Source organism: Coregonus lavaretus, assembly GCF_964263955.1.
Source record: "Coregonus lavaretus genome assembly, chromosome: 5".
Classification (NCBI taxonomy): domain Eukaryota; kingdom Metazoa; phylum Chordata; class Actinopteri; order Salmoniformes; family Salmonidae; genus Coregonus; species Coregonus lavaretus.
The window spans coordinates 25890106-26034284 of record NC_139992.1 but is presented as its reverse complement, the minus strand read 5'-3'; the positions used below and the strand labels follow the sequence as shown (position 1 = coordinate 26034284).

The 144179-nt window shown below is 42.2% G+C and overlaps 1 protein-coding gene across 11 annotated transcripts; it reads left to right on the top strand.

The window, feature by feature from the left end:
• Nucleotides 1-79060: 79060 nt before the first annotated feature.
• Nucleotides 79061-133318, top strand: LOC311130025 (nectin-4-like). Of its 11 annotated transcripts, none has more exons than XM_084162634.1 (12): nt 79061-79166; nt 79988-80162; nt 94101-94179; nt 94615-94689; nt 95245-95592; nt 106349-106654; nt 110098-110200; nt 128171-128325; nt 130301-130403; nt 130527-130569; nt 130670-130730; nt 132647-133318. In XM_084162634.1, the coding sequence occupies exons 4-11, from the start codon at nt 94617-94619 to the stop codon at nt 130694-130696; spliced, it is 1158 nt and encodes a 385-aa protein (XP_084018760.1). In that variant the 5' UTR covers nt 79061-79166; nt 79988-80162; nt 94101-94179; nt 94615-94616; the 3' UTR covers nt 130697-130730; nt 132647-133318. The 11 variants fall into 11 exon arrangements, 9 of the variants coding, with proteins under 9 accessions (XP_084018760.1, XP_084018759.1, XP_084018758.1 ...); XM_084162633.1 differs by lacking the exon at nt 94101-94179 and adding an exon at nt 81063-81120; XR_014613330.1 differs by lacking the exons at nt 94101-94179; nt 128171-128325 and adding an exon at nt 81063-81120.
• Nucleotides 133319-144179: the final 10861 nt, after the last annotated feature.

The following is a 144179-nucleotide window of genomic DNA, read 5'->3' as shown; positions in this document are numbered from 1 at the left end:
TATGGGAAGGGTTAGCTAAAATGGTTAAGGTTAGGGTTAAGGTTAGGGTTAGGGGAAGGATTAGCTAACATGCTAAGTAGTTGCAAAGTAGCAAAATAGTAGTAAGTAGTTTCAAAGTAGCTAATTAGCTGAAATGCTAAAGTTGCCCGTGATGAGATTTGAACTCGCAACCTTTAGGTTGCTAGACGTTCGCGTTATACGCCTGACCAACCACCCAGGGGCAAACTATATATATACAGTGGAGAGAACAAGTTTTTGATACACTGCCGATTTTGCAGGTTTTCCTACTTACAAAGCATGTAGAGGTCTGTAATTGTTATCATAGGTACACTTCAACTGTGAGAGACGGAATCTAAAACAAAAATCCAGAAAATCACATTGTATGATTTTTAAGTAATTAATTTGCATTTTATTGCATGACATAAGTATTTGCTACATCAGAAAAGCAGAACTTAATATTTGGTACAGAAACCTTTGTTTGCAATTACAGAGATCATACGTTTCCTGTAGGTCTTGACCAGGTTTGCACACACTGCAGCAGGGATTTTGGCCCACTCCTCCATACAGATCTTCTCCAGATCCTTCAGGTTTCGGGGCTGTCGCTGGGCAATATGGACTATCAGCTCCCTCCAAAGATTTTCTATTGGGTTCAGGTCTGGAGACTGGCTAGGCCACTCCAGGACCTTGAGATGCTTCTTACGGAGCCACTCCTTAGTTGCCCTGGCTGTGTGTTTCAGGTCGTTGTCATGCTGGAAGACCCAGCCATGGCCCATCTTCAATACTCTTACTTAGGGAAGGAGGTTGTTGGCCAAGATCTCGCGATACATGGCCCCATCCATCCTCCCCTCAATACGGTGCAGTCGTCCTGTCCCCTTTGCAGAAAAGCATCCCCAAAGAATGATGTTTCCACCTCCATGCTTCACGGTTGGGATGGTGTTCTTGGGGTTGTACTCATCCTTCTTCTTCCTCCAAACATGGCGAGTGGAGTTTAGACCAAAAAAGCTCTATTTTTGTCTCATCAGACCACATGACATTCTCCCGTTCCTCCTCTGGATCATCCAGATGGTCATTGGCAAACTTCAGACGGGCCTGGACATGCGCTGGCTTGAGCAGGGGGACCTTGCGTGCGCTGCAGGATTTTAATCCATGACGGCGTAGTGTGTTACTAATGGTTTTCTTTGAGACTGTGGTCCCAGCTCTTTTCAGGTCAATGACCAGGTCCTGCCGTGTAGTTCTGGGCTGATCCCTCACCTTCCTCATGATCATTGATGTCCCATGAGGTGAGATCTTGCATGGAGCCCCAGACCGAGGGTGATTGACCATCATCTTGAACTTCTTCCATTTTCTAATAATTGCGCCAACAGTTGTTGCCTTCTCACCAAGCTGCTTGCCTATTTTCCTGTAGCCCATCCCAGCCTTGTGCAGGTCTACAATTTTATCCCTGATGTCCTTACAAAGCTCTCTGGTCTTGGCCATTGTGGAGAGGTTGGAGTCTGTTTGATTGAGTGTGTGGACAGGTGTCTTTTATACAGGTAACGAGTTCAAACAGGTGCAGTTAATACAGGTAATGAGTGGAGAACAGGAGGGCTTCTTAAAGAAAAACTAACAGGTCTGTGAGAGCCGGAATTCTTACTGGTTGGTAGGTGATCAAATACTTATGTCATGCAATAAAATGCAAATTAATTACTTAAAAATCATACAATGTGATTTTCTGGATTTTTGTTTTAATTTCCGTCTCTCACAGTTGAAGTGTACCTATGATAAATATTACAGACCTCTACATGCTTTGTAAGTAGGAAAACCTGCAAAATCGGCAGTGTGTCAAATACTTGTTCTCCCCACTGTATATATTTTTATACATGCCAACAAAGCCACTACACAACACAACACTCACGATAACGGTGTCAAACAGTGCCCACAAACTGTTAGGGCCTACATAAAGCTGTCCCAACATCAGAGCTTTCTTTTCAGCACCATGGAGTGAATCCTTACCACCGCTACACCTGGCTATCAGCGGAGGCTTGTCTGGCAGTGAAACATTTCATTCAGCCTAATTTACTGCCTTTCTAAAAAACATAGCTAATATGGCTGCCTTGCTTAAACAAATGTGTTTTCTACTGACAATTGAGATGTACAACTATGGCATATGTGAACGATGAGCGGATAAGAGGCAATGAGCATTAATGAGTGAGCTAAAATGTACGTAGTCAATATACTGTAACTATTTCTTCAGCACTTTTGAAATGTACAGCGACAGAATTCAGAACATGGGCCGTTCTTACAGTATTCTCCCTGAACACCAAGTCAGAACCGTAGGATAAATAAAGGGGCAATATAAGCATACAATGAAAGCTCTTACAATATTCGATGATGACATTTCTCTAAAACATGTGCACCACCAAGTCAGAACAGTAGGCTAAGTTATGAGGGGGAAAGGGACCAAGTTATTAGGGTGAGGCACATGGGCTACTAACAGCTTACTACACAACATACACTTAGCTACAGTATACATATCTCTCTGGCATATTACATAATTTATGCAGCAGCATACAATACATATCTGGACTCACTGTTGTTGTGCTGTGCTCACTTGAACAGGAATGTGGTGTGGTGGTCCTACTTTGGGCACATTTTGTCAGAGTTATTAAAGTGACTATGCATAGATTTGTATTTTTTTTTTTTTAATTTAACCTTTATTTAACCAGGTAAGCCAGTTGAGAACAAGTTCTCATTTACAACTGCGACCTGGCCAAGATAAATCATAGCAGTGCGATAAAAACAACAACACAGAGTTACATATGGGGTAAAAAAGTTATGGAGGTAAGGCAATAAATAGGCTATAGTGCAAAATAATTACAATTAGTATTAACACTGGAATGCTAGATGTGCAAGAGATTATGTGCAAATAGAGATACTGGGGTGCAAAAGAGCAAAATAAATAACAATATAGGGATGAGGTAGTTTGGTGGGCTAATTTCAGATGGGCTGTGTACAGGTGCAGTGATCGGTAAGGTGCTCTGACAACTGATGCTTAAAGTTAGTGAGGGAGATAAGAGTCTCCAGCTTCAGAGATTTTTGCAATTCGTTCCAGTCATTGGCAGCAGAGAACTGGAAGGAATGGCGGCCAAAGGAGGTGTTGGCTTTGGGAATGACCAGTGAGATATACCTGCTGGAGCGCAGACTACGGGTGGGTGCTGCTATGGTGACCAATGAGCTAAGATAAGGCGGGGATTTGCCTAGCAGTGATTTATAGATGGCCTGGAGCCAGTGGGTTTGACGACGAACATGTAGTGAGAACCAGCCAACAAGAGCGTACAGGTCACAGTGGTGGGTAGTGTATGGGGCTTTGGAGACAAAACGAATGGCACTGTGATAGACTACTTCCAATTTGCTGAGTAGAGTGTTGGAGGCTATTTTGTAAATAACATCGCCGAAGTCAAGGATCGGTAGGATAGTCAGTTTTACGAGGGCATGTTTGGCAGCATGAGTGAAGGAGGCTTTGTTGCGAAATAGGAAGCCGATTCTAGATTTAACTTTGGATTGGAGATTCTTAATGTGAGTCTGGAAGGTGAGTTTACAGTCTAACCAGACACCTAGGTATTTGTAGTTGTCCACATACTCTAGGTCAGACCCGTCGAGAGTGGTGATTCTAGTCGGGTGGGTGCCAGCAGCGTTCGATTGAAGAGCATGCATTTAGTTTTACTAGTGTTTAAGAGCAGTTGGAGGCTACTGAAGGAGTGTTGTATGGCATTGAAGCTCGTTTGGAGGTTTGTTAACACAGTGTCCAATGAAGGGCCAGATGTATACAAAATGGTGTCGTCTGCGTAGAGGTGGATCTGAGAGTCACCAGCAGCAAGAGCGACATCATTGATATACACGGAGAAAAGAGTCGGCCCAAGAATTGAACCCTGTGGCACCCCCATAGAGACTGCCATAGGTCCAGACAACATGCCCTCCGATTTGACACACTGAACTCTATCTGAGAAGTAGTTGGTGAACCAGGCGAGGCAGTCATTTGAGAAACCAAGGCTATTTAGTCTGCCAATAAGAATGCGGTGGTTGACAGAGTCGAAAGCCTTGGCCAGGTCGATGAAGACGGCTGCACAGTACTGTCTATTATCGATCGCGGTTATAATATCGCTTAAGACCTTGAGCGTGGCTGAAGTGCACCCATGACCAGCTCGGAAACCGGATTGCATAGCGGAGAAGATACGGTGGGATTCGAAATGGTCGGTGATCTGTTTGTTAACTTGGCTTTCAAATACTTTCGAAAGGCAGGGCAGGATGGATATAGGTCTGTAACAGTTTGGATCTAGAGTGTCACCTCCTTTGAAGAGGGGGATGACCGCAGCAGCTTTCCAATCTCTGGGGATCTCAGACGTTACGAAAGAGAGGTTGAACAGACTAGTAATAGGGGTTGCGACAATTTCGGCGGCTAGTTTTGGAAAGAAAGGGTCCAGATTGTCTAGCCCAGCTGATTTGTAGGGGTCCAGATTTTGCAGCTCTTTCAGAACATCAGCTGTCTGAATTTGTGTGAAGGAGAAGCGGGGGGGGCATGGGCAAGTTGCAGCGGAGGGTGCAGAGTTGGTGGCCGGGGTAGTGGTAGCCAGTTGGAAAGCATGGCCAGCCGTAGCAAAATGCTTGTTGAAATTCTCAATTATTGTAGATTTATCGGTGGTGATAGTGTTTCCTAGCCTCAGTGCAGTGGGCAGCTGGGAGGAAGTGCTCTTATTCTCCATGGACTTTACAGTGTCCCAAAACTTTTTGGAGTTAGTGCTACAGGATGCACATTTCTGTTTGAAAAAGTTAGCCTTTGCTTTCCTGACTGCTTGTGTATATTGGTTCCTAACTTCCCTGAAAAGTTGCATATCGCGGGGCTATTTGATGCTAATGCAGTACGCCACAGGATGTTTTTGTGCTGGTCAAGGGCAGTCAAGTCTGAGGAGAACCAGGGGCTATATCTGTTCTTAGTTCTGTATTTTTTGAATGGGGCATGTTTATTTAAGATTGAGAGGAAATTATTTTTAAAGAACAACCAGGCATCCTCTACTGACGGAATGAGATCTATATCCATCCAGGATACCTGGGCCAGGTCAATTAGATTAGCAATGCAAATAGTATGGATAGCCAATTGATTAGATGTTCAGGAGTCTCTAGAATTGGCGCCCCGGTACCGCTTGCCTTGCGGTAGCAGAGAGAACAGTCTATGACTAGGGTGGCTGGAGCATTTGACAATTTTTAGGGCCTTCCTCTGACACTGCCTGGTATAGAGGTCCTGGATGGCAGGAAGCTTGGCCCTAGTGATGTACTGGGCCGTACGCACTACCCTCTGTAGTGCCTGGTGGTCGGAGGCCGAGCAGTTGCCATACCAGGCGGTGATGCAACCTGTTAGGATGCTATCGATGGTGCAGCTGTAGAACCTTTTGAGGATCTGAGAACCCATGCCAATAGGTTTTGTCGTGCCCTCTTCACGACTGTCTTGGTGTGCTTGGACCATGTTAGTTTGTTGGTGATGTGGACACCAAGGAACTTGAAGCTCTCAACCTGCTCCACTACAGCCCTGTCGATGAGAATGGGGGGCGTGCTTCAACAGTGAAGAGGCGACTCCGGGATGCTGACCTTCTAGGCAGAGTTGCAAAGAAAAAGCCATATCTCAGACTGCCCATCTTAATATTTTATTTTTATTGGCCAGTCTGAGATATGGCTTTTTCTTTGCAGCTCTGCCTAGAAGGTCAGCATCCCGGAGTCGTCTCTTCACTGTTGACGTTGAGACTGGTGTTTTGCGGGTACTATTTAATGAAGCTGCCAGTTGAGGACCTGTGAGGCGCCTGTTTCTCAAACTAGACACTCTAATGTATTTGTCCTCTTGCTCAGTTGTGCACCGGGGCCTCCCACTCCTCTTTCTATTCTGGTTAGAGACAGTTTGCGCTGTTCTGTGAAGGGAGTAGTACACAGCGTTGTACGAGATCTTATTGCTTCTTTAATCAGCACAACAGTTATTATTATTATTTTTTTATTGCAAAAGGGTTTTCTAATGATCAATTTGCCTTTTAAAATTATAAACTTGGATTAGCAAACACAACATGCCATTGGAACACAGGACTGATGGTTGCTGATAATGGGCCTCTGTACACCTATGTAGATATTCCATTAAAAATCAGCCGTTTCCAGCTACAATAGCCATTTACAACATTAACAATGTCTGCACTGTATTTCTGATCAATTTTATGTTATTTTAATGGACACAAAAATTGCTTTTCTTTCGAAAACAAGGACATTTCTAAGTGACCCCAAACTTTTGAACGGTAGTGTACATTGACCGCCACCCCTTGTCTTAACATAGGCTGCTGTTCTATCCTTCTGATACAGTGTATAACCTGCTAGCTGTATGTTATTCATTTCCTTGTTCAGCCACGACTCGGTGAAACATAAGATATTACAGTTTTTAATGTCCCGTTGGTAGGATATACGGGCTTGTAGTTCGTCCACTTTATTATTTATCCAAGATGGCGTAGCAGTGCAGTCGTGTTCTTTGTTGTGTGTCCCTGTAAATAGCCTGTTTTTTGTATATTTTTGTATTTTTCGTACATATTTCCCTATCACACTTTTCATCCTTCTACTAAATATACTTTCCTGCAATCTCCAGTTGAAACTAGCTAGCCAGCTAACTAGCTACTTGCTATTAGCCACCGTTAGCGGTTTTCACCCAGAACATCGGATTTTCTGCCGGAATAACTGAATCACTGGACCCTAAAACCGGATCACAACTAGCTAGCTGCAACTGAATGGATGTTGCTGTAGGCTAATCACCACTGCCCCCGAAGCAAGCACCAGTTAGCCTTGAGCCAAGCCCATATCCCGGCTATCTACCTCTTTGTCTACCAGATGGGAGTAGCCAGCTAACTAGCTACTTGCTATTAGCCACCGTTAGCGGTTTTTCACCATTGTCCGTGGCCTGCACTACCTACCAGCCAGCTCTAGCCTGGACTATTATCGGCCAGTCTGCACTGTCTGCACAGCGCGTTATTGACCCAGAACATATCGGATTTTCTGCCTGAATCACTGGACCTTTAACACCTGATCATCGCAACTAGCTAGCTGCAACCAAATGGATGTTGTTGTTGGCTAATCAGCCTTGAGCTAGCCTCGAGTCAGGCACATCTCCCGGCTATCTACCTCTCTGTCAACCGGACGGGACCTCCTAGAGTCGACACGGAGCCCCGCCGATCCATCACGACTGGTCTGCCGACGTAATCGTCTGTGGTTTCAACAGGCTTCCCATTGCGACGACCACGAAGATCCATCTGCTAGCCCCGGCCCGCTAGCACATGCAAACAACAGCCGTGCTTCCTGCTCGCTGTGCTTTAGCACCAATTTGAACTGTTCCACCCCCCATACACGCCGAGACCGGCTCAATCGGTGCCTCCAGTGATGCTATCTCTTTCATTGTTACCCAACGCTTAGGTTTACCTCCACTGTACTCATATCCTTCCATATCCTTGTCTGTACATAATGCCCTGAATCTATTCTACAACGCCCGGAAATCTGCCCCCTTTATTCTCTGTACCCAACGCACTAGAAGACCAGTTCTTAAAGCCTTTAGCCGTATCCTTATTCTAGTCCTCCTCTGTTCCTCTGGTGATGTAGATGCTAAACCAGGCCCTGCAGCCCCCAGTATCACTCCTACTCCCCAGGCGCTATCATTTGTTGACTTCTGTAACCGTAAAAGCCTTGGTTTTCTGCACGTTAACATCAGAAGCCTCCTTCCTAAGTTTGAGTTACTCACTGCGTTAACACACTCCGCCAACCCTGATGTTCTAGCAGTGTCTGAATCCTGGCTTAGGAAGGCCACCAAAAATTCAGAAATGTCCATCCCCAACTACAACATTTTCCATCTAGATAGAACTGCCAAAGGGGGTGGAGTTGCAATCTACTGTAGAGATAGCCTGCAGAGCTCTATCATACTATCCAGGTCTGTGCCCAAACAGTTTGAGCTCCTACTTCTAAAAATCCACCTTTCCAGAAATAAGTCTTATTTGTTGCCGCTTGCTACAGACCCCCCTCAGCCCCCAGCTGTGCCCTGGACACCATATGTGAATTGATTGCCCCCCATCTATCCTCAGAGTTCGTACTGCTTGGTGACCTAAACTGGGATATGCTTAACACCCCGGCCATCCTACAATCCAAACTAGATGCCCTCAATCTCACACAAATTATCAAGGAACCTACCAGGTACAACCCTAAATCCGTAAACATGGGCACCCTCTTAGATAATGTGGTAAACAAGACCGAGCTTTCTGCTGGTAATGCCGTAGTGATAAGAAGATCCGCTGACACTGTACTTTGATTATAAAGGTTTATTATAACAAAGAGTTTACAGTGTCCAATTTACAGATACCTGCCGATATCTAGAGAACAGCCCGACCCAATCTGATTAGCTATTTTCCCCCTATTGTCCAAGACATGGCATTTATATCATACATGACAGAGCATGACGTGATTCCAACACACCAATCCCTAGTCTTTTTCCCGTCTCTCCCCATATCATCCTTCCATGAACATTAGTAATGCTTTCCAGATGTTCCCAGCAAAGCAGAGTACACCATTTTGCCACATCAGCAGAATCTTAGGGCCAAGTTTCCTACTTCTTGCAACGGTCAGCGTTTCTAGACCCTTAAGATACTACATATTCCCCCCTTCGAGACTAATTAAGTCTCGAAAACAAAAAGAATAGGATTATGACAAATAACAATTTTTGTTCTTGATTAACTTTAACAATGAACCAAAATGTATGGAGAGTAAACACATGTTTATATAGACACATTTTTGTATGTAGTGTAAATACATTATTATGGAGTGTAAATAAATTGTCATGGAGTGTAAATGAATTGTCATGGAGTGTAAATGAATTGTCATGGAGTGTAAGAGCGAAAAACCTGTCTGGCAGCTTTCATTCCAAATATCCATCAGTCAGTCAAGACAGGAAAATTCTCTCACGGCCCCTCTGCCCTAGGCGACCACCTAAGTACTCCAGATCAATTCATACATCTTCATGAATACATTTTAAGCTATGATGCAATTGAATACATATGAAAACCCCAGCAAACAAAATACAATCAAAATGTCCACATTCAGGCTGGTCGACCCATCGGACCCTCCTGTGGATTCTCTCTTTCCTTGCCTAGACCCCATATCCCTAAACTTCAACGAAATAAACAAAAACATCTGAGGTCCCCACATGTACCCAACACAGAAAACATAATTGTTCAAAAATTAATACAGAAAGAATATAACACTGGAATGTAGTTCACTACACTTCATCTCCTCCACAGTGTCGTCTTTCAATGCGACGTTGATGATGGAATCGGAACATTTCCACTCCTTCCTTGTTCCACTTCCTCCAGTCCATTCATATTGTCCATGTTTGAGTATTTGAGTCCCTCTACATATTCCCCCATATGCTTCTGGAAGAAAAGAAAATACCAAACAGTATCTTTTGCAAAACAACACATGCAAATTAAAACATCAATGTCAACTAAAATTGGTATATAAAATTAGATATAAAATGAATGACATTCCATTTCCCCCCTTTGATTCATATCAAAACACTAAATATCACAATAATATGAAAAGACGTGAAAAATGATCGGATATTTAAAATGGATATCTATCCATCAATACTCCATCTAGCCCTACTTGTTTATCTCCATCCAGTTCAGTAACAGCTAACAACGGCATCTGAGTGTTGTCCCCAGTCATCACAACTCCAACCCATCTCAATATCATAGCCTTCGCAAAAGTCAACAACAGAGTACAAAAACAAAACATTACACACAGCGCTATAAGAGCTGCTACTAAAATCTGAACTATCACTGCTCCCACTGGGCCCAACTGATCTTGCAACCAAGTCTTCGCTGACCATCCAGCTCCTTCGGATTGACCAAACGCATCCCTTATACTCTTCAATGCATCTATAACACTAGTGATATTATCGGAACTATCGGGGATCAAAGTATAACAATCATCTCCCGTCAGATTCATAGCCACACATAAGCCACCTTGTTTGGCTAAAATATAGTCAAGAGCCATGTCATGTTTCAACAACGTCAGTCTGTGACTTCTCTGAGTATTTGACAGAAGATCAAACCCTCGTATCGTTTCATTTGCAAAACCCTGCAAAGTATAGGTAATATTATCAATGTGATCTGCCAAAAATGTTACACCATACCATGGAAAAAGTCCAAGTCCCCACTTCTCTCCTAGACTTATCCTCCAATGGTAGGACTCCAAACTATTAAATTGTGCCATTTCCCTTTTCACCCTATTTCCAGACCTAGAATCAGATTTAGCAGTGTCCGATGCCTTTCCCTTTTGGATAGTATAGACCTCATATGGAAGTTTCAACGTCGACATGTAACAACATCCTGTCCATCCATAGGGTAAGAATATATATGCTTTATCACCACAAACCCACCAAATATCTCGAAAATTCCCAATAGTCACATTTCCAGGCAAAAGCTGATCTTTTACCATCAAAGTCCTTCTGTTCTTACTAGATGGAACATGAAAAGTTACTTTATATGTCTCACCACTAACCTTACGTTCATGCTTATCCAAAGTCATCATATACTCATCACAATCTGATATTCCCATAAACATACCTGGTCCATCATATGTTTTATTTGAACAAAAACAGCTTCTAGCCCTTATTGGTTTTACCTCCAATGCTTCAGGAATCGCTGTTAACTGATTTTCATTCTGATCTAACAAATTGACATAGGGTAATTCATTTAACCAAGAGCAATTAAACTTAGGCCTAAACAAATGTCTCGACAATGACATCATCATATCTGTTACTGATTGTTGCTGATACAACAACCATGATAAAGCATAAGATTGACACGCGGTTGATAGAGGTTGAGCCACTGTCTCTAAGATTGAACCCCATGTGCCTGGTGATGGAATTCTCAGCAGACATGGACCCTCAAGATTCCTCACTGATCTTACAGAATGAGTTAACTGCTGGAACCATAGATTCCTACCTGCCCATCCGTCTTTAATTTGCAAAACAGAAGAGTCAAATCCATATGCTTTCCATTTAGTTTCTCTCTTCCCTAACGAGCGGTATTGATCAGATATATGTTCTTGTCTTCCATCAAAATCCAAGAACTCATCCTGTACCCCCGGGATAGTATTCTCCACTATTTCAGATAAATGTACATGATTCACTGCTACCATCTGTTCTCCTATTTCAACACTATCCTTACTACCATTTACAGCACTCTCCATCTGTATCGCAGACTTCTGAGTCACGTTTACTACATCCTTTAGTTTCAGGAAAGTTGTTGTTGGTGTCTGTGTCACATTTCCGGGGCTTGTTATCGCTGTTGTAACATTCATTTCTTCCAAAGTTATTGTTAAAATAGTGGCTTTAGTTGATGTATTAACACTTTTGATTAGGTCCAGTGGCAAAGTTACAGATGTCCTCTGTGTATTATTTATTGTTGGAGTAGCTACTGTAGTATGCTGCTCCTGAACTCCTTTGGTAACTGTGGAAACTTCAACAGACTTTAAAGTTTCTATCATAAGCGTCACCTTACGGGTTACACAGCCTTCTAACCAGTAATTCTTAACCGGAACAAATTTGAATGCTGGCTCTAAATAAGTACAAGTATATTCTCCCTGATCTTCCCATGTAATATTACGCAAAATGAGTGAGCAATCACTCATAACCCTTTTCCATTTCATATCGTTGTACAAAATATACTTCCTTTGGCTAGGTGGCACAGCTTCTACTTCTAGTCCTGATAACAACAATTCTTCTCCATAATTATCTCTCCATGTGGGAGGAATATCACCACCCCCACTCCGTCTCTCACATCTACAAGGAAGATGAGCTGTACCACCCATCCTAGCCCTAATGACAATATTTTTGTCTAAAATTGGTGTTGGAACGAGTTTCTGAGGCGCCATTGTAATGAAATGTGATACATTTATAGCTTTAACAGCTGTCAATGTTGAAAGAGTTGAATTGCTTCTTACTGTTGTTGCATTAGGTTGGAGTGTTGATGTAATAGTTGTGGATTCATCTATTTTCCCTATACCTTGGAGCTCTTTACTTATACTTCCCTCTATCACCACTAGTGTCACTACATTAACTCTTAGTCCCGACTCTAATCCCTCACTTTCAAACTGTGGATTATAAAAAATACATTTATAATCACCTTGATCCTCCTGCTGGGAATTGTACACATAGAGAGTACAATCACCCTCAATCTTCATTCTTCTCTTATCATTCAGCAACGCATACTTTCTCAATGCAACTGCTCCTAACAGATCTAAACTCCTGCCATGGTTGTCTTCCCACTGAACTCTAAATTTCCCTTCACCACTGTTCTCTCTCGTGCACTGGCATGGAAGCTGAGCTGACTTTCCTAGGGTTACTTCTACCCTAGTTTTCGTAACGTTTTGGTCTGACTTTTCTCCTAACTGGTCTGGGCCTACTTTGTCTAACTGAATCATCAGCTTCTCCTGTAACAGAGTTGCCCTTGGTGATCTCCGTGGTTTCACAGTCCACTGAAATATTCCCTGTTGTGTCTGGGACGTATTGAAAGTCAATGTCCCCAAATCTCTTTTCCTTCCCATCCATTGCAGAGTCATCTCTGGCATCATCAGAAGTGTACACATTATCATCAATGTTGTCCACAACATGAACAATCTCTCCTTCTGGGTGTTGACTCTGGATATTGTCAGGCATCTCTCCTTCCACCTGTTCTTCCCTATCGTCATCCTGCTCTCTTGAGCCTTCAACATCCTTTCTCTCTATGCGTGGCACCACTTCTCCAGGCGCTTTAACGCAATGTGACAAATGATACCACGTTGGAGATCCTTTAACCTGCACAGCTGTTCCAGTACTACGAACAACTTCAAATGGTCCCTCACGACGTTCGTTATACCACTTCCTTCTAAATACCTTCACGAACACCTTGTCCCCCGGTTGCACTGTACTCCTTTTTTGCTCATCAAGCCTCTCCTGCACCTCTTCTTTTCTTTGCCTGTCAGAAACATACGTGGACAGCTTTTTATGAAAATTGGCCATATATGTAACGTATGCTCTCATTTCATCTTCCAAGAGAGCCAAGCTTGGACCTTTTCCGCTTGTTCGCAAACAAGGCGTAGGCATCCTTCTTCCTGTGACCAGTTCATGGGGTGTCATACGTAGATCACGCAACTCACTTGAGCGACACACCATTAATGCTAAAGGAACCGCCGCTATCCAGTTTAGACCCGTATGCTGGCAAATTTTGATAATGCGATTTTTCAAGACACCGTTCATTCTTTCACAAATCCCTTGACTTTGTGGGTGATAAACTGCTCCTAGACGTTGCTTAATTCCCAATTTTTGTAACGTCAATTTCACTGATTTATCCACAAATTCTTTCCCATTGTCTGAGGATATTCGGTCGGGAAATCCCCACCTGCTTATGACTTCTTTGCACAAGAACTTAGCAACCGACTGAGCATCTTTTATCTTAGTTTAAACATCTTATGAACCTCTTGGTATATGAATGTAACCAAGAATAACAGTCACACATTATTTTTCAAACAGATTACGCACCTGCCCATGACCCAGTCAACCTACTCAATAAAACATGGCTCCCAAAAACTCTACTCCCCTGTGATTTCTATCCCAATCTCCCCCTTACAACATAAGCTAACCCATAGCTTACTAAATCATCATGGTTTCTCCAAAACAATATTTGATTGCTACTCTAACGATTTTTTCAAAACACTTGCTTTCGAAAGTCCTTCAATTTCTGGTTCAATCCCTTGGATTGCTTCATCTTTCAATGGATACTGATTCTTCCAAGGAGGTCTGCCTCCTCAACTTTCATCTCAATTGAGCTGATTTCACAAATCCAATATCAGTACTACTTTGATATCTCAAACATTCTTGAACTTTTTTCAACATTTCTTCTTCCATAGATTCTCAGTTCATCTTCACACTTCAAACAGATTCATTTGTCTTCCGTACAGCTTGTGGCTCTCCTTGTCCTTGAGCCGAAATCATCATTTTCAGAAATCGCTGATCTTCACTCCAAGTCCTTCTCATAATTAATTGATTTGACATTGTGAGATGTGTAACCTCTTCAGGCTGAACACAGATAAAAGCCTTTCTGCTATCCATCATCACTTCCCATAGTCCATTGTTTATTTTCACTTCAATTGTTGGATCTTTTTCCGGTCCTGATGCTACCAGTTGAAAACTCCTTTCGGATCTTCTGGGCACCTCTAGAGTCCTTGCTCCTTATAGGGTTCACCTAGAGGACAGGTGATCTTCACTTGCTCCTGTATCTTCCTCTGAAATTCTTTCTTTCCAGAAACTATCTATGGATATGAAACAATTGGTACCGCTATTGGTGTCTGATACAATTGTGGTTGGAACTGGTTTGGTTGAAGCTGTGGCAGTGATTGTTGATTTGGTTTACCCTGATTCTGCATCACCAGAGCTTGTTTTTTCTCCTTCTTATTCTCCACCAATTGTATTTGATTTAGTTTTCTGAGAGTTTCTTGGTCCTGTTCTTTCTGGTTGTGTTCCTTTTTCCGGTACAGATCCACTTGATGGGCTATATGATCTGTATAGATGCCTTTTGTCATGCTCCCAAGTCCAACCACTTCTGCCAGTTTGCTCCTTACCGGTAAGGGCAGTCCCATCTGTAGTTTAGCTCTCAAGATTGACTGCTCAATTTGACTCACATCTGGATCATTTCCGGTAATATTTCTCCACACTTGATGAACTCTTGACACGTAGGCTCTCGGATTTTCTTGTTGTCCTAGTGGGTCAATCAGAATGTTGTCAGGATGCACATTTGTTGGAAACGTATCGTTCAGTGCTCTCCACAGCCGATTCCTGCTTGCAGCCAACAATTCAGGATCATTCACAGCAGTTCCCACGTATCTATGAAGTCCAGCTCTCTGAAAAATTTCTTCCATGCCTGGAATCCCAAGGAGATTAGCCAAAAGTCTCTTAATGTCTCCTATGGCAGACTGTGTTCCCACCGTAATTTCTTCCAACTTTGAAATCCAAGGATATGCTCCATCTTGAAGAGTAGGCAGCTTCTCAAGTATATCTGACATATCGGTATTCTGCAAAGGCTTATATTCTAGGTTTTGTCCTCGAATGATCACCGGCATAATTTTCTTACTAGTGCCATCTTTCCTTGGCCTCAATGTATATCTCTTCTCAGATTCTTGGGATTCTTTTCTCAGCAGCTTCTTCTCCTTTGTCTTCAGCTTTTTGAGTCGTTCTTCCAGTTCTTTTACTTCTTCTAAGTTATTGGCCTTATACAGGTATGATACGCATCGGTCTATATCTCTTTCTACTTCTTCTGTGTTAGTCATTGGAGGATAAAATCCTCTTGAATATGAAGCACCTTTAGTCTCCAAATCTTCATCGCTGTCTCCATCTTCATTTTCATCAGGGCTTGAATCGCTTGTATTCTTCTTCTTCCAACTTCCATCACCCCTTCTTTCCGCTCTGGCCAACCTCTGTCTGATGACAGGGTCATATCCACCCATGATCTCTTCTGAATCACTCTGATCATCATCATCATCATCATCATCATCATCATCATCAAGTTCCATCCTCCTTGATCTCACTCTACCCTTAGTCTCCAGACGTCTCGTTGTCTTCCTGCCTTTGGAGTTTGGATTCATCTTTATGGTCGTTTCTGCTTGTCCTCTCTCTATTATTCGTTCATCCTCATCTCTGATGCAATAATCACCTTCCTGAATGATCACTGGAAGCTGAGGATAAACGTCCTTAAACTTGGCTTCTTTCTCATAAGGTGGGGGTGTTTTTGTTGAATCCATATATGAGAAAGGTGTATTGACTTCTGCAATCAGTTTTTCTGTCACCTTCACCTCTTTTGCCATTTTCTCTGTACCTCTGTCTCTCTTGTCTTTTGTATCTTTTATCAGTTTTTGTCCTTCATTTTCAAACAGCTTAAGAACATCCAGCTCTCTTTGTCTTTTTTCTTTGCGAAGTTTTCCCTTCTTCCCCTTCTTTTGTTCTGCCTTATACGTGGATACAAGCACTTGCGTTATCTTGATGACGTCTGGATTAAGCGTGCCTTCCAATGGCCATGGTTGTTCAATGTCAGGCCAACGTTTATTCCATTTTTCAGATAATTTTGCTATACCATTAACTAGAGGATTACTATTCTGTACTACATGAAGAGGAGTAATTGTTTTTGTAGTTTTGATGTCCTTTTTCCCCATTGTAATGACTATGTTATGTGTTTCCCCCTTGTTTCCCTCTTTTCTTTTTTTTTTTTTTTTTTTTTTAATTTAAAAATTAATTAATCAATTAATCCAATCAATCAATTAACCAATTCAAATCAATATATCAATCAACCAATTCAATCAATCAATAAATTCAACCAATCAAATCAATCAATCGAATCAACCAATCAATCAATCCATAAATCAAATTAATCAATCAATCAACTAATGAACCAATCAATCAATGAATCAACAAATCAAATCAATAAATCAATCAACTAATTCAATCAATCAACCAACCAATCAAATCCAATCAATCAACTAATTAAATCAATCAATCAATAAATCAAATTAATCAATCATTCAACTAATGAACCAATCAATCAATTAATCCAATCAACCAACTAATCAATCAATCAATCAATTAATCCAATCAATCAACAATCAATCAAATCAATTAATCAATTAATCCAATCAAGTCAATCAATCAATCACTAATCAAATCAATCAATCAACTAATCCAATCAACAAACTAATCAATCAAATCAATCAATCAATTACTAATCAAATCAATCAATCAACCAATCCAATCAATCAACCAATCAATCAAATCAATCAATGAATTACTAATCAATCAAATCAATCAATGAATCAATCAATCCAATCAATCAATCAATCAATTAATCAAATCAATATATCAATTAATTAACTCATCAACTAATTCAATCAATCAATTCAGTCCATATATCAATTTGTTTGTGAATTTTACTTTACCAAATTATTGATTGGTGGCAATCTTACCACATCCGATGAGGAAGAGTAAAGGAAAGTAGTCAACTCCAGAGCAATTAAAAAATAAAATACCTGTACCAGCAGCACTAGAGCACTCACGACCCAATTACTTAATAAGTACCTAATTACTTTAATTTTACAGAATAATGTTAATGCTGGATTTCCAAGACAACTCTAATCAAAACAAGTCATTGACGGAAACTCTAATGTGCAATTATCAATTACATAAATTCATCAGTCTGTTGCCAAGCTCTTGCGAAATGGTCACAACATGAAATATTCTATGTAAACACAATGTATCAATTATATCCTGTAAGGGAAAGTAGATTTGTGAATATAACAGCACTGGCCTTGATTTGGACTGGGTTGCCGTCACTGGTGTCAGTTGATTGTCAGCACCTCCCCTCTCTCTCTCTCTGTTTCCTCCTTCTCGTCTCTCGTATGACAGAAAGGCAAAAGAACAAAGAAGAGTTTAGTTTATACTTTTTCCACATTCACGCTAAGAAATAAGCAAACAGCTTAACCCAGGAATATTATAAATAGCTCAATAACATTTTATTGTATTCATTTATTTTATTATTATTATTTTTAATCCGTCAATATATCTCTCATTCACTAACTCAATCGATTATCAACCAAACAGTTTTACAGTCAAGCAATAGTTAATTCAAGAGAACATTTCACTTGTGTGCAAAATTCCCCCTCCCGTTTTCTTTTTTGTCTGCACTGAAAACGGACTCTCCCAATCAGTTCAGTGCAGGGGAGTGGCTAAACTCATAAATCCTACGCGTGCGCAGTTCAGTCACCAATGTGATTTCAGAGTGGAAGGAGCTATAACAGACCCGCTGTTGCTCCGTGCTCCCCTCCTATAGACAATAAGACTTAAGACATTAACAGAGCTCACAAACTGAACACATAGAACATACAAGACATACAATAAGACTTAAGACATTAACAGAGCTCACAAACTGAACACATAGAACATACAAGACATACAATAAGACTTAAGACATTAACAGAGCTCACAAACTGAACACATAGAACATACAAGACATATCCAACTTCGAAGTTTGTTATCACTTATCTGCAGATTTATAGTAATGATGTTATGAAATACAAAACATCTCTATACACTCTTAAAAAAAGTCCTCCCTGTAGGCTCATGATTAGTTAGTAAACGTTCTCTTTTTTTTTTAATTTTTTTTTTTATAGAGACTCATAAGATTTTAAACTTATTGTCCTTCCAGGGGGCTCGTAGTTTATATAGTTTAAGAATTACAAACGTTCTCACAAACAGAGACTCATAATATGTTTAACCTTAACTGTGTTGTAGGGGCTTTAACTTTTTACTCTAGGGGCTTAACTTTTGAAAACAAAAAAATACCTAACACATTTATTTACAAGAGACTAAAATAAAATAAAAATAAAACCCTGGTCCTTAGTCTTAGTCGACACACATCTGGAAGTCATCAAGCACGCAGCCACACTCACTCTGTTTCACACACACACACGCTGACAGAGAAATGTGCTTTTCCTCCTCTCAGACACACACACACACCGGATCCGTACACTCAAGGCATGCCTATCGCCGTTCCTATTTTCTTTTATATTCCTTTTGCTAAATTTCTGCTACCTTGAGTTGCAGACATTAAATGAGAGGTTACTTTGGACATATAATCCGTCAACCATATTCCAAGAGGTAACATACAATTTAATATATCTCGTACAAACTCACAGTTCCCAGAACTGACTTTGAGAGTTAATCTAATAACTATCAAGATTTATGGCCCATCATATTGATCGCCTTGTGTTTCAAGGGCTTGCTTAAATTAACGGCGCCCTAAAAGTATACTCATTTAGTTATTCCTGGCCTTATTTCTTCATAATTTTCCTGGACACTCTCTCACACACTTTTTTCCCAAGCCAAAATATGTGTGCCCAGTGTCAATAATGTCTATAGACTCTCCCCCCTTTCTGCGTTGTTCTCAACGCAAACTAATTTAGAAAATTTAGAACGGAATTCCTATCACACAGCAAAAAGAACCAGCAAAATGCACGCATAAGTAATTTAACGGTACATCTTGAACGCACACACTCTGGACTCACAAAACGACCAACGCCCAATGATTTAGTGATAAAAACTCACCTTAGTTGCCGGCTTCATGAGAGGTAGTCGTTTTGTAGCCCAGGAATGGAATGCAAAGAAAAGACATAACACGCCCCAAAGAAAACAACCTCGTCGCCATTAAATGTGGTAAACAAGACCGAGCTTTCTGCTGGTAATGCCGTAGTGATAAGAAGATCCGCTGACACTGTACTTTGATTATAAAGGTTTATTATAACAAAGAGTTTACAGTGTCCAATTTACAGATACCTGCCGATATCTAGAGAACAGCCCGACCCAATCTGATTAGCTATTTTCCCCCTATTGTCCAAGACATGGCATTTATATCATACATGACAGAGCATGACGTGATTCCAACACACCAATCCCTAGTCTTTTTCCCGTCTCTCCCCATATCATCCTTCCATGAACATTAGTAATGCTTTCCAGATGTTCCCAGCAAAGCAGAGTACACCATTTTGCCACATCAGCAGAATCTTAGGGCCAAGTTTCCTACTTCTTGCAACGGTCAGCGTTTCTAGACCCTTAAGATACTACAATATCATCCTGACTAATTTACCCTCTAAATACACCTCCGCTGTCTTCAACCAGGATCTCAGCGATCACTGCCTTATTGCCTGCGTCCGTAACGGGTCCACGGTCAAACGACCACCCCTCATCACTGTCAAACACTCCCTAAAACAATTTAGCGAGTAGGCCTTCCTAATTGACCTGGCCCAGGTATCCTGGATGGATATCGATCTCATTCTGTCAGTAGAGGATGCCTGGTTGTTCTTTAAAAGTGTTTTCCTCTCAAACTTAAATAAGCATGCCCCATTCAAAAAATTCAGAACTAAGAACAGATACAGCCCGTGGTTCTCCTCAGACTTGACTGCCCTTGACCAGCACAAAAACATCCTGTGGTGTACTGCATTAGCATCGAATAGCCCCCGCGATAAACTACTTTTCAGGGAAGTTAGAAACCAATATACACAAGCAGTTAGAAAGGCAAAGGTTAGCTTTTTCAAACAGAAATTTGCATCCTGTAGCACTAACTCCAAAAAGTTTTGGGACACTGTAAAGTCAATGGAGAATAAGAGCACCTCCTCCCAGCTGCCCACTGCACTGAGGCTAGGAAACACTATCAGCACCAATAAGTCTACAATAATCGAGAATTTCAACAAGCATTTTGCTACGGCTGGCCATGCTTTCCACCGGGCTACCACTACCCCGGCCACCAGCACTGCACCCTCCGCTGCAACTTGCCCATGCCCCCCCCCCCCCCCCCCCCCCCCCCCCCACACTTCTCCTTCACACAAATTTAGACAGCTGATGTTCTGAAAGAGCTGCAAAATCTGGACCCCTACAAATCAGCTGGGCTAGATAATCTGGACCCTTTCTTTCTAAAGATAGCCGCCGAAATTGTCGCAACCCCTATTACTAGCCTGTTCAACCTCTCTTTCGTAACGTCTGAGATCCCCAGAGATTGGATCTCTTCAAAGGGGGTGACACTCTAGATCCAAACTGTCACAGACCTATATCCATCCTGCCCTGCCTTTCGAAAGTTTTTGAAAGCCAAGTTAACAAACAGATCACCGACCATTTCGAATCCCACCGTACCTTCTCTGCTAGGCAATCCGGTTTCTGAGCTGGTCATGGGTGCACCTCAGCCACACTCAAGGTCCTAAACGATATTATAACCGCAATCGATAATAGACAGTACTGTGCAGCCGTCTTTATCGACCAGGCCAAGGCATTCGACTCTGTCAACCACCACATTCTTATTGGCAGACTAAATAGCCTTGGTTTCTCAAATGACTGCCTCGCCTGGTTCACCAACTACTTCTCAGATAGAGTTCAATGTGTCAAATCGGAGGGCCTGTTGTCTGGACCTATGGCAGTCTCTATGGGGGTGCCACAGGGTTCAATTTTTGGGGCGAGTCTTTTCTCTGTGTATATCAATGATGTCGCTCTTGCTGCTGGTGACTCTCAGATCCACCTCTACGCAGACAACACCATTTTGTATACATCTGGCCCTTCATTGGACACTGTGCTAACAAACCTCCAAACGAGCTTCAATGCCATACAACACTCCTTCCGTGGCCTCCAACTGCTCTTAAACACTAGTAAAACTAAATGCATGCTCTTCAATCGAACTCTGCTGGCACCCGCCCACCCGACTAGAATCACTACTCTCGACGGGTCTGACCTAGAGTATGTGGACAACTACAAATACCTAGGTGTCTGGTTAGACTGTAAACTATCCTTCCAGATTCACATTAAGCATCTCCAATCCAAAGTTAAATCTAGAATCAGCTTCCAATTTCGCAACAAAGCCTCCTTCACTCATGATGCCAGACGTGCCCTCGTAAAACTGACTATCCTACCGATCCTTGACTTCGGCGATGTCATTTACAAAATAGCCTCCAACACTCTTCTCAGCAAATTGGATGTAGTCTATCACAGTGCCATCCGTTTTGTCACCAAAGCCCCATATACTACCCACCACTGTGACCTGTACGCTCTTGTTGGCTGGTCCTCACTACATATTCGTCACCAAACCCACTGGCTCCAGGCCATCTATAAATCACTGTTAGGCAAATCTCCGCCTTATCTTAGCTCATTGGTCACCATAGCAACACCCACCCGTAGTATGCGCTCCAGCAGGTATATCTCAATGGTCATCCCCAAAGCCAACACCTCCTTTGGCCGCCATTCTTTCCAGTTCTCTACTGCCAATGACTGGAACGAACTGCAAAAATCTCTGAAGCTGGAGACTCTTATCTCCCTCACTAACTTTAAGCATCAGTTGTCAGAGCACCTTACCGATCACTGCACCTGTACACAGTCCTTCTGAAATTAGCCCACTCAACTACCTCATCCCCATATTGTTCTTTATTTTGCTCATTTGCACCCCAGTATCTCTATTTGCACATCATCTCTTGCACATCTATCATTCCAGTGTTAATACTAATTGTAATTATTTTGCACTATGGCCTATTTATTGCCTTACCTCCATAACTTGCTACATTTGCACACACTGTATATATATTTTCTGTGTATTTTTGACTTTATGTTTTGTTTTACCCCATATGTAACTCTGTGTGGTTGTTTTTATCGCACTGCTTTGCTTTATCTTGGCCAGGTCGCAGTTGTAAATGAGAACTTGTTCTCAACTGGCTTACCTGGTTAAATAAAGGTGAAATAAAAATACAAAAATAAAAATAATCAAGCGATTATACGTTGGCCAATAGTATCGATGGCAAAGGCAGATTAGCCACTCATCGCTGGCTCCTTACCATGCACCCCGTTCTCCTTCCGCGATATCTAATTTTCTTTCTACTGCAAATGACGGGGATGAGGGCCCTGTCAGGTGTCTGGAGAAAATCCCTCTCGTCCGACTCATTAAAGAAAAATTATTCGTCCAGTTCAAGGTGAGTAATCGCTCTTCTGTCCAGAAGCTCCTTTCGGTCATAAGAGACAAAATAAGTTTCAAACAATGCTAAAAAACAAACAAAATACCAAGGTTGGTTAAGAGTCCATAAAACGGCAGCCATCCCCTCCGGCGCCATTCTCCAGGTTGGAGCTCTAGAAAGAGGCCAGAGTTCCCGACTTGGAATTCCGAGTTGGATGACCGTTCAAAATGTATTTTCCCAGTCAGAGCTAGTTTTTTCAGAGTTCCCAGTTGTCTTGAACTCACTGAAGTCTGAGATTTCCCAGTTCCGAGTTTCCAGTTGTTTTGAGCGCGGCAGAAGTCATGCTGGATTGACAGCATGGCCAATGTATTCAACCTTTTCTGGCCCATGATATTGCGTGTGAATGTTTATCCTTTCAAGCTTGGAAAAGAGATCCTTAAACCCAGACTTGGACCACACACCCTCTCCACCAAATAGCAGGCAGGGGAAGCAAAATAGTGATTGCTTTGCAATGCTTGTAGTTAGCCACCGATTCCTTCCAAACCACTCATTGTTTTGTAATGTTTATCTCCAATGGCCGATGAGTACCGATTCGTTTTATCTATAATTTATCTTCATATGACAAGGATTGAAAAGGATTTGCCAGTAGATTGTCGACGTGATTCATGATGATGACTGCTTGTCTAGCTTGCTAGCTAAGATTTTTAAAGTATGATGTTGACATGATCAGTCCAATCAAAGCTACGGTAGATATAACGTGATTTGACGTCATTTTATATGATGTCATTTTGTAGATTCTGAGGTGACGTAGTGTCCCCATGAGTGACAGAACACTGAGCCAATCACGGCGCAACTAGAGAAGATTACCAACGTCTACGCTCTGTATTTACCACTGGCTGCCCCTCCACCACAGAAACCACTGAGCTAGGCTGAAACACCTGCATTTTGGACCTGCCTTACTCAAGAAAGCAAAAAAGAGACCGTATTTGTATGCGGCTTTATTAACTCAACATCTTTGGGGGGACATTGTTTGTAAACTGATCTGTGACACGTATTAATGCCAGAATAACATACAAAACAGCTAAACAGATGGGGCTCAAAATGACGGGTTGCCACTGCAACCACCCTACTTTAGTTTTTGCCTTAAGTAACCATCTATCTTATGTAACCATACCAAACATAACATATCATACTAATTTGAAGGTTCCGGATTTAGATTTACTATGTTATGTCTAGCCTATGAGACCAGGCTGCAAGAAGGGTAGGGATGGTAGGGTAGGAGGGAAAGTATTGAGAAAAGGGGGGGGGGAAATGAGGGGGATTGGAAATTATGTGGACATTTAAATTGATAGAACCCACAATCTATCTGCAATATTAAAGTTGATCTACAAGTACTGTAATTGCATTTTTTTTTGTAGCCTACAATGTTTCAGAATTCGCGGGAGTCCATGATTGGGGGGGAAAGTTGGTGCAAAACATTGTTGAATTCAAACGTTCTGCTGACAGATCGACGACAATTTGTCATTGATTTCTCTTTCAGAAACTGACATAGTCCTTTTCCAGATACAGCATAAGTCACTGCTAAAGATTAAAACATTCTGCCAACACAGTAAATAGGCTGGTAGCTTATGTAAAATATTTGACAGTAGGGGTAGGCTACAGTATTTATGTGCGATAGGACATGACGTAATTGACTCTTTAATCTCAGAGCCTATACCAAGGCAGGACATATAAACCCAATAATCTAGTTATAAACTAAATATTTAACAACAATTCGTATTTTGCATAACGTGGCCTAATGCCAATAGTTCTAAATTATACCTCAAATAAAGGGCATTATTGAAACCATAAAAGGTAAATGGAGTGCGTTTTCCAGGCAGAGTTTTACCACAGGTCTAATTTATAACGGGAAACATGTATGTATTTCATGCGATAATTTAATAAATCCCAATATTTTTGTACTTGTGCAGACTTTTCAGAAATTGGGCAAGCAGAAATTTGGTGGAAAATTTACTTTACGGTTATAAATGTGGCCCCTGGTCTGACAAACACAACTGTAGCTCTACCACCTTCCACCGCAGTTGCAGAAGGTAGTCATCGGCGGATGTGGTAGATTGAGACCTAGACCATGCAAAAACACTGTCCCAGCAATTTTTTTATCATGCTAATTAGATCGACCTTAGGGGGTTGTATCAAGGAAATTAAAATAATATGACATTTACAGTGGTCAATGCTAGAAAAGAAGGACATAGAGAGCTGTAGCAGCCTTTCCCAAAGGAGACTTTCCCAAATTACAAACAGTATCAGCAGGAGATTAACAGATGTACATTGCAGCAGGAGATTAACAGATTTTATCAGCATGAACTAAACTTTCTGAACTCTCCATTAAGAAATGGAATGGAATTTATGAGTGCATGTTCCAAAACAGCACCTCACAGTCACAGGCTGTGGTATTTCCTCTTTCGCTATCTCTCTTGTTCTTTTCAAGACCACGCAAACACATCCTGTATCAGTTTGACACCCCCACTCCAGCCTCCCACTGTTGTGCATGGCTGTCTCTCACCATCTGTATTTTACACAGCGATAAGGGGGAAAGAACACATCCACTTGATGGGTTCTGACTTCTAAACTTGAAATATTGTTAATCATCAGTTATCCTATAGACATGAGGAGTGACATAGTCTGGTTTATACACCAGAAGTTAATGGTTATCTGTAGGAGGAATGTATATGGTGGGGTTAATTAAGGTTGGATAGGAGAGGCAATCACATGATTGCAGTCACTGATAAAGGTGGAGGGAGAGCTGTGGATTAGTGAGGAATGGGGTAGAGGTCAGGTCACATTAAGGGAGAAGGAGCAGTTTATTACCCACATCACTTAACTTCCTGCCTAGCAATGAAGATGTAATGTTTAGAGGGAAGGAGGAGGTCACCTAAATTGGAGTATATATATCTGTGCTGGTTGGAACATGTATTTTGTCTTATGTAGCTGTGTGACCCAGTGGGTGAATAAACTTGGTTTGAGCTTTAATAGTCGTCCGTCAGTTTTTACCTTGTTATTTAGAACCTAACACACTATATGGCAAAAAATATGTGGATACCCCTTCAAATTAGTGGATTTAGCTATTTCAGCCACACCTGTTGCTGACAGGTGTATAATATTGAGTACACAGCCATGCAATCTCCATAGACAAACATTGGCAGTAGAATGGACGGTACTGAAGAGCTCATTGACTTTCAATGTGGCCCCGTCATAGGATGCCACCTTTCCGCCCTGCTAGAGCTGCCCCGGTCAACTGTATGTGCTGTTATTGTGAAGTGGAAACATGTAGGAGCAACAACGGCTCAGCCGCGAAGTGGTATGCCACACAAGCTCACAGAACGGGACTGCCGAATGCTGAAGCACGTAAAAATCATCTGCAATACTCACTACCCACTGCCCGAATGCATAGTGCCAACTGTAAAGTTTGGTGGAGGAGGAATAATGGTCTGGGGCTGTTTTCCATGGTTCAGAGTATGTCCCTTAGTTCCAGTTAAGGGAAATCTTAACACTACAGCATACAATGACATTCTAAATTATTCTGTGCTTCCAACTTTGTGGCAACAGTTTAGGGAAGGCCCTTTTCTGTTTCAGCATGACAATGCCCCCGTGCACAAAGCAAGGTCCATACAGAAATGGTTTGTCGAGATCGGTGTGGAAGAACTTGACTGGCCTGCACAGAGCCCTGACCTCAACACCATCAAACACCATTGGGATGAATTGGAACGCCGACTGCGAGCCAGACCTAATCGCCCAACATCAGTCCCCGACCTCACTAATGCTCTTGTGGCTGAATGTCCCCGCAGAAATGTTCCAACATCTAGTGGAAAGCCTTCCCAGAAGAGTAGAGGCTGTTATAACAGCAAAGGGGGATCAACTCTATATTAATGCCCATGATTTTGGAATGAGATGTTCGACGAGCAGGTGTCCACATACGCCATGAAGTGAATATGCATATGTCATATACTAACAAAATAACCAGATAATGAAACAAATGGTAATTCCTGGGTCGCAGACTCTTGAGTTGATCATGGGGTACGAATTCGACCAGTTACACCACTTCTTAACAGACATTGATGGGGGATTAAATTAATTTGGATGCTTTCGATGTTAATTCCACTTTGAAATCAAACTCTGAGCACATAGTCAATCACTCAGGAATCAGTGCTGAGTGGGTATGTGTTATGTCTCTGAGCTCCATGGTTGTGAGGTTTCATACATCTTTAAGCTTCTCTCTCATACGACCACTTCCTCTGTTCTACGTCCTCCTCAGCCTAACCAGTGGTGTGGTTTCTGGTTAGCTAGCGGTGGCACTGATCACTACCTGAAGTTCCACTCCACTCTGTCCATCTCTCTCTGTCAGTCACGTCCAGGGTCGTCATGGCGAATCTCCTGTCCTGGGATTTGGTGACTGTGGTCATCACGCTGTTCCTTGTCTGCACAGGTAAGCTACTATGTGTGTGTGTGTGTGTGTGTGTGTCTGCCAGCCAGTAATCCTGCCTATCTGCCTACCTTTTTTATTTACATTTATTGGGGGGTAGATCAGCTTTAATATAGCAGATACATTGTGACTTCCATCAATGTAATTGTCTGCATCATTTCCAGTCCCTCATATAAAAAATAAAAAATATATATATATATAAAATACAGTGGGGAGAACAAGTATTTGATACACTGCCGATTTTGCAGGTTTTCCTACTTACAAAGCATGTAGAGGTCTGTAATTTTTATCATAGGTACACTTCAACTGTCAGAGACGGAATCTAAAAATCCAGGAAATCACATTGTATGATTTTTAAGTAATGAATTTGCATTTTATTGTATGACATAAGTATTTGTTCACCTACCAACCAGTAAGAATTCCGGCTCTCACAGACCTGTTAGTTTTTCTTTAAGAAGCACTCCTGTTCTCCACTCATTACCTGTATTAACTGCACCTGTTTGAACTCGTTACCTGTATAAAAGACACCTGTCCACACACTCAATCAAACAGACTCCAACCTCTCCACAATGGCCAAGACCAGAGAGCTTTGTAAGGACATCAGGGATAAAATTGTAGACCTGCACAAGGCTGGGATGGGCTACAGGAAAATAGGCAAGCAGCTTGGTGAGAAGGCAACAACTGTTGGCGCAATTATTAGAAAATGGAAGAAGTTCAAGATGATGGTCAATCACCCTCGGTCTGGGGCTCCATGCAAGATCTCACCTCATGGGACATCAATGATCATGAGGAAGGTGAGGGATCAGCCCAGAACTACACGGCAGGACCTGGTCATTGACCTGAAAAGAGCTGGGACCACAGTCTCAAAGAAAACCATTAGTAACACACTACGCCGTCATGGATTAAAATCCTGCAGCGCACGCAAGGTCCCCCTGCTCAAGCCAGCGCATGTCCAGGCCCGTCTGAAGTTTGCCAATGACCATCTGGATGATCCAGAGGAGGAACGGGAGAATGTCATGTGGTCTGATGAGACAAAAATAGAGCTTTTTTGGTCTAAACTCCACTCGCCATGTTTGGAGGAAGAAGAAGGATGAGTACAACCCCAAGAACACCATCCCAACCGTGAAGCATGGAGGTGGAAACATCATTCTTTGGGGATGCTTTTCTGCAAAGGGGACAGGACGACTGCACCGTATTGAGGGGAGGATGGATGGGGCCATGTATCGCGAGATCTTGGCCAACAACCTCCTTCCCTAAGTAAGAGTATTGAAGATGGGCCATGGCTGGGTCTTCCAGCATGACAACGACCTGAAACACACAGCCAGGGCAACTAAGGAGTGGCTCCGTAAGAAGCATCTCAAGGTCCTGGAGTGGCCTAGCCAGTCTCCAGACCTGAACCCAATAGAAAATCTTTGGAGGGAGCTGATAGTCCATATTGCCCAGCGACAGCCCCGAAACCTGAAGGATCTGGAGAAGATCTGTATGGAGGAGTGGGCCAAAATCCCTGCTGCAGTGTGTGCAAACCTGGTCAAGACCTACAGGAAACGTATGATCTCTGTAATTGCAAACAAAGGTTTCTGTACCAAATATTAAGTTCTGCTTTTCTGATGTAGCAAATACTTATGTCATGCAATAAAATGCAAATTAATTACTTAAAAATCACACAATGTGATTTTCTAGATTTTGTTTTAGATTCCGTCTCTCACAGTTGAAGTGTACCTATGATAAAAATTACAGACCTCTACATGCTTTGTAAGTAGGAAAACCTGAAAATTCAGCAGTGTATCAAATACAGTGTATTTTCTGTAAGTCTTCACAAGGTTTTCACACACTGTTGCTGGTATTTTGGCCCATTCCTCCATGCAGATCTCCTCTAGAGCAGTGATGTTTTGGGGCTGTCGCTGGGCAACACGGACTTTCAACTCCCTCCAAAGATTTTCTATGGGGTTGAGATCTGGAGACTGGCTAGGCAACTCCAGGACCTTGAAATGCTTCTTACAAAGCCACTCCTTCGTTGCCCGGGCGGTGTGTTTGGGATCATTGTCATGCTGAAAGACCCAGCCACGTTTCATCTTCAATGCCCTTGCTGATGGAAGGAGGTTTTCACTCAAAATCTCACGATACATGGCCCCATTCATTCTTTCCTTTACACGGATCAGTCGTCCTGGTCCCTTTGCAGAAAAACAGCCCCAAAGCATGATGTTTCCACCCCCATGCTTCACAGTAGGTATGGTGTTCTTTGGATGCAACTCAGCATTCTTTGTCCTCCAAACACGACGAGTTGAGTTTTTACCAAAAAGTTATATTTTGGTTTCATCTGACCATATGACATTCTCCCAATCCTCTTCTGGATCATCCAAATGCACTCTAGCAAACTTCAGACGGGCCTGGACATGTACTGGCTTAAGCAGGGGGACACGTCTGGCACTGCAGGATTTGAGTCCCTGGCGGCGTAGTGTGTTACTGATGGTAGGCTTTGTTACTTTGGTCCCAGCTCTCTGCAGGTCATTCACTAGGTCCCCCCGTGTGGTTTTGGGATTTTTGCTCACCGTTCTTGTGATCATTTTGACCCCACGGGGTGAGATCTTGCGTGGAGCCCCAGATCGAGGGAGATTATCAGTGGTCTTGTATGTCTTCCATTTCCTAATAATTGCTCCCACAGTTGATTTCTTCAAACCAAGCTGCTTACCTATTGCAGATTCAGTCCTCCCAGCCTGGTGCAGGTCTACAATTTTGTTTCTGGTGTCCTTTGACAGCTCTTTGGTCTTGGCCATGGTGGAGTTTGGAGTGTGACTGTTTGAGGTTGTGGACAGGTGTCTTTTATACTGATAACAAGTTCAAACATGTGCCATTAATACAGGTAATGAGTGGAGGACAGAGGAGCCTCTTAAAGAAGAAGTTACAGGTCTGTGAGAGCCAGAAATCTTGCTTGTTTGTAGGTGACCAAATACTTATTTTCCACCATAATTTGCAAATCAATTCATTAAAAATCCTACAATGTGATTTTCTGGATATTTTTTTCTCAATTTGTCTGTCATAGTTGACGTGTACCTATGATGAAAATTACAGGCCTCTCTCATCTTTTTAAGTGGGAGAACTTGCACAATTGGTGGCTGACTAAATACTTTTTTCCCCCACTGTATATAGACATACTTTTAAACATATTTTCCTTGATTATTTCCCCTAACCCTACCATCCCTCCACTAATTGGAGTAAACTAATGGACAACAACAATTAGGCATCTACTTCCAGTTTATACAGTGAGGGAAAAAAGTATTTGATCCCCTGCTGATTTTGTACGTTTGCCCACTGACAAAGACATGATCAGTCTATAATTTTAACGGTAGGTTTATTTGAACAGTGAGAGACAGAATAACAACAACAAAATCCAGAAAAACGCATGTGAAAAATGTTATAAATTGATTTGCATTTTAATGAGGGAAATAAGTATTTGACCCCTCTGCAAAACATGACTTAGTACTTGGTGGCAAAACCCTTGTTGGCAATCACAGAGGTCAGACGTTTCTTGTAGTTGGCCACCAGGTTTGCACACAACTCAGGAGGGATTTTGTCCCACTCGTCTTTGCAGATCTTCTCCAAGTCATTAAGGTTTCGAGCCTGATGTTTGGCAACTCGAACCTTCAGCTCCCTCCACAGATTTTCTATGGGATTAAGGTCTGGAGACTAGCTAGGCCACTCCTGGACCTTAATGTCCTTCTTCTTGAGCCACTCCTTTGTTGCCTTGGCCGTGTGTTTTTGGTCATTGTCATGCTGGAATACCCATCCACTACCCATTTTCAATGCCCTGGCTGAGGGAAGGAGGTTCTCACCCAAGATTTGACGGTACATGGCCCCGTCCATCGTCCCTTTGATGCGGTGAAGTTGTCCTGTGCCCTTAGCAGAAAAACACCCCCAAAGCATAATGTTTCCACCTCCATGTTTGACGGTGGGGATGGTGTTCTTGGGGTCATAGGCAGCATTCCTCCTCCTCCAAACACGGCGAGTTGAGTTGATGCCAAAGAGCTCGATTTTGGTCTCATCTGACCACAACACTTTCACCCAGGTCTCCTCTGAATCATTCAGATGTTCATTAGCAAACTTCAGACTGGCCTGTATATGTGCTTTCTTGAGTAGGGGGACCTTGCGGGCACTGCAGGATTTCAGTCCTTCACGGCGTACTGTGTTACCAATTGTTTTCTTGGTGACTATGGTCCCAGCTGCCTTGAGATCATTGACAAGATCCTCCCGTGTAGTTCTGGGCTGATTCCTCACCGTTCTCATGATCATTGTAACTCCACGAGGTGAGATCTTGCATGGAGCCCTAGGCCGAGGGAGATTGACAGGTCTTTTGTGTTTCTTCCATTTGCAAATAATCGCACCAACTGTTGTCACCTTCTCACCAAGCTGCTTGGCGATGGTCTTGTAGCCCATTCCAGCCTTGTGTAGGTCTACAATCTTGTCCCTGACATCCTTGGAGAGCTCTTTGGTCTTGGCCATGGTGGAGAGTTTGGAATCTGATTGATTGATTGCTTCTGTGGACAGGTGCCTTTTATACAGGTAACAAGCTGAGATTAGGAGCACTCCCTTTAAGAGTGTGCTCCTAATCTCAGCTCGTTACCTGTATAAAAGACACCTGGGAGACAGAAATCTTTCTGATTGAGAGGGGGTCAAGTACCTATTTCCCTCATTAAAATGCAAATCAATTTATAACATTTTTGACATGCGTTTTTCTGGATTTTTTGTTGTTGTTATTCTGTCTCTCACTGTTCAAATAAACCTACCATTAAAATTATAGACGGATCATTTCTTTGTCAGTGGGCAAATGTACAAAATCAGCAGGGGATCAAATACTTTTTTCCCTCACTGTACATACTATATAAATTTTACGGACACAGTATATTTTACAATAGTTATATTTTGTTTGTTTTTAGTCCCATCCTTCAGCTCCACTCAACCCCTCTCATCTATTGCTGAACACCATCCAGTTTTGATTTCTATTTGCCATATATTTTTCAACTCTGCTGTGATGTTTCACAAAAGTTCTGAACCTTTCTACTCTCATAGATTATATATATTGTACATTAAAGATAAACATTTTTGCTAAAATAATTATTAGATTATTTATTGATTGACCATGACTTTTTAAATCACCCAGCAGTGCTATTTGCAGAGTTAGCTCCAGGTAAATGTTGCAATTCTTCAGCCATTCCTTAACCTGCGACCAAAAGCATGCTACAGTGGCAAGCTACAGTGGCATTTTTCCTATTTTGTTTGTATCATTTGATTTACGCAACATGCCTACCACTTTGAAGATGCAAAATACTTTTTATTGTGAAACAAACAAGAAATAAGACAAAAAAACAGAAAACTTGAGCGTGCATAACTATTCACCCCCCCCCCCCAAGTCAATACCTTGTAGAGCCACCTTTTGCAGCAATTACTGCTGCAAGTCTCTTGGGGTATGTCTCTATAAGCTTGGCACATCTAGCCACTGGGATTTTTGCCCATTCTTCAAGGCAAAACTGCTCCAGCTCCTTCAAGTTGGATGGATTCCGCTGGTGTACAGCAATCTTTAAGTCATACCACAGATTCTCAATTGGATTGAGGTCTGGGCTTTGACTAGGCCATTCCAAGACATTTAAATGTTTCCCCTTAAACCACTTGAGTGTTGCTTTAGCATTATGCTTAGGGTCATTGTCCTGCTGGAAGGTGAACCTCCATCCCAGTCTCAAATCTCTGGAAGACTGAAACAGGTGTCCCTCAAGAATTTCCCTGTATTTAGCGCCATCCATCATTCCTTCAATTCTGACCAGTTTCCCAGTCCCTGCCGTTTCCCAGTCCCCACAGCATGATGCTGCCACCACCATGCTTCACTGTGGGGGTGGTGTTCTCGGGGTCATGAGAGGTGTTGGGTTTGCGCCAGACATATCGTTTTCCTTGATGGCCAAAAAGCTCAATTTTAATCTCATCTGACCAGAGTACCGTCTTCCATATGTTTGGGGAGTCTCCCACATGCCTTTTGGCGAACACCAAACGTGTTTGCTTATTTTCTTCTTTAAGCAATGGCTTTTGTCTGGCCACTCTTCCGTAAAGCCCAGCTCTGTGGAGTGTACGGCTTAAAGTGGTCCTATGGACAGATACTCCAATCTCCGCTGTGAAGCTTTGCAGCTCCTTTAGGGTTATCTTTGGTCTCTTTTATGCCTCTATGATTAATGCCCTCCTTGCCTGGTCTGTGAGTTTTGGTGGGCGGCCCTCTCTTGGCAGGTTTGTTGTGGTGCCATATTCTTTCCATTTTTTAAAAATGGATTTAATGGTGCTCCGTGGGATGTTCAAAGTTTCAGATATTTTTTTATAATCCAACCCTGATCTGTACTTCTCCACAACTTTGTCCTTGACCTGTTTGGAGAGCTCCTTGGTCTTCATGGTGCCGCTTGCTTGGTGGTGCCCCTTGCTTAGTGGTGTTGCAGACTCTGGGGCCTTTCAGAACAGGTGTATATATACTGAGATCATGTGACACTTAGATTGCACACAGGTGGACTTTATTTAACTAATTAAGTGACTTCGGAAGGTAATTGGTTGCACCAGATCTTATTTAGGGGCTTCATAGCAAAGGGGGTGAATACATATGCACAGACCACTTTTCCGTTATTAATTTTTTATAATTTATGGAAACAAGTTATTTTTTTCATTTCACTTCACCAATTTGGACTATTTTGTGTATGTCCATTACATGAAATCCAAATAAAAATCCATTTAAATTACAGGTTGTAATGCAACAAAATAGGAAAAACGCCAAGGGGGGATAAATACTTTTGCAAGGCACTGTACATATGGACAGCACCAAAACAAATCATCTAATGACTCTGTTTCTTTGCAGAACAATCTGCAGAGTATCACCCATATAATTTATATAACATTCTATTGGTTGCAAGAATTTTGTATAATAATTTAAATGGAAAACCTCTAAGTTTTGAATCCAGCGTTGTTTTGTGTATCAGTTCATAAACCATGTGCCATGGAATCTGTACATCGAAAATCTCTTTCCAACTATTTTGCAATCTATATGACACAGCTGTACATTTTTTGGTCCTTAAATGAAACTGGTATACTTTTTTATTTATCACAATTTTCTTTAGCCAATTATGGTCTTTAATGCAGAGCCAACAGACAAGTTCCTTACTTTCTCCCCTTCCACTTCCCTCTTCCATTTTTGCGGTAATACTGCAATTAGTTGGTTGTAATTTTGAGTAGAGCAGACATTTCCATATATTTTTGTTAGCTGCATGTTTGACATAACTCCTATTTATCATATAATTTACAGAGATTATACCTTTTTTATTTTTTATTCCAAAAGTATAGTTTTTTTTATCAATTAGTATATTTGAGTTTAACCATAACATTTGTTGTAATATTTGTTCTGTCTTTTCTGGTGGATGAAACTGAAATTGCACCCAACTTTCTATGGCTTGTTTTAAAAATAGCAATATTTTGGAGATTATTTCATTTTCAAATAACCAAAGGTGAGAGTTTGTAATCTGAATAAAGGGGAAAAGGCCATTCTTGAACATGGGGTGAGACATTCTTACTAATCTGCTAGAGAACCAGTTCGGATTTAAGTATAACTTTTGTATGACTGAAGCCTTTAGTGAGAGGTCTAGTGCTTTAATATTTAATAATTTCTCCCTTCCGAATTCATATTATTTATATAAATAGGCCCGTTAAATTTTTTCTGGCTTACCGTTGCAAATAAAATGGAATATTTTTTGCTCATATAATTTAAAAAACAAGTCGCTAGATGTAGGCAAGCCATAAGCAAATAGGTAAACTGGAATATGACTAAATAGTTAAATAGACAGTTATTTTCCTTCCCATGGTAGCAAGATCCTATCTATTTTTGCCAACTTTCTATTAAAATGTATTGTAGTGAGATCATTTATTTATTTCGTGATATGAATACCGAGTATGTCCACTTCACCATCAGACCATTTTATTGGTAAACTACACGGTAATGTAAAAGTTGTATTTTTTAGTGATCTAATAGGTAATGTAATACACTTATCATAATTTGGTTGTAATCCAGAACGGTTAGAAAAAGTATCTACATCATCTATGAGGCTGTGGAGGGATCCAAATTGTGCATTTAAAAGAAAACATGAATCATCAGCGTACAATGACACCTTTGTTTTTAAGCCCTGGATTTCTAGGCCCATGATATTATTGTTGGAGCTAATTTTAATAGCTAATATTTTGATGGCCATAATAAATAGACATGCCGATAGTTGTTTTACTCCTCTTGGCAGTTTAATACTTTCTGAGAAGTAGCCATTATTTACTATTTTACATATAGGGTTACTATACATAACCCAAAATTGAAATATTCCTGGCATTTATAAATAAATTCCAGTCATACTTTATCAAAAGCCTTTTCAAAGTCAGCTATGAATACCAGGCCTGGTTTCCCAGATTATTCATAGTGTTCTATTGTTTCCAGTACTTGTCTTATATTATCTTCAATGTATCGTCCATGTAAAAAAAACCTGTCTGATTAGAATGAATAATATCCAACAATACCTTTTTAATTCTATGCGCTATGCACTTTGCTAGAATTGTTGCATCACAACACTGAAGTGTAAGGGGCCTCTAATTGTTTTAATGGACTGGATGTTAATATTTACCACTTGGGTCCTGTTTCAGTAATAATGAAATCAGACCTTCTTGTTGAGTATCTGATAATCTTGTTATCTATCTGCCTACTTGCCTCTCTGTTTGTCAACATTGTCTTTGTTCCTTTCTCTCCCATAGAGTCAGCAACAAAACTTCAAACAAATAAATCAGCTTCTTTGGGAGAAGATGTTTCTTTGGTGTGCAATGAATCCATGATGAACACAACTAAACAGGTCGTCTGGAGAAAGGACACAATTCTTATTCTCTCTCGTTCCAAGGGGGAAAAAACTCTCAGAAACTTCACCTCAGGCAGGATGAGGGCTGACTCTCTTATTCCTACAGAGCTGATTATATCTATTGTAGAGGTAACTGACGCCGGGACCTACAGCTGTACTGTCTCAGATCGAATGGGTGTTAAGACAATGGAGTGGAATTTGACTATCACAGATAACCTCATAGGTAATGAACGTGATTTTCTGTTTATACTGTAACATCCAGAGAATAAACTGTATTCTGTAATACTACATGTAAATATGCACATTTCTAAAGAATTGTGACATGAACAAAACTGCACAGAAAAATTGTCAGTGTTCATATCCTGGTGTTAGCAGTTTTGGTGTTGATATGGTGTTACTTTGTGTTACTCTGAACGGACTGAATGCTGGTGTTAAAAAATAGCAGGGTGTCAAATTGGCCAGTATTACCTAATGTATATTTTTCAGTGTAATATTTAGAGTGTTGATTCAGGTGTTAAATTAACACTCATTGGTGTAAAGTGTTGGTGTTAATAACAATCACGTTTCAGGAGAAGACCCAGATGCAGACAGTGTTGAAGTAACAAACGTTTATTACAAAAACAGGGGGCAGGCAAACGACAGTAATCCAGATCAGAGTCCAAAAGGTAAAGAACGGCAGGCAGTGTCAGGGTCAGGGCAGGCAGAATGGTCAAAACCGGGAAAACAGGAAGTTGAAAATGACAGGAGCAAGGGGAAAACCGCTGGTAGGCTTGTCGAAAACAAAACGAACTGGCAACAGAAAAACAGAGAACACAGGTATAGATAAACTGGGGATAATGGGGAAGGTGAAATCACAAAGATAGGTGAAACAGATCACAGTGTGACAAATAACCAGTTTAACCAAAACCACACCCATCATTATGATATTTCCCAGCATACTCTATTGCAGTTAGATTTTTTGAATGGTTTGTTTCACCATCTATGTTTTTCATCTACATTGATATATTAATTAATCTTATGCTTATATAAATAACATATTTTAATCCAATCTGTTATATGGATTTATGGCTCCCTTTACTGAAATGGTTGTTCCAGTTTAGATGTTTAAGGTAGTCTCAGATCTTACTCTTCTAAACCCAGCAGTCATTCTCAATGCAGGTTGCAGGTGAATAAAATTCCAACTGTTGGCTATCCCCACTCTGGCTGGATTCCAATAGGAATTACACATCACTTTGCACTTTGCAAGCCAGCATAATGTGACTTGCAGGCCTTTGTATTAGGGTAAAACTTGGACCTCAAAATAAAGTTCCATGAATGATCTGTTGTATTTTGTTAAACAATTAGATTTTAATGATAACATTATTTAGGATCTCAGTGAAGACCACAAGACTGAAAATGAATGAAAGCAACAACCATGTCTCTGTCACTAACAAGTACAGTCATGGGTGGTAACCCTACATTTCACATTGAAAGGCAAGGCACTCTGGGAAATATGCAAATAAGGCTTTACACTAAGCAGCATGTTAATTTAACACTGAAAAGTGTGGACCCTTATAGGACCAGTGTTAATTTAACACTACAGAATTTGCTGTGAAGGTATCAGTAAACACCATAACAGTTTACCTTTAATACTGACCTAGTATAAAAATCTAATTCTAAAGTGTTAAATACAAGGTAGTAGGGAACACCATAACAGTGTACCTTTAACACAGAGTTAGAGTAAAATGTTACGTTGCAAAGTATCAGTGTTAAAAGAACAACACTTTGAAAAGTGTAAATTCAACATTTTCTGGTGGTTCACATATAAACACTTCAAAAGTGTTAAATTGAACAGCCACAAGGTTCAATTTACCAACCAAATGTTGTTATGTGTACATTATTGTGATAATTATTGCGAACAATTAATATTGAACGTTATTATTTGGTTTTTCCCCCAGTTTACTATATTGTTGTAAAGCAAAGGAATATGACACTCGTTTTAGATCTTTGAGACTTTTTTGTGTCTGTTTGACTTAACACAGATAATGCTGAACATGGCCTACAGATGTTGTTGCTCTTCACAATTCCGTCTGCTATTGGAGGAGTGGCTCTGTGCATTGGTATCTGCTGTATGGTCTGGCTGTATAGGTGAGTAACTCAAAGTTGTGTATCTAAGGGCTCAATTCAAACAAACCTGCATTGCCCAAAGCACTGTGGTTTCATATTGTATTTATAGTTCAGAAGGAGTTGTATTTTCAACGAAGTAGGCCTACCTAGGCTGGGATTCAATCTGATCAGTGGTAGATCCACATTATAGCGCACTTGACATTTAAAGGTAATTTCCGATTGAGCCGACATATGCAGCATTTACTGTGAATGCGGTCTCCACTAATGCTGAAACAGTGCCTTTAAAAGGTGCAAAGCCGACAAAGCGTGATTGGATTGAATCCCAGCCCTAATACATGTTAACTTGTTTCTGCAGGAAAAGAAAAAAGGAACAGACAAGTCATTGTGATAGGCGAGGAGAGGTCAGTAGCTCAAAGCACTTGATCATTTTTCTAAACGGAATGGCTGCTCAACCTGTGTTCGTCCTGCCACCAGGACGCCATTTCACGTTTTCGAAAACTCCTGTTTTGCACGTGTTTTCCTTACACACTAAAACCTTTACACAGCCTCCTACTTATGTTTATGTTGTTTTGAAAAATGTTTAAGTACGTAAGGAGTTTTAGAAAATGGGAAAAGGCGTCCTGGGGGCTGAGCGAACACAGGTTGCGCAGCCTCTGCCTTTTCTAAAACCAGTGACGTTGTCTTCTCTTAATCACCACTGTCTCCTTTCTTCACCTCTACACCATTTCAATTGTGGAAAATCACATGATTTCTCAAGTGAAATTTCCACGTTTTGCACATGTAAAATCATATGAAACCACGTGTTTTTGGAACACTTCACATGTGATTATGTGGATTTTCATGTGATCACATAACCTTATACATGTGGATAAAAATTGTCACATGAAATTTCACAGGTGATGGCCTACAAACAAAAATGAGTTGTTATGATACACACACAGTGCTTTTAACGTAGTGTTTTCAACTTAAATATTTGACACACTTTACTACATTGTGTATGTTTATACATTCATTATTATTCAACATGTCCTTACCTGGGATGGGAACACACAACCTCTTGGTTCATGGAATTCCAATCTACACTTTGGACATCAAACTACATCTCAGCTTTGTTAAAAATACACTCAAGAAAAACTATTATATTTATCATAGTGATTCAGGAGTAACATTAAAACAGAATAATATGCCCCACCAACATTAGACAACTATACAGAAAACCTTAAAATTGCTGAAATAAGTAAATGAAATCAATGATGAGAGAATAGTCAGAATAACTGATAACTAAGGGCTCTATTCAATCTGTTATTGCTGAAGCGTTATAGATTCTGCGATAGAAATCTAAAGGTAATTTCCGATTGAGCCGACATATGCAGCATTTACCGTGAATGTAGTCTCCGCGAATGCGGAAACATTGCCTTTAAAAGCTGCAATGCCTATAACCTTGATCGGATTGAACTCTGGCCTACAATAGCAGTGCAGATGGCACTATTTTGCTAAGTGCAGAGATGTATTATAGGTAACGAATGTGTAGAAGAATGCTACAGACTTTGTGGTGCAGCACAAAGATCAGCGTACTTCACATTCAGAGGTTGTGAGTTCAAATCAAATGGTGGAGTCATATTTTAGCTGAACAGCAATAACTCATGAAATTACACATGAAAACATGTCATCACATGTGAAATGTCACGTGAAGTATTCAAACAACTAATGTTTTCACATGATTTCACATGTGAAATGTCACGGGAAGTGTTCCAAAAACAAATGTTTTCACGTTTTCATGTGAAATGTCACATGAAGTGTTCCAAAAACACGTCTTCACACATTATTTCACATGAAATGTCAAATATGAAGTGTTCCAAAAAACATTTTCAAGTGTGAAATGTCACATGAAGTGTTACAAAAACACTTTTTCACATGTGAAATGTCACGTTCCACTTGTGAAATCATGTTTTTTAACATGTGATAACATGAAACTACACAGTTAGCCATTGCTGTTAATTTGGAGATATTTTTGTCATTTTACAGTACATTTCTACAGTGTTTTGCTGAACATACGCCGCCATACTGGATGGCTGCTGTTTTGCGAGCTTCCGACTGTCACGCTCTGGCTCCGGGACTGTGTATTTTGAGCCAGGGTGTGTTCATTTGGTTGTGTTTGGTATTGGTTGTGTTGTATTTGGTTGTGTTTCCTTGTTTGGTCGTGTGACTCCCAATCAGTGGTAACGAGTGTCAGCTGTCGGCTCGTTATCTCTGATTGGGAGCCATATTTAAACTGTCAGTGTTCACCTTAGGGTTGTGGGTTTTTGTTCCGTATCAGTCATTGTAACTGAGGACTTCACGATTCGTCATTGTTTGTTGTTTTGTATTGAGTACTTTAATTTAATAAAGTCATGTTCGTATCGCACGCTGCGCCTTGGTCCACTCACTTAGTAGACGTTCGTGACAGAAAAACCCACCAAGATGGGACCAAGCAGCGTGTCCAGGAGCCATCGCCAGGGAGATCCCTCACAGATCTCCTTCGCCTCCTGGACTGGGTCAAGCCGAGTGAGGAGGAGAAGGGCTTGACATTATGGCAGAAGGGCGAGAGGCTGGCGAGGGACATGGAGACCTGGTCCACGGGTAGGAGAGACGCCCCGAAAATTTTTAGGGGGGGGCTCACGACGTCGGACCAGCAGGAGGCCGCGATAGAGCGGCCCAGTGGGTTGCCGGAGAAGGCCGCCGGGTTACGGGGGCCACTGGTCGAAGAGGGGATGGAGGAAGTAGAGGCACGGCGAGAGGTACTGGCGTGTGTTGCCAGTCCGGTCCGGCCCGTTCCAGATCCCGGTGTAGGGCCAGTGGTGTGTGTCCCTAGTACAGTCCGGTCCATCCAAGCTTCCCGCACCAAGCCAGTGGTGTGCGTCGTCAGTCCGGCACGGCCCGTGCCTGCTCTCCGCATCAAGCCTGTGGTGCGTCTCGTCAGCCCGGCTCTGCCCGTTCCTGCTCTCCGCACCAGGTCTGTGGTGCGCGTCACCAGCCCAGTCCGGCCCATTCCTGCCACTCGCACCAAGTCAAGGGTGCGAGTCGTCAGCCGGATTCAGCCCATTCCTGCTACTCGCACCAAGCCAAGGGTGCGAGTCGTCAGCCGGATTCAGCCCATTCCTGCTACTCGCACCAAGCCAAGGGTGCGAGTCGTCAGCCGGATTCAGCCCATTCCTGCTACTCGCACCAAGCCAAGGGTGCGAGTCGTCAGCCGGATTCAGCCCATTCCTGCTACTCGCACCAAGCCAGGGATGCGAGTCTTCAGCCTGGTGAGGCCTGTTCCGGCTCCACGCACCATGCAAAGGGTGCGTATCGTCTGCCAGGTCCGGTCCATTCCTGCCTCACGCGCCAAGCCAGGGGTGCGCGTCGGCAGTCCTGATCCAGCTAACTGGGTCAGATCGGACTGGGGGCACTACGGGGGGATTGTAGTAGAGTGGTGGTCAAGCCCGGAGCCGGAGCCGCCTCCGAGGAGCAATACCCACCCAGCCCTTCCCTATTTGGGGTGTAGGCGCGGTCGGAGTCCGCGCCTTTAGGGGGGGGTACTGTCACGCTCTGGCTCCGGGACTGTGTATTTTGAGCCAGGGTGTGTTCATTTGGTTGTGTTTGGTATTGGTTGTGTTGTATTTGGTTGTGTTTCCTTGTTTGGTCGTGTGACTCCCAATCAGTGGTAACGAGTGTCAGCTGTCGGCTCTTTATCTCTGATTGGGAGCCATATTTAAACTGTCAGTGTTCACCTTAGGGTTGTGGGTTTTTGTTCCGTATCAGTCATTGTAACTGAGGACTTCACGATTCGTCATTGTTTGTTGTTTTGTATTGAGTACTTTAATTTAATAAAGTCATGTTCGTATCGCACGCTGCGCCTTGGTCCACTCACTTAGTAGACGTTCGTGACACCGACCCAACTTAGCTATTTTGTGATTGTTTTGGTGTTTATCTTTACTTTATATTTCACTAAATGTATCCGCTATCATTTCCTACATGGAAATCATGAGCTGAAATAAAAGATCCCAGAATTTGTTCACAAATTTCTTTACAACCCTGTTAGTGAGCATTTCTCCTTTGCCAAGATAATCCATCGACCTAACAGGTGTGGCATATCAATACGCTGATTAAACAGCATGATCATTACACAGGGGTGCACCTTGTGCTGGGGACAGTAAAAGGCCACTCTAAAATGTGCAGTTTTGTCACACAACACAATGCCACAGATGTATCAAGTTTTGAGGGAGCCTGCAATTGGCATGCTGACTGCAGGAATGTCCACCAGAGCTATTGCCAGAGAATTGAATGTTCATTTCTCTACCATAAGCAGTCTCCAACGTCATTTTAGAGAATTTGGCAGTACGGCCCCACAACCACAGGCCACGTGTAACCACGCCAGCCCAGGTACTCCACATCCGGCTTCTTCACCTGCAGGATTGTCTGAGACCAACCACCCGGTCAGCTGATGAAACTGTGCACAACCCTAGAATTTCTGCACAAAATGTCAGAAACCGTCTCATGGAAGCTCATCTGCGTGCTCGTCGTCCTCACCAGGGTATTGACCTGACTTCAGTGGGCAAATGCTCACCTTTGATGGCCACTGGCACGTTGGAGAAGTGTGCTCTTCACTGATGATTCCCGGTTTTAAGTGTACTGGGCAGATGGCAGACAGTGTGTATGGCGTTGTGTGGGCGAGCGGTTTGCTGATGTCAACGTTGTGAACAGAGTCCCCCATGGTGGCGGTGGGGTTATGGTATTGGCAGGCATAAGCTACAGACAACGAACCCAATTGCATTTTATCGATGGCAATTTGACTGCATAGAGATACCGTGACGAGATCCTGAGGCCCATTGTCTACCATTCATCCACCGACATCACCTCATGTTTCAGCATGATAATGCACAGCCCCATATCACAAGAATCTGTACACAATTCCTGGAAGCTGAAAATGTCCCAGTTCTCCCATGGCCTGCATACTCACCAGACATGTCACCCATTGAGCATGTTTGGGATGCTCTGGATTGATGTATACGACAGCGTGTTCCAGTTCCAGTCAATGTCCAGCAACTTCGCACAGCCATTGAAGAGGAGTGGGACAACATTCCACAGGCCACAATCAACAGCCTGATCAACTCTATGCGAAGGACACCAGATACTGACTGGTTTTCTCATCCACAGCCTACTTTTTTAAAGGTATCTGTGACCAACAGATGCATATCTGTATTCCCGGTCATGTGAAATCCATAGATTAAGGCATAATGAATTTATTTCAATTGACTGATTTCCTTACATGAACTGTAAGTGAGTAAAATATTGTTGCATGTTGCGTTTATATTTTTGTTCAGTGTATAACTGACAATAACTTTTAAAGATCAGATCAGCAGTTACTTACCTGAATTCCAGCTTCAACTTTGTCTCATCTGCCCTGGGCTCTCTCTGTAATTCTGACCCAATTTTCAGGGTATTCAAGAGGAAACGCCAATGTTACAAAGGCAAGAGAGGTAGGGTCCTGGCGAGATTAAAGCGAAGGGAAAACTGGCCACCTCTTCCCTCCATTCTTTTGGCATAATAAAATGGATTACCGCCGATCGCAGATTTGCTACCAACGGGACTCTCGTAATTGCGATATTCTCTGCTTTTCTGAAATATGGCTATTGGACAAGATACCCCCCATGGCTCTCCAACACGATGGATTCTCCATTCACAGAGCGGATAGGACAGTGGAATCAGAGAAATAGAGAGGGGGAGGGGTTTACCTCTTCATTAACAACAAATGGTGTGCTGACTCGAGCGCAGTGGAAGTCTTGACCCATTGTTCACACGTCTTGGAATACCTGATGGTCAAATGCCGACCCTTCTACCTCCCGAGGGAGTTTTCAGCTGTTATTGTGACTGTTATATACATTCCACCTTAAGAGGTTAAAGATATATTCAATGTCTGATTTGTTATTGTTAATCATCTACCAATCACTGCCCTTCTTTATGAGGCTTTCGAAAAGCTTCCTGGTCTTTGTAGTTGATTCTGTGCTTGAAATTCAATACTCGACTGAGGGACCTTACAGATGTTGTATGTATGGGGGACAGAGGAAGGGTTAGACATTCAAATATCATGTCAACCACTATTAATTTACACAGAGTCCATGTAACTTATTATGCAATTTGTTAAGCCAAATTTGACTCCTGAACTAATTTAGGCTTGCCTAAACAAAGGGCTGAATACTTATGCAACAACTATATTTTAGTTCTAATTTTTATTAATCTTGAAAAAATTGAATTTGTCTTCCACTTTGACATTAGAGATTATTTTGAGTATATTGACAAAAAATGACAATTAAATCCATTTTAATCCCACTTTGTAACACAATAAAATGTGAAGAAATCCAAGGGGTCTGTATACTTTTGCAAGGCACTGTAATTGCACATGTGGGGTACAGAGATGAGATAGTCGTTCAAAAATCATGTTAAACACTATTATTGCACATGCAATTTATTATGTGACTTGTTAAGCAAAGTTTTACTCCTGAACATATTTAGGCTTGCCATAACAAAGTGGTTGAATACTTATTGACTCCAAACATTTCAGCTTTTCATTTTTAATTAATTTGTAAAATAAATAAATAATTAAAACATAATTACACTTTGACATTATGGGGTATTGTGTATAGGCCAGTGACAAATTAAATCTATATTTAATCTATTTTAAATTGAGGCTGTAACACAACAAAATTTGAAAAAAGTCAAGGGGGTGAATACTTTCTGAAGTCACTGTATAGTTCTCTATTATGCGTGGGAATACTTTGGAACAGATTTCCAAAATTAAAGTCAATTGGAGCCGTATTGAACCCACCCTGCAGCCATCTTGGTACTCCTCCATTATAAAAAAAAGATTTGGGATGCTCTAGAAATGCATTTATTAATGTCTACATTCGTTTTCTATTACAGACACATTAATTCATACTTAATAAATAATATTATGTGGGCTAAAACATAAACATTTCAAATTCAAAAATATAATAAAAACATATTCCTTGAAGTATATTTTTTAGAGAGTACTGTTACTGTCCCCACTACAACAACAAAAATACTTAAATACATGTAATTTTGTCATTAAAACATTTAATTGAAATACTGAAGAATTCCACTGCAGTTACTGGGGAATGCCAATATGGCTGACCGGTGGCTTCAAAGCTTCTCAATGGCCAATACATAGCATCAGCGATTAAGGTTTTATATACACTTTATTAGGTACACCACCCCATTCACGAAACTGTTTAGCTCCTACACACAGTAAGTCACGTGGCCGTGGCTTGCTACATAAAGCAGACAGACAGGCATTGAGGCATTCAGTTACTGTTCGATTGAACGTTAGAATGGGCAAAACGAGTGACCTAAGCAACTTTGAGCGTGGTATGATCGGCGGTGCCAGGCACGCCAGTTCCAGTATCTCAGAAACGGCTGGCCTCCTGGGCTTTTCACGCACCACAGTGTCTAGGGTTTACCGAGAATGGTGAGACAAAAAAATAAACATCCCGTCAGCGCCAGTCCTGTGGGCAAAACAGCTCATTGATGAGAGGTCGAAGGAGAATGGCAAAATTTGGTGGGCCACAATTAAGGCAAATAATGGTGCAGTACAACAGTGGTGTGCAGAACAGCATCTCAGAACACACAACTCGTTGGTCCTTGTCACGGATGGGTTATTGCAGCAGACAACCACACCGGATTGAGGAGTGTAAAAAATCCTGGTTGCTGTTGTGTCATGCTGATGGCAGAGTCAGGATTTGGCGTAAGCAGCATGAGTCCATGGCCCCATCCTGCCTGGTGTCAACGGTACAGGCTGGTGGCAGTGGTGAAATTGTGTGGGGAATGTTTTCCTGGCACACATTAGGACCCTTGATACCAATTGAGCATTGTTTCCATGCCCTGAAAAAGTCTGTCTGTTCTGGAGGCAAAGGGGGGCCCGACCCGTCACTAGATGGATGTCCTAATAAACTGGCCACTGATTGTACAGTATATCAGTGGTTCCAACTGGTAAACAAGGCTTTATGGGATTTATCTGAATGCAGCTCCATGCAGCCAATGGCAATGTCCGCTTTCGGTATAATACCAGGAGCCACTTGTGGATTTGACAGCTCTAACGCAGTTCCACCTCCGACACCGCCAAAACAACTGCTATGCTGGTGTACGCTTGTCACGCCCTGGCTCTGGGGACTATTAAATGTTGAGCCAGGGTGTGGATTTTCTATGTTATTGTTTTCTATGTTTTGTTCTAGATCGTTTAGATCTATGTTGGCCAGGGTGGTTCCCAATCACAGGCAGCTGTAGCTCGTTGTCTCTGATTGGGGACCATACTTAGGCAGCCTGTTTTGCACTAGTCTTTGTGGGATCTTGTTCCGTAAGGTTTGTTTTGTATTAACCAAGGACTTCACGTATAGTTTGGTTTGTTGTTTTGTTCGTGTTGTGTACGAAATAAAATGTACGCTTATCACGCTGCGCCTTGGTCCGTGTCTTCAGTCGACGATCGTGACAACGCTAGCGCGGATCTGATAGAATCTAGTGTGCATAAATTCTCTCGGGATTTGAATTTGCAACCTTTTGGTCTGGAGTGCATTAATATTTCAGCAGTGCCTTCAGATGATTATTTGTTACCAAGAATTAACAATACATGGCCAATAGTATGTAGACACCTGCTCGTCGAACATCTAATTCCAAAATCATGGGCATTAATATGGAGTTGGTCCCCCATTTGCTGCTATAACAGCCTCCACGCTTCTGGGAAGGCTTTCCACTAGATGTTGGAACATTGCTGCAGGGACTTGCTTCCATTCAGCCACAAGAGCGTTAGTGAGGTCGGGCACTGATGTTGGGCGATTAGGCCTGGCTCGCAGTCGGCCTTCCAATTCATCCCAAAGGTGTTTGATGGGGTTGAGATCAGGGCTCTGTGCAGGCCAGAAGCACAGAATTGTCTACAATGTCATTGTATGCTGTAGCGTTAAGATTTCCCTTCACTGGAACTATGGGGCCTAGCCCAAACCATGAAAAACACCCCCCTGTGATTCATCACTCCAGAGAACGCGTTTCTACTGCTCCAGAGTCTAATGGCGGTGAGCATTACACCACTCCAACCGACGCTTGGCATTGCATTGTGCCTCTGCTCGGCCATGGAAACCCAGCTCCCGATGAACAGTTATTGTGCTGACGTTGCTTCCAGAGGCAGTTTGGAACTTGGTAGTGAGTGTTGCAACTGAGGACAGACGATTCAGCACTCGGCGATCTGTTAGCTTGTGTGGCCTACCACTTCTCGGCTGAGCCGTTGTTACTCCTAGATGTTTCCACTTCACAATAACAGCACTTACAGTTGACCGGGGCAGCTCTAGCAGGGCAGACATTTTATGAACTGACTTGTTGGAAAGGTGGCATCCTATGACGGTGCCACGTTGAAAGTCACTGAGCTCTTCAGTACGTGCCATTCTACTGCCAATGTTTGTCTATGGAGATTGCATTGCTGTGTGCTCGATTTTATACACCTGTCAGCAATGGGTGTGGGTGATATAGCCGGATCCACTAATTGTAAGGGGTGTCCACATACTTTTGGCCATGTGGTGTATATCCTCACACCAGTGGCGGTCGGTGCCGTTTAAGATGAGGTAGGATGATTCTTTTTTTTATCAGCATGGCCTTATTTCTATTGCAGCATATTGGATGAGAGTCAATCATATTCCATTCACCCAGCTCAATGTAACATCGATAGGTTAAGGCTACTACATCATACTCAAAATGTCCCTGTACCCATCATGAGGTTGCTACAACTTAGCCTATGAATGAAAGTTTACAACGTAGGTGCACAGGTCGAGATAATTTTTAGTAATCAAGGTGACAGACAGTCACACATTCAATACCTCCTTGCACACTATTTCCTGTATCTAGCTGATCTAGGGTGTAATCATTAGTCCAACAGTTGCAAATAAGAGTTTCTTCTGGACAAATTCAGGTTTGTTTATCCCCGTTTCGTTCTGTTTGCTTTCGTTTAAGAAAAGTTTTTCTACAGAATCGGCGGAATGAATACAACCCTGATCACACGCAAACAGTTCACATTCATTGGAGCCACATAACAACAGCATGATCACCTTGCTCGTTGTACATATAATTCCTTCTTGCAACTATCTACACGCTCTCCTCCTCTCACCTTTTCCCTTCGCTTGTGGAATTCAGTGCACAACACATCATCTGTCTGTGACCAGGCGAAAAAATATTTCCAAGCCAAACCTTCATATCATAACCGCTACACACAGCCTACATCGTTGTCACGCCATAGTCAACTAAAACTATGAGAACTAACGCGTTAGTAAACCCGCTACAATCATGCAGTACAGTGCATTTTAGCAGTTACACCGGCAGGCCCCAGTGGCAATAAATTAATAAAATCAAAAGGTTACATTTACTTGGAAGAGTTCCAGTGTTGAATAGCCATAGCCAGCTAGCTAACATAGCATCCCTCTCTGATTGAGAAGGCTAAGCTATCTAGCTGCATTCATTAGCTAAATAAGTGAATGTGAATTTCACATGTGAATGTGAAAATACAATAAAACATAGCTAGCTATCTCTCTCACTCTCTCTCTTGCTTCTTCTTCATTTTTTAAGAAATTAGTTTGTATATAGTATATATATATATACATATCACCATTATGTCCACAGACCTGGTGGCGCAGCAGGAACTTCAGTTAGTTAGCAACCAAGAGGTTGTAGTTCAAAATCCAATTGAGGTTGAGTCCCAAGTAAACATTATACAGAAGCATACTGTCATTCAATATTAACACCTTAGTTTAGCAGTAAAAATAGTATCTAATTCATGGTATCACATGTGGAAATGTTGCCTCCCCATTTTGTCATGTTGTTTATTTCACGAGATCATGTTTTCACATTTGCTCAGATGTTGTCACGTAGTTTCATGTTAACACATGTTGATATTTTGCATCCCCATGTTGTCACATTAATTTGACATTACTTTCACAAGATCATGTTCTTACATGCACTAACATGTTGTCATGTGTAGTTTTATGTTATCACATGTTGCTTCACATGTTGTCACATTAACTTCACATTAAATCACGTGATCACATGTTCAAATGTGAAATTCATGTGTTTTCTCTGTACGGGTCTTCTACTCTCTTTTTGTGTCACTCCTTCCCTTCACCCCCCCCCCCCCCCCCCCCCTCCCCTTCCCTCCTCTTTTCACCTCTCATCTATCTCTTAACTTAACTCTCTCCTGCTCACCTCTCTCCTGCTCTCCTCTCTCCTGCTCACCTCTCTCCTGCTCACCTCTCACCTCTCTCCTGCTCACCTCTCTCCTGCTCTCCTGCTCACCTCTCTCCTCTCTCCTGCTCTCCTCTCTCCTGCTCACTTCTCTCCTACTCTCCTCTCTCTTATCTCCTGCTCTCCTCTCTCCTCTCTCATGCTCACCTCTCTCCTCTCTCCTGCTCATCTCTCTCCTCTCTCCTGCTCTCCTCTCTCCTTCTCTCCTCTCTCCTGCTCACTTCTCTCCTACTCTCCTCTCTCTTATCTCCTGCTCTCCTCTCTCCTCTCTCATGCTCACCTCTCTCCTCTCTCCTGCTCACCTCTCTCCTCTCTCCTGCTCTCCTCTCTCCTTCTCTCCTGCTCACTTCTCTCCTACTCTCCTCTCTCTTATCTCCTGCTCTCCTCTCTCCTCTCTCATGCTCACCTCTCTCCTCTCTCCTGCTCACCTCTCTCCTCCCTCCTGCTCACCTCTCTTCTCTCCCCTACAGGAGAGCAATGCCCCATCTCAACGTCACACTGCCCGAAGAGCACAATGCCAGCGGAGTCAGTACTTCGAAAGACTCAACTCACTCTACGGACATTACTGAACACATCAGAAGCAATCTGAAGTTGAATCAATAACAAAGCACACCCCACCCCTGTTTTGGTAAAAAGCTGAGGGATGGGGCTGGAGGAATATAACCACACTCAAATTCCTGGACAGAGCTATGGATGCAAGGATGATATAACAATTATAGTATTCACCATATTTTGAGGCTAAATAGTGTTTGTTTACATTTAGTTTGTTCACAAACAGTGGAGTAAAATATTATTATATTTCAGGTTCTGATAGAGTAAGACAGCTGAACTAAGCTCATGAGGCATTTATAAGTTATATACTTATTTCCCTCATTAAAATGTAAAAATCAATTTATAACATTTTTGACATGCGTTTTTCTGGATTTTGTTGTTGTTATTCTGTCTCTCACTGTTCAAATAAACCTACCATTAAAATTATAGACTGATCATTTCTTTGTCAGTGGGCAAACGTACAAAATCAGCAGGGGATCAAATACTTTAAAGTGAATTCACCTATACCTCATAAAGACCTTACTTTATGTACAGTACTGTCACGGATCCCCCCGGTACTGCTGCTCATTCCGTTCACCAGCTCCGGAGGTCTACGTCACCACCTTATAGGCGTCACTGATCTGGTTCATTACCAACAACCCCGGACTGTCTTGTCTCATTACGCACACCTGATTCCTATTCCCCCTGATTAGTATGCGTATATAAGTGCCCTCTGTTCCCCATTGTCGATTATTGTCCCATGTCCGTTGGTCTCGTGAGTACCGTGTATTGTTGTTTACGGGTCTCATATTGTGTAGAGGTTACACCTCACTCTTTGTTTGGGTTACATCCCTTTTGTATATACAGTGGGGAGAACAAGTATTTGATACACTGTCGATTTTGTAGGTTTTCCTACTTACAAAGCATGTAGAGGTCTGTAATTTTTATCATAGGTACACTTCAACTGTGAGAGACGGAATCTAAAACAAAAATCAAGAATGTATGATTTTTAAGTAATTAATTTGCATTTTATTGCATGACATAAGTATTTGATCATCTACCAACAAGTAAGAATTCCGGCTCTCACAGACCTGTTAGTTTTTATTTAAGAAGCCCTCCTGTTCTCCACTCATTACCTGTACTAACTGCACCTGTTTGAACTCATTACCTGTATAAAAAACACCTGTCCACACACTCAATCAAACAGACTCCAACCTCTCCACAATGGCCAAGACCAGTGAGCTGTGTAAGGACATCAGGGATAAAATTGTAGACCTGCACAAGGCTGGGATGGGCTACAGGAAAATAGGCAAGCAGCTTGGTGAGAAGGCAACAACTGTTGCCGCAATTATTAGAAAATGGAAGAAGTTCAAGATGACGGTCAATCACCCTCGGTCTGGGGCTCCATGCAAGATCTCACCTCGTGGGGCATCAATGATCATGAGGAAGGTGAGGGATCAGCCCAGAAATACACGGCAGGACCTGGTCAATGACCTGAAGAGAGCTGGGACCACAGTCTCAAAGAAAACCATTAGTAACACACTACGCCGTCATGGATTAAAATCCTGCAGGTTTGCAAGGTCCCCCTGCTCAAGCCAGCGCATGTCCAGGCCCGTCTGAAGTTTGCCAATGACCATCTGGATGATCCAGAGGAGGAATGGGAGAAGGTCATGTGGTCTGATGAGACAAAAATAGAGCTTTTTGGTCTAAACTCCACTCGCCGTGTTTGGAGGAAGAAGAAGGATGAGTACAACCCCAAGAACACCATCCCAACCGTGAAGCATGAAGGTGGAAACATCATTCTTTGGGGATGCTTTTCTGCAAAGGGGACAGGACGACTGCACCATATTGAGGGGAGGATGGATGGGGCCATGTATTGCGAGATCTTGATACTTCATACAATGTGATTTTCTGTATTTTTGTTTTAGATTCCGTCTCACAGTTGAAGTGTACCTATGATAAAAATTACAGACCTCTACATGCTTTGTAAGTAGGAAAACCTACAAAATCGGCAGTGTATCAAATACTTGTTCTCCCCACTGTATATACATGTGTTTGTATTGGGTGGAGTAATAAAACCCTAATATGTTATGTATTCCTGTGTTTCTTCGTGACAAGTACCAGTCAAAAGTTTGAACACACCTATTCATTCAATGGTTTTTCTTTATTTTTACTATTTTCTATCTTGTAGAATGGTAGTGAAGACATCAAAACTATGAAATAACACATATGGAATCATGTAGTAAACAAAAAAGTGTTTTAAAAAATCAAGATATGCTTCAGATTCTTCAAAGTAGTCACCCTTTGCCTTGCTGACAGCTTCGCACACTCTTGGCATTCTCTCAACCAGCTTCACCTGGAATGCTTTTCAAACAGTCTTGAAGTTCCCACATATACTGAGCACTTGTTGGCTGCTTTTCCTTCACTCTGAGGTCCAACTCATCCCAAACCATCTCAATTGGTTAGAGGTCGGATGATTGTGGAAGCCAGGTCATCCGATGCAGCACTCCATCACTCTCCTTCTTGGTAAAATAGCCCTTACACAGCCTGGAGGTGTGTTGGGTCATTGTCCTGTTGAAAAACAAATGATACTCCCACTAAGCCCAAACCAGATGGGATGGAGTGTCGCTGCAGAATGCTGTGGTAGCCATGCTGGTTAAGTGTGCCTTGAATTCCAAATAAATCAGACAGTGTCACCAGCAAAGCACCATCCCACCTCCTACCCCATGCTTCACGGTGGGAACTACACATGCAGAGATCATCCATTCATCTACTCTGCGTCTCACAAAGAGATGGTGGTAGGAACCAAAAATCTCCAATTTGGACTCCAGACCAAAGGACAGATTTCCACCAGTCTAATGTCCATTGCTCGTGTTTCTTGGCCCAGGCAAGTCTCTTCTTATTATTGTTGTCCTTTAGTAGTGGTTTCTTTGCAGCAATTTGACCATGAAGGCCTGATTCACACAGTCTCCTCTGAACAGTTGATGTTGAGATGTGTCTGTTACATGAACTTTGTGAAACATTTATTTGGGCTGCAATTTCTGAGGCTGGTAACTAATGAACTTATCCTCCGCAGCAGAGGTAACTCTGGGTCTTCCTCATGAGACCTAGTTTCTTCATAGCGCTTGATGGTTTTTGTGACTGCACTTGAAGAGACTTTCAAAGTTCTTGAAATGTTCCGTATTGACTGACCTTCATGTCTTAAAGTAATGATGGACTGTCGTTTCTCTTTGCTTATTTGAGCTGTTCTTGCCTTAATATGGACTTGGTCTTTTACCAAATAGGGCTATCTTCTGTATACCTCCCCTACCTTGTCACAACACAACTGATTGGCTCTAACGCATTAAGAAGGAAAGAAATTCCACAAATTAACTTTTAAGAAGGCACACCTGTTAATTGAAATGCATTCCAGGTGACTACCTCATGAAGCTGGTTGAGAGAATTCCAAGCGTGTGCAAAACTGTCATCAAGGCAAAGGGTGGCTACTTTGAAGAAACTCAAATATATAATATATTTTGATTTGTTTAACATTTTTCTGGTTACTACATGATTCCATATGTGTTATTTCATCGTTTTGATGTCTTCACTACTATTCTACAATGTAGAAAATAGTACAAATTAAGAAAAACCCTTGAATGAGTAGGTGTGTCCAAACTTTTGACTGGTACTGTATGTAAATGAGGAATGTGTGTAAACCAACTCTCTCCTCTGGCTATGGAATCACACTCAAATGTACAGTAATAATAAGAGTAAAACAATAAAACTAAAAACATTGTCTTATTATGTAACTTACTTTCATACATTAAAGGAGCAATATGCAGAAATCACTCTGCCATTTCCTGGTTGCTTGAATTCTAATAGTTCGCCTAATTTCAGTTTGTGACAAAACAAGCAGTAATTGTGTAGAGAATCATTGCCCATCTAAACTGCTGTGAAATATATTTTCTACAGTCAAAAATATTGTATTTACAGCTGTTTGAAGCTGGTGTACAAAACCAAAAGTAAAATACGCAAAAACTAAACTTAAGAACGGGAAGCATAGAAATAGCGCACATAGAACAGATATACTGCTTCTTAGACTTGCTTTCAATGAGAATTACAGATCTATACTGAACAAAAATAGAAATGAAACATGTCAGAGGATGACATGGCAGAAACTGGAGCTGAGGCCTTGGCCAGGATGATCGAGGCAAAAGGATGAATCAACCCGGTGCCATGCACCCAATCGTTCCTCTACCAGGGTTTCTCAGATCAGCAGCACGTCGTTACCCTGTTGCCAACGGAGACGTGCTCCTGCTCTGCATCGGACAGCGCCCAGAGGTGTCCACTGACTGGCAGCTATACTGGCCATTGGCGAGTGTTGACTGTCCTATTCCAATAAAGCTAAGGACAAGGCATCTGGGCGCAAACCACTCTGGCCATAAGTGTGACACCTAGGACGATGTCCAGATGCCCGCCAAACGCCAGGAAGATTCATCGACCGTTGATCAAGTAGGTCTCATTTGTTACTGGTTACTGATTTTGTCTTTATGTGGGTATGTGACAAAATGTTGACCATTTTACTAAGCCATGTGGTCCTCATGGGTTTTCTGTATATCCATGAATACAAAAGGCAGGTCTGTCCGCAACTGAACTGTCAACATTTATTCTATAGGGTGACCAATTCTAACAGTCTTGGTCTGAGAAACACCCCATCAAGGACGACGAATTGGAGAATAGAGTAAGTGGAATGTGAAACTGTTTTGGTTACATACTGCACCTTCTCCTACTGTATGTTAATCACATCTGTACAGTCAGGCAGTTTGGACACTATTTTTTTCTGCCCATGATCTGTTTGTGTAGGTGAAGAAACTGTGGGCCATGTCGTCGGATGGAGTGGACAGGGCAACCGCAAGGATTTGTTGGAAGGACGCGTTGCCATCCTGCACCTCGATGAGTTTCTTACATTGAAGCCCAATGAGTGGCTTAGTGGGGTGGTATGTTCAGGTCACCCACATGTTATGGTTGAATTGTATGAAATAGCCATGTGTGCCATTGGTATAAAGTATAATTAGTTGTTGCCTGGGATGACTGTCTTGCCTGGGCATCTTGTCAACATTGACCAACCATATGCCATTCTGGTTTAGGTTATTGACTTCTACCTCCAACTGAAGTGGATTGACCTTGAAGTGGAGAGAGATGTTTTTATTGTGGATCACCTTGTGGCAGGGATATCCTGCACAGGGATAAGGTGATGATGCACAAGAACACTCTGTCAAAGGTAAATGCATGTCTGCCGAGTTGTTTTTGTGTCATGGTTCTAAATGAGGCTAGAGGGGTCAATATGTGGAGAGATGCCACCTTCTGACAAAAGGTGGCCTGCCACACCATATTCATGTATCTTCATTCCGCTTCCTGTAGACCAGTCTGGAGCAGCACAATTGCTTGATTGGAGCCTGCAACGTGGCAACTTCCACTGGATACTCTTGGTAACCTGCACAAGATGGACCATTTTGTGGGAGACTTGAATATGTTATGTTTGAGGCCATTTTCATACAATGACTTGGTATTACCACTTGCGTTTAGTATGTCAATCACAGGACCCACTCTGCCATTGTCCTGGACCCTACTGGTTCCCTTAATGCAGAGCACCATATGAGTGAGAACCTTGTCAAGCTCATCGGGTATGGTAAATCTATTCTATGATCTGGTGACAAGATTGTTCGGCTGTTTTTCCAATGTCCAGCATAGTATTCATAATGACAAGAAAGTTATGTTGACCTCTCAATGATGAGACTTTTATTACATGCAGTGGCGGCTCCTGAAAAAATTCTCAGGGGGGGGCAATTTTTCTGATGATTTAGGTGACCTACACACATTTAAAAAAAGATATGTCCAGCAACAACATGAAGACAGGGGCAGCATATAAGTCAATACCAGAAGCATTTATTGACTGATCTCAAAAGTGTTGGCTTACAAAAGCAAAATAAGTTATCACAGTAAAAATAATCAAGGGTGTTCTTTCACATTCCTCAACACTGCATAAACAATATGCATTTCCATAAAACACCTCATCTAATTGTGCCACAAAGTTGACAAGTCCAAGAAAAATACCAGGGTTGGTGGAGCCCTCAGTTTCATCTTTGCCTCGCAAAGCTAACTCAAACACTCCGCAAAACTTCACACACTGGATTAGCCGGCTGAGGATGTGGCGGTTCTTGCTAACCTCATCGTTGTGGCGGCAGACAGCTAGCCTGTATCCCTCATCCAGTTGAGTGGCAATGTTCACTCTCCCCAAAGCAGACAATCTCAAACAGCTATCCATGTGGGTCTTTGACAGCTCATGTTTCTTAATCTTTTCTGAAAGATGGTGCATGTCCGTTACACCAGTCGCTGTCCAAGCGGTGCTGTCTGCAGTGCCGCCTTCAGGGTGAAAGAGTAAGCAGGGGTAGCAGAAGACTGCATTAGCTACATCGCAGCCTGCTAGCCAGGTTTTTCGTTCGTACCAATTTTTGGAAAATCCTCGGGTGTAGGACTTTCCCCCTTTAGTAGAAACCTGTTGAATTATTAAATTTGGTCTGGGAGGTCCTAATTGTTTCGTTGCCAATTTATCTTGATTTGTTCGCCGACAAAAAGGAACTTCTTTCAAAGAGACAATCGAGTTGCACTGAACGCTAGCCATCTTGACAGTAGTACGTGAATTGATTGACGCTGCTACCCGCGTAAGTGCAAGCCCTCCCGGAACCCATAGAGATTGTATTGAAAGCTCTGATATTTGAAAAAAAAAGATTGTACATGAGTGTCTATGAGAGACTTCTGGGGCGATTTTCAACCTGACTGAAATCGCCCCAAAAGGGGCGGGGCCATTTGAAGCACGACTTTAGCCTGATTGGACATTTAGTGGCAGATCAGACGTCTAGATTAGAACACTGATAACTACTGTTGCCGTGATATAATTGATTAGAAAAAAAATCCCTTCCTTTTCCCGTTTGGCAGTGCGTCGCCCATATCGCCCTAATGAACACACCGCCCCTGATTACATGTATAGTCCAGTTGCATATTGGTGACTCAATTAGCCTATGTATTCATGTTGTGAATGTTCTAGGCTATGAAGAGATAATTATGAAGCATTATTGATTTATGTTCAAGCATGTGGTCTCAATCATTTGTATTTATTAGGGATCCCCACTACTCTTCCTGGGGTCCAAACATATTAAAGCACATACATTACATATAAAACAAAATATAAAACAGTACATCATATCGCATTATTACACCACTACCTATCTACAATACAAAATGTTTAATACCACCATACAACAATATCACAATGTGTGCGTATGCATGTGTCTATACCCTTGTGTGTGTCTCTTCATAGTGCCCGTTGTTCCATAAGGTGTATTTTTACCAGTTTTTTAAATCTGATTATACTGTTTGCATCAGTTACCTGATGTGAAATAGAGTTCCATGTAGCCATGGCTCTATGTAGTACTGTGCGCCTCCCATAGTCTGTTCTGGACTTGGGGACTGTGAAGAGACCTCTGGTGACATGTCTTGTGGGGTATGCATGGGTGTCCGAGCTGTGTGCCAGTATTCCAAACAGACAGCTCCGTACATTCAGCTTGTCAACACCTCTAATCATGAGCAGCCATTGTTCATGTAATATGCAATGTTATGCAGGTGCATGAATGTTGTTGACAATATAACAATGTGAGGAGAGAATGTCATGGCCTATGTATAAACAATTCATGTTTTCCTCTCCAACCAGATATTGGTTTGAGGAACGAAACCTACAGAACCGGCACAGTATCTGTGTTCAGCAATGTTCCCTGGCAGGCGACAACAATACCTCCCACTAAGCAAAGAGACAGCTACAATTGTGGCGTTTATGTGCTGGTGAGGTCATATGCTAATTCGTTCCCAGGATAATTCAGTAGGCAAAGGCAAATCTGTTATGTTAGAAATCTGTGTGTAACCCTTAAGGGCAGGCGACCCAAAAGTGGGCCAAAAGCAAATGCACCCCATGATTTGATTAGCATAATTAATTAGTAAAACTTTCACAACTCATGTGCACACCTAAGAAAATGGTCTGAAACGGGAAGTGACCCAGCTGCATGTGCCCAAGGAGAAACTATTTTTTTCTGTTGCTAACTGATGTACTAAAGAAATATGACCCTGGTTGCTATAATGTGACAAACTCTGTATGACATGTTGGTGTAATATCCATCAAATCAGTGGAGCTTCAACATCACCAGTGTGCTGGCGTGTTTTCATTATTACAGTCAAGCAACAAAGGTTTTCCAAAGTCTAAGACTATCACAATGAATTTGCTGATTACTATTGGTTAGATAACAACATTTACATTTACATTGTCGTCATTTAGCAGACGCTCTTATCCAGAGCGACTTACAAATTGGTGCATTCACCTTATGATAGCCAGTGGGACAACCACTTTACAATTATTATTATTTTTGGGGGGGGTGGGGTAAGTGGGGGTAGAAGGATTACTTTATCCTATCCCAGGTATTCCTTAAAGAGGTGGGGTTTCAAGTGTCTCGGGAAGGTGGTGAGTGACTCCTGTCCTGGCGTCGTGAGGGAGCTTGTTCCACCATTGGGGTGCCAGAGCAGCGAACAGTTTTGACTGGGCTGAGCGGGAACTGTCCTTCCGCAGAGGTAAGGGGGCCAGCAGGCCAGAGGTGGATGAACGAAATGCCCTCGTTTGGGTGTATGGACTGTTCAGAGCCTGAAGGTACGGAGGTGCCGTTCCCCTCACAGCTCCGTAGGAAAGCACCATGGTCTTGTAGCAGATGCGAGCTTCAACTGGAAGCTAGTGGAGTGTGCGGAGGAGCGGGGTGACGTGAGAGAACTTGGGAAGGTTGAACACCAGACGGGCTGCGGCTTTCTGGATGAGTTGTAGGGGTTTAATGGCACAGGCAGGGAGCCCAGCCAACAGCGAGTTGCAGTAATCCAGACAGGAGATGACAAGTGCCTGGATTAGGATCTTTGCCGCTTCCTGTGTAAGGCAGGGTCGTACTCTGCGAATGTTGTAGAGCATGAACCTACAGGATCGGGTCACCACCTTGATGTTAGCGGAAAACGACAGGGTGTTGTCCAGGGTCACGCCAAGGCTCTTTGCACTCTGGGAGGAGGACACAACGGAGTTGTCAACCGTGATGGCGACATCATGGAACGGGCAGTCCTTCCCCGGGAGGAAGAGCAGCTCCGTCTTGCCGAGGTTCAGCTTGAGGTGGTGATCCGTCATCTACACTGATATGTCTACTAGACATGCAGAGATGCGATTCGCCACCGGGTTATCAGAAGGGGGAAAGGAGAAGATTAATTGTGTGTCATCTGCGTAGCAATGATAGGAGAGGCCATGTGAGGATATGACAGAGCCAAGTGACTTGGTGTATTGCGAGAATAGGAGAGGGCCTAGAACTGAGCCCTGGAGGACACCAGTGGTGAGAGCACGTGGTGCGGTGACAGATTCTCGCCACGCCACCTGGTAGGAGCGACCTGTCAGGTAGGACGCAATCCAAGAGTGAGCCGCGCCGGAGATGCCCAACTTGGAGAGGGTGGAGGGGAGGATCTGATGGTTCACAGTATCAAAGGCAGCAGATAGGTCTAGAAGGATGAGAGCAGAGGAGAGAGAGTTAGCTTTAGCAGTGCGGAGAGCCTCCGTGACACAGAGAAGAGCAGTCTCAGTTGAATGACCAGTCTTGAAACCTGACTGGTTTGGATCAAGAAGGTAATTCTGAGAGAGATAGCAAGAGAGTTGGCTAAAGACGGCACGCTCAAGAGTTTAGGAGAGAAAAGAAAGAAGGGATACTGGTCTGTAGTTGTTGACATCGGAGGGATCGAGTGTAGGTTTTTTGAGAAGGGGTGCAACTCTCGCTCTCTTGAAGACGGAAGGGACATAGCCAGCGGTCAAGGATGAGTTGATGAGCGAGGTGAGGTAAGGGAGAAGGTCTCTGGATATGGTCTGGAGAAGAGAGGAGGGGATAGGGTCAAGCGGGCAAGTTGTTGGGCGGCCTGCCGTCACAAGTCGCAAGATTTCATCTGGAGAGAGAGGGGAGAAAGAAGTCAAAGCATAGGGTAGGGCAGTGTGAGCAGGACCAGCGGTGTCATTTGACTTAACAAACGAGGATTGGATGTCGTTAACCTTCTTTTCAAAATGGTTGACGAAGGCATCCACAGAGAGGGAGGAGGGGGGGGGGGGATTCAGCAGGGAGGAGAAGGTGGCAAAGAGCTTCCTAGGGTTAGAGGCAGATGCTTGGAATTTAGAGTGGTAGAAAGTGGCTTTAGCAGCAGAAACAGAGGAAGAAAATGTAGAGAGGAGGGAGTGAAAAGATGCCAGGTCCGCAGGGAGTCTTGTTTTCCTCCATTTCCACTCGGCTGCCTGGAGCCCTGTTCTGTGAGCTTGCGATGAGTCGTCAAGCCATGGAGCAGGAGGGGAGGACCGAGCCGGCCGGGAGGATAGGGGACATAGAGAGTCAAAGGATGCAGAAAGGGAGGAGAGGAGGGTTGAGGAGGCAGAATCAGGAGATTTGACGGAGAAGGATTGAGCAGAGGGAAGAGATGATAGGATGGAAGAGGAGAGAGTAGCGGGAGAGAGAGAGCGAAGGTTGCGACGGCGCATTACCATCTGAGTAGGGGCAGAGTGAGTAGTGTTGGAGGAGAGCGGGAGAGAAAAGGATACAAAGTAGTGGTCGGAGACTTGGAGGGGAGTTGCAGTGAGATTAGTAGAAGAACAGCATCTAGTAAAGATGAGGTCAAGCGTATTACCTGCCTTGTGAGTAGTGGGGAACGGTGAGAGGGTGAGGTCAAAAGAGGAGAGGAGTGGAAAGAAGGAGGCAGAGAGAAAGGAGTCAAAGGTAGACGTAGGGAGGTTAAAGTCACCCAGAACTGTGAGGGGTGAGCCATCCTCAGGAAAGGATCTTATCAAGGCGTCAAGCTCATTGATGAACTCTCCAAGGGACCCTGGAGGGCGATAAATGATAAGGATGTTAAGCTTGAATGGGCTAGTGACTGTGACAGCATGGAATTCAAATGAGGAGATAGACAGATGGGTCAGGGGAGAAAGAGAGAATGTCCACTTGGGAGGGATAAGGATTCCAGTGCCACCACCCCGCTGACCAGATGCTCTCGGGGTTTGCGAGAACACATGGTCAGACGAGGAGAGAGCAGTAGGAGTAGCAGTGTTTTCTGTGGTAATCCATGTTTCCGTCAGCGCCAAGAAGTCGAGGGACTGGAGGGTAGCATAGGCTGAGATTAACTCTGCTTTGTTGGCCGCAGAATGGCAGTTCCAGAGGCTGCCTAAGACCTGGAGCTCCACGTTGGTCGTGCGTGCAGGGACCACCAGGTTAGAGTGGCAGCAGCTACGCGGTGTGAGGCGTTTGTATAGCCTGTGCGGAGAGGAGAGAACAGGGATAGACAGACACATAGTTGACAGGCTACAGAAAATGGCTACAATAATGCAAAGGAGATCGGAATGAAATGAACTAAACATCTGGGAAAGCGAGAGAGCGGGGCCTCCCTCACTTACGTTTCACTGAAACACCCAAATATAACTCTCCCAACTTCCACCTCAGAAACTATAATTGTTGTAAACTACAGCGGTTCAATGTTTTCTAGGAATAGACTAACTTCGTTTATTCAGCTAGCTAACTTGGTACGGTATTCTTCCGTGAAAACCGTCCAGGGCACCGAATCCTATGACGCCACAGCCAATTAGCATGCCAGCCTCCAACAACACGGTTTAGCACCAATACTCGGCCACAACAAACCACCAGTGTGTCAACATGCCAAGCAGATCATTCGTGTCCGTGTCTAACGTTGTGTAAAGTTCTGGGTTAGTCCCGACAGCTTGAGCAAGTCCGTCGTCAACTTATTCAGCCAGTTAGTTAGCTAGAATAGTTAGCATACTAGCTAGCTATTGCTCTCTGCCAACTAAAAAAAAAACTCCTCCCACGGCACGAACACACAGAGAGAGCCACGCTAACGTTAACTAGTCACCCATGTCCCAAATTCCCTTGAAAGACTCTGGTTACCAGTATGTAAAAACAAAACACAAATGTAGGTTATAACTTACCCCTAGCAGCTACTGTTAGCCAGCCAAGTGCAAAGCTAGCCATTGAATCGACTCAGCCAGTTCGCGTCAATGGTTTCAAGTGATTCCTCTCATCAACACAAATTCGACAATGCAGTTGGAGGCCTGCTTTCACATTATTTTACATTTCCCAATGGCCCTATAGCTGGTAGACATTATTTATCCCATTGTCTGTTTATGTACTACCTAGATGGCCAGAGTTCATGCAGAGGGAGAAGGCACTAAGTGACCCAACTGTCCCAATGCATGTTAACATTGGTGGGGCCAGAATGGAGGTGGCCAAAGATCCTGGCCAAAGATATGATTATTGTCTATCACTTTCAAACGATCTGACAATGTAAAGCTGAAGGATTGTAGCCTAGTCTACATCATACACTGCTCATTGTGTCATTACCAAGTGTTTGATAGCACTACTATTGTTTACCTGCCATGTTTGAGGTTGGCAATGTTTTGTTGTAGTTTTAGCCAACAAGAAGGTCAAAGTAGCTGGCCAACTACTAACTGTAAGTCGCTCTGGATAAGACTGTCTGCTAAATGACTAAAATGTAAATGTAAAATGCCGAAGAAGGCACAAGAAAACCTGATTTAACTTCTCAAACTCACCTTAATTTCATTTTATTATAGATGAAATGGGGAATAATTTCAGAAAATTGCAAAGGTGCCAATATATTTGGCCAGAACTGTATATAGTATATAATCCTAAAGCATTATGTGATATAATTTAGCTGACATGTTTCCTTTTTTCTTTCAGAACTTGACAGGAAACTTTACTGTAGTTTCTGTTCAACAGATGAGGGGGGTAAGAGTGGGTGAGAAATGTATTTTATACGTTGATGTAAACTAGGCCAAAGCAAGCCTGAGTGCCCACCAGTTTGCATGCGAACTCCTTGTCACAAGGTTGACATGACAATTCCATAAGAACTTTCAATGTTTGAACGGGCCCAAACATGTATTTTGCTCAATTAGCAATGGCCAGAGTCTAGGCAATTGCTATGGTCTGAGGGGTGTTTACTTTTGTAGCAATTCTTCTTCTGTTTATAACATTTACATTTACGTCATTTAGCAGACGCTCTTATCCAGAGCGACTTACAAATAGGTGCATTCACCTTATAGCCGGTGGGATAACCACTTTACTTTTTTTTTTTTGTTGGGGGGGGGGTTGGAGTAAAGGGGGGTGGGGGGAAGAAGGATTACTTTATCCTATCCCAGGTATTCCTTAAAGAGGTGGGGTTTCAAATGTCTCCGGAAGGTGGTGAGTGACTCCGCTGTCCTAGCGTCGTGAGGGAGCTTGTTCCACCATTGGGGTGCCAGAGCAGCGAACAGTTTTGACTGGGCTGAGCGGGAAATATGCTCCCGCAGAGGTAGGGGAGCCAGCAGGCCAGAGGTGGATGAACGCAGTGCCCTCGTTTGGGTGTAGGGACTGATCAGAGCCTGAAGGTACGGAGGTGCCGTTCCCCTCACAGCTCCGTAGGAAAGCACCATGGTCTTGTAGCAGATGCGAGCTTCAACTGGAAGCCAGTGGAGTGTGCGGAGGAGCGGGGTGACGTGAGAGAACTTGGGAAGGTTGAACACCAGACGGGCTGCGGCATTCTGGATGAGTTGTAGGGGTTTAATGGCACAGGCAGGGAGCCCAGCCAACAGCGAGTTGCAGTAATCCAGACGGGAGATGACAAGTGCCTGGATTAGGACCTGTGCCGCTTCCTGTGTAAGGCAGGGTCGTACTCTCCGAATGTTGTAGAGCATGAACCTACAGGATCGGGTCACCGCCTTGATGTTAGCGGAGAACGACAGGGTGTTGTCCAGGGTCACGCCAAGGCTCTTCGCACTCTGGGAGGAGGACACAACGGAGTTGTCAACCGTGATTGCGAGATCATGGAACGGGCAATCCTTCCCCGGGAGGAAGAGCAGCTCCGTCTTGCCGAGATTCAGCTTGAGGTGGTGATCCGTCATCCATACTGATATGTCTGCCAGACATGCAGAGATGCGATTCGCCACCTGGTTATCAGAAGGGGGAAAGGAGAAGATTAGTTGTGTGTCGTCAGCGTAGCAATGATAGGAGAGGCCATGTGAGGATATGACAGAGCCAAGTGACTTGGTGTATAGCGAGAATAGGAGAGGGCCTAGAACTGAGCCCTGGGGGACATCAGTGGTGAGAGCACGTGGTGCGGAGACAGCTTCTCGCCACGCCACTTGGTAGGAGCGACCGGTCAGGTAGGACGCAATCCAAGAGTGAGCCGCGCCGGAGATGCCCAGCTCGGAGAGGGTGGAGAGGAGGATCTGATGGTTCACAGTATCAAAGGCAGCAGACAGGTCTAGAAGGACAAGAGCAGAGGAGAGAGAGTGAGCTTTAGCAGTGCGGAGAGCCTCTGTGACACAGAGAAGAGCAGTCTCAGTTGAATGACCAGTCTTGAAACCTGACTGGTTTGGATCAAGAAGGTCATTCTGAGAGAGATAGCAAGAGAGTTGGCTAAAGACGGCACGCTCAATAGTTTTGGAGAGAAAAGAAAGAAGCGATACTGGTCTGTAGTTGTTGACATCAGAGGGATCGAGTGTTGGTTTTTTGAGAAGGGGTGCAACTCTCGCTCTCTTGAAGACGGAAGGGACATAGCCAGCGGTCAAGGATGAGTTGATCAGCGAGGTGAGGTAAGGGAGAAGGTCACCGGAGATGGTCTGGAGAAGAGAGGAGGGGATAGGGTCAAGCGGGCAGGTTGTTGGGCGGCCTGCCGTTACAAGTCGCAAGATTTTATCTGGAGAGAGAGGGGAGAAAGAAGTCAAAGCATAGGGTAGGGCAGTGTGAGCAGGACCAGCAGTGTCATTTGACTTAACAAACGAGGATCGGATGTCGTCAACCTTCTTTTCAAAATGGTTGACGAAGGCATCCACAGAGAGGGAGGAGGGGGGGGGGGGATTCAGCACGGAGGAGAAGGTGGCAAAGAGCTTCCTAGGGTTAGAGGCGGATGCTTGGAATTTAGAGTGGTAGAAAGTGGCCTTAGCAGCAGAAACAGATGAAGAAAATGTAGAGAGGAGGGAGTGAAAAGATGCCAGGTCTGCAGGGAGTCTAGTTTTCTTCCATTTCCGCTCAGCTGCCCGGAGCTCTGTTCTGTGAGCTCGCAATGAGTCATCAAGCCACGGAGCAGGACGGGAGGACCGAGCCGGCCGGGAGGATAGGGGACATAGAGAGTCAAAGGATGCAGAAAGGGAGGAGAGGAGGGTTGAGGAGGCAGAATCAGGAGATTGGAGGGAGAAGGATTGAGCAGAGGGAAGAGATGATAGGATGGAAGAGGAGAGAGTAGCGGGAGAGAGAGAGCGAAGGTTGCGACGGCGCATTACCATCTGTGTAGGGGCAGAGTGAGTAGTGTTGGAGGAGAGGGAGAGAGAAAAGGATACAAAGTAGTGGTCGGAGACTTGGAGGGGAGTTGCAGTGAGATTAGTAGAAGAACAGCATCTAGTAAAGATTAGGTCAAGCGTATTGCCTGCCTTGTGAGTAGGGGGAGACGGTGAGAGGGTGAGGTCAAAAGAGGAGAGGAGTGGAAAGAAGGAGGCAGAGAGAAATTAGTCAAATGTAGACGTAGGGAGAAACCCCCCAGAACTGTGAGGGGTGAGCCATCCTCAGGAAAGGATCTTATCAAGGCGTCAAGCTCATTGATGAACTCTCCAAGGGAACCTGGAGGGCGATAGATGACAAGGATATTAAGCTTAAATGGGCTAGTGACTGTGACAGCATGGAATTCAAATGAGGAGATAGACAGATGCGTCAGGGGAAAAATTGAGAATGTCCACTTGGGAGAGATGAGGATTCCTGTGCCACCACCCCGCTGACCAGATGCTCTCGGGGTATGTGAGAACACATGGTCAGACGAGGAGAGAGCAGCAGGAGTAGCAGTGTTTTCTGTGGTAATCCATGTTTCCGTCAGCGCCAAGAAGTCGAGGGACTGGAGGGTAGCATAGGCTGGGATGAAGTCTGCCTTGTTGGCAGCAGAACGGCAGTTCCAGAGGCTGCCTGAGACCTGGAACTCTTTGTGTAGCCTGTGCGGAGAGGAGAGAACAGGGATAGGCAGAGGCAGAGGCATAGTTGACAGGGTGCAGCAGATGGCTACAATAATGCAGAGGAGACCGGAATAAAATTAACTAAACATCTGGGAAAGGAGAGAGTGGGGCCTCCCTCACCACAACTCCCAAATATAACTCTCCCAACTTCCACCTCAGAAACTATAATTGTTGTAAACTACAGCGGTTCAATGTTTTCTAGGAATAGACTAACCTAGTTTATTCAGCTAGCTAACTAGGTGCAGTATTATTCCGTGAAAAACGTCCGGGCACCTCGTCATAAGACGCCACAGCCAGCCAGCATGCCGGTCTCCAACAGCAGGGTTTAGTGCCAATACTCAGCCACAACAACCACCAGTGTATCAACACGCAAGCAGATCGTTTGTGTCCATGTCTAACGTTGTGGGTTAGTCCCGACAGCTTGAGCGAGTCCGTCGTCAACTTATTCAGCCAGTTAGTTAGCTAGAATAGTTAGCAAACTAGCTAGCCATTGCTTTCAGACAAAGAAGAACCCCTCCTTTCACGGCACGAACACACAGAGAGAGCCAAACTAACGTTAACTAGTCACCCATGTTCCGAATTCCTTGAACGACTCGGGCTATCAATATGTAAAAAACAAAACACAAGTGTAGGTTATGACTTACCCCTAGCAGCTACTGTTAGCTAGCCAAGTGCAAAGCTAGCCACTGAATTGACTCAGCCAGTTCGCGTCTGTTCGCTCGGTCGTTCCAGCTATTGTTTACAAGTAGCTATCCAGGTTGCAACAAGCTTGCTAATTTTCAAGCACAGTAGCCACTTGCTACCTAACGTTAACGGTTCAGTGGTAGGCAGTTATTGTATGTAATTATTGTAGGCAGCCAGCTGGCGTAATTACAGGCACTCTCAGGCGTGAAACAACTATACCGTTGCAAATAGCTACTCGCCAGCTAGTCCAGGTGGTGAGTTAGCTAGCTAGCTAGCTTCGTGCTACATCCGGCACCGCCGAATACAATACAAACCTACAATAATTACATACAATAACTACCTACAACAACCCACGATACCTACCTACAATACCTAACTACAATCTAAATACATAGTTTAAGCCTTACTCGACAAAGCCCAAGCTATGTATAAAGCCAAACTTACCCGACGCCAAGCTTACCCGACGACCTTAAAGGGTTGGGTCAGTAATTTCACTCGTTTAAACTTTTTCTTACATTTAAAGCCAGTGTCAGTTCGAAATCTGCTACGTCAGTTTGTTTATATTATTTGTTATGTTAGGGCGTCAAAACAAAATCAATGGAATGTGTTTGCGTCAGACGTACACAGCAAGGCTATCTGAATCATTGTTCTCACGACAAGACAGCTCCCTGCCTGGTACGCTGCAACTGTTTTAGTAGTAATCTGCTCAAATGGCAGACAAACGCCCGGCTACCCAAGATTTTGAGTGTTACTATCAACCGAAGAGAAAAAAACGAAAACAACAAGATATTGGTAAAGAGTATTTATCGGTGACAGTTTTGAAAGGTGGCAGTAACTTCAGAGTCAACTCCATCTTAGACGCGATAACGAAATGGCATCGTTTCTGCTGGACAGGTATGCTTGACACCTACAGATACACCCGCTTTCTTCCTTGTAGCTAACGTTAGCTGATGATGTGTTCGTCAGTGACTAGCCGGCAAAATAACCTAGTTAAGCAAACGATGTAAGTGACTTCTACTTCTAACAGTGACACACTTGAAACAAAGTAGTTGTAAATGGTTACAAAGTTGTTAGCTACCAGTGCAAAGTGACATGCTCTGCTCTGTTTATCTTTGCTAGCTAGCTAGCTAGCTAGCTAGCTACAATGACACTGTAGCTTTCTACACCAACTGTCAATTTGTTACCGTTTGTGTGATGTGTAACATTACTACACAGCCTGGCTAGCTAGCTAACACGGCAAAACCTTGTGTATTTAGTTATCAGAAGGGACTAAGACAGAGGTCCATCCACATCCACCCCTGCCAAAGATGAAGCATTCGAAGTGCATACGCTGTCTACCACATTGGCATTGCTTCAAGCTCAACTGTCGGTCAGGTAAGATGGCATGACTTCGAACTAATAATAGCCTATTTTTAAACTTGTATGCAGTGGTAACCTACTCAAGAGTGTCACTATTTTACAGTGACATGACTTTATAAAAGATCCTGATATACAGTGCATTCGGAAAGTATTCAGACCCCTTGACTTTATCCATATTTTGTTACATTACAGCCTTATTCTAAAATGGATTAAATTATTTTTTCCCCTCAAATCTACACACAATACCCCATAATGACAAAGGGAAAACAGGTTTTTAGACATTTTTGTACATATATTACAAATAAAAAACAGAAATAACTTATTTACCTTTGCTATGAGACTTGAAAATTAGCTCAGGTGCATCCTGTTTACATTAACCATCCTTGAGATGTTTCTACAACTTGATTGGAGTCCACCTGTGGTAAATTCAATTGATTGGACACGATTTGGAAAGGCACACACCTGTCTATATAAGGTCCCACAGTTGACAGTGTATGTCAAAGCAAAAACCAAGCCGTAGAGCGCCGAAACAGGATTGTGGCAAGTCAAGGGGTCTGAATACTTTCCGAAGGCGCTGTAAGTGAAGGATAGTGGATTTCAGTAGACTTAGGTTATGTTTCGTTAGGGTTTATTTTGTTGCAGGTTGTCTGACTGTTGAAATTCCCATTTGCCTGTCAAGTCAATTTGAGGCCTAACTATACCTTTGTTTTAACATAGTTTTTTGAAAAATGCATATGCTAGTTTAATTTGTAATAAAACAATTACCAATGTTTTCTCTCATACATCAGTCTCTGTTTTTTTTATTTTATGAGTGACAAGTGGCATCCCGCAGGTAGCCTACATCTATGGGAGGGCAGCTCCCGCTCAGCCCAGTCCAAGCTCTTCTCTGTCCTGGCACCCCAATGGTGGAACCAGCTTCCCCCTGAAGCTAGGACAGCAGAGTTCCTGTCCATCTTCCGAAAACATCTGAAACCCTACCTCTTCAAACAGTATCTTAAATAATCCTCCTCCTCATTTTACCAGCACTTGCACTAACTGTAAGTTGCTCTGGATAAGAGCGTCTGCTAAATGACTAAAATGTAAAATCTACAGTAGTTTTTTTTTTTTTTTTTTGGGGGGGTCAATTTCGTAATATTAAACCCTACAAGTACTAGGCAAATGCGGTCTTGCCACACGTTTTCCAGCAGCTCTGATTTAAAGGGTCAAAAAGATTGCGTCAAAAAAAAGGTTTACTTTTAAATGTTTTACACACACCCATTGATTCTTGAAGAATATAACTTATATAATAAAATCCTCATGAGCTTAGTCCAATTGTCATACCCCATCAGAACCCCAAATATTTACTTGTTCAACTCAATGGTTTGTAAACAATTTAATTTTAAACAAACACTGTTTAGCCTCTGAATATGGTTACAATTTTAATTTTGTATCCATAGCTCTATCGATGATTTTGAGAGTAGTTACATTTCTCCACCCCCAATTCTTCAACTTTTTACCAAAACAGTGGTGGGTTGACAACTTTTTTGTTGTTTGAACAGCAGATTGCCCCTTTAAGAACCAATGGGTCTATATCAACATTAGGAACATTGAACAGATTCCCAGATGGCAGATTGCATGAGTGTATATTAATGGGGTAAACTTCTCTAAGAGTATGCATTAGGCTGTTTGAGCGAAGGTTTGACTCCTAATCAACGCATCCAGTGTGAATACATCTGTTGTTGAAGTACTCTAGCAGTAGTTAAGCTGCTTATGCTGAAAAGTATTGTTAGTGCATAGGTCAAAGTCGTTTTTGAATTTCCTGTATTTTTCGGCTTCAGACAGGAAGATCTGATAATAGCACACATCCTGCCACCAAACATTATTACTGTGCACTATAACTATTTGAAATGGCATAAAACAACATCGCTGTCAATGGCAGCCTGGTTGCTTTTCAAAATAAACTAGTTTATGAACTATATCATGATTTTAAATACGTAAACAGTTGGAGAACCCTGATACACGAATTGCAAAAATCTCTGAAGCTGGACTCTTATCTCCCTCAATAACTTTAAGCATCAGTTGTCAGAGCACCTTACCGATCACTGCACCTGTACACAGCCCATCTGAAATTAGCCCACCCAACTACCTCATCCCTATATTGTTATTTATTTTGCTCTTTTGCACCCCAGTATCTCTATTTGCACATAATCTCTTGCACATCTAGCATTCCAGTGTTAATACTATTGTAATTATTCTGCACTATAGCCTATGTATTGCCTTACCTCCATAACTTGCTACATTTGCACACACTGTATATATATTTTCTGTTGTATTTTTGACTTTATGACTTTTACCCCATATGTAACTCTGTGTTGTTTTTATCACACTGCTTTGCTTTATCTTGGCCAGGTCGCAGTTGTAAATGAGAACCTGTTCTCAACTGGCTTACCTGGTTAAATAAAGGTGAAATAAAAAAATAAAAATACACAGTGATGTTAGTTCAGACAGTACGACCGGGAGAGGTAGGGGAGGCCAAATGTAAATTTAGAGCCATTATGATAGATGTGTGGCAGAAGAGGTGGGAAAGCGAGCCCAAGGGCCAGCATTTATATGCCTTCCTAAAAAATGTCAGTGGACCAAGATTCAAAGGTCAGATTAGGAAGGAAGAGGTAGTGTTTGCTCGGTTGTGCCTAGGACATTGTACATTGAACTCATCATTACATCTGATTGGCTACTCAGGAAAGGGCTGAAAATAGCCCATATTAATATATGTAGCCTTAGAAATAAGGTTAATTAAATCAATAACTTGCTAACATCAGATAACATTCATATATTAGCCATTCCTGTTATGTTCCTCCATATGTTCATACATTGCTCTGTCTTTGTACAAAACAACATCCTTCATATGTCATCTGGCAATAAAGTTCTCGTTAATGAGTAACTCTGTGAGGTTGCTTTATTTCCCTGACAGGGAAATATGTCAGGGAGTCACCAACCAGCCCCACTGGAGAGCAGTGGCATGTCCAGAACATTTTGAATGGGGTGGCCAAGGTGGGGCACAGACCCAGATTCGGGGGCCATAACATTTTAAACCTTAATCGACGCAAGGTGGATCTTTTCAATATATACTGAACAAAAATATAAAAGCAACATGCAACAATTTCTACAATTTTATCGAGTTACAGTTCATATAAGGAAATCAGTCAATTGTTATAAATTAATTAGACCCTTATCTATGGATTTCACATGACTGGGAATACAGATACCTTTTTTTAAAGTAGGGGCGTGTATCAGAAAACCAGTTAGTGTCTGGAGTGACCACCATTTGCCTCATGCAGCGCAACACATCTCCTTCGCATACAGTTGATCAGGCTGTTGATTGTGGTCTGTGGAATATTGTCCCACTCCTCTTCAGTCGCTGTGTGAAGTTGCTGGATATTGACGGAAACTGGAACACGCTGTCGTACAGGTCGATCCAGAGCATCCCAAACATGGTCAATGGGTGACATGTCTGGTGAGTATGCAGGCTATGGAAGAACTGGGACATTTTCAGCTTCCAGGAATTGTGTACAGATCCTTGCGACATGGGGCTGTGCATTATCATGCTGAAACATGAGGTGATGGCGGCGGGTGAATGGAACGACAATGGGCCTCAGGATCTCGTCATGGTATCGCTGTGCATTCAAATTGCCATCGATAAAATGCAATTGTGTTCGTTGTCTGTAGCGTATGCTTGCCCATACCATAACTCCACCGCCACCATGGGGCACTCTGTTCACAACGTTGTCATCAGCAAAACGCCATACACGTGGTCTGCGGTTGTGAGGCCGGTTGGACATATTGCCAGATTCTCTAAAACGACGTTGGAGGAGGCATATGGAAAATAAATTAACATTACATTCTCTGGCAACAGCTCTGGTGGACATTCCTGCAGCTCCCTCAACTTGAGACATCTGTGGCATTGTGTTGTGTGACAAAACGGCACATTTTAGAGTTGCCTTTTATTGTCCTCAGCACAAGGTGCACCTGTGTAATGATCATGCTGTTTAATCAGCTTCTTGATATGCCACACCTGTCAGGGGGATGGATTATCTTGGCAAAGGAGAAATGCTCACTAACAGGGATGTAAACAAATTTGTGCCCAAATATTTGAGAGAAATAAGTTTCTTGTGCATGTTGAACATTTTTGGGATCTTTTTAAACTCAGTAAAAAAAGAAGTCCTCTCACTGTCAACTGCGTTTATTTTCAGCAAACTTAACATGTGTAAATATTTGTATGAACAACAAGATTCAACAATTGAGACATAAACTGAACAAGTTCCACAGACATGTGACTAACAGAAATTGAATAATGTGCCCCTGAACAAAGGTGGGGTCAAAATCAAAAGTAACCGTCAGTATCTGGTGTGGCCACCAGCTGCATTAAGTACTTCAGTGCATCTCCTCCTCATGGACTGCACCAGATTACCCCACTCTTCCACCAAGGCACCTGCAAGTTCCCTGACATTTCTGGGGGGAATGGCCCTAGCCCTCACCCTCCGATCCAACAGGTCCCAGACGTGCTCAATGGGATTGAGATCCGGGCTCTTTGCTGGCCATGGCAGAACACTGACATTCCTGTCTTGTAGGAAATCACGCACAGAACGAGCAGTATGGCTGGTGGCATTGTCATGCTGGAGGGTCATGAACGGATGAGCCTGCAGGAAGGGTACCACATGAGGGAGGAGGATGTCTTCCCTGTAACGCACAGCGTTGAGATTGCCTGCAATGACAACAAGCTCAGTCCGATGATGCTGTGCCACACCGCCCCAGACCATGACGGACCCGCCACCTCCAAATCGATCCCGCTCCAGAGTACAGGCCTCTGTGTAACGCTCATTCCTTCGACGATAAACGCAAATCCGACCATCACCCCTGGTGAGACAAAACCGCGACTCGTCAGTGAAGAACACTTTTTGCCAGTCCTGTCTGGTCCATCAACGGTGGGTTTGTGCCCATAGGCGACGTTGTTGCCGGTGATGTCTGGTGAAGACCTGCCTTACAACAGGCCTACAAGCCCTTAGTCCAGCCTCTCTCAGCCTATTGCGGACAGTCTGAGCACTGATGGAGGGATTGTGCGTTCCTGGTGTAACTCTGGCAGTTATTGTTGCCATCCTGTACCTGTCCCGCAGGTGTGATGTTCGGATGTACCGATCCTGTGCAGGTGTTGTTACACGTGGTCTGCCACTGCGAGGACGGTCAGCTGTCCGTCCTGTCTCCCTGTAGCTCTTTCTTAGGCGTCTCACAGTACGGACATTGCAATTTATTGCCCTGGCCACATCTGCAGTCCTCAGGCCTCCTTGCAGCATGCCTAAGGCACGTTCACGCAGATGAGCAGGGACCCTGGGCATCTTTCATTTGGTGTTTTTCAGAGTCAGTAGAAAGGCCTCTTTTAATGTCCTAAGTTTTCATAACTGTGACCTTAATTGCCTACCGTCTGTAAGCTGTTTGTGTCTTAACGGCCGTTCCACAGGTGCATGTTCATTAATTGTTTATGGTTCTTTGAACAAGCATGGGAAACAGTGTTTAAACCCTTTACAATGAAGATCTGTGAAGTTATTTGGGCTAAACATGGGCTCAACACTTTACATGTTGTGTTTATATTTTTGTTCAGTGTAATTATGATTGTTCAACAGATTAAATACTTCATCTTAGGTTTGGTACATTTCCCTGTTCAAATAAATCATGAATCAATTCCAAAAGTCTTTATGTTTGCATTCAAGGTCAGGATTTTATATCGGGGTATTAGCATACAGCAATAAATTCACTTGAAAGTACCATCCAGAGTGCGAATTAGACCGTGACATTCGGGGGTCTCTATTATTGGCCTCTTTTTTTTTATTTTTTATGGGACCTATGTGTGCTTGTGCATGCACACTTTTATTTTGTGAACAGCTAACTTTCTGCAATTCTACACATTTTGCCATGGGATAAAGAGATACATGTGCAGTTTTATGGCTAGTGTCATGCAATTCTACACATTTTGCCATGGGATAAAGAGATACATGTGCAGTTTTATGGCTAATGTCATGCAATTCTACACATTTTGCCATGAGGCTGAGAGAATGTTGCATTTTTAAAGCTAAAATATAATTTAGGTGTGTTGACTGAAAAAGGCACTGGATTGTGTGCTGTCTTGTTTGCTAAATGAACAAATGAAGTTGGCTGTGGAATTTAATGCGGTCATATTCATGGCTTATTGGGGGTTTGGCTTTCAGTTAGTTCTTTTTTGCCCACCCATCCCATTAGAGTGAATGTCATTCCAGCTCATCTGAATGTAATTCCAGTGCACTGCTTGCTATGAATTATATCTGATGGTGTTTGCATGTTTAGGTAAACACACTGACAAGCACAACAAGCTCTCACAGTCTCACTGCAGAATTAGACATTTATCCACGTTCTGCAAATGTCACATTTCTAAGAGGCACTCATTCCGAATGGTTAAGGGAAGGGTGAAGGTTTTTTGATTAGGGTTAACCCCCCCTAATTTATGGTAATAGTGCTCACTGATGCCCCTAGTGGCCGGTTTTGAAGGCTTCTCTCGACGTCAAGTTTTAATGTCAATCTTTGCACGATCACCCAGAGTAGAGAGCATTTAAAATAAAATAAAATGTGTTGCTCAATCTAATTGGGTGGGCCTGGCTCCCCAGTGGGCTACATCCCACTACCCAGTCCCACCCGTGCTTTCACGGCTGCTTTAAAGTAAAGACAAGTAATTTTACTATAAAAATGTATTACCTTTTAATGTCATGAACACAAACAGTCATGATATTTTCATCTGAATGTCAAACAAATCACTTCAAAAAGTAGGTTAAGTAGGTTACCTGCGCACGTTCGTCTACTCCAAAATAAGTCCAGCATCCTAACAGTGCACTGTGCACCTGCCATTGAAATGGAAAGCTAAGGGATATCTATTAAAAACAACATAAGTGTAGACATTCAGCCTAAAACGTGGTGTGTATTCATGGATGCCAAGGGGAAGTCAGGCTTCCCCAAAATGTTTAACTATTTTTTTTAAATCAACATACACCTAAAATGATTTCTCATTCGTGTCTATCCGTGTTTCATACATTTCCTTCATTTCTCAAGAGGTTGAATCTATTACACCAGAGAAAGTATAAAAGCGAGACAAACAGCACCCCTCTGTCTTAGTATGTGTAGCCCATGTATCCGATGCTGTCTGGACAAAAATAATATGACATGTCATTGTAGAATATCATAATCATGTAGTAACCAAAAAAAGTGTTAAACAAATCAAAATATTTTATATTTGAGATACTTCAAATAGCCACCCTTTGCCTTGATGACAGCTTTGCACAGAGACAGAGAGAGAGATGTTGTACACACGTATCATTACTCATTGTATTTATTATTACCTGTTATTACTTTTTCTATTTTCTTTCTCTTTGCATTGTTGGGAGGGGCCGTAAGTAAGCATTTCACTGTTAGTCTACGCCTGTCGTTTACGAAGCATGTGACATAACACTTGATTTGAATCTCTTTCAGACACCAACACTTGTTTTTTAGCATCTTCAAACTAAATGTTGTCATGTTTTAAAGAAGCCCTGGGTAAGGCCAATCGTAGCAACCATAACCCAACAACTAGCGACCTCGTCAAGGGGTACGGAACTCTTGGCATAATGGTTTTGGCTCGACAGTCGCTGGACAATAGAGGCCTAATTAATAACCTTAGTTTTTTTTTTCAAGAAGAATATAGCAGAAAAAGGCTTCATGAGCATAGTTCAGTTGTCTCACCCCATCGTAACCCAAAATATAAGCTTATATGTAATTGTAAACAAACACCATATAGCCTCAAATACATACAACGTTGAACTCATGGATGGTAAGTCATTGCATCCATCTCTCTGTTTATCAATTTGAGTGTTTACATTTCTCCACCCCTATCCCACACCTGTAACAAAACAGGTGGGGTAACCGCTTTATGGTTGTTGTTTAAACTGCAGATTGCCCCTTTAAACTAGACTACAGGAAATATAACTGCAAGGTATTAGTGGTCCTCTAGCTCAGTTTGTAGCGTTTGCAATGCCATGATAGTGGGTTCGAATTCTGGGACCACCCATATGTAAAATTGATCTAAGTTGCTATGGGTTAAAGCATCTGCTAAATGGCATATATTTTTATGATATTAGTATGATTTGTACGGCCTAGGCTATTTTAAAGGGGTTGAATTTTCTTCCGGATGCGAGTCTTCTTGGGTATGACGCTACAAGCTTGGCACACCTGTATTTGAGGAGTTTCTCCCATTCTTCTCTGCAGATCCTCTCAAGCTCTGTCAGGTTGGATGGAGAGCATCGCTGCACAGCTATTTTCAGGTCTCTGCAGAGATGTTTGATCGGGTTCAAGTCTGGGCTCTGGCTGGGCCACTCAAGGACATTCAGAGACTGGTCCCGAAGCTACTCCTGCATTGTCTTGGCTGTGTGCTTAGGGTTGTTGTCCTGTTGGAAGGTGAACCTTCACCCCAGTCTGAGGTCCTGAGCGCTCTGAAGAAGGTTTTCATCAAGGATCTCTCTGTACTTTGCTCCGGTCATCTTTCCCTCGATCCTGACTAGTCTCTGAGTACCTGTCGCTGAAGAACATCCCCACAGCATGATGCTGCCACCACCATGCTTCACCATAGGGATGGTGCCAAGTTTCCTCCAGACGTGACGCTTGGCATTCAGGCAGAAGAGTTCAATCTTGTTTTCGTCAGACCAGAGAATCTTGTTTGTCATGGTCTGAGAGTCCTTTAGGTGCCTTTTGGAGTGGCTTCGGTCTGGCCACTCTACCATAAAAGCCTGATTGGTGGAGTGCTGCAGAGATTGTTGTCCTTCTGGAAGGTTCTCCCATGGTCACCTCCCTGACCAAGGCCCTTCTCCCCTGATTGCTAATCCAAATCAAAATAAGTTTGGTCGGGCAGCCAGCTCTAGGAAGTCTTGGGGGTTCCAAACTTCTTCCATTTAAGAATGATGGAGGCCACTGTGTTCTTGGGGACCTTCATTGCCACAGAAATGTTTTGGTACCCTTCCCCAGATCTGTGCCTTGACACAATCCTGTCTCGGAGCTCTACGGACAATTCCTTCGACCTCATGGCTTGGTTTTTGCTCTGACATACACTGTCAACTGTGGGACCTTATATAGACAGTTGTGTGCCTTTCCAAATCATGTCCAATCAATTGAATTTACCCCAGGTGGACTCCAATCAAGTTGTAGAAACATCTCAAGGATGATTGATTGAAACAGGATGCACATGAGCTCAATTTCAAGTCTCATTCAGACCCCTTGACTTGTTCCACATTTTGTTACGTTACAGCCTTATTCTAAAATGGATTAAATAAATAAAAATCCTCAGCAATCTGCACATAATAACCCCTATATTGACAAAGCGAAAACAGGTTTTTATAAATCTTTGCACATTTATTAAAAATAAACAACAAATACCTTATTTACATAAATATTGAGATTACCAAAAATTTCTAAAAACCTGTTTCCGCTTTGTTATTATGGGGTATTGTGTGTACATTGATGAGGAAAACAATTAATTTAATCCATTTTAGAATAAGGCTGTAACGTAACAAAATGTGGAAAAAGTGAAATGGTCTGAATACCTTCAGAATGAACTGTAATTATCAAATTGAAAACTGATTTTAGATGAGGTGGTCATTTGTAAACAGTAGACTATAATCAACAATGTTTAGTAAAAAAAAAAGTATATTTTTTCAAATGTACTTGGCTTTCCAACAAAAATACAGTATTAACACTGATGATACCCAGTGGACAAAAAAAATGGCACAAGCACCACTACTAACATAATGAAAAAATACTCTGAAGATATAGGCTATTCCTTTCCCATTTTACAGATATGCCTAATATGAGCAAAGTGCTTCATCATGAGAAATTAGGCTACACATTCCAATGTCTGACCCAATCATTTCTGGGTGGATTAGTTCTAGGCTATAGCATAATGTACATGCAAAGATGAAGGTTCTATAGCAGCTGAGTGCAGTGATCTGGCATCATAGGGCACCTGAAAGAAGAGTGTGGAAGGAGACATTCTTTAGTTAACTTAAACCATAGCTACTTCCCAAAAATCCACTCTGACACATGAGTTTGATGCTCTAAATAATCATTTTAACCAGATATAGAAAGCTAACACACAAGCATATGCTACATCACAATCCCTAACGTAGGCCTATGGTGACTTTTATGTAAATAGCCAAAGTATAATAACAGGCTATATAACACATCACCCCCATTACTACAATTGCAGCTAGTGAAGGCGTTCAACTAGGCTTCAGGGCTGTCCAGTGCTCTATGTGCGTTAATTTGGCAGTTCAACCATAGTTCTGTTTTTATGTTTTTCCAATGGTGTAAAGTACTTAAGTAAAAATACTTTAAAGTACTAATTAAGTAGTATTTTGGGGGGTATCTGTACTTTACTATTTATATTTTTGACTACTTTTAACTTCACTTCATTCCTAAAGAAAATATTGTACTTTTTACTTCATTCATTTTCCTTGACACGCAAAAGTACTTGTTACATTTTGAATGGCAGGACAGGAAAATTGTCAAATTCAGACACTTATCAACAGAACATCCCTGGTCATCCCTACTTCCTTTGATCTGGTGGACTCGTTAAACACACATGCTTCATTTACTTTTGATACATAAGTATATTTTAAACCTTAGACTTTTACCCAAGTAGAATTTTACTGGGTGACTTTCACGTTTGTCATTTCCTATGACGGTACAGTATCTATACTTTTACTCAAGTATGACAATTGGGTACTTTTTCCACCACTGTTTTTCTAATATAATTACAGTGCATAAAAACGGGTTGTTTTGAATACTGGTTGATAGCTGTTATTCACGATAATTCACGCATAATGCCTGTTAACAGTTACATTGAAAATGTCTGGCAGCCAGGCAAATAATTAGCTACCTAATCGAAGAAGCGTCATCTCGGGAAAAAAAGGGCAATTTGAAACAGACGAAACCTCGAAGAAGAATGGCTTCTGCTATGCACCAACATTTTAAGATTAACTACGTGGTGAGTTGATGCCTATTCTGCCGCTAGTTAGGTGAATAGATCGTGCTACTTTGCATGCGTTGTTTGTTGGAAACCTTGTTATTTACAACGTTTTTGGAACAGATTCCTCTTGGAACGTCGCACAAATTATACCCACCCCGCATCTATAGGGAAAAACAGACGGGGTCCGTCGATCGACATGTAAAAACAGACGGGGTCCGTCGATCGACATGTCTATAGACAATTATCGTAGCGACATCATGAACATTCTGTCGTCCAACATCAAACTTGACGTTGTCATTATGAAAAAGTATAAACACAAAACAACAGCGTCGTACAGGGTGCAGAAAAGTCTAAGCGAAACCTGTAACGGCTTGAAAACGACCATTTAGTTTATGTCGCAGCAAGAGAAGAGTTGCCACATTTAGCCAATAAACCATTTTTTCTATAACGTTGTCGAGCGATTTAAGAAGGAATATCGACATAACTCCGAACGAAGAAACAAAATGTCCCATCAAAATAATCATTATTGTGAGTTAGTGACTAATAAAGGAATTTGAATATGTTCCAAGAGATAAGGGCTTCTTTATTTAACTTCATAAAACGTTAGGCTATTGTCTGGCAATTGTGCCCTTATTATGTGGCAGATGTTAAGAATACAAACCGTTATAAATGTCCTATTTGCGAGATTGACTTGTCCTTTCAATAGGCATAGGCTAGACCTACTGACTAAAATATATATATATATATATATTTTTTTGTAATTCCACTTTGCCATGGTTTGGTTAGCTTGATGAATGTAGCCTATAGCCCCTGATAGGCCTACATCTCCTTTTGGACAGCCCACAGGAAACTAGGCGAGATGAACGAGTCAGCGGATGGGAGTCGTACTTTCAATCACTGACGGTATGATTCCCAGTTGTCTGGAAAGCACCATAAATTCAGAGCATGCCAGACTTCGACAGCAAGAAGTACTGCCGCGCCACCTTCATGTTCAAGTGAGCACAGCACAACAAAGTGAGTCCAAAAATGTATGGTATGCTGCTCATTAATGTCTTAATTGAAGTTACGGATTGCCTCTTATCCGCTCATCATTCCCTAATGCCATAATTTGTACATCTCAATTGTCATTAAAAACCAAATTTTTTAAGCAAGTCAGCCATATCAGCTATGTTTTTTTAAAGGCAGTAAATTAGGCTTTTAATATTTTTATTTAACCTTTATTTAGGCAGCGTCGTACAGGGTAGCTTAGTGGTTAAGAGCGTTGTGCCAGAAACCGAAAGGTCGCTGGTTCTAATCCCCGAGCCCACTAGGTGAAAAATCTGTCGATGTGCCCTTGAGCAAGGCACTTAACCCTAATTGCTCCTGTAAGTCGCTCTGGATAAGAGCGTCTGCTAAATGACCAATTATAATTAATTATATATAATATATATTATTTAACTAGGCAAGTCAGTTAAGAACAAATTCTTATTTACAATGAAGGCCTACCAAAAGGCAAAAGGCCTCCTGCGGGGACAGGGGCTGGGATTAAAAATATAAGACAAAACACACATCAGGACAAGAGAGACCTAAGACAACAACCTAGCATGGCAGCAACACATGACAACACAGCATGGTAGCAACACCACATGACAACAACATGGTAGCAACACAACATGGCAGCAGCACAACATGGTAGCAGCACAAAACATGGTACAAACATTATTGGGCACAGACAACAGCACAAAGGCAAGAAGGTAGAACAACAATACATCACGCGAAGCAGCCACAACGGTCAGTAAGAGTGTCCACTATTGAGTCATTGAATGAAGCGATGGAGATAACTGATGATGACTGCTTGGTAGCTAAGATTTTGAAAAGTATGGACAATGACCTTGAGCCTTCTTGGATGGGCAATTTATATTTTCTCTTTCACAGCAAAGAAAGAGCGAGCTAGTGATGGAGCGAGAGATTGGAGGGGCACAGCCAGGCAAAGGTAGGCATGTCACCCACCAGGCAGACAGTTAGAACCATGCATCGGTAATCAAAAGATGTAGGCTATCGCAATGCTGTATTTCACAATTCCTTTGCTTGCAACGTCTCCCGCAAGTTCAGTAAAGTAGGGGCTATCAATGAGTAGGCTGAGCTATTCTACATGCAACAGACCAAAGACCAAACACACACTAGCGTTTTTCATAGCAAAGAGAAAGAGGAGCAGGCGTGCCAACGATGGCAACTGCGAGGGAGAGAGAGGATTGGGGCAGGCAGACAGACAGTCAGAACCGTGCATAGGCTATATCTTGGTATTCTGTATCTAGCAATGGCTTGTCTACCAATGCCTCGTAAATTCACCAAAAGTATATTAAAGTATTAGGCTATCAATGAGTATGGTTAAGTTATTCTTCATAATGCCAGTTAATTGAAGTTGAACAACGCCAAATGCATCAGTTTAATTAGGCCTAAATGTGCAATAAAATGTATTGTGCCTATTGGTTATTTAATGAAACCCTGGCTGGCTGTTGGTGTCCTAGGTCAGGGCTCTCCAACCCTGTTCCTGGAGAGCTAACTTCCTGTAGGTTTTCGCTCCAACCCCAGTTGTAACTAACCTGATTCAGTTTATCAACCAGCTAATTATTGAATCAGACGCGCTAGATTAGGGTTGGAGTGATAACCTACAGCAGTGGCGATTTTAGCATGTAAATCTTGGTGGGGCAAACTCCCCCAAAATTGTTTTGATGCATGCCAGCAAAGCCAGCAAAGCCACAACACTAAACAATACATTATTTGCACTCAAAATGTGACAAACGGTGCCCACAAACTGTTAGGGCCTACATAAAGCTGTCCCAACAGCAGAGCTTTCTTTTCAGCACAATGGAGTGAATCCTTACCACCGCTACACCTGGCTATCAGCGGAGCCTTGTCTGGCAGCGAAACAGTTAATTCAGTTTGGTATGCAATCTGGTTTCCGCTCAGGTTATGGATGTGTCACTGCAACCTCAAAGGTCCTAAATGATGTCACCATTGCCCTTGATTCTAAGCAATGTTGTGCTACTATTTTTATTGACTTGGCCAAGGCTTTTGATACGGTAGACCATTGCATTCTTGTGGGCCGGCTAAGGAGTGTTGGTGTCTCTGAGGGTTCTTTTGCCTGGTTTGCTAACTACCTCTCTCAAAGAGTGCAGTGTATAAAGTTAGAACATCTGCTGTCTCAGCCACTGCCTGTCACCAATGGAGTACCCCACAGTCTTCTACTCAGCTGGCCCCTCCCTGGATTTTGTGTTAAACGCTCTACAACAAAGCTCTCTTAGTGTCCAACAAGCTTTCTCTGCCCTTAGCCTTGTTCTGAACACCTCCAAAACATAGGTTGTGGTTTGGTAAGAATGCCCCTCTCCCCACGGGTGTGATTACTACCTCTGAGGGTTTAGAACTTGAGGTAGTCACCTCATACAAGTACTTGGGAGTATGGCTAGATGGTACACTGTTCTTCTCTCAGCACATATCAAAGCTGCAGGCTAATGTTCAATCTAGACATGGTTTCCTCTATCGTAATCACTCCTCTTTCACCCCAGCTGACCATCCTACCCATGCTAGATTACGGAGACTTAATTTATAGATGGGCAGGGAAGGGTGGTCTCAAGCGGCTAGATGTTCTTTACCACTCGGCCATCAGATTTGCCACCAATGCTCCTTATAGGACACTGCACTCTATAATCCTCTGTAAACTGGTCATCTCTGTATACCCGTCGCAAGACCCACTGGTTGATGCTTATTTATAAAAACCCTCTTAGGCCTCACTCCCCCTATCTGAGATGCCTACTGCAGCCCTCATCCTCCACATACAACACCCGTTCTGCCAGTCAAATTCTGTTAAAGGTCCCCAAAGCACACACATCCCTGGGTCGCTTCTTTTTTCAGTTTGCTGGAGCTAGCGACTGGAACGAGCTTAAAAAAACACTCAAACTGGACAGTTTTATCTCCATCTCTTCATTCAAAGACTCAATCATGGACACTCTTACTGACCGTTGTGGCTGCTTCGCGTGATGTATTGTTGTCTCTACCTTCTTGCCTTTGTGCTGTTGTCTGTGCCCAATAATGTTTGTACCATGTTTTGTGCTGCTACCATGTTGTGCTGCTGCCATGTGGTGTTGCTACCATGTTGTTGTCATGTGGTGTTGCTACCATGCTGTGTTGTCATGTGTTGCTGCCATGCTATGTTGTTGTCTTAGGTCTCTCTTGTCGTGATGTGTGTTTTGACCTATATTTGTTATTTTTAATCCCAGCCCCCATCCCCGCAGGAGGCCTTTTGAATTTAGGTAGGCCTTCATTGTAAATTATATTTTGTTCTTAACTGACTTGCCTAGTTAAATAAAAAAATAAAAAAATAAAGCCTAATTTACTGCCTTTAAATCATAGCTGATATGGCTGACTTGCTTAAACAAATGTGGTTTCTACTGACAATTGAGATGTACAAACTATGGCATAAGGGGACGACAAGCGGATAAGAGGCAATCCGTAACTTCGATTAAGACATTAATGACCGAGCTAAGACGGACGTAGTCAATATACAGTTGAAGTCGGAAGTTTACATACACCTTAGCCAAATACATTTAAACTCAGTTTTTCACAATTCCTGACATTTAATCCTATTAACAATTCCCTGTCTTAGGTCAGTTAGGATCACCACTTTTTATTTTAAGAATGTGAAATGTCAGAATAATAGTAGAGAATGATTTTCACATTCACAGTGGGTCAGAAGTTTACACACACTCAATTAGTATTTGGTAGCCTTACCTTTAAATTGTTTAACTTGAGTCAAATGTTTCGGGTAGCCTTCCACAAGCTTCCCACAATAAATTGGGTGAATTTTGGCCCATTCCTCCTGACCGAGCTGGTGTAACTGATTCATGTTTGTAGGCCTCCTTGCTCGCACATGCTTTTTCAGTTCTGCCCACACATTTTCTATAGGATTGAGGTCAGGGCTTTGTGATGGCCACTCCAATACCTTGACTTTGTTGTCCTTAAGCCATTTGCCACAACTTTGGAAGTATGCTTGGGGTCATTGTCCATTTGGAAGACCAATTTGCGACCAAGCTTTAACTTCCTGACAAATGTCTTGAGATGTTGCTTCAATATATCCACATAATTTTCCTTCTTCATGATGCCATCTATTTTGTGAAGTGCACCAGTCCCTCCTGCAGCAAAGCACCCCCACAGCATGATGCTGCCACCCCCGTGCTTCATGGTTGGGAGTGTTCTTCGGCTTGCAAGGAACCCCCTTTTTCCTCCAAACATAACGATGGTCATTATGTCCAAACAGTTCTATTTTTGTTTCATCAGACCAGAGGACATTTCTCCAAAAAGTATGATATTTGTTGAACTGACTGAAGTTTGAGATTTTCCAGTTCAGAGTTTCCAGTTGTTTTCAACGCGCCAGGAGTCATGCTGGATTGACAGCATGGCCAATGCATTCAACCTTTTCTGGCCCATGGTGTTGCATGTGGATGTTTATAATTTTAAGCTTGGAAAAGAGGTCCTTAACCCAGACTTAGACCACTGAATAGCAGGCTAGTGATCGCTTGCAACGCTTGCAGTTAGCCACTGATTCCTTCCAATTGTTGAATTTGTGATTTCCAACTTGTTGTGTTATGTTTATGTCCAATGGCCGATGAGCACCGATACGTTTGATCTATAATTTATTTTCATATGACAAGGATTCTATAGGATTTGACAGTAGATTGTTGACTTGATTCATGATGATGACTGCTTGTCTAGCTTGCTAGCTAAGATTTTGTCTCCTGAGTGGCACAGTGGTCTAAGGCATTGCATCGCAGTGCTAGCTGTGCCACTAGAGATCCTGGTTTGAATCCAGGCTCTGTCGTAGCCGGCCGTGACCGGGAGACCCATGGGGCGGCGCGCAATTGGCCCAGCGTCGTCCAGGGTAGGGGAGGGAATGGCCGGCAGGGATGTAGCTCAGTTGATAGAGCATGGCGTTTGCAACGCCAGGGTTGTGGGTTCGATTCCCACAGGGGGTATGAAAAAAAAAATGTAAGTCGCTCTGGATAAGAGCGTCTGCTAAATGACGTAAATGTAAATGTAAATGTAAATTTTGAAAGTATGATGTTGACATGATCAGTCCAATCAAAGCTACGGTAGATATAATGTGATTTGAAGTCATTTTATCTGTGGCCAATGACCTTGAGCCTTCTTGGATGTGCACTTCTAATGTAAATATATTGCAGCACCCAAGGGGCTTGAATTTTAGAGCTATCCCCGTATATTTTGCGGTAACAATGTCCCCATGAGTTACAGAACACAGAGCCAATCACGGTGCAACTAGAGAATATTACCAAATCCTACGCTCTGTATTTTCCGCTGGCTGCCCCACCACCACAGAAAGCGCTGAGCTAGGCTGAAACACTTGCATTTTGGAGCTGCCTTACTCAAGAAAGCAAAAAAGAGACCATGTTTGTATTTATTAACCCAAATATTATTTTTTTAACATTGTTTGCAAACTGGTATGTAACAAGTATTAATGCCAAAATAACATGCAAAATAGGCTCTGCCCCACCTGCCCTGAATGATGGGTCGCCGCTGTCCTACTGGATGGTAGCTATCTATGAACAGGGTTGTAGAGCCCTGTCCTAGGCAATAGATCGAAAGCAGGTCATCCCTGCTAAACTTTTGGAAATGGCATGTTTATTTTCTCATACACAAACAGTCAAGAGCAAATACGGTTCAGCAGCTCAAATCAGCAGAATGGGGGGCATTGTTATTAGGAAGGACATCTACCAGGGATCGTTAAAATAATGATTATGATAACATTTAATCAATTTAAATATTATGGGGAGACCTATACATTGGCAGCCAAGCACGAGTTATCAATGTAGCCCATTATCGTCTAGATGTGACGTTGAAATATCTTCACGCCTACAACTTCTGTCATAAGAGTACATTTAAATTTGAAATAATTAGGAATTACAGGGAGCAGTTTTGAAAAACTAATCCTGTGTGAATGGTCCTCTGGAATAACGCAGATGCTTGGATAATAATGACAAAACCAACGTCTCTAGGAATACCCGTCCAAACAGGGCTATGAGCATGGTTCTATTTCTATTACAGCATATTGGATGACTGTCATTCATATTCCATTCACCCAGTTAAATGTAACAGTGATAGGTTTAGGCTACTACATGATACTCTAATGTTCCCCATACCCATCATGAGGTTACTAACTAGCCTTTGAATGAAAGTTTGCAACATAGGTGCACACAGGTCAAAAGACACATTTGATGTGACAGACTGACACATGGACAGACAGTGACATTCAATACCGCCTTGCACACTTTTGCCTGCATCTAGCTGATAATGGGTGTAATCATTAGTCCAACAGTAGCAAACGAGAGTTTCTATTGGACAAATGCAGGTATGTTTATCCCCGTTTTGGTTCCGTTTGCTTCTGTTTTAAGAAACGTTTTTGAACAGAATCATCGGAATGAATACACCCCTGATGACACATAAACACAGTTCACAGTTTCATAGCAGCCACGTTGTATTCCTTCTCGCATCTGTTATTCCTCCCTCCTTTCACCTCTTCCCTTCGCTTGTGGACTTTAATGCAAAAAAAATCAGCTGTATGTGACGAGGCGAAAACTTTTCCAAGCCATACCGCTACACACAGCCTACATCGTTGTCACCATATTTGCTAAAGTAACATCATAGTCAGCATAGCAAATAGAACTAACGCGTTAGTAAACCCGCTACAATCATGCAGTAAAGTAACAGTGTACAGTCAGCAGTTACACCGGCGGGCCCCGGTGGCAATAAATTAGTAAAACCAAAAGCTTACCTTGACTTGGAAGAGTTCCGGTGTTGTGTTGGATAGTCATAGCCAGCTAGCTAACATAGCATCCCTCTGTTTTAGCAGGGTGTTTGAGTAGACTAAACTAGCTAACTGCATTTGCTAGCTAAGTAAGTGTAAGTGAAAAAATAAATGACACTCTCTATTTCTTTCTTGCTTCTCCTTCATTTAGGAATAAATTAATTTGTTCAAAACTGTTCAACAATTTTTTTTCTCTCTCTTTGAGTCAACTACTCACCACAACAACAACATTATTTACAAGGTAATAATGGCGAACTTACAGAAAATAGCTTACGGTTGTGAGAGTGATGAAATAAAAGTAGGCAATTTTATCTGGACCGTCTTGTCACAGATGGATTTGGTGTTGTTGCTGTAGCAGGCCAGTAACCACGACAACGGACATTGTGACAGTCGCAGAGACATTCACTTATTTCATGTCTTCTATGATATCATGGCGGTCCGCAAACAAACGTTTAAAGTGCATGCCGCCACCTAATGTGCTGGAATGTATGACCAATCATGATCTGCCCAATTCTGTACTATCATGAAAATACAATTCAAAACCAAATAAATCCCTAACTTCTATCACATTTTCTTTAATATCATCTGTGGACATATATATTGGGACCCCAGTGATGACTCCCCTAAATCTATCATAAGCATCAGGGACATGGCTTTGAATCTTCTTCCCATTAAGTTTTTCCATTTTCAGAATCTTCTCTTGCTGAGCCTGGCTACCACACAATATTAACAATCTACCATTTCCAATGAACCGAGCTAATTTCACTTCACCTACCTCTTTCTCTACGGCATTAGTTAGTCAGATAGGGGGTAAGTGAGGCCCTGTGGGGTCATCAAACACTATCACCATTCCAACACATAATTACTCTTGCTTCTTACCTTGACCCTCTTTATGCTTTCTTTACTAGACGCTCCACTGCTTTCTTTATCATGATCTCTCATTCCGGTCCTTGACCCTCATCCTCCCTCTCCATATCATCAGAACTGACACCCATATCGTTCGCACTCCAGCACAGCTGTTGCTTCACCAAAATGTTCTCAATTTCGTCTGCACTACTCGCCGCCATTACGACCTCCAACCCTCTCTCCTCACCCCCCTTTTTTCATGTCTGTGCAACCATAGAAATAAGAATGAATAGAAAGGGTGCCTCCATTCAAGTCAATGATGGCATAATGGATGGACTGGCAGCCATTTTGTGTTATTTGAAATAAAATAAAAATAGTATTCTAATGTTACCCAAGGCCTTCATAAACACAACCAAATTATTATTTTTGAGATGGCATACAGTAGCTTACGAAAGTATTCATCCCCCTTGGCATTTTTCCTATTTTGTTGCCTTACAACCTGGAATTAAAATTGATTTTTGGGGGGTTTGTATCATTTGATTTACACAACATGCCTACCACTTTGAAGATGCAAAATATTTTTGTGTGTGAAACAAACAAAAAATAAGACCAAAAAACAGAACTTGAGCATGCATAACAATTCATTGAGTCAACTCAACTGACATTACAAAAAATGTATTCCGTTGCATGAGCCACATCAGTTAGCATCATTTGAATGAACATTCTGCATTACCATGGCTTTCTAGCATCAGTTGATAGAACATTCCAAAATACCTTGGAAATTATTGCATCACAATAACAGGCAGCCATTGCAAGTGTACCCATGAGTTTACCAGTCAATTGCCAGGGTTAGAGCTTCCAATCCTGTTCTATTCATTCTTATTTCTATGTTCGCAACAAGGAAACCAACAGTAGCAGAAACTGTCTATAGACATCCAACCAGAGTTTAAATTAAATGTTGTTTTGATCAGCGACACTTGTCGTATTCTAATTGTCTACAGACATGTCGTTAGACCAAGTATAAACCGGCCTTAAGACTGTTGAAAACATGTAGCTAGACCTAAACGATATTTTGTCTTCAAATGTTTATTGAAAACATAAATACATTTGCACAATGAACACTTGTTGTCGCTCAAATACATCGTTACAGTTGTTAGTTGGCTAGCTAGTGAATTAGCATAGACATGACATCAGTCAAAACTCATCAAAACAAGACATGCACTCAATAACAAGATACAACAAGCTGAAACGAGACACCTACGATTCCTCACAAGGCAGCTTCTTGTCATTGTTACTCGCTATCTGATTGTTCAAAATCATAACGCACATCTTCCAGCCACGTCGTTGCGCGCAGCATTTTTGTGACTGTAAGCCGAGCCGTCTATAGTCTCCATCAGTGTTGATTGTCTATTGCTCGTATAATTCGCATTTCCTTTAAAAAAAAAATCATTTCATATAGCCTAGCCTACATAGCTGTCTTACATAAACAATGAGATAAGTCGTCATAAATTTTTGGGGTAATATAAGGTAAAACGTATTAAAGTGACAATCTGTAGTTGCTACATCCATTTTGGGACTTGTACCATTGTTTGTAAACAATGTAAATGTAAACAAACACTATAGCCTCAACATGGTTCAGGGATTCTTGAAAGATGGGACAATCAACTTTTTTCCCACAAATATTGTGAAAAGCTTGGTGAGTTTGCCATTTGTGAAGAGAATAAAGACGTTTATTCTATCAAGATGAGGAGCGTTGTGAAAAATTGTGAAAAACATATCCTACTACATTCCCAATAAAGTGAGATCAGAAAATTAAGTTATATGTAGCAATTATGTGATCTATTTTAGTCTGGTTTAATATTATAAGGCAAAATATTGTGGTTGCGCAACATTGCGATGTTGACGCATGGTTCATTTTTGAACCTATAGCATGATAATCGACACAAACATTAAATTATGGCTGACAGTACATTTGTTGAAAATAAGGAGCATTACAAACCAGAAACATGGAGATAAGACGGATATTGTGCACTTCTCGCCAGCTGTTACTTCTGTCCCAAGGCTGTGTTACTCATTTACCCTAGAAATTAAATTACAGTTGCTAATGGTAGAGGACATACATTGAGTGTAAAAAACATAGGAACACCTGCTCTATCCATGACAGAATCTATGGATTTCACATGACTGGGAATACAGATATACATCTTTTGGTCACAGATACTGTACCTTAAAAATAAAAAGTACGGCCGTGGATCAGAAAACCAGTCAGTATCTGGTGTGACCACCATTTGCCTCATGCAGTGTGATGCATCTCCTTCGCATAGAGTTGATCAGGCATTGATTGTGGCCTCTTCAGTCGCTTTGTGAAGTTGCTGGATATTGGCGAGAACTGGAACACGCTGTCGATCCAGAGCATCTCAAACATGCTCAATGGGTGGTAACATGTCTGGTGAGTATGCAGGCCATGGAAGAACTGGGACATTTTCAGCTTCCAGGAATTGTGCACAGATCCTTGCGACATGGGCCGTGCATTATCATGCTGAAACATGAGGTGATGGCGGCGGATGAATGGCACGACAATGGGCCTCAGGATGTCGTCACAGTATCTCTGTGCATTAAAATTGCCATAGATAAAATGCAATTGTGTTAGTTTTCCGTAGTTATGCCTGCCCATACCATAACCCCACCGCCACCATGGGCACTCTGTTCACAACGTTGACATTAGCAAACCGCTCGCTCACACGATGCCATACATGCTGTCTGCCATCTGCCCGGTACAGTTGAAACCGGGATTAATCTGTGAAGAGCACACTTCTCCAGTGTGCCAGTGGCCATCGAAGGTGAGCATTTGCCCACTGAAGTCGGTTATGATGCCGAACTGCAGTCAGGTCAAGACCCTGGTGAGGAGGACAACGAGCACGCAGATGAGCTTCCCTGAGACGGTTATAAAAGTTTGTGCAGAAATTCTTCGCTTGTGCAAACCCACAGTTTCATCAGCTGGCCAAGTGGCTGGTCTCAGACGATCCCGCAGGTGAAGAAGCCAGATGTGGAGGTCCTGGGCTGGCGTGATTACACGTGGTCTGCGGTTGTGAGGCTGGTTGGACCTACAGCCAAATTCTCTAAAACAACGTTGGAGGCGGATTATGGTAGAGAAATGAACATTACATTCTCTGCCAACAGTTCTGGCGGACATTCCTGCAGATATTATGCCAATTGCACGGTCCCTCAACTTGAGAAATCTGTGGAATTGTGTTGTGACTCACACGAACACGATGGGGTTCTCCGTTTTGCTCTACGAGCAAGCGTCTTGGGACTCGTCTGAAGTCGGTACAGCAGATCTGCCAACTTCTGTCTGTAGCGTTCCAACAGTTTGGGCTACACACTAATGTGACCCCTCTGTAGAAAGGTGAGACTCACAAACATGTTTTGCTCTTGGATGCCCACAAGCCTCACAAGACTCATCAAAAAAACTTTCATCAAATCATTATTTTATATATTTTTTTGATACTTCAAGTGGTCTTAAAATTCTAAATCAAATAGCTAAATGATCATTGGTATGACCTTAAAACAATTAAATATGTTAGCTAAGTAGAAGCCCCCATCTGCTGGTAAAGAATAAATAATAATAGTGAGTGATTATCAGAAACTTTTTTTTTCTCTATTGTTTTCATCGAAACTCTGTGTTGCAGCTGTAAGTCGTGGCTTTAGGAGCCTATAATCAGTTGGAATACCAGGTTTGCATCCTACATCATGCTTCCCTTTTTTGCCTTCAAGTTGACTTGTTTTCAAAAACGGAATCTATGGCATTATTTAGGATGCTTAATTAAGACAGAATCTTATACTATACTAAATCAAACAAATTATTTGAGCAGTGCAGAAAGTGTGGTTTCACATAAAACTATTTTCAAAATTGGATTTGACCTCATACCCTCAGGTCCCTGAATGTTCCATAGTTCCCTACTCTACCTGCTAAGCTACCAGTCAGGTGAAACCTTTTGTAAAAAATTCTAGATTTGTAAGTATGGTGTTTGAAAGCAGCTTGGAATCAAAGAAAGCACCAGAATCACAGCAAAATCAGTGGGATTTCGCATTTTGCAACACACGGTTTGAAAAAGCACGTGATCAAACGAAGCTTCGGACGTCATTGATGACATACTTCTGATAAAGTGATACACACATCGGCACAATGCTTCGAAGTCAGCTGCTTAGCGATTTCGAAGCATGCCTCGTATCAAAAGTAACATCACTACCGGAGATCCACTCCCAGCACGTGCCCTCCCCCAGACCCAGACCCAGACATTGAAGATATTAACAAACATCTGTTTGTTGTCAGGTGAACTTGGTTAGGGCCGGAGCAGAGAACTGCCTGAAGATGGGTCCCTCGGAAGCGCGTCAAGCAGTCCAGCCCCTCAAAACAAATGCCCAGCACAGTGTCTGTTTGGTTTAAGGGAAATATAAATACTGTCAGTAATATAATACAACGACATCAGCTCACATTAATTTAATGTAACAACGGTGGTATTGCACCACCTGGTTCTGCTACAAAGCAACAATTGTTTCCTCACAAAGGATATACTGGCCATGTCCAAATACCCATACTTGCATCCTAAATAGTAGGCCGTTTGATTATGCGAAAACATAAAGTTTAATAGTATGCGACATTTCGAAAATTGAGTATACTTTAAATGCCCAGATGTCATACTCATTTTGGCTTTGACAACAGCTGATCAATTAGATATGGGGATGCGCTACCGAAATCAACAAAACCGGGAAACAACACAATTGCGCATGACGCATTCTCAGTATGCAAAAATAGAATGATTCATAGTATGTGAATTACCGATAAAATCGAGTATGGTTCAAATGCCAGGCAGGATGTTATAGTCATTTCGGCTCTTCATCTAGTAGAATTGAATGCACACTTTTCCACAATGCATTGGAAGAGGTGGGCTGCGGTTGATCGGCGGTGTATTCTGCGGTGGTGTTCAAATGTAGGCTAAGTACTTTTTATTCTACTTTAAATGATCAGGAGTATTGCATCGTAGAAAAGTCTTTCTTTTTTTTAACCCAAAGTGGATTTCTGTTTTCTCATTGAAAGTGTTTCGTGTTCTGTTGACCTTTTGTCAGAGCTTTTTAAACTAAATACTAAACCATCGTTTAATTTTTTGAGATTTCTTTTGGTGTCAACACCAGGGTCTCGGGATGTGGCTGCGTTATTGATGTCATGTTAATCAGGCCTTTTGATTTTAACATATGGATTGTTTTAGTTTTGTATGCTAGGCTACCTATTTAATTTATGGATCAAGCCTTAGTAGTCATTCTGATCTCGTTCCCTATGATCAGTGCTTTAGTTTATTATGTTGCTGTCCAGGGGTTCTGAATTAGTGTTTGTGATGCACCCAACTGTCCAAATGTTTCTGTGCAATAGCCTTTTGATTTGAACATTTGAAAAATGTTGGTGTGTGTACTAGGCTATTTAATTTAATTCATAAAAACTCTCCAGTCCTTAATGATTACAAGCATACTCATAACATGATGCAGCCACCACTATGCTTTAAAATATGGAGAGTGGTACTCAATAATGTGTTGTATTGGATTTGCCCCAAACATAACAGTTTGTATTCAGGACAACAAGTGAATTGCTTTCGCACATTTTTTGCAGTATTACTTTAGTTCCTTGTTGCAAGTGTAACTGGTGTGAAAATGGCTAGCTAGTTAGCGGTGCGCACTAGTAGCGTTTCAATCGGTGACGTCACTTGCTCTGAGACCTTGAAGTAGTTGTTTCCCTTGCTCTACAAGGGCCGTGGCTTTTGTGGAGCGATGGGTAACGGTGCTTCGAGGGTGACTGTTGTCGATGTGTGCAGAGGGTCCCTGGTTCAAGCCCAGGTAGGGGCGAGGAGAGGGATGGAAGCAACACTGTTACACAAGCAGGATGTATGTTTTTGGAATATTTTCTTTCTGTACAGGCTTTCTTTTAACTATGTCAATTAGGTTAGTATTGTGGAGAAACTACAATGTTGCTGATCCATCCTCAGTTTTCTCATATCCAAGCCATTAAACTCGGTAACTGTTTTAAAGTCACCATTGAGCGGTTTCCTTCCTCTCTGGCAACTGAGTTAGGAAGGATGCCTGTATCTTTGTAGTGACTGGGTGTATTAATACACCATCCAAAGTGTAATTAATAATTTAACCATGCTCAAAGGGATATTCAATGTCTGCTTTTTTGTTTTGTTTTATCCATCTACCAATAGGTGCCCTTTGCGAGGCATTGGAAAACCTCCCTGGTCTTTGTGGTCGAATCTACTCGACTGAGGGACCTTACAGATTATTGTATGTGTTGGGTACAGAGAGGAGGAAGTCATTCAAAACTCATTTAAAACACTTATGACACAATTATTATGTGACTTGATTAGCACATTTTTACTCCTGAACTTATTTAGGCTTGCCATAACAAAGGGGTTGAATACATATTGAATCATCCAAGTAGGATATTTCAGTTTATTATAAAAAATTTTGGGGAACATTTTCAATTACTTTCTTTCACTTTCAAAATGCGGAGTAGGTTGTGTAGATCTGTAGAAAAATTGAATCCCTTTTTAGATAAAATTAAGGCAGCAAAATTTGAAAAAAGTGCAAGGGTGCGTAGAGCACTACAGTTCTTCCAATACAGTAAAATTAACCATCTGGTCAGCAAGGTTATAATTGCACAACATTACATCAGAATGTTATATAATTATATAATTATATTTCTCCTACTGACCCTAGCAATGAGAAGAGCAAAGCATGTCACGGAAGCTGTTCTACACTGTGTGATTCTACTCATCATCCAGAGTACAGAAAGTAGGTTTCCAACTGATGTCATAAAGTCTCATACCATTGAGCGTAGGTTTTTTCTTTATTTTTATTATTGACACAGAACAGGCAATAACACACACCAAACACACACTCCCATCATTCTATACCTTGTCCTTTCAGGAAACAACAAGGCACACACATCAGCTCAGTATGTTCACTATGTTTTGAGACATGCTGAGCATGCACAAGCATCTGGAATGTCTTAAATAAGTGTATGAACAGAGTCAATGCTTTTGGCTTATTATTCTAATACAATATTCACCAGGTAGCTTCAGTCTAGACTGGACCCAGATCTGTATGTGCTTTAGGCATCTCCTCTGACTATGGCTGCCCAAATGGGCGTAAGGTCAAATATATTTTTACAATAGCCACACACAAATTTCTGCATCAATAGGAGATCATAGTTCATAAGCACAGCTATATACAAAGAAGTATCTTATTTGTGTATGTTTAGGTACCATCTCTGTCGATTTAGAGTTTAAGCATCTATTCTACAGGCACAAAAAAACATTCAAAAAGATACCTATGTTTTCTCTCCAGGTATACGGGTGATTGGAGGAAGCAGCACTGTGGTACATGGAGAGGATGTGGACTTATCCTGCAGACTGCTAGAGACAGACGAGGAGGTTGAACAGATAACATGGCAGAAAAGTACTCTGGAAGAACCAGAGAACCATAATTTCTTGCTTATTTTTCCCAATGGGGTTACTGAATTTATTGCATCAAATGGACTGGCAGGTAGAGTCCAGTTTATTGGGAACTCAAAAGAAAACCTTGGATCTATTCGAATAACAGCTGCCAGACTGTTGGATGAAGGCACCTTCACATGCATCTTCAGTGTTTTCCCCAGTGGAGCATACAATACAGAGATAACTCTTACTGTGCTAGGTAAGAACACTTCCTTCAGTCTTTGCCTCACTGTTTCTACTTTTGACATTGTAGAAATAGTGTGTGAAATATCAATACCAGAAAGTGGGTAGGGTTTGTTGTGGAAATTCAACAGAGGGACACTCAAAGTCAATATTAAATGAATCATCTTTATTGTCAGCCAGCTGGAGAGGTCACAGTCAAACTTGGATGCATAAAGTTGGATTGGTTCCTACATGTGACTGGCTCGGTCTCCTATCTTAACTTATATAACATATTCTGGGCATTCTGACAGATGGTCCTAAGGAGGGGGTCAGACTATACATTTCCTCCACAGGTTCATTATTAAAGTGAAGTAAGAGCAGAGACCTGATCTACACATTTCTGTGATTTGTTTTCAAAACCAATATCCTCTTACTTACCACCGAAGTTGTAACGAGAGCACATCAACTCTCAATATACTCAGTGGTCAGTTTATTAGGTACATCCATCTAGTACCGGGTCAGACCCCCTTTGCCTCCAGAACAGCCTGAAGTCTTTGGAGAATGGAAACGTTTCTCAATTGGTATCAATTGGCAGAATGGGGCCATGGACTCCTGCTCTTTATGCCAAATTCTGACTCTTCCATCAGCATGAAGCAACAGGAACCAGGGTTTTCCACTCCTCAATTGTCCAGTGTTGGTGTGGTCATCTGCTGCACTACCCCATCCGTGACAAGGACCAATGAGTTGTGCATTCAAAGATGCCGATCTGCACACCACTGTTGTACTGCGCCGTTATTTGCCCGTTTGTGGCCCGCCTGTTAGCTTGCAGGATTCTTGCCATTCTCCTTCGACCGCTCATCAACGAGCTGTTGTCGCCCACTGGACTGCCGCTGACTGGATGTTTTTTGTTGATCGCACCATTCTCGGTAAACCCTAGACACTGTCGTGGGTGAAAAGCCCAGGAGGCCAGCAGTTTCTGAGATACTGGAACCGGCATGCCTGGCACCGCCGATCCTACCACGCTCAAAGTTGCTTAGGTCACTCGTTTTGTCCATTCTAACATTCAATCGAACAGTGACTGAATGCCTCAACGCCTGTCTGCCTGCTTTATATAGCAAGCCACGGCCACGTAACTCACTGTCTGTAGGAGCTAACCATTTTCGTGAACAGGGTGGTGTACCTAATAAACTGGCCAGTGAATGTACATCTAGGTTGTTTTTTTAAGCATCGGCAGGACTGATCAACATCCTCTGGTAAACTCATGGTGGAGGTGATTGTATATTACAGTTTCTTTCAATCACTTTGGCTCATTTAGTTTTCTTTGGCTCGCATGACTGTCACTCACTTTGGATAAAAGTGTCTGCTAAACAACATATACAGTGGGGAGAACAAGTATTTGATACACTGCCGATTTTGCAGGTTTTCCTACTTACAAAGCATGTAGAGGTCTGTCATTTTTATCATAGGTACACTTCAACTGTGAGAGACGGAATCTAAAACAAAAATCCAGAAAATCACAATGTATGATTTTTAAGGAATGAATTTGCATTTTATTGCATGACATAAGTATTTGATACATCAGAAAAGCAGAACTTAATATTTGGTACAGAAACCTTTGTTTGCAATTACAGAGATCATACGTTTCCTGTAGGTCGTGACCAGGTTTGCACACACTGCAGCAGGGATTTTGTCCCACTCCTCCATACAGACCTTCTCCAGATCCTTCAGGTTTTGGGGCTGTCGCTGGGCAATACGGACTTTCAGCTCCCTCCATTGGGTTCAGGTCTGGAGACTGGCTAGGCCACTCCAGGACCTTGAGATGCTTCTTACGGAGCCACTCCTTAGTTGCCCTGGCTGTGTGTTTCGGGTCGTTGTCATGCTGGAAGACCCAGCCACGACCCATCTTCAATGCTCTTACTGAGGGAAGGAGGTTGTTGGCCAAGATCTCGCGATACATGGCCCCATCCATCATCCCCTCAATACAGTGCAGTCGTCCTGTCCCCTTTGCAGAAAAGCATCCTCAAAGAATGATGTTTCCACCTCCATGCTTCACGGTTGGGATGGTGTTCTTGGGGTTGTACTCATCCTTCTTCTTCCTCCAAACACGGCGAGTGGTGTTTAGACCAAAAAGCTCTATTTTTGTCTCATCAGACCACATGACCTTCTCCCATTCCTCCTCTGGATCATCCAGATGGTCATTGTTAAACTTCAGACGGGCCTGGACATGCGCTGGCTTGAGCAGGGGGACCTTGCGTGCGCTGCAGGATTTTAATCCATGACGGCGTAGTGTGTTACTAATGGTTTTCTTTGAGACTGTGGTCCCAGCTCTCTTCAGGTCATTGACCAGGTCCTGCCGTGTAGTTCTGGGCTGATCCCTCACCTTCCTCATAATCATTGATGCCCCACGAGGTGACATCTTGCATGGAGCCCCAGACCGAGGGTGATTACTCCGTCATCTTGAACTTCTTCCATTTTCTAATAATTGCGGCAACAGTTGTTGCCTTCTCACCAAGCTGCTTGCCTATTGTCCTGTAGCCCATCCCAGCCTTGTGCAGGTCTACAATTTTATCCCTGATGTCCTTACACAGCTGTCTGTTCTTGGCCATTGTGGAGAGGTTGGAGTCTGTTTGATTGAGTGTGTGGACAGGTGTCTTTTATACAGGTAACGAGTTCAAACAGGTGCAGTTAATACAGGTAATGAGTGGGGAACAGGAGGGCTTCTTAAAGAAAAACTAACAGGTCTGTGAGAGACGGAATTCTTACTGGTTGGTAGGTGATCAAATACTTATGTCATGCAATAAAATGCAAATTAATTACTTAAAAATCATACAATGTGATTTTTTGGATTTTTGTTTTAGATTCCGTCTCTCACAGTTGAAGTGTACCTATGATAAAAATTACAGACCTCTACATGCTTTGTAAGTAGGAAAACCTGTAAAATCGGCAGTGTATCAAATACTTGTTCTCCCCACTGTGTGTGTGTGTGTGTGTGTGTGTGTATATATATATATATATATATATATATATATATATATATATATATATATATATATATATATATATATACTTTTTTCAGATGTAAGTGGTATATCTACAAAAGTCTAAGTTCAAAACTCTAAGCTGATAACACTTGTAATGCCCCTATTTTATGTTCAGAACCTTGAATTATGCATTTATTTTTGTTGAACACATCTTTTACCCCTGAGTCATTCATATTCTATGAAATACCACGAGAACGTTTTGTTTAGTCACCAATATATCAGATAATGATAGGCTCACTGCAAAAGATACAAGATGCACATTTCAAAACTGTTATTTATTTATGAAGTGCTGAGTAGCAAGAATAGTATATAGTAAATATAATTTTCAATACAGTATTTGACTAACCTGGCATGCAAAACCAAATTTGCATACCAATTTTATTTCTAGCACTTTGGTGCAATTTTCAAGTATGTAGTACAACTCTTAGCACACAAATCTAAACAGATCATCAAAATGGCTTAGAATTCTATACTTTTAGATCAAATCAATCAAATAACATTTTATTTGTCACATACTTCGTAACCAACAGGTGTAGACTAACAGTGAAATGCTTACTTACGGGCCCTTCCCAAGAATGCAGAGAAACATTTAATAGAGAAATAATAGAAAAGTAGTAACACGTAATAATAAAAATTATAATAAATACACAATGAGTAACAATAACTTGGCTATATACACAGGGCACCAGTACTGAGTTGATGTGCAGGAGTATGATGTAATTGAGGTAGATATGTACATATAACTAGGAATAAAGTGACTAGGCAACAGGATAGATTAATAAAAAGCATAAGTGATGAGTCAAAAAAGTTGGTGCAAAAAGGGTCAATGCAAATACTCCGGGTAGCTATTTGGTTAACTATTTAACTAACTATTTAGTAGTCTTATGGCTTGGGGGTAGAAGCTGTTCAGGGTCCTGTTGATTCCAGAATTGTTGTGCGGTAGCAGAGAGAACAGTCTATGACTTAGGTGGCTGGAGTCTTTGACAAATTTTAGGGCCTTACTCTGACACCGGCTGTTATAGAGGTCCTGGATGGCAGGGAGCTCGGCCCAGTGCTACCCTCTGTAGCACCTTGTGGTTAGATGCCAAGAAGTTGCCATACCAAGCGGTGATGCAGCCAGTCAAGATGCTCTCAATGGTGCAGCTGTATAACACTTTTACAGGTGTTACCAGTTTGGAGTTTTGTACTTTTCTGTGGAAATGAAACATGCTTTTTGTGTGTCTTTAGCTAGGTTTCCATCCAATTGGTGACAGATTTTCATGTGAATATTTTAGAATCAGCATAAAGAAAATGTGAATTTTCCCACCAGTGGGATGTTTCCACCAAATTGGCATGTTGCGGATAAAAATCAGTGCGTGATGATAAAGTGCACACAAAATGTACTTGTTCGCTTAAGTTTTCATGTATCTAATAAAAATCTAGTTACATTTGTTTCCATCGCATTTTCAACTCTACCGATAGTTTTGTCAGAAAAACTGTTGAGTTAAATAGCAAATGTGCCTACTCTGGTCTTGGCACCTGCGCTCTACCTCACAGCTTGCAGATACAGTGCGGGTAGGCAGTGCGGGTTGTCTAGTTTACATGATGAGATTATTATGGATAAGAGCGAGAATATTTGTATTTGTCGAAAGGCAGTCAAGCATCGATCATCATGTCACCAGAATAAGATCATTGATATTTATTGAAAATCAGCATCAAGCTCATCACTGTGCACTTTCACCACCCTGTGAAGTTCATCATAACTTATTTAATCTGTAGCCTAATAAACTGAATGGCTTCCCGAGTCGTAGTGGGAGGAAAACACACCATATCATCGCTTGACTCCAAATGGAATATTGACTTCGATATAATGGTTATTATATCAATATTTGTGCATAAATGCATTTCCACAATTAATTTTTCCGACATAAAAAGATCCCACCATGTCCAACAAAGAAATGATCTGTCGCATTTACACTGTAACTTCCAGTTTCTATCACAGCTGACATGATTTTTTTTTATAAGATATGACCGTATTCGCATAAAAACAGTGGCTAGAAACGTGGTTTGTTCTGGACCTGTTAGTTGTTTTAGCACCCTTTAGTGGTAGTTTAAGTGCAGCAGCGCAGAATTGACCTGTTTGTGACAGGAAGCAGTTCCAGATGTGAAGCAATTTGTAATATGTGCAAGTGTGACAGAGTAGTTACAATCCTTCTTTATAAGCTTTGTAAGACGCAATGTCTGTAAGTACATTTGTTTATTAACACGACAAATGTTTATCGACCATTGTTTTGATGTTTCTGTAAGTCTCTGTAAAGAATTTTGTTAGCTTTTAGCTACTTAGCATCAGCTTCTGTGCTGTTTCTCCATAGGGATACCTAGCTTAGCAATATCAAGCATACATCTGCATTTATTGACTTTATTTCATACATTTAGTGCAGTTATTGTGTAAGAAATTCTGTACTCTGTCTCTGTAACTGAAACATGACCTTTTGCGTTTGTTGCAGTTTCACACTGTTATTCAAGTAAACTTCCAAAACGGCACCCTGCTTCTCATGGAGTTATTTGAATGACTGTTTAGCTAACTGGATAGCTGGATAAGAGCTACTGTACAATTAGTGAGTCCAGTATATGGTTAGTGAAACTTAATACCTCAGGTGCAGGTACCTCACACCAGAAGGTGAGCTAAAACCCAAGAACAGCGCCGGAGAAGATGGCTGCGGTTTTACAGCCCTCTAACCAATTGTACTATTATGTGTGTTTTTCCGCGTTATTTGTAATTTATTTTGTACATAATGTTTCTGCCATCGTCTCTTATAACCAAAAAGAGCTTCTGGATATCAGGACAGCGATAACTCACCTCGTATTGGACGAAGATTTTTTCTTCAACGAGGCGGCCGCGAAGGATATCATACAGACACCCGACAAGGCCCAAATCCCCGTCATTCGCGTGAGGAAGAGACGGAGATATCGCGGACGCAGATCGGGGTAAGGATCCGACGGCGAGCGAGTAAACTGCCTCTTCCATCAATCCTATTAGCCAACGTTCAATCTTTTGAAAATAAAATGGACGATTTAAGATTACGGTTATCCTACCAACGGGACATAAAAAACTGTAATATCTTATGTTTCACGGAGTCGTGGCTGAACGACAACAATGATAACATTCAGCTAGCAGGCTATACGCTACATCGGCAGGACAGAACGGCTGACTCCGGTAAGACAAGGGGTGGCGGTCTGTGTATATTTGTAAACAACAGCTGGTGCACAAAATCAAATACTAAGGAAGTCTCGAGGTTTTGCTCGCCTGAGGTAGAGTATCTTATGATAAGCTGTAGACCACACTATTTACCAAGAGAGTTTTCATCTATATGTTTCATAGCTGTCTATTTACCACCACAAACCAATGCTGGCATTAAGATTGCACTGAATGAGTTGTACAAGGCCATTAATCAACAGGAAAACGCTCATCCAGATGCAGCGCTCCTAGTGGCCGGGGACTTTAATGCAGGGAAACTTAAATCCGTTCTACCTAATTTCTACCAGCATGTTAAATGTGCAACCAGAGGGAAAAAAAACTCTAGACCACCTTTACTCCACACACAGAGACGCATACAAAGCTCTCCCTCGCCCTCCATTTGGCAAATCTGACCATAACTCTATCCTCCTGATTCCTGCTTATAAGCAAAGACTAAAGCAGGAAGCACCAGTGACTCGGTTAATAAAAAAGTGGTCAGATGACGCAGATGCTAAGCTACAGGACTGTTTTGCTAGCACAGACTGGAACATGTTCCGGGATTCTTCAGACAGCATTGAGGAGTACACCACATCAGTCACTGGCTTCATCAATAAGTGCATCGATGACGTCGTCCCCACAGTGACCGTACGTACATACCCCAACCAGAAGCCATGGATTACAGGAAACATCCGCACTGAGCTAAAGGGTAGAGCTGCCGCTTTCAAGGAACGGGACTCTAACCCGGACACCTATAAGAAATCCCGCTATGACCTCCGACGAACCATCAAACAGGCAAAGAGTCAATACAGGTCTAAGATTGAATCATACTACACTGGCTCTGACGCTCGTCGGATGTGGCAGGGCTTGAAAACTATTACAGACTACAAAGGGAAGCACAGCCGCGAGCTGCCCAGTGACACAAGCCTACCAGACGAGCTAAACCACTTCTATGCTCGCTTCGAGGCAAGCAACACTGAAGCATGCATGAGAGCACCAGCTGTTCCGGATGACTATGTGATCACGCTCTCCGTAGCCGATGTGTGTAAGACTTTTAAGCAGGTCAACATTCACAAGGCCGCAGGGCCAGACGGATTACCAGGACGTGTACTCCGAGCATGTGCTGACCAACTGGCAAGTGTCTTCACTGACATTTTCAACATGTCCCTGACTGAGTCTGTAATACCAACATGTTTCAAGCAGACCACCATAGTCCCCGTGCCCAAGGACTCTAAGATAACCTGCCTAAATGACTACCGACCCGTAGCACTGACGTCTGTAGCCATGAAGTGCTTTGAAAGACTGGTCATGGCTCACATCAACAGCATTATCCCAGAAACCCTAGACCCACTCCAATTTGCATACCGCCCCAACAGATCCACAGATGATGCAATCTCTATCGCACTCCACACTGCCCTTTCCCACCTGGACAAGAGGAACACCTACGTGAGAATGCTATTCATTGACTACAGCTCAGCATTCAACACCATAGTGCCCTCTAAGCTCATCACTAAGCTAAGGATCCTGGGACTAAACACCTCCCTCTGCAACTGGATCCTGGACTTCCTGACGGGCCGCCCCCAGGTGGTAAGGGTAGGTAACAACACATCTGCCACACTGATCCTCAACACGGGGGCCCCTCAGGGGTGCGTGCTCAGTCCCCTCCTGTACTCTCTGTTCACCCATGACTGCATGGCCAGGCACGACTCCAACACCATCATTAAGTTTGCCGACGACACAACAGTGGTAGGCCTGATCACCGACAACGATGAGACAGCCTATAGGGAGGAGGTCAGAGATCTGGCCGTGTGGTGCCAGGACAACAACCTCTCCCTCAACGTGACCAAGACAAAGGAGATGATTGTGGACTACAGGAAAAAAAAGAGGACTGAGCACGCCCCCATTCTCATCGACGGGGCTGTAGTGGAACAGGTTGAGAGCTTCAAGTTCCTTGGTGTCCACATCACCAACGAACTATCATGGTCCAAACACACCAAGACAGTCGTGAAGAGGGCACGACAAAGCCTATTCCCCCTCAGGAGACTAAAAAGATTTGGCATGGGTCCTCAGATCCTCAAAAAATTCTAAAGCTGCACCATCGAGAACATCCTGACTGGTTGCATCACCGCCTGGTATGGCAACTGCTTGGCCTCCGACCGCAAGGCACTACAGAGGGTAGTGCGTACGGCCCAGTACATCACTGGGGCCAAGCTTCCTGCCATCCAGGACCTCTATACCAGGCGGTGTCAGAGGAAGACCCTCAAAATTGTCAAAGACTCCAGCCACCCTAGTCATAGACTGTTCTCTCTGCTACCGCACGGCAAGCGGTACCGGAGTGCCAAGTCTAGGTCCAAAAGACTTCTCAACAGCTTCTACCCCCAAGCCATAAGACTCCTGAACAGCTAATCATGGCTACCCGGACTATTTGCACTGCCCCCCCACCCCATCCTTTTTACGCTGCTGCTACTCTGTTAAGTATTTATGCATAGTCACTTTAACTCTACCCACATATACATATTACCTCAACTAGCCGGTGCCCCCGCACATTGACTCTGCAACGGTACCCCCCTGTATATATAGCCTCCCTACTGTCAATTTATTTTACTTCTGCTCTTTTTTTCTCAACACTTTTGTTGTTTTATTCTTACTTTTTTTGTTTAAAATAAATGCACTGTTGGTTAAGGGCTGTAAGTAAGCATTTCACTGTAATGTCTGCACCTGTTGTATTCGGCGCATGTGACCAATAAAATTTGATTTGATTTGATAAAGCCGGATTTGCCCAAACCTCAAATACTGTACAGTAAATGTGTAGATACAGTGGGGAAAAAAAGTATTTAGTCAGCCACCAATTGTGCAAGTTCTCCCACTTAAAAAGATGAGTGAGGCCTGTAATTTTCATCATAGGTACAGGTCAACTATGACGGACAAATTGAGAAATGTTTTTCCAGAAAATCACATTGTAGGATTTGTAATGAATTTATTTGCAAATTATGGTGGAAAATAAGATTTCTGGCTCTCACAGACCTGTAACTTCTTCTTTAAGAGGCTCCTCTGTCCTCCACTCGTTACCTGTATTAATGGCACCTGTTTGAACTTGTTATCAGTATAAAAGACACCTGTCCACAACCTCAAACAGTCACACTCCAAACTCCACTATGGCCAAGACCAAAGAGCTGTCAAAGGACACCAGAAACAAAATTGTAGACCTGCACCAGGCTGGGAAGACTGAATCTGCAATAGGTAAGCAGCTTGGTTTGAAGAAATCAACTGTGGGAGCAATTATTAGGAAATGGAAGACATACAAGACCACTGATAATCTCCCTCGATCTGGGGCTCCACGCAAGATCTCACCCCGTGGGGTCAAAATGATCACAAGAACGGTGAGCAAAAATCCCAGAACCACACGGGGGGACCTAGTGAATGACCTGCAGAGAGCTGGGACCAAAGTAACAAAGCCTACCATCAGTAACACACTACGCCGCCAGGAACTCAAATCCTGCAGTGCAGACGTGTCCCCCTGCTTAAGCCAGTACATGTCCAGGCCCGTCTGAAGTTTGCTAGAGTGCATTTGGATGATCCAGAAGAGGATTGGGAGAATGTCATATGGTCAGATGAAACCAAAATAGAACTTTTTGGTAAAAACTCAACTCGTCGTGTTTGGAGGACAAAGAATGCTGAGTTGCATCCAAAGAACACCATACCTACTGTGAAGCATGGGGGTGGAAACATCATGCTTTGGGGCTGTTTTTCTGCAAAGGGACCAGGACGACTGATCCGTGTAAAGGAAAGAATGAATGGGGCCATGTATCGTGAGATTTTGAGTGAAAACCTCCTTCCATCAGCAAGGGCATTGAAGATGAAACGTGGCTGGGTCTTTCAGCATGACAATGATCCCAAACACACCGCCCGGGCAACAAAGGAGTGGCATCGTAAGAAGCATTTCAAGGTCCTGGAGTGGCCTAGCCAGTCTCCAGATCTCAACCCCATAGAAAATCTTTGGAGGGAGTTGAAAGTCCGTGTTGCCCAGCGACAGCCCCAAAACATCACTGCTCTAGAGGAGATCTGCATGGAGGAATGGGCCAAAATACCAGCAACAGTGTGTGAAAACCTTGTGAAGACTTACAGAAAACGTTTGACCTGTGTCATTGCCAACAAAGGGTATATAACAAAGTATTGAGAAACTTTTGTTATTGACCAAATACTTATTTTCCACCATAATTTGCAAATAAAATCATAAAAAATCCTACAATGTGGTTTTCTGGATTTTTTTTTTCTCATTTTGTCTGTCATAGTTGAAGTGTACCTATGATGAAAATTACAGGCCTCTCTCATCTTTTTAAGTGGGAGAACTTGCACAATTGGTGGCTGACTAAATACTTTTTTCCCCCACTGTACTAATGATGCCTATTGCAACATGAGCATTTGAATAAGTTTCACATGGCTGGCTGTGTGTTTGTTTTTTCACTGAAATGTACAATTAATGACTAGTTAATATTTTCTGTTCTCTATTTGTTTGTTTGTTTGTTTGCTGGTCATAGTTCCTCCAGTGGTGAGTGTTACAGTTGGTGTCCCTCCTGTCGTTGGGGAGAATGAGGTTTTCTTTTCAACCTGTTTGGCTGCTGGTGCCAAGCCACAGGCAGAAGTGAGGTGGAACACGGATGCATTCGGCAGTTTATTGAGGACAGTGACCAACTCCACCCAGCACGCCAACGGCACCACCACGGTAGTCAGCCACCTGCTCGGGGTGCCAACCAGAGCAGCCAATCAGCAGCAGGTTCAGTGTGTGGTCAACCAGTCTGCCATGACAACAGAGAGGACCCTGACCTACACAATCGACATCCACTGTAAGTATAGACCCTCTGCCTTCACTGGCTGTGGGCCTAGTAGCCCCTCTAACCAGTCTCTGTGTGTGTGTGTATAGTAGGCCTCTACCTATGGAGCCTGTTCTGCTGCTTCTGCCCTGACCACTTTTATTCCTGTCCATCTAATCTAGGCTGTAACAACTGTTATTGTCTTTAGCTTAAACACAGTTCTGAGACAGAGTGGAATGGGCCTTTACAAGTCTATCATTGTACTGCTCCGCTACTGGAAATAATCCAACTGAAATGGAGGAAGATCAGGTTCACACACAAATGACTGCATTCTTAGACTCCTACCTTATCTGTGGATTTAAGCTTCACCACTGCCCACTCCTTGCAGACTAGAGTCATTGTTATGGGTGTCATATACAGTACCTGTCAAAAGTTTGGACACACCTACTCATTGACTGGTACTGTATCTGTCTTGGTGTGTGTGTAGGCCTTATTGACATTCTATAGCTGCAGTAACTGTAACTCCTTTCTTTCTTTCTTTCATTCTTTCAATTCATTTTAAGGGGCTTTATTGGCATGGGAAACATATGTTTACATTGCCAAAGCAAGTAAAATGGATAATAAACAAAAGTGAAATAAATAATATAAAATTAACAGTAAACATTACACTCAAATGTAATTATGTCTATATACAGTATTGTAACGATGTGCAAATAGTTAAAGTACAAAAGGGAAAATAAATCAACGTAAATATAGGTTGTATTTACAATGGTGTTTGTTCTTCACTGGTTGCCCTTTTCTTGTGGCAACAGGTCACAAATCTTGCTGCTATGATTGCACACTGTGGTATTTCACTCAATAGATATGGGAGTTTATCCAAATTTGAATTTTGTGGGCAGTGTGCGCATAGCCTGTCTTCTCTTGAGAGCCAGGTCTGCCTACGGCTGCCTATTTCAATATCAAGGCTATGTTCACTGAGTCTGTACATAGTCAAAGCTTTCCTTAATTTTGGGTCAGTCACAGTGGTCAGGTATTCTGCTACTGTGTACTCTTTGTTTAGGGCCAAATAGCTCTGTTTTGTTGTTAATTCTTTCCAACGTGTCAAGTAATTATCTTTTTGATTTCTCATGATTTAGTTGGGTCTAATTGTGTTGCTGTCCTGGGACTTTGTGGGGTCTGTTTGTGTTTGTGAACAGAGCCCCATGACCAGCTTGCTTAGGGGACTCTTCTCCATGTTCATCTCTCTGTAGGTGATTGCTTTGTTATGGAAGGTTTGGGAATCACTTCCTTTTAGGTGGTTGTAGAATTAAACAGCTCTTTTCTGGATTTTGATCATTAGCAGGTATCGGCCTAATTCTGCTCTGCATGCATTATTTGGTGTTTTATGTTGTACACAGAGGATATTTTTGCAGAATTCTGCATGCGGAGTCTCAATTTGGTGTTTGTCCCATTTTGTGAATTATTGGTTGGTGAGCGGATCCCAGACCTCACAACCATGAAGGGCAATGGGTTCTATAACTGATTCAAGTATTTTTAGCCAGATCATAATTGGTATGTGAAAATATATGTTCCTTTTGATGGCATAGAAGGACCTTCTTGCCTTGTCTATCAGATTGTTCACAGCTTTGTGGAAGTTACCTGTGGTGCTGATGTTTAGGCCGAGGTATGTATAGTTTTTTTGTGTGCTCTAGGGCAACGGTGTCTAGATTGTGGTGTCTGTATTTGTGGTCTGGGCAACTGGAACATTATTTTTGTCTTACTGAGATTTACTGTCAGGGCCCAGGTCTGACAGAATCTGTGCAGAAGACCTAGGTGATGCTCTAGGCCCTTCTTGGTTGGGGACAAAAGCACCAGATCCTCAGAAAACAGTAGACATTTGACATCAGATTCTGGTAGGGTGAGGCCAGATGCTGCAGACTGTTCTAGTGCCCTTGCCAATTCGTTGATATACACAGTGCATTCGGAAAGTATTCAGACCCCATGACTTTTTCCACATTTTTTTTCGTTACAGCCTTATTCTAAAATGCATTTTTTTTTTTTATGTTTCCCTAATCAATCTATACTCAATACCCCATAATGACAAAGCAAAAACAGGTTTTTAGAAGGGGAAAAAACCCCTGAAATATCACATTTACAAAAGTATTCAGATCCTTTACTCAGTAATTTGTTGAACACCTTTGGCAGTGATTACGGCCTCAAGTCTTCTTGGATATGATGCTACAAGCTTGGCACTCCTGTATTTGGGGAGTTTCTCCCATTGTTCTCTGCAGACCATCTCAAGCTCTGTCAGTTTGGATGGGGAGCGTCGCTGCACAGCTATTTTCAGGTCTCTCCAGAGATGTTCGATCGGGTTCAAGTCCGGGCTCTGGCTGGGCCACTCAAGGACATTCAGAGACTGTCCCGAAGCCACTCCTGCATTGTTTTGGCTGTGTGCTTAGGGTCGTTGTCCTGATCGAAGGTGAACCGTCACCCCAATCTGAGGTCCCGAGCGCTCTGGAGCAGGTTTTCATCAAGGATCTCTCTGTACTTTGCTCCATTCATCTTTCCCTCGATCCTGACTAGTCATTCCCCCAGCATGATGCTGCCACCACCATGCTTCACCGTAGGGATGGTGCCAGGTTTCCTCCAGACGTGATGCTTGGCATTCAGGCCAAAGAGTTCAATCTTGGTTTCATCAGACCAGACAATCTTGTTTCTCATGGTCTGAGAGTCTTTAGATGAACTCCAAGCGGGCTCTCGTGCTTTTTACTGAGGAGTGGCTTCCATCTGGGCCACTCTACCATAAAGGCCTGTTGGTGGAGTGCTGCAGAGATTGTTGTCCTTCTGGAAGGTTCTCCCATCTCCGCAGAGGAACTATGGGGCTCTGTCAGAGTGACCATCAGGTTCTTGGTCACCTCCCTGACCAAGGCCCTTCTCCCCCTATTGCTCAGTTTGGCCGGGCGGCCAGCTCTTGGAAGAGTCTTGGTGGTTCCAAACTTCTTCCATTTAATAACGAGGGAGGCCACTGTGTTCTTGTGGACCTTCATTGCTGCAGACATTCCCCATATCTGCGCCTCGACACAATCCTGTCTCGGAGCACTACTGATAATAACTTTGACCTCATGGCTTGTTTTTTGCTCTGACATGCACTGTCAACTGTGGGACCTTATATAGACAGGGGTGTGCCTTTCCAAATCATGTCCAATCAATTGAATTTACGACAGGTGGACTCCAATCAAATTGTAGAAACATGTCAAGGATGATCAATGGAAACAGGATGCACCTTAGCTCAATTTCGAGTCTCATAGCAAAGGGTCTGAATACTTATGTATGTAAGGCATCCCTTATGTGTTTTTTGCCCATTTTAACCACCCACTTGTTGTTTGTGTACATGGATTTTATAATGTTGTATGTTTTTCCCCCAACACCACTTTCCATCAATTTGTATAGCAGACACTCATGCCTCCCTTTCTCTCTCCCTCCCTCTCTCTCCATAGATCCACCTCAGACAGTGAACATTACCCTTAGTGAGGCCTCCCAAGCCACAGTGTTCCTATGTGTAGCAGACAGCAACCCAAAAGCCAACTACACCTGGACCAGGTAGCCTATGCTTTCACACTCCTACAGTGCCTTTAGAAGGTATTCATACCCCTTGACTTATTCCACATTTTGTTGTGTTACAGCCTGAATACAAAATGGATTAAATATTTATTTTTTTACCCATCTACAAACAATACCAAATAATGACAAAGTGAAAACATGTATTTAGATATGTTTGCAAATGTATTGAAAATGAAATGCAGAAATATCTAATTTACATAAGCATTCCCACCACTAAGTCAATACATGTTAAAATCACCTTTGGCAGTGATTACAGCTGTGAGATTTTCTGGGTTAAGTATCTAATAGCTTTTCACACCTGGATTGTACAATATTTTCCCATTTATTATTTTCAAAATTCTTCAAACTCTGTCTAATTGGTTGTTGTTCATTGCTACACAACTATTTTCAAGTGTTACCATAGATTTTCAAGTAGATTTAAGTCAAAACTGTAACTTGGCCACTCAGCGACATTCACTGTCTTCTTGGTAAGCATCTCTAGTGTAGATTTAGCCTTGTGTTTTAGGTAATTGTCCTGCTGAAAGATGAATTAATCCATAATAAGTATATAGGTTGAGAACTTTTGTGAAAGAGCACAGTTTGGGGGATATGGCATGTAGAGGCAAACCGGATGGACATCATGAAAATGATCAGAGAGGTTGTGGGTAGAGAAAGTTCAGGAGTAAAAACAAACAAAATATAATTATTGTATTATTTTATGTGTCCATAAAATGTCAATTGTATGTAGAGGCCTAAGTGTTGTTGTTCACTAGTTTTAATTAAATTAAGGGAGGGGTGATGGGGTTGGAAAGTAATAAATGAAAATCTACCACCCAAAAAAAATAACAAAGATTAATTAATCTCCCAGTGTTTGGTAGAAAGCAGACTGAACCAGGTTTTCCTGTAGGATTTAGCCTGTGCTTAGCTCCATTCCGTTTCTTTTTTTATCCTGAAAAACTCCCCAGTCATTAACGATTACGAGCATACTCATAACATGATGCAGCCACAACTCTACTTGAAAATATGGAGAGTGGTACTCAGTAATGTGTTGTATTGGATTTGCACCAAACATAACACTTTGTATTCAGGACAGAAAGTTAATTGCTTTGCCACATTTTTTAAGTATTTCTTCAGTGCTTTATTGCAAACAGGATGCATGTTTTGGAATATTTGTATTCTGTATAGGTTTCCTTCTTTACACTCTGTCAATTAGGTTAGTATTGTGGAGTAACTACGATGTTGTTGATCCATCCTAAGTTTTCTCCTATCACAGCCATTAAGCTCTGTAACTGTTTTAAAGTCCACCTTTGGCCTCATGGTGAAATCCCTGAGCGGTTTCCTTACTCTCCGGCAACTGAGTAAAAAAAAATTGGGGGGGTAGATTGTAGCTTCCATCAATGTGATTGTCTGCATCATTTCCAATCCCCCATACAGTCAGGGGAAAAAGGTATTTGATCCCCTGCTGATTTTTTACGTTTGCCCACTGACAAAGACATGATCAGTCTATAATTTTAATGGTAGGTTTATTTGAACAGTGAGAGACAGAATAACAACAACAAAATCCAGAAAAATGCATGTCAAAAATGTTATAAATTGATTAGCATTTTAATGAGGGAAATAGGTATTTGACCCCTCTGCAAAACATGACTTAGTACTTGGTGGCAAAACCCTTGTTGGCAATCAGAGGTCAGATGTTTCTTGTAGTTGGCCACCAGGTTTGCACACATCTCAGGAGGGATTTTGTCCCACTCCTCTTTGCAGATCTTCTCCAAGTCATTAAGGTTTCGAGGCTGACGTTTGGCAACTCGAACCTTCAGCTCCCTCCACAGATTTTCTATGGGATTAAGGTCTGGATACTGGCTAGGCCACTCCAGGACCTTAATGTGCTTCTTCTTGAGCCACTCCTTTGTTGCCTTGGCCGTGTGTTTTGGGTCATTGTCATGCTGGAATACCCATCCACGACCTATTTTCAATGCCCTGGCTGAGGGAAGGAGGTTCTCACCCAAGATTTGACGGTACATGGCCCCGTCCATCGTCCCTTTGATGCGGTGAAGTTGTCCTGTCCCCTTAGCAGAAACCCCCCCCCAAAGCATAATGTTTCCACCTCCATGTTTGACGGTGGGGATGGTGTTCTTGGGGTCATAGGCAGCATTCCTACTCCTCCAAACACGGCGAGTTGAGTTGATGCCAAAGAGCTCGATTTTGGTCTCATCTGACCACAACACTTTCACCCAGTTCTCCTCTGAATCATTCAGATGTTCATTGGCAAACTTCAGACGGGCCTGTATATGTGCTTTCTTGAGCAGGGGGACCTTGCGGGCGCTGCAGTATTTCAGTCCTTCACGGCGTAGTGTGTTACCAATTGTTTTCTTGGTGACTATGGTCCCAGCTGCCTTGAGATCATTGACAAGATCCTCCCATGTAGTTCTGGGCTGATTTCCACGATGTGAGATCTTGCATGGAGCCCCAGGCCGAGGGAGATTGACAGTTTTTTTGTGTTTCTTCCATTTGCGAATAATCGCACCAACTGTTGTCACCTTCTCACCAAGCTGCTTGGCGATGGTCTTGTAACCCATTCCAGCCTTGTGTATGTCTACAATCTTGTCCCTGACATCCTTGGAGAGCTCTTTGGTCTTGGCCATGGTGGAGAGTTTGGAATCTGATTGATTGATTGCTTCTGTGGACAGGTGTCTTTTATACAGGTAACAAGCTGAGATTAGGAGCACTCCCTTTAAGAGTGTGCTCCTAATCTCAGCTCGTTACCTGTATAAAAGACACCTGGGAGCCAGAAATATTTCTGATTGCGAGGGGGTCAAATACGTATTTCCCTCATTAAAATGCAAATCAATTTATAACATTTTTGACATGCGTTTTTCTGGATTTTTTTGTTGTTATTCTGTCTCTCACTGTTCAAATAAACCTACCATTAAAATGATAGAAATGATCAGTCTTTGTCAGTGGGCAAATGTACAAAATCAGCAGGGGATAAAATACTTTTTTCCCCTCACTGTATATATATACAGTGGGGAGAACAAGTATTTGATACACTGCCGATTTTGCAGGTTTTCCTACTTACAAAGCATGTAGAGGTCTGTAATTTTTATCATAGGTACACTTCAACTGTGAGAGACGGAATCTAAAACAAAAATCCAGAAAATCACATTGTATGATTTTTAAGTAATTAATTTGCATTTTATTGCATGACATAAGTATTTGATACATCAGAAAAGCAGAACTTAATATTTGGTACAGAAATCTTTGTTTGCAATTACAGAGATCATACGTTTCCTGTAGGTCTTGACCAGGTTTGCACACACTGCAGCAGGGACTTTGGCCCACTCCTCCATACAGACCTTCTCCAGATCCTTCAGGTTTCGGGGCTGTCGCTGGGCAATACGGACTATCAGCTCCCTCCAAAGATTTTCTATTGGGTTCAGGTCTGGAGACTGGCTAGGCCACTCCAGGACCTTGAGATGCTTCTTACGGAGCCACTCCTTAGTTGCCCTGGCTGTGTGTTTCGGGTCGTTGTCATGCTGGAAGACCCAGCCACGACCCATCTTCAATGCTCTTACTGAGGGAAGGAGGTTGTTTGCCAAGATCTCGCGATACATGGCCCCATCCATCCTCCCCTCAATACGGTGCAGTCGTCCTGTCCCCTTTGCAGAAAAGCATCCCCAAAGAATGATGTTTCCACCTCCATGCTTCACGGTTGGGATGGTGTTCTTGGGATTGTACTCATCCTTTTTCTTCCTCCAAACACGGCGAGTGGAGTTTAGACCAAAAAGCTCATCAGACCACATGACCTTCTCCCATTCCTCCTCTGAATCATCCAGATGGTCATTGGCAAACTTCAGACGGGCCTGGACATGCGCTGGCTTGAGCAGGGGGACCTCGCGTGTGCTGCAGGATTTTAATCCATGACGGCGTAGTGTGTTACTAATGGTTTTCTTTGAGACTGTGGTCCCAGCTCTCTTCAGGTCATTGACCAGGTCCTGCCGTGTAGTTCTGGGCTGATCCCTCACCTTCCTCATGATGATTGATGCCCCACGAGGTGAGATCTTGGAGCCCCAGACCGAGGGTGATTGACCGTCATCTTGAATATTTTCTAATAATTGCGCCAACAGTTGTTGCCTTCTCACCAAGCTGCTTGCCTATTGTCCTGTAGCCCATCCCATCCTTGTGCAGGTCTACAATGTTATCCCTGATGTCCTTACACAGCTCTCTGGTCTTGGCCATTGTGGAGAGGTTGGAGTCTGTTTGATTGAGTGTGTGGACAGGTGTCTTTTATACAGGTAATGAGTTCAAACAGGTGCAGTTAATACAGGTAATGAGTGGAGAACAGGAGGGCTTCTTAAAGAAAAACTAACATGTCTGTGAGAGCCGGAATTCTTACTGGTTGGTAGGTGATCATACTCATGTCATGCAATAAAATGCAAATTAATTACTTAAAAATCATACAATGTGATTTTCTGGATTTTTGTTTTAGATTCCGTCTCTCACAGTTGAAGTATACCTATGATAAAAATTACAGACCTCTATATGCTTTGTAAGTAGGAAAACCTGCAAAATCGGCAGTGTATCAAATACTTGTTCTCCCCACTGTGTGTGTGTGTGTGTATGTACAGTGGGGGAAAAAAGTATTTCGTCAGCCACCAATTGTGCAAGTTCTCCCACTTAAAAAGATGAGAGAGGCCTGTAATTTGCATCATAGGTACACGTCAACTATGACAGACAAATTAAGAAAAAAAAATCCAGAAAATCACATTCTAGGATTTTTTATGAATTTATTTGCAAATTATGGTGGAAAATAAGTATTTGGTCACCTACAAATAAGCAAGATTTCTGGCTCTCACAGACCTGTAACTTCTTCTTTAAGAGGCTCCTCTGTCCTCCACTCGTTACCTGTATTAATGGCACCTGTTTGAACTTGTTATCAGTATAAAAGACACCTGTCCACAACCTCAAACAGTCACACTCCAAACTCCACTATGGCCAAGACCAAAGAGCTGTCAAAGGACACCAGAAACAAAATTGTAGACCTGCACCAGGCTGGGAAGACTGAATCTGCAATAGGTAAGCAGCTTGGTTTGAAGAAATCAACTGTAGGAGCAATTATTAGGAAATGGAAGACATACAAGACCACTGATAATCTCCCTCGATCTGGGGCTCCATGCAAGATCTCACCCCGTGGGGTCAAAATGATCACAAGAACGGTGAGCAAAAATCCCAGAACCACACGGGGGGACCTAGTGAATGACCTGCAGAGAGCTGGGACCAAAGTAACAAAGCCTACCATCAGTCACACACTACGCCGCTAGGGACTCAAATCCTGCAGTGCCAGACGTGTCCCCCTGCTTAAGCCAGTATATGTCCAGGCCCGTCTGAAGTTTGCTAGAGTGCATTTGGATGATCCAGAAGATATAAAAGTATAAAAGACACCTGTCCACAGAAGCAATCAATCAATCAGATTCCAAACTCTCCACCATGGCCAAGACCAAAGAGCTCTCCAAGGATGTCAGGGACAAGATTGTAGACCTACACAAGGCTGGAATGGCCTACAAGACCATCGCCAAGCAGCTTGGTAAGAAGGTGACAACAGTTGGTGCGATTATTCGCAAATGGAAGAAACACAAAATAACTGTCAATCTCCATCAGCCTGGGGCTCCATGCAAGATCTCACCTCGTGGAGTTGCAATGATCATGAGAACGGTGAGGAATCAGCCCAGAACTACATGGGAGGATCTTGTCAATGATCTCAAGGCAGCTGGGACCATAGTCACCAAGAAAACAATTGGTAACACACTATGCCGTGAAGGACTGAAATCCTGCAGCGCCCGCAAGGTCCCCCTGCTCAAGAAAGCACATATACAGGGCTGTCTGAAGTTTGCCAATGAACATCTGAATGATTCAGAGGAGAACTGGGTGAAAGTGTTGTGGTCAGATGAGACCAAAATCGAGCTCTTTGGCATCAACTCAACTCGCCGTGTTTGGAGGAGGAGGAATGCTGCCTATGACCCCAAGAACACCATCCCCACCGTCAAACATGGAGGTGGAAACATTATGCTTTAGGGGGTGTTTTCTGCTAAGGGGACAGGACAACTTCACCGCATCAAAGGGACGATGGACGGGGCCATGTACCGTCAAATCTTGGGTGAGAACCTCCTTCCCTCAGCCAGGGCATTGAAAATAGGTCGTGGATGGGTATTCCAGCATGACAATGACCCAAAACACACGGCCAAGGCAACAAAGGAGTGGCTCAAGAAGACGCACATTAAGGTCCTGGAGTGGCCTAGCCAGTCTCCAGACCTTAATCCCATAGAAAATCTGTGGAGGGAGCTGAAGGTTCAAGTTGCCAAACGTCAGCCTCGAAACCTTAATGACTTGGAGAAGATCTGCAAAGAGGAGTGGAACAAAATCCCTCCTGAGATGTGTGCAAACCTGGTGGCCAACTACAAGAAACGTCTGACCTCTGTGATTGCCAACAAGGGTTTTGCCACCAAGTACTAAGTCATGTTTTGCAGAGGGGTCAAATACTTATTTCCCTCATTAAAATGCAAATCAATTTATAATATTTTTGACATGAGTTTTTCTGGATTTTGTTGTTGTTATTCTGTCTCTCACTGTTCAAATAAACCTACCATTAAAATTATAGACTGATCATGTCTCTGTCAGTGGGCAAACGTACAAAATCAGCAGGGGATCAAATACCTTTTTCACTCAATATATAAAAAAATATCCGAAACTTTGAACATCCCACGAAGCAACATTTTAAATCCATTATTAAAAAGTGGAAAGAATATGGCACCTCAACAAACCTGCCAAGAGAGGGCTGCCCACCAAAACTCACGGCCCAGGCAAGGAGGGCATTAATCAGAGAGGCAACAGAGACCAAAGATAACCCTGAAGGAGCTGCAAAGCTCCACAGCGGAGATTGGAGTATCTGTCCATAGGACCACTTTAAGCCGTACACTCCATAGAGCTGGGCTTTATGGAAAAGTGGGCAGAAAAAAGCCATTGCTTAAAGAAAAAATAAGCAAACACGTTTGGGGTTTACTTGGCTGGTTGCCTGCAGGCTGACCTCGGTCGTCAGTTGAACGATGTTTCCTCTGACACATTGGTGCGGCTGGCTTCCAGGTTAAGCGGGCGGGTGTTAAGGAGCGCAGTTTGGCGGATCATGTTTCGGAGGATGCATAACTCGACCTTCGCCTCTCCCGAGCCCGTTGGGGAGTTGCAGCGATGAGACGGTCTTAATTGGATATGACGAAATTGGGGATAGAAATAAAAATATCACTAAACAATATTCATAACAGGTTTTGTGTGTGTGCTGGCTTGTGTGGTAAAACGTAGGGCAAAAACAAACAAATGGTCAGGCCTTACTTAATTGGGAGCTGGGTACCTTTATACTTAATAGAACTGCAGAATTTTACGAACTTGAGGCTTTGGAATAATTTGATCTGGGTCACAAATGTGCGATTTACCCTCCCCAGGCAACGGCATTAACGACGCAGGATTCAAAGCACCAATTTTATGGAATTGTAGATTTTCCCTATTTGACGTTAACTCCCAATTTGTCCATCTCACACTAGTAATGTCCTGTTAACTATGGTTGCTACAGCGCGTGGAACATACAGATTCACTTTTTGACCCATTTGTAATCGAAGCGGTGTTATGCGAAACCATTTCTGTCGCTGGTACTGCCCTTAGACACGGCGGCATTCCTCTCGCCTCCGAGTCTAACAATTTACTCCAATACATTAATCTCTTTTCCCCCATGATTTTGCGTAACCACCGCACTACAATGCCCTTCCTGGTACAAGTGGCAGATTAGTGCGCAATACATCTTCCATCCTATCAACGTAAACACAAACCCAGTCCTTTTGATGCTGAGTACATCTACACATTTTTGTTGATAGAATGCTGACATCAAAATGCTGGTCTATTGAGCTTTTGATTTTTCTTATGTCGTTGTGGCAACTCACAACAGCGTCTCTGAATTCTTTATTAGATGTGTGGTCCTCTGTAGCTCAGCTGGTAGACCACGGCGCTTGTAACGCCAAGGTAGTGGGTTTCGTTCCCCGGGACCACCCATACACAAAAATGTATGCACGCATGACTGTAAGTCGCTTTGGATAAAAGCGTCTGCTAAATGGCATATTATATTATTGTAATTTTCCGTCAACAGGGAAGTGCTGACCAATTGTATCCAGCTTGCAAAATAAATTCCATATTTGAGCCGAATTGGTAGATTGCTTGTGCGCCTCTTTCAGCGCCTCTATGGCTTTGTTAAACTTTTCTTCCTCTTGCCCCCTTTTAAAGGGAGGATCGGGGCCGCCCGTCACCATTTCAATAGTTATTATTCCGTTGGTGTCTAGGGTGTTTAGATTTCCTCACCCACAGCGCTAATACCATTTTTACTATTTTTCCAGGTAGTGATACTCACTTCCCGGAGAGTAGTTAAGATATAGGTGCCTAATAATTTGATCACGGGACCTAATACCTTGTATTTAAAAACAATACTGAAGCGTCTGACTATTTACTATTGGAGAATACAGGAGACCTAATGTCTTATACCAGTGTCACGCCTCAAGTATCACTGTAGTTGACAACACACACAACCAAAATGATTCACAGTTGTCTTCCTATTTCCACATAATCTGTCACGGTTCCCACCCCAATAGGGCAGAAACCAACCTCTCTCCTTATTGCTACTGCTAATACACACAAATCACTTTTAAACAATGTTCTAATATTCTATCGCTTTTCCAACCATGGAGGAGGCTCTCCTCCAGAAGTTATAGGCAACCTTCTATCGCCGTCCACATTCCCACTCACTCTGCTATTCTCCACCGTATGCACTTCCTTCCTTTGTCCTTCTATGTGGACTACTTCTCTACAACCTACCGTACTAGTACACATGCATGACATTTTATCCATACACACACACACTCTACGGCCTCGCGACCACCGCAGCTGGGCTTTCACCCCACCTTATGGGTCTAGCAGGGAACCAACCCCACTCGGGATTTACTCTCCGCACAACCACCCAGTTCGGGACTTACCCTTCTGGGATTTACCCTCCGTAGCGACCCCCCCTGTTCGGGACTTACCCTAAATCTATGACCGGTCGTAACACAATGGGCCTACTGAATAAACTCAGGCTTTCTAGATCCGTATCCTATAATTTGTATTCAGCCTACGACTCTCATCTCCCCAAGATGTAAGAATGAGTGGTAACAGGTGTAGGAACTATGCCTACCTTGTTTTTGGTGCCAGCTCCTGCTCCACTGATTCGGACTCTCCAGTTCGATTGTAAATCGTGGTGAATCCTGCCGATAACGCCAACTGTTAGGTTCTGAACAAACTGAGTAAAAACTAAAACGGACAACCAGAAAAAGCTCAAACCAAGTTTATTCACCCAATGGGTTATACAGCGGCAAAGACAAGGCATGATTACACAAGCACATATATTTATAACCTTCTAATAGGCGGGTACAACTCCTTACACATCTAGACAACCAATACATCTCTGTTGCTAGGCAGGAATTTAATTGGTGCCTCTCACTGGTGTAGTCATAGCCCTGCCTAATACTAAAACCTTTGTGAGCGTGGAAGTGTATGTTTGAGATAGGACTGTAGTAGGAGAGTCGTTGTGGTGGGCCTTTCTTCTCACTTCATCTGTTGGCTTGACCTCGAGACGCATTCCTCGCTCCTCCCTAGTTCCGCAGCTATCAGAGACTAACTATTGCCCTTCTCCTCCCTCCTTAGAAACACGGAACAGTATATTAACTTTCTACACTCAGTAACTTTCCATACACCTAGTTCCCATCTACCCTTCATTGACCCCAACATGTACATTCCTTATACATGTAAAGTAATCAATAAGTTCTAGTTTGATAACATGAATAAGTATATTTCAAGCTAGAATCCAACAATGGTGTATCAATACACCCAGTCACTACAAAGAGACAGGGTCATTCCTAACTCAGTTGCTGATGAGGAAGGAAACTGCTCAGGGATTCTGTACAGAATACAGATATTCCAAAACATGCATCCTGTTTGCAACAAGGCACCAAAGTAATACTGCAAAAAATGTGACAAAGCAATTCACTTTTTGTCCTGAATACAAAGTGTTATGTTAGGGGCAAATCCAATACAACACATTACGGAGTACCACTCTCCACATTTTCAAGCATAGTGGAGGCTGCATCATGTTATGGGTATGCTTGTAATCGTTAATCAAAAATATTTATAAAGCCCTTTTTACATCAGCAGATGTCACGAAGTGCTTATACAGAAACCCAGCCTAAAACCTAAAAAAGCAAGCAATGCAGATGTGGCAGCATGGGGAGTTTTTCAGGATAAAAAATTAACGGATGGAGCTAAGCACAGACAAAATCCTAGAGGAAAGCCTGGTTCAGTCTGCTTTCCACCAGACACTAGGAAATGAATTCCCCTTTCAGCAGGACAATAAGCTAAAACACAAGGCCAAATCTACACTGGAGTTCATTACCAGGAAGACAGTGAATGATCCTGAGTGGGCGAGTTAGTTTTGACTTAAAATCTACTTTCAATTTATGGCAAGACCTGAAAATGGTTGTCTAGCAATGATCAACAACCAATATGACAGAGCTTGAAGAATAATGGCCAAATGTTGCACAATCCAGGTGTGGAAAGCTCTTAGAGACTTGCCCAGAAAGAATCACAGCAGGAGTCGCTGCCAAAAGTGCTTCTACAACGTATTGACTCAGGGGTGTGGATACTTATATAAATGAGATATTTCTGTATTTCATTTTCAATAAATGTGCAAAAATTTCCCTAAACATGTTTTCACTTTGTCATTATGGGGTGTGTAGATGGCTGTAAAAGTATATATTTAATCAATTTTGAATTCAGGCTGTAACACAAAAAAATTGGAATAAGTCAAGGGGTATGAACACTTTCTGAAGGTACTGTCATAATAAAAGGCATTGGCAAATCAGCCAATGCCTTCATGGTCCTCTTCCTCAACATCCTAATCTGCTGTAAGCCTGACCTTCAGAGCTGTCAGCGGCCGCCTCCTCTATAGAGTCTGCAGTAGGCAAGCGTACCCGCCTTCCTCTACATCTATCTCTACCTCTACAAAATACATAACGTTATACTGTAATTAGTTGCCTTGTTTCATAAATCCATAACATATTACTATAAAAACGTTGAGTCACTAAAGGGCTGTAGACTAACCAGAATGATTTACAGCAAACAATTTCACACTTGTCTAGATAGGTTCATCCTTCACATGGACGTGTGGTGGATGATCATGATGGATAAGTCATCAGCTGATCATGGATAGTGGAACAAACACAAAATATGACATCCTATCTAACTAAATTAGGATTTAGTAATTTTAGTAATCTCGCTAACTACCTTAGTACAATAACAGTACAATAGTAGAACAACCATATCAGAAAACCTGATGGACTGCAGTTTGAGCATAGCTAGCCATCTTTTACATGGTAGCTAGCTATATTCAGAGATAATTTGTCTACATTCACAACATATTTACACAATTACAATCTTTTATAGAATATAAATCTAATTTAATCAATTACACGTGGAAAAATGTATTTGAGTGAACATTAGCAAGCCAGCAGCAGATGAAACAGAATGTGAATTCTCTCCTCCCCTTCCCTCTCCCCGCTTTTAGCTTGCAGCTATCATTGTCTAGCTGGCTAGGTTTAGGATATTTACTAGCCAAAACCAGTGACAAACTCAGCTATGCTATCGACATATGGCAGTACACAAAGAAAATCTAGCTCACTTATTTTGTCAGCAAGAAAGAAATAGCCACAATTTCATTCAGAAACAGAGGGAGAGGATAGCTAGATAGAGCAATAGCTACCTGCTGCCTCTTCAAGCAGCATTGCAACTAACATTATTCAGATCTGCAAATACAGACCTTTTAACAAAATAATTTAGTCTTTCAAGTGACATTATTGATAAATCATTGTCATAACCAATTTGACAACTTTCTTACCTCAACTTATTATCCAGGTTTCCATTTTGAAGCTGTCACCTACTGGGGCACTGAGGCTAATGGAGAATTTGCACCGTGACTTTTCATTGAAGTAAAAAAAATAGTTCCCGACCATATAGCCCTAATCCAATTAGCTATTTTTAGCTCATGTTGTCAAGTGTAAATGGACGTTTTCAGAAATAAAATCTATGATTGGACGGTAGTGTTGTTAAGGCTTTAAACAATCGTAACTATATTCTGAAATTAGAACGCTCTGGCTGGATTAAACATGAACTTCCCAGTGACCAACTGCCATTATGTTACAGGAAAATGCACAGTAACCTAAAATGTTTTTCGCTACGTTTTTTTTCTCATATATATATATATATATATATATATATATATATATATATATATATATATATATATATATATATATATATATATATATATACACACATACATACATACATACATACATACATACATACATACATACATACATACAGTGGGGGGAACAAGTATTTGATACACTGCCGATTTTGCAGGTTTTCCTACTTACAAAGCATGTAGAGGTCTGTAATTTTTATCATAGGTACACTTCAACTGTGAGAGACGGAATCTAAAACAAAAATCCAGAAACTCACATTGTATAATTTTTAAGTAATGAATTTGCATTTTATTGCATGACATAAGTATTTGATCACCTACCAACCAGTAAGAATTCCGGCTCTCACAGACCTGTTCGTTTTTCTTTAAGAAGCCCTCCTGTTCTCCACTCATTACCTGTATTAACTGCACCTGTTTGAACTCATTACCTGTATAAAAGACACCTGTCCACACACTCAATCAAACAGACTCCTACCTCTCCACAATGGCCAAGACCAGAGAGCTGTGTAAGGACATCAGGGATAAAATTGTAGACCTGCACAAGGCTGGGATGGGCTACAGGACAATAGGCAAGCAGCTTGGTAAGAAGGCAACAACTGTTGGCGCAATTATTAGAAAATGGAAGAAGTTCAAGATGACGGTCAATCACCCTCGGTATGGGGCTCCATGCAAGATCTCACCTTGTGGGGCATCAATGATCATGAGGAAGGTGAGGGATCAGCCCAGAACTACACGGCAGGACCTGGTCAATGACCTGAAGAGAGCTGGGACCACAGTCTCAAAGAAAACCATTAGTAACACACTACGCCGTCATGGATTAAAATCCTGCAGCGCACGCAAGGTCCCCCTGCTCAAGCCAGCGCATGTCCAGGCCCGTCTGAAGTTTGCCAATGACCATCTGGATGATTCAGAGGAGGAATGGGAGAAGGTAATGTGGTCTGATGAGACAAAAATAGAGCTTTTTGGTCTAAACTCCACTCGCCGTGTTTGGAGGAAGAAGAAGGATTAGTACAATCCCAAGAACACCATCCCAACCGTGAAGCATGGAGGTGGAAACATCATTCTTTGGGGATGCTTTTCTGCAAAGGGGACAGGACGACTGCACCGTATTGAGGGGAGGATGGATGGGGCCATGTATCGCGAGATCTTGGCCAACAACCTCCTTCCCTCAGTAAGAGCATTGAAGATGGGTCGTGGCTGGGTCTTCCAGCATGACAACGACCCGAAACACACAGCCAGGGCAACTAAGGACTGGCTCCGTAAGAAGCATCTCAAGGTCCTGGAGTGGCCTAGCCAGTCTCCAGACCTGAACCCAATAGAAAATCTTTGGAGGGAGCTGATAGTCCGTATTGCCCAGCGACAGCCCCGAAACCTGAAGGATCTGGAGAAGGTCTGTATGGAGGAGTGGGCCAAAATCCCTGCTGCAGTGTGTGCAAACCTGGTCAAGACCTACAGGAAACGTATGATCTCTGTAATTGCAAACAAAGGTTTCTGTACCAAATACTTATGTCATGCAATAAAATGCAAATTAATTACTTAAATCATACAATGTGATTTTCTGGATTACAGACCTCTACATGCTTTGTAAGTAGGAAAACCTGCAAAATCGGCAGTGTATCAAATACTTGTTCTCCCCACTGTATATATATACAGTGAGGGGGGAAAAAAGTATTTGATCCCCTGCTGATTTTGTACGTTTGCCCACTGACAGACTGATCATTTCTATCATTTTAATGGTAGGTTTATTTGAACAGTGAGAGACAGAATAACAACAAAAAAATCCAGAAAAACGCATGTCAAAAATGTTATAAATTGATTTGCATTTTAATGAGGGAAATAAGTATTTGACCCCCTCGCAATCAGAAATATTTCTGGCTCCCAGGTGTCTTTTATACAGGTAACGAGCTGAGATTAGGAGCACACGCTTAAAGGGCGTGCTCCTAATCTCAGCTTGTTACCTGTATAAAAGACACCTGTCCACAGAAGCAATCAATCAATCAGATTCCAAACTCTCCACCATGGCCAAGACCAAAGAGCTCTCCAATGATGTCAGGGACAAGATTGTAGACATACACAAGGCTGGAATGGGTTACAAGACCATCGCCAAGCAGCTTGGTGAGAAGGTGACAACAGTTGGTGTGATTATTCGCAAATGGAAGAAACACAAAAAACTGTCAATCTCCCTCGGCCTGGGGCTCCATGCAAGATCTCACATTGTGGAAATCAGCCCAGAACTACATGGGAGGATCTTGTCAATGATCTCAAGGCAGCTGGGACCATAGTCACCAAGAAAACAATCGGTAACACACTATGCTGTGAAGGACTGAAATCCTGCAGCGCCCGCAAGGTCCCCCTGCTCAAGAAAGCACATATACAGGCCCGTCTGAAGTTTGCCAATGAACATCTGAATGATTCAGAGGAGAACTGGGTGAAAGTGTTGTGGTCAGATGAGACCAAAATCGAGCTCTTTGGCGTCAACTCAACTCGCCGTGTTTGGAGGAGTAGGAATGCTGCCTATGACCCCAAGAACACCATCCCCACCGTCAAACATGGAGGTGGAAACATTATGCTTTGGGGGTGTTTTTCTGCTAAGGGGACAGGACAACTTCACCGCATCAAAGGGACGATGGACGGGGCCGTCAAATCTTGGGTGAGAACCTCCTTCCCTCAGCCAGGGCATTGAAAATGGGTCGTGGATGGGTATTCCAGCATGACAATTACCCAAAACACACGGCCAAGGCAACAAAGGAGTGGCTCAAGAAGAAGCACATTAAGGTCCTGGAGTGGCCTAGCCAGTCTCCAGACCTTAATCCCATAGAAAATCTGTGGAGGGAGCTGAAGGTTCGAGTTGCCAAACGTCAGCCTCGAAACCTTAATGACTTGGAGAAGATCTGCAAAGAGGAGTGGAAAAAAATCCCTCCTGAGATGTGTGCAAACCTGGTGGCCAACTACAAGAAACGTCTGACCTCTGTGATTGCCAACAAGGGTTTTGCCACCAAGTACTAAGTAATGTTTTGCAGAGGGGTCAAATACCTATTTGCCTCATTAAAATGCAAATCAATTTATAACATTTTTGACATGCGTTTTTCTGGATTTTTTTGTTGTTATTCTCTCTCACTGTTCAAATAAACCTACCATTAAAATTATAGACTGATCATGTCTTTGTCAGTGGGCAAACGTACAAAATCAGCAGGGGATCAAATACTTTTTTCCCTCACTGTATGTATGTGTGTGTGTGTGTATATGTATGTATGTATGTATGTATGTATATATATATATATATATATATATATCCTTTAAAATACTAAAGAGTTAATCAGGGTGATTTTTCCACAAATAGACAGGTATTTACCTTTCCATGGTAGCAAATTTTTGCTAGCTTTCCATTAAAATGTATTGGAGTGAGATCATTTATTTCATTTGGGATATGTATTCCGAGTATATCCACATCACCATCAGACCATTTTATTGATAAACTACATGGTAATGTAAAAATTGTATTCTTTAGTGATCCAATACGTAATATAGTACATTTATCATAATTTGGTTGTAATTCAGAGAGGTTAGAAATGTATCTAGATCCTCTGAGGCTGTGGAGGGATTCAAAGTTGTGGATTTAAAACAAAACATGAATCATCAGCTTACAATGATACCTTTGTTTTTAAGCCCTGGATTTCTAATCCTTTGATATTATTGTTGGATCTGATTTTAATAGCTAACACAGTAACCTCTTAATAGTGCAACTCTTGATTGTCACAAGTGCTTGCAAAGACTTTAGAACTAGGAGTGGACAAATGAGATGCTCAACCTTTATCAACATAATGATAAAACCACTTAAATTGGTACAGCACTTCCACTAACGGTTGGCACAAATGCATCAGATTTTAGACCATGTCCCCAAATATAAAAATGAGCCCAAGCCAGCACATTGACCCCACCAACATTTCAAAGTGCAGTGAATGTAAGGTAAACAACAAGTCATTTTCAACATTAACACCTGAATTCAACTGTAAAAATACAATATTTTTACTGCAACTCAATAGCTGGTAACTTACTGTCAAATTACAGGTAATATTTAACAGTGTGTAACATTAGCTCATCTGAAGTATCCTATAAGTATAACGGTAGAACCTGTCATTCATTCTACCTGGAACCAGAGGGTTCTTCATGAGAGGGTTCTAAATGGAATTCAAAAGGGTTCCCCTACCTACATGTACAAAACAAAGGGTTCTATGTAGTGATGTTAGGTTTGATACCGGAGCTCTGAGGCATGTGCCGAAATCACTAAGCAGCTAACTTTGAAGCAGTGTGCCAATGCGCATCACTTTATCAGAAGTACGTCAATGACGTCTGAAGCTTAGTTTGATCACATGCTTTTTCCAAATGTGAGATCCCACTGATTTCGCAATGGTTCCAGTGCTTTCTTCGATTCCAAGCTGCTTTAAAACACTGACCTCTACTGAACACCGTACTTACAAATATAGTAAAATGTTGTACATGTAGTTTCACTTGACTGGTAGTTTAGCAGGTAGAATAGGGAACTATGGAACATTCAGGGTTGTGAGGGTATGAGATCGAATCCCGTTGAAGACACAGCACACTATTTCGAAAATTGTTTTAACCAAACTCTGCACTGTTGTTCAAATAATTAATTTGATTTAGTATAGTATAAGCTTCTGTCTTAAACATACAAAAAAATGCCATAGATTCAGTTTTAGAAAAATAGTCAACTTGAAGTAAAAAAGGGAAGCATTATGTAAGATGCGAACCTGGTTGGTATACTAATGCCAACGACTTACCGCTGCGCCACAGAGTTTTGATAAACAGTCAAATATTTGTTTAGATCCGATAATCATATGCTATTTATTGTTGACCAGCAGATGTCACTAATGTGCATTTTGAACAGATAATGAAGCTCAGAGAAATGATCAGTTTTTCGGCACAATTTAGTGAAAGCGCCGAAGCCTTCAGAAAGCCTCGGTATCACATCACTAGTTGTATATGGCACCCAAAAGGGTTCCCCCATAGAGACAAATGACATTTATATTGGTTGTAATCTTTTAACAATCTTTATCACACCCACAGATCCAGTGGTGTAGCAGGAAATTCAGATTGTGAGTTCAAATCCCAAGTGAGGTTGATTCTCACGTAATCAGAATTTTGCTGGTCTGCAAAACCACGGTCATCATTATCATATTTCCCAGCATGCTCTATTGCAGATTTTGAGTTTTAGAATTGTTTGTTTCAAGATCTGTGTTTTTGTATGTGCATTGATTGATTGATTAATCAATAAGTGTGTCTTATACTACACAAAAATACATTTAATATATTTTTCTAAACTAATCCAATCTGTTAGTTGGACTTATTGCACCTGTTACTGAAATATTATTTTTTTCAGTTTAGCTCAGGGGTGTTTGACTCTTACCCTACGAGGTCTGGAGCCTGCTGGTTTTCTGTTCTACCTGATTATTAATTGCATCCACCTGGTGTGTCAAGTTTAACACAACGAAGGCTGCTCACCAGCCTATGCTTGTCTATGCTGTTTTTTTCAGCAGGGTCAGCCCTTCTCACCCTCTCTCTCTCTTCCCCAGAGTGGGCCAGCCATGGCCTCAGTCTGCAGTGAGAGCAGAGGGAGACACACTGCACTTCATAAGTCTCAGCTCTGAGCTGAATGGCCTTTACGCCTGTGAGGCCTCCAACCCTTACGGACAAGCAACTGGCACTCAATATGTGCACATCGCCTCCAGTGAGAACAGAGAGAGAAAATATATTTATAAAAATATGCGCGCACACACACAATTCATGATGGTTTCTTTACTGGCTGCTTATAATTTCATTGTTATATTAGGGACAATTATGCGAAATGTGATGTAGCATGTATGTATACCAAAGTTGAGCAAGATGCTCACTTATATTTCACTGCGTGTGTTAGTATCAGACTTATGGCCTCATTCCTTTTTACAGGAAGGTTTCAAAACTAAGATTGTCATGATTAGGGCTGTTATGATGACCGTATTACCGCCACAACAGCGGTCAAATTCCACGTGACCATTTAGTCACGGTAATTAGGCTTCTCCAAGCTCTGATGCTGCTGATGGTTATTAGTAGCCTACCAAACTTGCTAACTGCCTGTACTCAGCACTCTATTGTCCCTCTAATCACTCTGATACCAATGCAAATGTAATCGAAAATCTAATCAAACACTTCATGAGAGCCCATGAGCTCATGTTGCGCAACATTTCTATAGGCTATGCAATTGCGTGAGAACAGAGTGATGGTCTATTAAAAATAGGAGGATCCCATCAGCTATCTATAGGCTTACTATATTTATTTCTCAACTTTCCTAATATTAAGCACATTGCTTCTCTTTACAACAGGAGTATAGCCTACCTGGCTGGCATGAAAATGAACCATGGGAAAAGCGTCCTCCATTTGCATTCTGCAATTTTTCCCCCTGCCCCTGTTTCAAGACCGATGCATGATAATGTTGCATTCTAAATCAAAACAAATTTCACACATTATTTAGTATATGTAAAGACGAGATTAAATCAAGAAATGTCTGATGTGTGACAATATTAGCCCATCACTTGTGAATGATATATTTACATTGACATTTTAGTCATTTAGCAGACGCTCTTATCCAGAGCGACTTAGTTAGTGAGTGCATACATTTTTCATACTGGCCCCCCGTGGGAAACGAACCCACAACCCTGGTGTTGCAAGCGCCATGCTCTACCAACTGAGCTACAGGGGACTTATATTATCACTTGTGAGTGATGCCCAGCTTGTGTGCCTTTTTTTTGTTGCTTTTTCAAATCATAGTCGCACACCTCATGTAGCCTAGCCCATATGCCTATATGTTCTGGCCAAATAACTACTTAACATTAACATTAAGCACATTAATCCACTTTACAACGGGTGTAGAGCCTAACTGGCATAAAGAATTTCACCATAAAAATGCACCTTTATAATAAAAGCATTCATGCATAATCGCATTTGTGGTCACTTTTGAGAATGGTGTTTTCCCGCTGATGGAACATTCGTGCTTATAGCCTACTGTCATGTGCGCATTGCTGCGCTTATAATGTGAAGAAATAGCCTAATAGTTTATAAACATTTTAAGCTAAATGTTCTGATCTGTTGTGTCAGCCTCATTGCTTAAAAAAGGTTTTTTGATGCTAGTGGTTATATTAATTTGGGATCTATCCCATCCCACAACTGTCCTAGACTATGTTTGGAATATTTATTTCTCGCACAGATTAGAATAGGTCAACTTTTGTACTATGGGGGATAATAGATTGGATAAGGACACGCGTGGTTGCGTCCCCGATGTGTCTGTCTTTGTGTCCCCGATGCGTCCCCGATGTGTCTGTCTTTAGAACATGTTGATGTTCTAAAGGTCTGCATCAGTGGCTTGTAGGCTATGCCTGAAAGCCAGGAGATGCTAATAGTGTTCATGCTAATTAACGTCAATCACCATGAGGTCGGCAGTTATTTGCTTGACAATCACCGGCTGAAGAAATGTCATGACCGCCACAGCCCTAGTCATGATACACACTTTTCACTTACTGCATATGTACACATATTATAACCTCCTAGCATTATCTCTTTGCTTTCTACAGGAAAGTGTTTGCATTAGAGCTACGATGATTGCTAGGGCATGTATTGTAGTTGTAAATGCAGCCTGTTTCTTATATTAACTATATCCCACCCCCTCACAGATACCTCTGCTGCCTGTTGGGTTCTACTTGTTGTCATTATGTTTCTGACTGTTGCTGCTGCTGGACTCCTATGGTATCGGTGCAAATACGGAAAATGTATTTGGTAACGTCAGCTTCTGAAACTCAAGTATTGAATTTTGCGTAGTGAAAAATTTATTTGTATTGAATGATCATACATTGATTTTGCTTTCAAATCCATGTTTTCTTTTTCTGGACTATATCCCAGGAGTTCAGTCATGGGTGATCACCAGTTCGAGGCACCATCACAGGTATGTGACTATGTTACAGGCCACCATTGTTGCGTGACTAACCTATCTTATCAGCCACTTTTTGCTCTGCAATAATACTGTTAAAATGTCTAATGACAAGGTTGAGGAAGATGAAGGTGAGCTATAAACCAGGAGGGCAGATAAGGAAGAAAGTTCATAAGGTAGGGTACATACTCTTTTATAATTTTTTTGGAAACATTTGAAATATTATTCCCCTAAAAAATGTATAAAGGTCTATTTATTGTGTTAGCTTGAAGAAGTCGCCAGACAGGCTGAGAGCGAATGCCATAAGAATCTTAGACGTGTAGACTCGACCCTACATTACAGTGCCTTCGGAAAGTATTCAGACCCCTTGACTTTTTCCACATTTTACAGCCTTATTCTAAAATGGATTAAATAAAAAAATATCCTCAGCCATCTATACAATACCCCATAATGACAAAACGAAAACAGGTTTTTAGAAAATGTTGCAAATGTGTTAAAAAATATACCTTATTTACAGATTCAGACCCTTTGCTATTAGACTTGAAATTGAGCTCAGGTGCATCTGTTTCCATTGAACATCCTTGAGATGTTTCTACAACTTGAAGTCCACCTGTGGTAAATTAAATTGATTGGACATGATCTGGAAAGGCACACACCTGTCTATGTTAGGTCCCATAGTTGACAATGCATATCAGAGCAAAAACCAAGCCATGAGGTCGAAGGAATTGTCTGTAGAGCGCCGAGACAGGATTGTGTCGATGCACAGATCGAAAGAATGAAGATTATCAGTGGTCTTGTATGTCTTCCATTTCCTAATAATTGCTCCCACAGTTGATTTCTTCAAACCAAGCTGCTTACCTATTGCAGATTCAGTCTTCCCAGCCTGGTGCAGGTCTACAATTTTGTTTCTGGTGTCCTTTGACAGCTCTTTGGTTTTGGCCATAGTGGAGTTTGGAGTGTGACTGTTTGAGGTTGTGGACAGGTGTCTTTTATACTGATAACAAGTTAAAACAGGTGCCATTAATACAGGTAACGAGTGGAGGACAGAGGAGCCTCTTAAAGAAGAAGTTACAGGTCTGTGAGAGCCAGAAATCTTGCTTGTTTGTAGGTGACCAAATACTTATTTTCCACCATAATTTGCAAATAAATTCATTAAAAATCCTACAATGTGATTTTCTGGAGAAAAAAAATCTCAATTTGTCTGTCATAGTTGACGTGTACCTATGATGAAAATTACAGGCCTCTCTCATCTTTTTAAGTGGGATAACTTGCACAATTGGTGGCTGACTAAATACTTTTTTCCCCCACTGTATGTGCCAAGCTTGTAGCGTCATACCCAAGAAGACTCAAGGCTGTAATCGCTGCCAAAGATGCTTCAACAAAGTACTGAGTTAAGGGTCTGAATACTTATGTACTTACTTATTTTTATAAATTGGCATTAAATTCTAAAAACATGTTTTTCCTTTGTTATGTTTGGTATTGTGAGTAGACTGATGAGCGGGAAAAAAAAAAATTTAAACCAATTTTATAATAATACAAAAGTGGAAAAAGTCAAGAGGTCTGAATATTTTCCGAAGGCACTGTATGTCTTCTCTCTCACTTGGAGCTGCATGGCAAATGGTCCAGGAACACAAGGAAAGAACAAAGGACCATGCCCAAGGACTAGTCAGCCCTTCCCCCTCTGAGGGGCCAAAATGTATCTCTCTGTTACAGTATCCAGAGGACTGACTATTGAATGTGTGATAGTATCCATGTTTGGTATCTATAGCATTATTCTATCTGAAACTTGTTCACTGAGGATAACTCTAATGCTATCTATATGGATGTATGATCTCTGTGGTAACTTGTATCTGTACAGGGTTAACTCTAAATTACCCTATGCAAAGAGTTGTATGGTCCTCTCAGGAATTCTGTCTCATCCCCCACACAAGCCTTTAGATGCTGTGACACCCTGTGGAGATTGGTCCTTGGTGGTCAGGTTACACTGTAAACTTGGTATTGTTTGATTGGTCAATGGTAGTTGGTTTTGGGTTGAAGGTTACACCTTCAGATGTTATGAATTGAATTAAATGCCTTTTTCCCTCATCAACAGGATAAGAGAGGGAACAGTTGGATGATCAATTCTCATGTCCTAGGCTTCAAAGCATCTCCTTGTTTGCATCACCTACTGGTATGGCAACTGCTCGGCATCGACCGCAAGGCGCTACAAAGAGTACATCATTGGCCCAAGCTTTCTCCGATCCAGGACGTCTATACCAGGCAGTGTCAGAGGAATGCCCTAAAAATGTACCCCCTGTACATAGCCTCATTATTGTTATTTGTGGGGGGAAAAATAAATTAAAATAATACTGAGTAATGGGTCTGAATACTTATGTAAATGTGATATTTCAGTTTATTCTTATAGCAAAAAATCAGTTTGTGCTTTGTCATGATGGTGTATTTAGCTATTTTTTTTGTTTTGTTTGCCCGACCAAGATTTACATGCTAAAATCATCACTGGTCGTTTCTACTGTAGTATTCCGTATGTATGGAGCATAATGTATTTACTGTTTTATTCATGTTTCATGTACTGGTGACAAATCATGCATTCTGATTCTTGTATAGATTGTAATGGACACATATGATGTGTGTAAAATACTTTTTTGTAGGTTGTACTGACTACAATGAGATAATGCTAGCTATTTGCCAGCTATGTGTGTGTGTAGCAGGGTTGGTTATGTTTCCACTTGCCTCTAAAGAAATGTGTATTAAATGTTCAAGCGTTCTTATTGGTTGGTTCAACTCTGATGACAATAAGGCGTGTTGTGATTGGCCCCGCTTGCAGCTATGGGGAGATCACGACCCAGTATGAAAATGTGATGCAAGGGGTAGGTCATGTTCTGAATACTGTTTTATATTTTACAATGTGTACGTTACTGATTTATACATGTGTGGGTATATGGTACCTGTTAGGGATTGAGGGGCTTTCTGGGATGTGCTTTGGCATATGATTACATTTTACAAATTTTAGTCATTTAGCAGACGCTCTTATCCAGAGCGACATACAGTTAGTGAGTGCATACATTATACACTGCTCAAAAAAATAAAGGGAACACTTAAACAACACAATGTAATTCCAAGTCAATCACACTTCTGTGAAATCAAACTGTCCACTTAGGAAGCAACACTGATTGACAATACATTTCACATGCTGTTGTGCAAATGGAATAGACAACAGGTGGAAATTATAGGCAATTAGCAAGACACCCCCAATAAAGGAGTGGTTCTGCAGGTGGTGACCACAGACCACTTCTCAGTTCCTATGCTTCCTGGCTGATGTTTTGGTCACTTTTGAATGCTGGCGGTGCTTTCACTCTAGTGGTAGCATGAGACGGAGTCTACAACCCACACAAGTGGCTCAGGTAGTGCAGCTCATCCAGGATGGCACATCAATGCGAGCTGTGGCAAGAAGGTTTGCTGTAGTCTGTCAGCGTAGTGTCCAGAGCATGGAGGCGCTATCAGGAGACAGGCCAGTACATCAGGAGACGTGGAGGAGGCCGTAGGAGGGCAACAACCCAGCAGCAGGACCGCTACCTCCGCCTTTGTGCAAGGAGGAGCACTGCCAGAGCCCTGCAAAATGACCTCCAGCAGGCCACAAATGTGCATGTGTCTGCTCAAACGGTCAGAAACAGACTCCATGAGGGTGGTATGAGGGCCCGACGTCCACAGGTGGGGGTTGTGCTTACAGGGTCAGTCATGGTGTGGGGTGGCATTTCTTTGGGGGGCCGCACAGCCCTCCATGTGCTCGCCAGAGGTAGCCTGACTGCCATTAGGTACCGAGATGAGATCCTCAGACCCCTTGTGAGACCATATGCTGGTGCGGTTGGCCCTGGGTTCGTCCTAATGCAAGACAATGCTAGACCTCGTGGCTGGAGTGTGTTGCAGTTCCTGCAAGAGGAAGGCATTGATGCTATGGACTGGCCCGCCCGTTCCCCAGACCTGAGTCCAATTGAGCACATCTGGGACATCATGTCTCGCTCCATCCACCAACGCCACGTTGCACCACAGACTGTCCAGGAGTTGGCAGATGCTTTAGTCCAGGTCTGGGAGGAGATCCCTCAGGAGACCATCCGCCACCTCATCAGGAGCATGCCCAGGCGTTGTAGGGAGGTCATACAGGCACGTGGAGTCCACACACACTACTGAGCCTCATTTTGACTTGTTTTAAGGACATTACATCAAAGTAGGATCAGCCTGTAGTGTGGTTTTCCACTTTAATTTTGAGTGTGACTCCAAATCCAGACCTCCATGGGTTGCTACATTTGATTTGTGTGATTTTGTTTTCAGCACATTCAACTATGTAAAGAAAAAAGTATTTAATAAGATTATTTCATTCATTCAGATCTAGGATGTGTTATTTTAGTGTTCCCTTTATTTTTTGGAGCAGTGTAAATGCCTGACGCATTTCAATTTTGGAAAATCTCTTATAAAATGGGTTAAAATCATGTATAGTAACCCTAGGTGTAAAATAGTAAATAATGGCTATTTCTCAGAAAGTTTTAAACTGTCAAGAGGATTAAAACAAGGTTGTCCACTATCGGCATATCTATTTATTATGGCCATCGAAATGTTAGCTATTAAAATCATATCCAACAATAATATCAAAGGATTAGAAATCTAGGGCTTAAAAACAAAGGTGTCATTGTATGCTGATGATTCATGTTTTCTTTTAAATCCACAACTTGAATCCCTCCACAGCCTCATAGAGGATCTAGATACATTTTCGAACCTCTCTGAATTACAATCAAATTATGACAAATGTACTATATTACGTATTGGATCACAAAAAAAATACAATTTTTACATTACCATGTAGTTTACAAATAAAATGGTCTGATGGTGATGTGGATATAGTCGGAATACATATCCCAAATGAAATAAATGATCTCACTCCAATACATTTTAATGGAAAGCTAGCAAAAATCTTGCTACCATGGAAAGGTAAATACCTGTCTATTTGTGGAAAAATCACCCTGATTAACTCTTTAGTATTATCCCAGTTTACCTATTTGCTTATGGTCTTTCCTATATCTAGCGAACAGTTTCTTAAATTATATGAGAAAAATATATTCCATTTTATTTGCAACGGCAAGCCAGACAAAATTCAACGGGCCTATTTATATAATGAATATGAATTCGGAGGACAGAAATGATTAAATATTAAAGCATTAGACCAATCACTAAAAGCTTCAGTCATACAAAATTATACTTAAATCCAAACTAGTTCTCTAGCAAATTAGTAAGATTGTCTCACCCAATGTTCAAGAATGGCCCTTTTCCCTTTATTCAGATTTCAAATAACTGAAAGTGAGAGGTTGTAAAGGAAAAAATCTCCCAAATATCACTATTTCTAAAACACGCCATAGAAATTTGGTTGCAATTTCAATTTAATCCTCCAGAAACGACAGAACAAATAATGCAACAAATATTGTGGTTAAACTGAAATATACTAATTGATTTTAAAAAAATCATTATTTGTTTAATTGTTTTTGAAAAAATGTATAATCTTCGTAAATGAGATCATAGGTAGGACTGGTGGAGTTATGTCACACATGCTGCTAACAAAAATATATGGAAATGTCTGCTCTACCCAAAATTACAACCAAATAATTGCAGCATTACCACAAAAATGGAAGAGGAAAGTGGAAGGAGAAAAAGTCAGGAACTTGTCTGTCGGCCTTGCATTAAAGAACATAATTGGTTAAAGAATATTGTGATAAATAAACAAGTATACCAGTTTCATTTAAGGACCAAAGGATTGACAGCCATCCCAAATAGATTGCAAAATCGTTGGGAAGAGATTTTTGACGTACCGATTCCATGGCATAGTGTGTGTTTATGAACTGATACGCAAAACGACACTGGATTCAAAACTTAGAATTTTTCTATGTAAATTATTATACAAAACTCTTGCTACCAATAGAATGTTATTTATATGGGGGATACAATCTTCCCAGCTCTGCAGATTTTGCTGCGAAGAGACAGAATCATTAGATCATTTGTTTTGGTACTGTCCATTTGTAGCTTGTTTTTGGTCACAGGTCCAGGAATGGCTGAAGGATTGCAATATTTACCTGGAGCTAACCCTGCAGATAGCACTACTGGGTGATCTGAAAAGTCATAGTCAATCGATCAACAATATAATAATACTTTTATCAAAAATGTTTATTTTCAATTTACAGTCTGTAGAAACAATGAGAATATAAGGATTCAGAACTTTTGTGAAACATCACAGTACAGTTGAAAAATCTATGGCAAATAGAAATCCAATATGGATGGTGTTGAATGGAGCTGAAGGATGGGACTAATAACAACTAACAACAACTAACAACAACAAGATAACTAATGTAAAATGTCCATAATAAGTATATAGGTTATAGGTTGAGAAACAACTGTATATTATCAGTAACTTTCTTCTTCGAGAAAAACATACAACAAGACTTCACCACTGACAATTTAAAACCCCCAGTCAATCGACAATCTTTCAACATCCGCTATAGCTTGTTGAATAGATTTGATCACGAGAGACATTCCTTCCACTCTTCCAAGTAGCTCCATCATCAGCATATAGGGAAGCCCCAATACCCCTATCTACATTCGAAAACACATCATTAATCATAATGTTGAACAAAATAGGACTGCTGGCACTGCCTTGAGGACTACCATTGTCAACTCCATAGGCATTAGATAAAATTGATCCTATTTTAACTCGAAAAGTGCGATTAAATAAGAAGGCCAAAACCCAGTTATATAATCTCCCACCAATACCAAGTCTTTCCATTTTAATCAGTAGGCCTTCTTCTCCACATAGTGTCACAAGCCTTTTCAATGTCAAAAAAGACAGTAGCCATTACTTCTTCCATGACCAGAGTTTTTTCAACTTCATTGCTCACCTTTACTAATGCATCTAAAGTAGATCTACCTTTACGGAATCCACTTTGACATTGACTCAATAAACCTCTATGTTCCAGGAAATATTACAATCTATTGATTATCATCTTTTCCATCAGTTTACACAAGTTAGAGGTCAGTGCTATTGGTCTGTAACTATCAGCACAGGAAGGGTCCTTACCAGGTTTTACAAAAGGAAATATTACTGCACTTTTACAACCAGAAGGTATAACCCCCTAACTCCAAATCTTATTCAATAATCCCAGGAGAACATGTATGACCTCATTAGGTAGATGCTTAAACATTACATAGCACAACTGACCATGACCTGGGACTGTATATCCACAGCCTATTAAGGCTGAACTTATCTCATGTATGGTAAAAACAGCATCCAAAGAAGAGTCAACAGTATCCCTTTTCTTATAAACATTAACATGAGCATTTAAAATCTCACACCTGCGTTGCTTATATACTTCACCCAAAGTAACCCCACTATGTACCCTAGCAAATGTCTTCCCCAACAAGTCAGCTTTTTCTTTATCAGTTTCGGCCATTTTTTTACCCACAACCAAAACTGGAATTTGAGTGTACTTGCTTCTTCCAGTCATCTTCTTCAACATAGACCATACCTCCCCCAGCTCAGTATCCTGCCTATTGTAGAGCAGAACTGTCTCCATGCTTTTCTCTTGACAGACTTAATGATCCTACATACCAAAGCTCTCTTCTTTTGGAAATCAACTAGATTCTCAGGAGTCATATTCCTACGCAACACTCTGTAAGCCCTGTTTCTTTCTCAAATAGCCGCAGTGCACTCTTCAATCCACCAAGGAACCACCTTCCTTTTCTCACCCACTTCACTCTCTGGTACATATGCATTTGCAGCACTCAAAATCAGATAGGTCACAGAGGCAGCACATACATCAACCGGCCGCTCTAAAGACAACTATCCAACAGACTTTAAGCAATGATCACCAAACTTTTCCCAGTCTGCTTTATGAAAGCACCATCTTCTGAATGGTACCCTATCTGGAAAAGTAACATCAAAGTTTATGGTACACAAAATCGGGAAATGATAACTTCATTAACACATAGATGCAATAGAGTTAGAAGCCATTGTGAGGTCCAGGTAGGATGTAACCCCTCTAACAACATCAACTCTTGTACCACATCCATCGTTAAGACATACTAATGCTCGTTTCCATCATATCTTCCACAATAGGACCATTAGCATCTGTATGTGTGCTTCCCCATAAACTATTATGTGCATTAAAGTCGCCACACCATAGAGCCCAATTCTCTTGATATTTCATCAAACATCGCTACAGATGACAAGGGTTGTAAAAATGGTGTAACTTAATATTACTACCTGCACTGTAGATTTCCACCATCACACATTTATATTCAGATGGGACAGTTATTTTACGATGTACAAGACTTTCCCTTATGAACGAAGCACACCCACCACCCTGTCCATTTGATCTATCAGATCTGATTGAATAATAACCAGGAATAATATAATCAAGATGTGGTCTAAGCCATGTTTCTTGAACACATATCACATCAGGTTTGATCTCTAAATCTATTACATATTTCTTAAACTCCGTTAGCAATAAGGCTTCTGGCATTCCACTGAAGGATAACAAAAACCATTACTCTAATTATCATCATACTGAGACATTCCATCATTAGTATTATTAGGAGTCAACATATCAACAATCATGGCAACAGTAACATCTGTTACTCCTAAAAACTCTGTTGCTGCTTCCACAATGATCTTAAACTTGGCAGTTCTTCTTTCCATAAATGCAGTCAGGTTGATAACCTTTCCAATGAAGGCTATAAAGTAAATCTGATTAACTATTAAGGTGTCCTTTGAAACAACACATTTGTGAGAGCAAGATTTCTGAACAGGTCTCGTATCCGTGTCTGGACCAACATAAGCAACATTTCCTACTGTAGGTCCACTTATTCCAGGAGTAATCCTATTATCTCCATCATGCTGCCTAATAGTTCCACCAATCTGCAATCTAGCCTCTTTCTGAACCTGGCATCCACCAAATGCTGCACTGTGTTCCCCCCCACAATTACAACATTTAACCTTGACATTGTTCCCATATTCACCATAATCATGCTCCCCTCCACACTTCGCACATATTTTCTTTCCTTTGCACAGAGCCACTATATGTCCCATTCATTGGCATGTAAAACACCTTAATGGAGGTGGGACAAACAGTGAAAGCCAGGAAGCCCATCTGTACTTTCTTTCAACTTAATATACACTGACAGGCTTTCACTTCTCTGCCCCTCTTTCTTACTGAACAGCCTTTTGGTTTCAACCACTATGCCCCCTCTACATTTTCTTTTATATCATCTATGGACATAGATAGTGGAACCCCGAAGCTCCAGGGACATGAATTGTGATTTTCTTCCCATTAAGAGTTTTCATTTTCATAATCTTCCCTTGATGAAAATGGTCAGCACAGAATATGAACAGTCATAGACCGAGTGGTCTAAGACCAATGAACTAGGCTGATGTGATTAAAACATATATATACACATTACCATTCAAAAGTTTGGGGTCACTTAGAAATGTCCTTGTTTCTGGCCATTTTGAGCCTGTAATCGAACCCACAATTGCTGATGCTCCAGATACTCAACTAGTCTCAAGAAGGCCAGTTTTATTGCTTCTTTAATCAGCACAACAGTTTTCAGCTGTGCTAACATAATTGCAAAAGGGTTTTCTAATGATCAATTAGTCTTTTAAAATGATAAACTTGGATTAGCAAACACAACGTGCCATTGGAACACAGGACTGATGGTTGCTGATAATGGGCCTCTGTACGTCTATGTAGATATTCCTTAAAAAATCAGCCATTTCCAGCTACAATAGCCATTTACACCATTAACAATGTCTACACTGTATTTCTGATCAATTTGATGTTATTTTAATGGACAAAAAATTTGCTTTTCTTTCGAAAACAAGGACATTTCTAAGTGACCCAAACTTTTGAACGGTAGTGTATATATATATATTTTTTTTAGCTCCATTTTTGTCTCCAAGTTTCGTGATATCCAATTGGTAGTTACGATCTTGTCTCACCGCTGCAACTCCCCAACTAGCTCGGGAGAGACTAAGGTCGAGTCATGCGTCCTCCGAAACATGACCGCTAAGCTGCGCTGCTTCTTAACACCTGCACGCTTAACCCGGAAGCCAGCCACACCAATGTGTCCGTGGAAACACCATTCAACTGATGACTGAAGTCAGCCTGCAGGCGCCCGGCCCGCCACAAGGAGTCACTAAAGCGCGATGAGCCAAGGAAAGCCCCTCCCCTTACCCGGACGATGACGCCGCCCTATGGGACTCCCAGTCACGGCCGGCTGTGACACAACCTGGGAATGAACCCCAGTCTGTAGTGACGCCTTAGGGGGCCTCCCTAGTGGCGCAACGGTCTCTCTCTTTCTCAACAGTATTGGTTAATCGAATAGGATGTAGATGAGACCCCGCGGTCACATCAAAAACGATAACAACTTTCCACTCTGACACATCATTACTTTTGTTTTTCACTACCTTCACCCTCCTCACGTTCTCAACATTAGAAGTGACACTGATGTCAGCAGCGCTTATAGCAGGGACATTCTTTTTCCTTTTCACCACAGACCATCCAGGTCCATGACTTTCATCATCCCCACCCATACCATCAGAACTATCATCCATGTCGACCACAGTCCAGCACAGCTGTTGCTAAAACTGCCTACCACAATATAGAACAATGGATTCTATTTCACTTCCTTGTTTGAAGTCGAACCTTGCGTGTCCAAGCTTACGCAGATTGTAATGGACACAGCTGTGCTGGACGGTGGTCGACATGGATGATAGTTCTGATGGTATGGGTGGGGATGATGAAAGTCATGGACCTGGATGGTCTGTGGTGAAAAGGAAAAATAATGTCCCTGCTATAAGCGCTGCTGACATAGGTTAAGCAATCACAAGATGAGTTTGGTCTGTTATCAGTATGCATGTTGATGGGGTCTACCATCATTTACTTCCTTTTATTCACTTCCGGAAGTTTACTCAAAAGATGAGTGAACCATCCCTCACCTCATTCTGTTATAACATATTTGGTCTGACAAATGTCTACATGACACCCAGAATGCATTGTATAATGGCAACAAAAATTGCGCCACATGTAACAGTGGGGAGAACAAGTATTTGATACACTGCCGATTTTGCAGGTTTTCCTACTTACAAAGCATGTAGAGGTCTGTAATTTTTATCATAGGTACACTTCAACTGTGAGAGACGGAATCTAAAACAAAAATCCAGAAAATCACATTTTTAAGTAATTAATTTGCATTTTATTGCATGACATAAGTATTTGATCACCTACCAACCAGTAAGAATTCCGGCTCTCACAGACCTGTTAGTTTTTCTTTAAGAAGCCCTCCTGTTCTTCACTCATTACCTGTATTAACTGCACCTGTTTGAACTCGTTACCTGTATAAAAGACACCTGTCCACACACTCAATCAAACAGACTCCAACCTCTCCACAATAGCCAAGACCAGAGAGCTGTGTAAGGACATCAGGGATACAATTGTAGACCTGCACAAGGCTGGGATGGGCTACAGGACAATAGGCAAGCAGCTTGGTGAGAAGGCAACAACTGTTGGCGCAATTATTAGAAAATGGAAGAAGTTCAAGATGACGGTCAATCACCCTCGGTCTGGGGCTCCATGCAAGATCTCACCTCGTGGGGCATCAATGATCATGAGGAAGGTGAGGGATCAGCCCAGAACTACACGGCAGGACCTGGTCAATGACCTGAAGAGAGCTGGGACCACAGTCTCAAAGAAAACCATTAGTAACACACTACGCCGTCATGGATTAAAATCCTGCAGCGCACGCAAGGTCCCCCTGCTCAAGCCAGCGCATGTCCAGGCCCGTCTGAAGTTTGCCAATGACCATCTGGATGATCCAGAGGAGGAATGGGAGAAGGTCATGTGGTCTGATGAGACAAAAGTATAGTTTTTTGGTCTAAACTCCACTCGCCGTGTTTGGAGGAAGAAGAAGGATGAGTACAACCCCAAGAACACCATCCCAACCGTGAAGCATGGAGGTGGAAACATCATTCTTTGGGGATGCTTTTCTGCAAAGGGGACAGGACGACTGCACCGTATTGAGGGGAGGATGGATGGGGCCATGTATCGCGAGATCTTGGCCAACAACCTCCTTCCCTCAGTAAGAGGATTGAAGATGGTTCGTGGCTGGGTCTTCCAGCATGACAACGACCCGAAACACACAGCCAGGGCAACTAAGGAGTGGCTCTGTAAGAAGCATCTCAAGGTCCTGGAGTGGCCTAGCCAGTCTCCAGACCTGAACCCAATAGAACATCTTTGGAGGGAGCTGAAAGTCCTTATTGCCCAGCGACAGCCCCGAAACCTGAAGGATCTGGAGAAGGTCTGTATGGAGGAGTGGGCCAAAATCCCTGCTGCAGTGTGTGCAAACCTGGTCAAGAACTAGAGGAAACGTATGATCTCTGTAATTGCAAACAAAGGTTTCTGTACCAAATATTAAGTTCTGCTTTTCTGATGTATCAAATACTTATGTCATGCAATAAAATGCAAATTAATTACTTAAAAATCATACAATGTGATTTTCTGGATTTTTGTTTTAGATTCCGTCTCTCACAGTTGAAGTGTACCTATGATACAAATTACAGACCTCTACATGCTTTGTAAGTAGGAAAACCTGCAAAATCGGCAGTGTATCAAATACTTGTTCTCCCCACTGTACATACAGTATGCCAAGAGTGTGCAAAGCTGTCATCAAGGCAAAGGGTGGCTATTTGAATAATCTCAGATACATTCCATATGTGTTATTTCATAGTTTTATGTCTTCACCTTTATTCTACAATGTAGAAAATAGTAAAAATAAAGAAAAATCCTGGAATGAGTAGGTGTGTCCAAACCTTTGACTGGTATTGTGTGTATATATATATATATATATATATATATATATATATATATATATATATATATATGTTTGCACCTATCTCAGTGAACTAATCCATTGCGGAGACTAAAAGCCAATTTATGCTTGATTCGAAAATGTCGTCCGAGGCTCCATATGGAGTGTGTGACGCAATCGCGAAGCCTCCAGAGGCATGCAGAGGCAAAATTAAGCTCTGTACCACATCGCCATGCGCCTCCCAAATGTTGTAACAATCCGGTGGGCTCTGTATAGCTCCGCATTGACATGATTGGTTGACGGTAGGTGGGGGCAGTACATCCTGTATAAACACAAACTCACTTCCTTGACAACAGCTCTGCACTGCTCTGAGAAGCGCAAGAAGTTTGAATGGCCTGACTTCTGCGCTCTCTCTCCCGTCAATTTGTGCACATTCATTGTTTCATAACTTCATTGTGTGAATTGTTTGCATTTGATTGTTAGTGTATATCAATTCCCAATTACATATATCACCAGTAGTACATTTACCGTTAATTCCTATCATTTCTAATCTACAATGTTTGTTACTTTGGTTACAGTTATTTATTTTAATGCATTCAATATTATTCCAGTCTTCATGTTCTCATTGTTGTAGTGGACACATTGTTTGCAGAGTGCACAACCTATGCTACACTTGTGATAAACACGTTTTGGTTTATTTAATTCCATTGACCAGTTCTGTCAATTTA

Excerpts from the sequence above, each read along its gene's own strand:
- LOC311130025 (XM_084162627.1), top strand. The coding sequence starts at position 80,024 with ATGGGAGTCGTACTTTCAATCACTGACGGTATGATTCCCAGTTGTCTG. Across the intron at positions 95,593-106,348 it reads GATAACTCTTACTGTGCTAG|TTCCTCCAGTGGTGAGTGTT; the intron begins GTAAGAACACTT and ends TGCTGGTCATAG. Across the intron at positions 110,201-128,170 it reads GCCAACTACACCTGGACCAG|AGTGGGCCAGCCATGGCCTC; the intron begins GTAGCCTATGCT and ends TCTCTTCCCCAG.